The sequence below is a fragment of the Phalacrocorax aristotelis genome, chromosome 1 (assembly GCF_949628215.1).
Source record: "Phalacrocorax aristotelis chromosome 1, bGulAri2.1, whole genome shotgun sequence".
NCBI classification, from domain to species: domain Eukaryota; kingdom Metazoa; phylum Chordata; class Aves; order Suliformes; family Phalacrocoracidae; genus Phalacrocorax; species Phalacrocorax aristotelis.
In genome coordinates, this window is record NC_134276.1 from 98,778,661 (window position 1) to 98,886,124 (window position 107,464).

The window sequence follows — 107,464 nt, forward strand, 5'->3', positions numbered from 1 at the left end:
GCTTCTGCTGGATGGAAGAGACCATACTGAGATTTGCAGGCTCCACAGGCAGGTGCCTGGAGGAACAAGGGGCAAGAAGCCAGAAGAGGTGGAAGAGAGTAGGGTGACAACAGCAGAAGAACATGAGATACAGAAAAGAGCATGCTGTGGCCCTGCCAAAACAATAAAAAAAAAAAAAAATCAACCTCTGTTTTAAGGTGTCATTTGTGATGAATATGGCTCTTTGGTTCCCGCTTTTTCCTTTCTTCCCTAATGAACAGCCAGGGGTCCCTGGGGTTTGACACTTTCTAACACCCTCTAACTGCTTCCATTCCTCTGTGCTATGAAGTCTTTGAAAGATTTTAAGGGAACAAAAACTTTCCAAAAGATTGTTTAATAATATTTCCCCTACAATATTGCATTGGAGGAAGTTTGGGTCCTCCTGGAACAGGCTTTGAAAACTGCACATCTGAGGGCATCACCAGGTCTGGCAACTATACCTGTGGAGATACTTTCATGTGTTCTCCACCTTACCAAGGGGAAGAACCACATAGAACCTTCATTTTATGGAGATGATCCTACAATCTATTATGTGCCTCTAACACTGTGTACAGGAGAAGTCAGAAACAACAGACTGCAACATCACACCCACCTGAAGAGGCACACTTGAAAGCACCACACAGAAGGTGAACCCCTCTCTCTCTCGATGCATGTATGTATGTATACAAAAATGCATGTGACTGTGTTTAAATATGACTGTCTTACACAGCAGTTGCTGAGTTTGGAGAAAATTCCCTGTTAGGTCAAAGGCATGTTATAAAACATTTTTGTCTAAAAGCTGTCCCCTCCAGTATTTTCTTCACTAGGCACCATGGTTTCTGCCTAACGGACAGCCAGGAGTGGAGAGAGGAGGTGCACCTCCAGACTCTTCAATCCTTGGCTCCCTATTGAGACTGCCAAGGAGGAGGCCAGTCTATCCCAGTGGTTTCTGCAGCGCGGACAGTTGCCTAAGAAAATGCAAGAGGATTAGTTGTAGTTTACCACCTACTATGATAACGTACGGTCAACACACTTGAACATTATGTGAACTCATGACTGAGGCGTTAAAGGCTTTTCACCCTTCGCCTGTGCCGTAACACATTGCATTCTCCTTCAGGTAACTGGCAGGATCTGCATAACCGTATTGTGAGCGAGCGTGTACCCACGCGCTCCAGACTCTTAAGTGTTTTAGCCTTAGCGCAGTACCCGTGGCGATGTGCCCTGGGATGACATCCAACACAAAACTGATACATGCCCTTGGATTTTCGTAGCCACCTAGCTAAGCTGGAGCATTTTTGCTGTTCTAGAGGAAGGTATGGGTTCTAAGATTTTTCACAAGCCTTTATTTTATTTCATACTCTTGCTATTTATTTCCTATTACATTGCTGGAAATGCCTTTGCTCTCAGTCTAACACTTTAAGATCTCTTCTACTACTTACCAAGTCCTCTCTTCTTTCTGATGCCAAACATTCCCAAAGCCAGTTGGTCTTAGTGTCCTCAGGCATGTGCCTGAGGAGCACATGAGTGTTTGTACTGCATGGGAGGAGCACACTGTCCCTGGGAATTCAGCATCTCCTGGGCCGACTTCCAAGATTTGGGAGAGGCAGGAATCTCTCCAGTTGTTTCTTGTCAGGAGATTCTTCAGATCTATCTTAGACAAGGGAAGCCTTAACCATTTGGGCACAACGTTAACTTTGAGCCTAAATTAACTTACAGGCATGAACCTTCGTGTTGCTGGAATCACCCATCGTGTCTAGACTGTGGTCCTTAAGGAAGGCAGCTCACAATACTGCTTAGAGTACAGCAGTCTCACCATCCCAGCACCATCACCTCTGGTGATACTTGCGCTCTCTGGTGGAGAGAATATAACTGGCTCCAGCAGGTAACAATAAATAAGAAAATAAAAGAAGCTTGTCTGTCATGTTTTAGTTTCTAAAAACTCATGGTGTTTTACTGAAGTCTAGTAAATATATTTTTGAAGAGTCATCATCATAGAAAAAAAATAACGCCCTCAAAAATATTTCTCCTTTTTCCATTGCAGTGCCAGATACAAATAGTAAAAGAAATGATCAGCAATTGCAGACAAAATTACTGTTGTTAGCCTTTGCTCCTTTTGCAAAGTTGTGACCACTTACCGGATGTTGGAGAGTTGGAAAAGTGTGGTCCTACAGAGAAAAGCAAAATAATTATATGAAAAAATTATAAGAGACTTTTAAAAATCAATGGGTGAAATACTGATGTGCTACAATGAATACAAACACCATAGTGCCAATATTTGGGTGCTTTCTCATGTTGGGTTTTTTTTTCCCTTGATAGACTGTATTTTTGGTGCATGAATGGCTTCAGAAGAAAGCACAAGTATCCAAGGTGTACCAAGTTGGGTCCCTGGTTGCTTTAATAGGATTGAAACATGGCTTTGCAGTTTTGCTTTATATCTGAATACGTACCTGAAAATAAGTTTGGTGAAAATAAAACATTGCAACCCATTTGTTTTGAAATTTAGCCAATTTGTCAACATTTATATTTATGGGGCATGGTTGTTTTTTCAGGATTTTTTTTTTTAGGACCATGCCTGTATGTTAATAACGTATATAATAACAAAGCTATAAGAGCAATTTTCCTGTCTAATTAAAAACTCAGCTCCTGGCTATGCCTTCTTAAGCACTTAAGAGATGTAGGCATTTGGGACCTAAATAAATTGAAGTTTTTCTACTATGTGGCCATGGTGGATATCTTACTTTTTTTGCAATAGAAATTGGTGCCTGGATAGATCAGATATCTCCTGATTTTGTAAAAGAACCAAAAATAACAGCAATTAGTCAAAGTGAAGGTCTAATGATATCACCTTTTGGGAGCCTTTTTTGTATGGAGCAAGACTCCTTCATAAAGAAGAGGGTGTTCTCTGGAAGACATGGAGTTCGGGGAGTGATTCCAGGTCAAGACCCAGCCCAGTGCTAGCCTCCTTGCTCCCATGCTACCTCCTGGTTATGAAAGCTTTCTTAGCGGCATCTCCTTTGGTGGCAGACTGCTGACCATCTTCCAACACGGCTTCTCTGGGCTTCCCACGTGGCCCTTGTTCCAGCCCTTTGCACACCCATCACTCTCTCAGACAGCTGTTGCAAAGCAGGGGACAACGTTTCTGGTATGTTGAGTCATGTGAGACAAGATGGGTCACACATGCTGAATCTCACCTAGGAAGGGGCTACAGAAAACAGACCAGAGAGTACGTGCAAGGGCAGGACCAAATGGAGGAACTCATCTTCTGGCTTTAACATTGTACCCTTCCTTGCCCCACAACTCCTGAGCAAACTTGTCACAGTCAGCAGGTAGAAGGACATGCCTATTACCTGCCTCTGGCCCAACAGGTAAAAAAGTGGGAGGCTGAAATGCTACATGTGAAAGGGAAAATGGTCCCCTCTCCCATGGGATGTAACATGCTGAGGGGTTCAGCTTCAGGTGTGAAGATTAACAGATCTACTGCCAGCAGACCTGTCTGTGAAGAGTGTGCTGTCACCTCAGGCTGACTTACGCTAGTAAAATCTCATAAAGAAGACATGGTTATAGCTACCTCACAGGTAAAGGTGGCATCACACAGGGTCCTGGGACACTGGATAAAGCTCTGCTGGCCAAAGTTCAGTCTGGCTAAAATAAGCACCTCTTACACTTGTATATTGTCCTGACAAAGCACTTGTTTCAGGGTTCATGTTAGACTGCATGTATGGCCTCTTATGAACCTTCTCTTTCTTCCATGTGTGTAAAAAACTATGCCAGGGCTCAGAGACAGAGAATTAGTGGGGAAGGTTTGGACTGATCTTTTTCTCTGTGCATTGTAGCTGTATAAGTGATCACTTAATTGCAGTGATTGAACCTATGGCGCTTTTTTTGTTGTTGTTCCGCTTACAGCTCTAAAAATGAAATTGATTAAATAACTATGACCTCATTCTGCTCCTTTTGCTTATATCTATATTATGGGACTCAGAGTAGTCTCAGATCTAGCACCACCCACCTCCAACAAATCTGAAAATTTCAAACCAATAGTCAGGGCCCACATTCTGTCTAGGGGGTGAAAAAGAGCATCTCTGGAAACTCAGATGTATGAGGAACCTGGCAGCACTAGTTAATGGGTGAGATATTTCTGTCTTGTTCATGCGCCAATGGTAGCTATACCAGCAAAACATCCTAGCATAGACTAGGTTAGAGTAAGCTACAGATCTGCAGTTTTCTTCTTGCCTTTACAACGCAGAGTGAAATGGTTAATGAAATTCATACTTCAAAGAACCAAAACAGGTCACGTGGGGTAGCTGTGATGAATGATGCATTTATAACTCTCTTGTTCCAGAACCCTTGTAAAATCAACTCTGTATTGATCTCACTCACTTTGCCTTTTTCAAACTGGCTTTGCAACCACCACTGACAGAGATAGACGCTTGCTAACTGAAAGAAAAGCTGGGATTTGGGAAATATAGAAGTTACTTTATAGAAATACAGCACATAGCAGAGCCTAGGAGCAAGACAGAATCACAGTTCCCAGCTTCAAAGTACGTGGAATTATGAAAAACTAATTACTTTACTAATTGCATCCCCAGAGCTACGCTTTGATGGGTGAGATCCTGAATGTTGAGAGAGGGCTCTTCCAAGTTCACAGGTGCACGAAAAAGGAAAATAATTAAATATTAGCTGCCACATATTTTTGCTATACTTCAAAAGTAAAAATGTAAAATATTCCTAGTAACAAGGTAGTTGATAAAATTCTGTAAAGGAAAAGTAATCTTTTACTCTTTCCCATCATTTCATATTCACTAATTAGACTCACAAAATTCCTGCCAGTTAAAGAAAATTGTCTGCATGGCCTATGTGGGGAACTGGAACATGGGACAGGCTAAGGGCAGGCTTGTCTGCCACAGTGGAGTGCTGTATTAGAAACCCCTGAGCTGTCTGCAGAGAAGCTGGTACAGCACCGTGCAATACTGAGCAAACATACTGGTTTCGATCTTAAAATGAATGTGCCCAGCTAATGAATCCAGTCTCTCAGCAGGGTCAATTAACCTAGGTAAGGTGCTGTGCTAACATAGCACCCTGGCTCTCGTTGCGGATCTCTAGAGATCTCAGCAGCTTGCTCCTTGGTATCACGGAGGTGTACTGTAAATCACCTGCCTGGAGTCAGGCAGGCAGAAGGCAGCTGGTCAGTGAATGGAGCGCGGGATTTCCCTGTGTCCCAGGCAAGTTCTTTGACCTCTGAGTAGCCCATTCTTTGTACACCCATGAAGTAAACTAACTACAGCAGTTGAAATCATGTTCTAGCAAACCTGTTGAGTTTGCAGTTTAAAGGTGCAAATGTGGACAATGTATTTAGGGCACAAAACGATCAAATCTCTTCTCAGGCAATAACCTGTTCCTCCCCCCAGAGGCCTAGCCCCCATATTCATAAATACTGTATTAAATGTTCTTGTAACAGCCCTTCAGGAATCCCAGGCCCCAGAGACCAAGGTGAAAATCTGGAGCAAAGAAGGCATACCCTTTGTGGAAGAGGATCAGGTCAGGGAACACTTAAGCAATCTGGACACACGTAAATCCATGGGCCCTGATGGGGTGCACCCACAAGTGCTGAGGAAGCTGACAGATGTCATTGCAAGGTGGTGGTTGGGAGAAGTGCCTGAGGACTGGTGGAAGGCAAATTCCACTCCTAACTTCAAGAAAGGCAGGACAGAGGACCCTGGGATCTATGGGCCAGTCAGCCTCACCTTGATCCCTGGGAAGATTATGGAGCAGCTAATCCTGGACACCATTTCCAGACACATGAAGAGCAAGAAAGTCATCAGGAGTAGTCAGCGTGGCTTCACCAAGGGGAAGTCATGCTTGACCAACTTCATAAACTCCTACAATGAAACTACTAGCTTGGTAGATGAGGAGAGAGCAGTGGACATTGTCTACCTAGACTTTTGACACTGTCTCCTGTAAGATCCTCACAGAGGAGCTGATGAGGTACGGGCTGGATGAGCAGACAATGAGATAGGCTGAAAACTGGCTGAACAGCTGCACACAGAGGGTGGTGATCAGTGGCACAAAGTCTAGTTGGAGGCCTGTAACTAGCGGTGTACCCCAGGGGTCAATCCTGTTCAACAGCTTCGGTAATGATCTAGATGGTGGGACAGAGCGTACCGTCTGCAAGTCTGCAGATGACACCAAACTGGGAGGAGCGGCTGATACACCAGAGGGTCGTGCTGCCATCCAGAGGGACCCTGACAGGCTGGAGAAATGGCCTGACGGGAATCTCATGCAGTTCAACACGGGGAAGTGTAAGGTCCTGCACCTGGGTATGAACAACCCCATGCACCAGTACATGCTGGGGGCCAACAAGCTGGAAAGCAGCTTTGTAGAAAGGACCCCCATGGGGATCCTGGTGGACAGCAAATTGAACATGAGCCAACAACGTGCCCTTAGAGCAAAGAAGGGTAACGGCATCCTGGGCTGCATTAGGGGTGTTGCCAGCAGGCTGAGGGAAGGGATCCTTCCCCTCTACTCAGCACCGGTGAGGACACACCTGGAGCGATGGGTCTCCACTGCAGAGAGGCCAGTGAAAGGTCACTAAGATGATTAAGGGGCTGGAGCATCTCTCCTATGAGGAAAGGTTGAAAGAACTGGGGCAGGGGAGATGCTAGAGAAGGCTCAGGGGATTTCTTACCAGTGTATATAAACATCTGAAGGGAGGGTGCAAAGAAGATGGAGCCATGCTCTTTCCGGTGGTGCCCAAGTGACAGAATAAGAGGCAGTGGACACAGATGGAAACAACAGGAAGTTCCCTCTGAACATGAGGAAAAACACTTTTTCACTGTGAGGGTGACCAAACACTGGAACAGGTTGCCCAGAGAAGTTGTGGAGTCCTTGGAGATATGCAAAAGACATCTATCTGGACATGGTTCTGGGCAACCAGCTCTGGGTGGCCCTGCTTGAGCAGGGGTTTGGACCTGATGACCTCCGGAGGTCCCTTCCAACCTCAACCATTCAGTGATTCTGTAATACAACTCACTGCCCTTTTTTCTTTACCTCTGCTTCTCGTTGTCAATTTGCTTGAAAATGTCCAGCAAAAAAAGCATTTGCTGCCCGGTCTGTGAGCCCACACGGCTTCCAATGCCTTGGCACCTGCCATCTGCACAGCTACTTTGGCAGGCACGCCAGAGCCAGCTGCTGCGAGACCCGTGTTAATTCCCCTCTGTGATCCATGGCACGCACTCCGACGGTCTGGAATTCCAGTTTCCAGCAATGAAAAGATGTTTCTGCTCTTTAAGGCTACAGTGGCAATAGCCTAAACCCGAGTGGAACAAGAACTTAGAGTGACATTTCTCTACCAACCTCAATGACTTAACTGCTGATTGGTTTAGCATGTGGATTGGGCAAAAATATACAAGTGAGGTTCATCAGCTGGGAGCTGCCACAGGTAAATAAAGTCACTATGAAAGAAACAGAGCAGGCAAAGAAAAGCAGAGGAAAAATCAGGACACAAATAGCAATGAGCTGATAAGGTGGCACTCTGAAAACCGAACAGGAACTTACTAAAAATGAGCATGACAGAAATAAATAATTACGAAACTTTTATTTAATATCAGAAGACAATTTCCTCCCCTTTGTTGTAAACCTCCTACTAATAACAACAGTAATTCACCATGTTTTGCAGAAAGTACGTCACTCTGAATTTACGCTCCAGATCACAATGAAACACAGAAATTTTTTTTTCTGCTACCGGCGGGTTTGACATCCTCTGCAGAGAAGATGCTGCGGCACCAGGAAGAAAAGGGAAGCTTGTGTTCACTCTCTGATAGGAAGCAGAGGGAAAAATAAAATGCCTCGCCATCTCCTTAGCTGTTCCCACAGCGTTGTGCAGCAGCGAGCGGGAAGGCACATCCCAGATGCACAGATGTTACCCTGTTAGGTGAAGGCGTACCTTCACAAAACGCCCATTCGCTACTTAGGGGCAGCGTGGCAATTTTATCCACTGGACTTCGTAGTTCTGACAGAAACTAGGTTCAGCCTCTGGAACACAAAGTTTACCTGGTCTTTCTGGGGGGAAAAAGTCAGCCTGTTTCGTAGCTGACTCCTGCTCTGCCCACAAGCTGGCATTAGCACGTTTACCTGTTGTGCACAAAGGCATAACAGCCTGTTCATTTGATTTTTCACTTGCAGTTGTTTGTTAGCATGCAAACGGCATCACTAAACAACACCGATGTAAGGGGAAACCTTTGTTATATGAAAAACAAGGAAAAGTATTAATTTGACACCTGCGTCTCTCCCAGGCCTCTGACTGCCTCCCCAGCCCTGCTATCTCTGTTGAAACTCCCCCTTTTTGCCCATCCTTATAGAATTGTAGAATGGATAAGGTCAGAAAAGACCTCTAGGATCATCAAGTCCAACTGTCAGCCCAACACTACCATGTCTCCCAAACCATCCCCTGAAGTGCCACGTCTACACGTTTTTTGAACGCCTCCAGGGATGGTGGCTCCACCACCTCTCTGGGCAGCCTGCTCCAATGCCTGGCCACTCTTTCAGTAAAGAAATTTTTCCTAATATCCAATCTAAACCTCCCTTCATGCAGCTTAAGGCCATTTCCTCTTGTCCTATTGCTTGTTACTTGGGAGACACCAACACCCACCTCCCTACAACCTCCTTTCAGGTAGTTGTAGGGAGCGATAAGGTCTCCCCTCAGCCTCCTCTTCTCCAGGCTAAACAACCCCAGCTCCCTCAGCGGCTCCTCATCAGGCTTGTTCTCCAGACCCTTCACCAGCTTCGTTGCCCTTCTCTGGACACGCTCCAGCAACTCCATGTCCTTCTTGCACTGAGGCCTTCTTCCCGTCCCATTCTGCCCACAGCACTGCCCGGGTCGGCAAATGGTTTCTCCGAGCAGCGGAGTCTCAGGAAGCGGCCCGGCAGCCGCTCTCCCAGCCGCAGCCCGCGCCCCTCTCCCTCCCGCCGCAGCCGCCCCGCGGGGCACCAGGCGGCCCCTCGCCCCCTGCGCAGCGGTACGCGGGGGGAGCCGCGGGCCGAGCGCCCCCCGCCGCCGGCCGGTGCGGTGCAGTGGGCTGGGCTGGGCTGACCGGCACGGCACGGCCCCGCCGGCTGCGCGCCAGCCCCCCGCCGCGCCCGCGGGCCGCCCTGCCGCCGCCCACGCCGGCACCGCTGGGCAGGGACTGGGGCTGGGGCCGGGGCTGGGCCTCCTCCCCTCGCCGCCCTGCCGGTAGGGGCGGGCCGGGCTGGGACTGCGCCGTGGGCGGGCGGAGCTGCGCGGAGCCAAGCCGAGTGGAGCGGAGCGTCCCCGGGCAGGCGGGCGGACGGACGGACAGACGCCGTGCCGCCGCTCCCGGCTCGGGTCCTGCGCGGGCTGCCGCTGCCCGGCCCCGCCGTGCGCGCCTTGGTGGGGGCCGGTAGCGTAGCTCCCATTATGGTCAGCCATGGCGTGGCTGGCGGGCGGGCTGGCCGGGCTGCGCTGGGGCGCGCTGGTCGCCCTCTTCGTGGCGGCGCTGGCCACCCTCGCTGCCTACCTGGTGCAGTATGTGCTGTTGGCCCTGCGGCGGCGGCGCCGGCCGCCGCCGCCGCCGCCACCGTCGCCCCTGCCTCCGCCGCGGCGGGACGAGCTGCTGGAGGAGGGCGGCTCGGTGCTGGCCTGGGCGCTGTCGCTGGGCAGCTGGAGGCGGCAGTGGCGGCGGGCCTGGGTGGCGGCGCTCCGTGCCGAGGCGGCGGCGCGGGCGGTGAGTGCCGGGGTCGCAGGTGAGGGGCGGCTGTAGGGCGGGAAACGGGGCCCGCCCCGGCCGGGGAGCCTCGGGCGGCGCCGCCGGCAGCTCCCCCGCGCCCGCCGGGCTGGGGCCGTGGGCCTGCTGGCCGTGGGGCATCCCATGGGCCTGCCGGCCGTGGGGCGGGCGAGGGCGGCGTGTGCTGCTGTGCCGGCGGGGGCTCTCCCCCACGGGGCGAGGGGCGGCTGTAGGGACACTGGGACGTGCTGGGAAGGCGTATGGGGGTGCTGACAGCGCCTGCCGGTGTGTTACTGCCCCTACGTGTGCGTGTGGATATGCATACATCTATATGTGTGTGCGTGTAGTTGTATACGCGTGTGTGTATGCATCCCTTCGGTTGCCGCTCGGCGGGGATTTGCAGTAAGGAGCCGGCCGTGGGCGCACGCGTGGGAGCAGGGAAGGATGGGGAGGAAAGCCGTGACCCCCGCGGCCCCTGGCAGGGGCTTGCGCCGACGATAACATTGTTCGGGCACGGGGTGGAGGAAACGATGGAAACTTCCTGCCCTGGGTGCGGGGCCTGCGGCCGGTCCTCCCGCAAATAACTCCCAGAGCTGGGCTTCCCTCGTCTTGTCTTAGGCCACGCTGAACTCCCCTGCGTGTCAGTGTAACGCTGGGGGCTAGCTTCTTCCAGACCCCCTACGGGATGCTGGGCTTCTCGGGTTTTCATTAGTTTGCTTTTAATCCAGGTCAGATAAATGCACAAAACGTGGCATCCCTTCCCATCCTGTCCTGCCCTTCTTGCTAAGGGCACAGCGTGGCATCCCGCTCGGTGGTTTGTAAGGGAATGCCCGGTTCTAAGAGGCGAGGAGGTTAGGTGAGGCCGTGGCAACCTCATTCCCTGGTCCCAAGGGCTGAACCCTTGCAGAGTCAGTGGAAAGTGCTGAGGCTAAACTTTCTGGGAAGCGGTATGTATCCAGGTCTCCGAATTTGTGTGCAGCCCTCTCCTTAGGTCTAGGAGGTTCATCTCCCAGCAGCCTCAGCATGCTTTCTTCTTACATGTCAGGGGGCAGGCTGGGGGAGACGGAAAAGCAGGGCAACGTGTGTGTGAAAGATAAGGAAAGCAGTTTAACACTTTCCAGACATCACCATAAGTTAGGGCAGTGGAAAGAAAATAATTCGTCTGCCCTCTCAAATCGCACAGTGCAGTTTAGGAAAGCATTGATTGTGCTAAAAACCAAAAGTCTGCCTTGTGCTTGTGGAAGAGGAGAGCCCAGACAGCTTGGGCACAGGTGCTAGGAACTGAAAGTAGCTAGAAACAAGCAGCAGCTTCCCGTCCCCAGCCGGAGACCAAAGCCACTTTGACAGGGGCACGCATACCCTCCCTCCCCAGGAGAGCAGCTGGAGCCGTCTCTTGTGATGAGTTCACTGCCTGGCACTGCAGCGTGGCATGGCTCCTGCTGTCAGCCTCCCAAAACAATGCCAGCAGCGTACTGCTAATGAAATTCCTGCGTGCAAAACAATCTCGGGTGACGAGGGAAGTGGCGCTGACTGCTCAGTGTGGGTAGCAGGTGGGGAATGCGAGTGCTGATGTCTCTGAAAGTATGACCTCACTGCCAAATCAGGTATACGCTGTCTTTTCCTTTCTGTCAATGTGAAGACAGAGTAGCTGCCGTCATGCATGAGGAAGGACTGGGGAGGGGAAGGCTTCTTTCCTCACCTCTGCAAGATGATGTTTGGGTTTTCTTAGTTTCAGCATAGCCTAGTGCAGCTGTATTATTAGGCTGGACAAAAAACACCTTTTAAAACTACACCACTGGTTAATCCTTACTTAAGAAGTGCAGTTTCACTAAACTCTGTTGCTGCTCTTGGGCTTTGCTCTGCACTGTGCTGTGTACCTTGATATTCTGCTACAGAGAAAGATCAGTTATGATTAGGCCCATAGTTATGTCCTAAGTATAGGTTTTCAGGCTCTACCCTGTATGATGTAGTGAGGTGTCGTGCAATTAATACATACAAGTTTTGACATACATTTGCAGTTCTGTCTCTGGTTCTTCCAGGAATTTCACTGGCAGTGCATTTTTGTCACTTGTTTTCAAGCAATGGGTTCGTCACTTAATGATGCTTCTTTTTTCCTTCTTTCTTAGGATTCACAGTTGCTTACGTTTGAGGAAGATGACCCACCAGAACCACTTGAGCTAGAAGTTAAACAAGTTCTTAGTGTTGTAAAGTCAGCTCAAGAGAAGGTAAACTTCGGTTTTGTTCTGTTTCAGTGTCCTTTTGGGCAGGAAGTGCTAACTTTTCTTATTAATGTCAGTGGGAGTTTTATTTGTCAATACTTCCGTACCCATGACCTAAGTTTGTCGAGGCTGGTAAGAGGCTGCCTCTCTAATGAACCTATGCAAACTCTTCACATTGATTCACTTCTTTTGCAAGTCATGAGCAGAATGTGCTTCAGGGTTTCTACCAAATGAACAATAACCAGGGTTATGCCAAGTTTGTAGGTACACCTTCAATGAACTCATACAGCAGCCCTCTCCCCCCAGCTCCACCATCGGTATGATGGTTCCCCATCCTATCGCTGAAGCGTGGGGAATTCATGAAGTTGGCAAGGGTCACTTCTCTGGGACAGGAAAACATCTTTGTCTGCCTCTTGCTGTTTATGTGGCTGATTACAGGTTTGTGTTGTAAGTTGCAGCCAGGTAAGGATCAGTGGAAGAGCTGCAAAGTCCTGAGGGTAAAGTCTCGACTCTACTGAATCCTGTATTCAGTAAGGAGCGAATGGTCTCTTTCTTCCTCTCCTACCCCCACCCCACATACTGGGAAGTGGGTTTTCCGGTGCTTAGTGCATATAAAATTAAAGTAAGGCAGAGTGTGGCTTTTAGAACAGGATAAAAATGTATGTATGCTCATGACCAGTGACAGCTTCTGCATTTTCATCCTAGTGACTGCAACTATTAGTCATATCTGAACTGGTGCTCAGGTTTAGGCACCTGCATCAAATTAGCCTAATGCTTTTTCTTCTTGTTTTGCTTTGTTATTTTGGTTTGCTTGTCTGATTTAGATGTTAAGCAGGTCTACTATGATTCCCTTGAAACCTATGCATGCTTATCTGCCTGATACACAACTTAGAGGCACACCCTGATTGGTGGCAGCTGGGGATTGCCAACATGTAAATTTGTGTGTGCACTTGTGCACTTGTTCTTGCTGGTTTTTTTCTTTTTCTTTTTCCTTTTTTTTTTTTTTCTTTCCCCCTACCAGTGACCCCTGTGCCAGCAGTGGGACTAGAGAGATTGGAGTTGGTAGGGCTGTAGAGTTGGCACTAGTATTACCCCGTGCCACTGGAAGACACCACAATGGGAAATTGTAAGGTAGAGGGGACTGCTAGGTCTAAAAGTGGTGTGCTGTATGATGTGTGAAGCCAGCAACTGAGGGAGATCTGCTACAAATAGAAGCTAGCGACTAACAGCACAAAAACTAGGTGTATTGCAGTGCAGTGTCTGAAACGTTGCTGGAAGGCAGGCAGGGCTGCAAATGTGTTTGCATGGGAGACGGCCAGGAGGTTAGAGTCTGCTGGTTGCCCTTGGCCAGTGTCAAAGTTCAGCATGGGTGCGTGGGGCCAGCCCTGTGCTCAGAGTACTGTGCCCATGGCTGGACCACGATGAGAGCAGCATCATCTCAAGGCTAAAACCCACTTTCGTCTTCCCTGCATGCCAGAAACACGGCACAACGCTGCAGTCCTGGATTTTCCTGAAGTCATGTTGTACCACTAGGAACATCTCTGCTGCAGTCGCCGCTTACCTTCTGTGTTGTTTAAATGTAGATTCTGACTGCTGTAGCAGCGAAGTAAGTTAGCGCCCGCAGTGCCCTGTGGGCACCTTAACCTGCTGTGGTTAAGCTTGGGCAGCAGAAGGTAACGAGTGCTGGCTCTGCGGCAGCCTAAGCCCAGGGAACTGCTGGCTGCTCTAGGGTTCTTCTCTTGCTCTCTTCTACCTGTGGCTTTGCGATCTGGCACCCTCCCTTGTGCAGTCTCTGCTCCTTGTCTGACCTTGGGTAGAGCCATTTCAGTATGTTAATCAAGCTGTTACACTGCGCTCAGCAGTCTAATGTGGTTTTGCAGCAGCTTAAACCAATATAAGCGTATTTTAAAATGTATTCGATTAAAACAGGTTTGCTTACATAAACCGGGTTGTTCTGAACTGTCCCAAAACCCATTTCTATAATCTTGTGCACAGCTGATGGAAAAATTTCTCTGAATTGTTCTTACTCCTTCAGTTAAGGTACAACCTGAATATTTATTTGGATTTCAGTGTATTTTATTTGGATTTCAGTGCCACCTTAGAGTGGCACTCTGGTAGCTACTTTCCCTCCTTCCTTAAATCCTTAAATTCCCTCCTTTCTCTAAACCCCTCGGGAGTTCTCACATACAGTAATTGTCTCTCTTACATATTCCTCAGCTAATACCAACGGTCCAAAGCGAGGGGTTGTGGTGTTTTCTGACCCCCTCTGCCCACGCTCTTCAAACTCTTAATCTTTGCACATGAAATTGAAATCTCTCTCTGCAGCTTGTCCAAACTCAAACTTCTGATCCGTGTTTGCAACTCACTGCTGGTACGACTGGCTCTGAATGTAGTTTGTGACTGAATGTTGCATGTTTATCAATGTTGTATCAACCAGCAGAGCTCTGCACTTGCCCAAGGCATCAGCTGGCACCAGACTGTGTTCCTGCAGCTGGTTCAACATGCTGCTTTACTTGTGATCTGTATGGCAGTAGTGTATAGGTGCCTTGGTACCGCAGCCAGGACTTGATTTATTGCGTGTCATTTTAAGTATGTATTTGACCTTGCATCAGAGAGGTTGTGGTCATCAAAGGAAGTGGAGGATTGAGGGCGAGAGATCAAAATAGCAGTATACCTTAATACCAAAATGCCTTAATGCAGCTGTATGCTGCTAGAGCCCTGTGGTATGTCTTTTGTGGTGGGTGGTCCTCTGTCCTCTTAAATGCTGGGCCATGGATCACAGCCAGGTGATGAGCCTGCCTGGTGCTGGAAGCGAGCCTCCTGCCTGGGAAGGATCGCATGCAGTCTTGCTCCGAAACAATACGAGATTGCCAGCCAGACTGTAATTATTATATTACTGCTGACAGCTCTCTTTATGACCAGGGCACATGCTGACACGTGCAGTCCGTAGGTGTATACGTACTGTCCTTCCCTTGAGGAAGCTGAAAGTTGTAAAACTGCCATATGCTCCATGGTGCAGTATTGCAGACACGGCTGAGGAAGCTGCTGGTTACGAGCTTGGCCAAAGCCATTGTGATAGGAACAGAGCTGCTCTGTGGCTGAAGGTTACACCATGCTGCTTCTTGACAACGCCTCTATTTATACGTTGCCTTCACTCCAGTTTTGGGCCAGAGCCTAAATACATAGAATGAATTGGCCTGTTTTCATTGTGTGGTGTTGGTTGTTTTCCTTTAATAAAGTAAACATTAGCAATATTCTTAGCTAGTTCTGCCAACCTTTCCATTACTGCAGTCTATTTCCAGAGGCTTTGAACTTCACAACAACAACAACAAAAAAGGCAACAAAAAAGATGACTCTCCTGATGGGGACTTGGTGCAGAGGGTTTAGACAGAGCAGACCTGCAACAGAAGTCTCCCTTCTTTTCCTGCTTCATGCCTAAATAGAAATAAAGTGCCCTCAGAGTGCCATTCCTTCAGTGAGTGATAATGAGTTGCTATACAAGGAGTGACTGTCTTGGAAGACAACGGGCAACAGCAAATACGAAAGCTTCATGCTAATTTTTGTATGATGAATCTTGCCGAGAGAAATGGTGGAGAGAAAGGAGGACTGTTTTGCTGGCTTCTGAGAGATCGTGTTTTCCCATGAACTGTGCAGCATGGCCAAAAAGGTCTTATTCTCCCACAGAGCTGTCGTGGCTTCATCTTGGTATCCCTTCTTTTGCAGTCACCCTGCTGCGAGCTGGCAGCCTGCGTTCGTGCTGTGCTGGGGTGTCAGGTCTTCCAGTTCCACTTCCTTTGAAGCAGGTAGAGCCATTGCGTAGCAAAGGCTGTTTTCTGCTCCAGGAAAGACTGGTTTCTCATCGTCACCACTACAGTACTAACTGGGACTCATTCCTAGTTATGTATGTGTGTTTATTTCTGATTATTTTTAGTGGAGTGGACGGCTCTGACCATCACATACAGTTCCTATCATCTTTTAACTCCCTGTTTTGCTTGAAAAGCTGTCCTGGAGCTTTGCTGCTTTAATGACTGATATTTCTTTTTTGTTTTTTTTACAAGCCTAAGTGGAATCATGGCCCATGGAGCTTTCTTGCTTTTTTAAAAAAATTCTGTATTAATATAATCCTTAATGTATTTGCTTTTTGTCCATGGTGCTTGCTGTCAGTAAATGCTCTTTGAAGGAATTATATTTCCTTCCAGCCTTTGTCTACCTTGGCTAAATAAGTTGTTACTTAAAGTCTCCTTTCATGATGTTGTCCTGCCTCCTAAGTCACTCCTGTGCACTCATTCTCTGCAGCAGCTCCAGTTAAATCCATTTTCTTGAACTTGATGGCTGAAGTGACACAGAGCACTACAGGTGAGGTCTCACCGTGCATGGAGATTACTGCTTCTTTGTGTCTGAAAATATTTTCTTGATGCATTTTAGGCTTCCGATCTGCCTCTCCCATGGCTGCTTCACACTGTGACTGACTTGATGCATCCAGTTCCCTCTTACTTTGGTGTTCTCCCAGTGATAAGCTGCCCTTTGTAGGAGCAATATTTGTTATTCTCATGCACACACGCTCTGTATTTTGAATTGCATTTCCCTTCCAGTCTTCAAGGTTTTTCAGCTTTTCTGTGTGGTGTCCTGATCTTCCTCTACATTGCTGCTTCCCAGCTTGCTTTCCTCAGCATTACACTTTCAGATTTCTCCTGAGGAATTTTGGACATTAACTATGCAATAGGATCGGTGCCTGACAGGCTGCTTTGTAACTTGCTTCCAGCTTTCACCTCCCTGCTCTTTGTACTGTCCTTTCCCTTTCAGACACATCCCCAATCACCTTAACATAGGAAGGATGGAGTACAAGCTCAAATTACCAGTGGGGTGACCGTACTAAAATAGACAACATAACGGATCTAACCTACTTAAGAACTGAGTGTCTTGTCAAAGGAAGACATCAGGGTGAGGATTTGTTTGCTTCAGTGGAGGTAATACTGGTTTTGGCACTGTCAGGTAACCTGCCTGTCTTCCAGCTGCTACTGCAGATGTGTGCGGGCCTCCTATAGACTTGTGCCACATCTGCCAGCTCGGCACAGAGGTCAGGGATGCCATAGCACCCCAGCACAGCAACACGATGCGCCTGTATCTCCACAGCTGAATCTCTCTCCAAGCTGCTGTAGCACAAATTGGGAAACCTCTCTTGCATGTTGTTGTCTTCTGTTGGTCACCACGTCTTCAGCTATGCTGTCTCTCAAATGGTTTGTGAGGACTTACGTGCTAGTGAGGCCAAACTAGCAAGTCTATTTCTGGTATTTAGTTATTTTCCACCTTCTTAAATGTAAGTACTGCTTCCTGTCTTCCCACCATTTGATATTCACTTAACTTGATAGGTGGATTGAAAATTCTTCCTGTCCTGTCTCCTTGTACTCCCTGCTTCTTTGCTTTATCCCCCCTCCCCTTTTTTCCACTTTTTTGAATTTGTGTGTCTATCCGTCTCAGAGGAGCAGATAAATTCATATGTTTTATCAGTTTCTGCTTTGTTTCTGTTGCTGACATGGTAACTCTTTCTCTCTCCTGCACTCATTCCATCACTCACCCTGCCTTCACCCTGCTGTTTACCATCATTTTGGAAAACTGTTCTGGGGTTGTCTCATTACATTTGCAGGCAAATGAGCTTTGATACCAGCTTCTAAAAATCTGCCCCTAGTTGTGCCTGGGTTAGATGTTGCGTTTGTCTTCTCTCCTTCAGTTTGTCTGTGTCACTTGGCAAACTGCTTGAATAAGGAGGAAATGGTGAAGAAGCTACAGGGAACCCCCTCAAGAAGTTAATGCATAGGCTCTGGTAACCAAGGAAGATCATGTAATTCTTCTTCTGAACAGCTGAGTGTTACAGCTACCAAAAGGCAGAAGTTTCTGACTGGAAAATTTTCTTATGGTGAGATTTTAAGCTGAGCACACAAACTGTCTGTGTTGGCCATTGACAAGACAAGTTTTCCATCCCAAAAGAAAAAAAGCCACCGCCTTCTCAGAGTACTACTCCAAAACAAACATGGGAAGCTGTGAGGTTCCTGAACTAATGGCGTACTAGTCCCTACAGTTGAGATCAAGGCAGCTTTCACTGTGTGGCTGTCTCACAGTATATACTTCTTTTCTTGTGCAAACTGTTAAAGGTTTTTATTGCTGACATACTACTAAGTCACCTCGAGTAACCTGCTATTCCTGCTAATAAATACCAAGTACAGCAAAACTGATTTCCTTCCAGAAAAAAGGCAATCAACACCTGTAACGCCAAGAGTTTTACACAAGCACGTGATGTTGTTGAGGCCTGGGGAAGGTGAAGACGACCTTCCCCGGCAGGACTGTCAGAACTTCCCCCTGAAGTCACAGCCCTTCGCCCTCCACTTGGCCATGGGAGGGAACCTGCTGCTGCATGTGGAGAGGGGAGGGAGGACAACTGTCATGGAAGAGAAATTGATAGGCTGTGCGTAACACACAAATCGCTGCTGCTTCAGGAAGGAAAGAAACTGAAAATTTTCAGCTCTGTCCAGAGGAACTGCGAAGGGAAAAAGTCAAGATATAGAGGTGGAGGGCAAAGTAAGGGGAGGAGCATTACTTGTTTTTTTAGGGTAACTGTACTAAGAGTTTTAGATACGTATAAGCAAGGTGTGTTACAGCATCTGCAGCTCTTTGGAGCTGGGTACCGGTGTCAGGCAGATGGTGAACAGAGCCCAGCCAGGTCGGGGAGTTTTGCCATGGCAGCTCACCCATGTCACAGGCTAGTGCGGTCAGGGGTAGAAGCAGGTGAGGGGTGAGGCTGGAGGGTATTGAGGAGATAGCCAGAATAACGCTGGCATGGGGGTGACCACATGCCAGGAGTCAGCTGGGCGTGGGGAGCGATGACAAAGGCTGAAAAGGAGCAGGGGGCACAGCATTGCCAGCGAAGGCGCCTGAGGAAGGGCTGGGAACCCTTTCTGTAGGAGATCCCCAAAGTGCATGGAGAGGCCTTGGCTGGTGACAGGGTGTCTGTGTCAGGGGAGGCTAGAGCTATGGAGGTGCTGGAAGGAGAAAATATTTTGGTTCTGCTGGTACAAGAGTCCTGGTTTCTTTGTGCTGCTCGCTACTTCACTTTGCCCTATTTCTGCCAATTTAGGAGGTTTTGCTTGTCCAGATGTAAGATAACAAAAGAGAGCTGGCGTGTGAACCCTCTTGGAGTCCAGAATTAGCTGGCCACAGCTGCAGTGCAGTGGTGGTGCAAAGGCTTAATTTTTAAAGAGCAGGTTGTTATAAAAATGACAGGTTCTCTAGACTCTAAAACACAGTGTTGATGACTGGGGGTGTCCCTGATAAGGAGAATTATGAGAGAGAGATGAGGAAGATAAATAAAGTTGAAGGGCAACTCCCTGGGTTTGTTCAGCATGGAGAAGAGAAGGCTCTGGGGAGACATTATAGCAGCCTTCCAGTACTTAAAGGGGGCCTGCAAGAAGGCTGGAGAGGGAGTTTTTACAAGGCATGTAGCGATAGGAAAAGGGGTAATGGCTTTAAACTGAAAGAGGGTAGATTCAGATTAGGTACAAGGAAGAAATTCTTCACAATGACAGTGGTGAGGCATTGGAACAGGTTGCCCAGAGAAGTTGCAGATGCCCCATCATTGGAAGTGTGCAAGGCCAGGTTGGATGGGGCTTTGAACAACCTGGTCTAGTGGAAGGTGTCCCTGCCCATGGCAGGGGGGTTGGAACTAGATGATCTTTAAGGTCCCTTCCAACCCAAACCATTCTGTGATTCTGTAATCCCTTCCCATCGGTTCAGGTGCTGTTGTTTTCTTGTGAACATCTATCCTTCCTCTTTTTCTCCCCCATCAGTCAGAAAGGGGTGCTTTGCTTGACACTCCCTTCTCCTGCTTTTGATCTGTGCAGAGAAAATTAATTTGAGGGAGCAGGTTGGATTGGGACATGGAGGAAGAAGAGCATAGCACAGGAAGTTTCAGTATTTTTCTTCATGTGACTGTTCTGGGGAAAATGGCTCCGGTCTTTCAAAATCATCTGCTACACTTCTAAAGGAATGTCACTTAAAAAAGGAAAGGCGCAGTTGTGGTCTTTTTAAACAACTTCTTACCACTTGTGACAGCATCTTAGATGAAAACAGAATTGCTTTCTCTTCTGATTCTAACCCAGAATTCTATTTTTCTCAGTATTCTGACTCCATAATCCATCCTACTCCCAGAACAAGGGGATTCACCTGATATAAAGACATATTATTTTCCATTAACAGATGTGGAACCACTCATTTTTCTGATTGGATTAAAAAGTAACAGACCTCTGAACCAGAAGACAACAGTTATTTTATTAAAAGTGAGGGGAGAAGGGGAGTAGGACTTGGTAGATGTCTTTGTCAGAAAATAAATTAATCAAGGAGACTAAAAGCCCAAACCAGTATGGTTTGGGCTTTTAAACTAAGGGTAAAAATAGATTGTAAAAATTATTTAGCATCTCTTGACAAGGTGTAGAAAGAAGAGCAAAAATTCCCCCACCTGCAGCATCTGTTTCCATTCTTTACTTAGAAGTAAACACAGTTAAGAAAGAAGTGAGTGGCATATGAACTCATCTTCCAACTCTCCTGCCACACTTTTTTTAAGCAGTAATCTACCACTTACCTGGCAACCTTGGCTCTTAGACATCCAGAAATTCCAGGTGAATGGCTCTGCATCACATGTGCAGCAAGTCCAACTTGTTCTGAATGCACTGAACTTCTATGCATGTGTGGATGAAATGTGCATGGATGACAAACCACTGCATTTAGGACATGCAAGTGTCAGCAACTTTTGCATCGGACCTGTCCTTTTCCCTCCTCTGCTCCCACAAAAGAGGGGAGAACCCATTCATTTTTGAAGTCTTCAGAACCACTATGCCAATCCATCCTTGTGAATGAAAGGAGTAATTCTGTGTTTCAGCTCAACTACAAGTAAAATAAGCAGTTACACTCTGGTCTTGTTAGCTATTAAAAAAGCTTAAAAATCCTTTATGCTATACCATAATATATCAATACTATGTATTATATATATGTATATCAGTAGATCAGTAAATCAGTAGGGGCTGTTCGTATTGATTATATGGGATTAAGGGTCAGAAATCACTTCTGAAGGAATTTAGACTTTGGGGAAGGAGAGAAGTGACAGAAACTGATTTGTCCACTTCTGAACTATAATTTGCAGATGACAAACCTGAAAAGGCAAATCTTGTTGCTTGTGGGTGTGGTTGGGATTTTTATTTGTCATGTCCACTCCCTCCCCGCGCTCCTTTGTAATTAAGTCTCTAGCCTAATGCATGTGCTCTGAAGCCCTTGATAATGCTCTGGAGCTTCTGAATGTGTGCTATAGAGTCCAGGGAGGTGAAATATATTTAAGGATAGCCTGATAAGGATCTTCCAGAGGTACATGATTCACTTTAAAGCCTTCAGCTTCAATCCAGTGCCCGTAAGTGAAGCAATAAGTGCACAAACCTAATTTAATAGCATACATGCAGAGTTTCTGTCAAACAAATCTTGCAGCAAATTATTTGTCTGGGCATTGCATTAACCTGGTTAACATTGCCTGAGTCAATCTAAGGAGGGTTCAGCTATCCTTTCCAATGGTGGAGCTGTGGGGACAGTAACTACAGAGGGACAATAACAAGCAGCTGTCTTTAAAGAGTAGAGCTGTTTGCAAAGAGAGCTTCTCTCTCTGGCATAATGCGTGATTTCTGACTTCTGTACCTGGGGTTTTCAGGTGCCACCAGGTGCTTTCTGCACACTCTGGGAATTTTGCATGGCAGCTCTGGCACTTCAGTTGGTTTGCAGAGGAGAGGGGGAGAAAATCATTCAGCATTTGTAAACTCAGTGTGGAAGCAGTTTAAATTACTGCTCATAAAAGTGAGGGAGTGTACTCAATGAAGTCTGTTGCAGTCAAGTGGTATATGAACTTCTCCCAGACATTTAGCTTTGTCACCAAATTTCAGGGCCTTTCTTGTTTTGGTCAAAGACTTGAATAAAATTTTAAAGGCTCCTGCCCCTTCCCACACCACTGGGAACTGGAATGACTCAGACAAAATCCTCTTCTGCAGTAGTAGGGTTATGCCAAAGTTTTGCATTTGTGGGATACCACTAAACCAAATATTGTTTGGTAAAACCAGCTGTCCTATGGTAGGCTACTTAGTTGGGAGCAGAAGAGGAAGAGCAGCAAACTTTTTTGTCTTCCTTAAGCAAGATTGTGATATTTGAGCTTTTAATACTTAGATATGTGAAATACAAAGCAGTCTCTGTCAAGTGAGGAGAAACTTGGAAAATACCAGAATTTCCAGTTATTAAATTCTGTGTCCAGAAGCGAACACTTGAACTATGTTTTTTAGAAATGAATATACAGAAGGAGGTAGGGATGTTAATGAAATTGTTTAGAAATCTTCCACCTATGGAATTTAGCATAATTCTGGTAGCTTAAAGCCTTTCCCTTTCTTAGTTTCTTTCTTGCCTTCACCAAACCTTCTTCTGAAGACTCATTTGTTTTTTCCTTTCTTTGTCTCCCCCACTCTCTTTCATTTCTTTAGGTGGTTTCTTGTAATGTCGTGGGAGATTCCGTTAAATTTATTGTCACTGTCTCACATACTTCGCCTGTGGCTGTAGGAGGTCAGTCGTACAGCGTGAAATTGTCTCCCGTTCACTTGCAGGTAAAGTGTTAAGTGTTCTTCTCTCTCTTCTTCCTTCTGTTATGTCTCATCCTGCAGCTGATCTGAACCTCCTGTTTGCAAAATGCATACAAACTCACGTTAACTCTGGTAAAATGTTTAATAATATTGCAGTTTCCTTCTGGGGCAAGTGATAAACTCATAAATTAAGCCGCCTCTCTAGGAGACTGGATAAATAACACATTGGGTAGACTACTTGGATGTACAGAACACCAATACCCTTTTTTGACTGGCATTCACTCTCAAAGCTTGAGTAACTTGTGCCTTCTTAGACTGTTACTCTGAATTTAGTTACTCAGAAACTGGTATCATTCTTCCCTTGCAAGCCTTAGTGTGGAGCTTGACCTACAATTTCTTTACAGGACACCAGAACACTCTCCAATAACTGCTTTCTCATCCACAGCTTCAGCTCTATGTGAAAGACAAAGGAGACGATGTCAAAGTTGAGTGGTTCCTCATTAACACCAATGAAACCAACTTTGAAATCCAGCCAACAGTGCAGGAGGTCAGTCAGTAAGTTTTGATTGTTGTAATGATGGAGAAGATGGGTTTGCATCCCTTCAGTGCAAAACCCATCTTTGGTTTTTGAACCTAAAGCAGTGTAATGCTTTAGGTTAGCAGTAGAAGTGTCTCGAGCTAAGGTATCAGGTAAGGCTGGAAGAGCTGAAACAAAAATGCCCATTCCTTTCTGCTCACTGCCTTTAGCAGAAGCGTGGAGCAGTTACCTGTTGTTGGTGCTGTCTTGAACTGCTTCAGTGACCTCTGCCATGGCTTATCCATCAAAACCCTACACCTCTGGAATCTAGGAGCATTTCTCAAGATCACTGAAGCATTAAAGATAAATCAAGTCTGTATTTGACAGATGAATGACTTGGCAAACGTTTTTCATGAAAATTCAAATGTGTGAAAAACGTCTGTTCCTCAATACCTTCTCTGAGAGCACTTCTAAACTAACAAAAAAACCCCACCCAATTGTAATGGTATTGCCATCAAAGTAATTGCAAAGTTGCCCTATCCTTAACTTAAATCAATTTTGACATGTGGCAACAATAATTCAGGGAGAGTTCTGAAAAAAATACAATTATTTAAGGAAGGGTGGGTGATCTAAAAATATCCTGATGCTTTTGGAATTGCACCTTATCTTAGTATATAAGCATTGGTTCATTGGGATTTTTTACTGGGACATCCCCTGAAAGAGTTTCTTTGTGACAGAGACTCTTCTGCCTTCACAATTATATTTTCTTAGCACAAACGTGGTGAGTTAAACCTTTCTTAAAACGGTGGGTGAACGCTTGTTTGTGTTTTATGAAGTTGGTTTTCTGACTGAAGGCCTTGTTAAAAAATAGGTTTATTGTGTAGTAGAGCTGCTTCTAAACGCCTGTACTGAGTGACCTGGAATCATAATAATTTATTACCCCATTTTTTGTACACAGAAATGTGAAACTCATAACTAAAGTCAGACAAGTCTTTTGAAGTGTGTTTTAATGTAGATTTTACTGTGCATGCATAGCAGTGCAAATGACCTTCACGTGTTGGGGTGGCATGCTGATTATCCACATATTGAATAGTCATTAAGTACTTACTGGCAAATGCAGATAACTGGTACAGTCACTGGACTTCACAACCTGCTTTTAGAGAGGTGCCCGAGTCCAGAGTTGCAAAGGAGTTGTAACTTGCTGTGCTTTGCCTGTGTTTTTAAAATGAGCCTGTTAAGTTCTTAATAGCTATGGGCTTTATTTTGACTTTGAAGTTTCTATTAGAACTTAGGGAAGAGGGGAGGCAATAAACGAAGAGCCAAAACCTGTGAGCAGCCTACACCTTGGAAATTGCTTCAGCACCTACACTTAAATGTCAGCTTTTGTGGCTTGTTTTTCCCTCTTTTTGAGGCAATATTGTATGTGCAAATAAATTGCTTGTGATTATCTATACAGTGGTTTTGTCATAAGCCAAGCAAGGTGGATATAATAACCTATTTTCTGCAACCTGAGTTGCATTTGCAGCCTGGCTGACTGGCAGGGCTTGGGTTTCCGTGCAGTTGTGCTACTGTGACTTTGTGTGCTGCTGTGCCCCAGCCTAGCCACGGTAGCTGGCTGTACGCCCCTAGCCCATGTCAAACCCAAAGTGAAAACGTGTTGTCTTAAACCTTTTTGGCTGGCAGTTAAGCCATTATGGCTTGTCTTGTAGAGGGTGTCATGATGAAGCATTACTTTCCAAATAAGGATGGCTGAAAATGAGGTTGGGCTGACAGGAGGCTCTTAACCAAACTGCTTTCCAAATAACTATGGAAACATCAGAAGATACCGATGAGTAGAAGTCCAATGACTGTTGTTGCTGTTGTTACTGTTAAATAACAAACGTCAGATTAGGTTGATGGCAAAGCGAGAGGTAGCTGGGATTTTACAGTTTGACAATGATGTTCTTCAAACAGTGTTTAGGTAAAGGCAGGGGAGGGAAATTACCTCCAAACCAGTGAAAACTAACCACAATTTATCTGCTTATTTTAATAACAGAAGTAATGAAATCACTGAAATGGAGGCTTTAGACAGCCTAATTTATTTAATATGTTTTTAAAGTAAAAGGGTATTATCTGCAAGTTGCAGAAATGTGCCGCTGCCTCCTTCCTTGGTGGTTGTTTGAGGGAGCACGATGAGAACAAAGCAGAGTTTCTGTGGGACTGGTTGATGCTGTTGTATGTTTTGAACCCTAGCGACCTGTCATCAAAGGGTGGTTAGGTAAGAAGGCAGTGAAGCAGGATTTATGTACACAACATTCCTGGGATTTTTATGAAACACCCTAAATGTGTCTGTTAACACTTGGGTAGTTGGGAAAGGGCTGTTAGTCCAAATCTGTTTGACCTGTTGTGTGAGCTGCAAGCATACCTTTAGGAGTGCAGAAGTCATTTGTACAAACCGGGGCTTTTGAAATGACAGATTGCCTCTCGTGCCGAGAGCTCTTTGTAACGGAGGAGCATGGTGCAGGGCGTCCGGGGTGGCAGAGCAAAGCCTGTGCTCTGCCACATTCGCAGAGAAGTGGTTGTTTGAGGCTTGAGCTGTTACTGCCTCACGGCTTCATTGTGCTGTGTGGCTTCACCAGCCTTGGACAGGTAGTACTGAGAGCCGGTGGTGTGCAGGCGCAGTGTTATCAAGGCAATCTACCAGGGTCAGGCCTTCAGTCCCCCAGCTGATCTCCCTGCTGGTGCAAACAGGGCGTCTTTGTCATCTGTATTCCTTGTCTTTGCAGCAGGGCCCTGTTTGTTGGCCGCGGCACGCCGGTTGTATGCATGCTCCCATCAGACAGCAGCATGCAGAAGGGTACCTTTTTTCTGCTTTGTGTGGTTGTTACATTCTCTGGTTATTCTGTATCTGCATCTGCAAATCAGTTCCCTTTCTTTTAAAGTCTTGTGCTGTAATAGTAAAGTCTCCCAGGTGTGGTATCAGGTGAGAAAAGATGTGTGTGTCCTCTGTTGTTTAGGTCAGATCTTTGTCTCCTACTTCAGTCTTTTCTTTAGAAAAGAACCCTCACTGAGATTTCTCCTGTGCTACCTTCAGAGCAGCTGGGTATCAGACTGCCCTTTCTGTGATAGCTTAATATAAAAATCCACTCCCTGTACGTAGCTGAGCAGAAGAGACTTTCTGAGGAGCATGACATGGGAAGCAGGCTTCTCCAGGAGCACAGGGAGGGCAGGGGCAGTTCACCATCTTCATATACCTTACAATTAATCGTGTGAAGCTACATGTGCAAGCAGAATCTGTGGTCTGTTCTGATCCCTCAGAGACAGTGGTGCAACTCGCAGATTGCCATGAGATTTTTGAATGGACAGATGTACGAGTCAGACCCCCAGAGCAGCATGACTATTTGTCCATACAGTGCACTTTGAAGTTGAAGACCTCCAAGAGATGCTATAATATTTTTTTCAGTGCAGCACAGGGTCAGCTTCTTCTCAGCTGTTGCAAGCTGGCGTAACTCCCATTAAATCAGCGGCACGGCACCGATCTGCTTATCTGATGACCTGGTCTGCTCTCTCGGTGGGGTGCAAAGCAGCACAAAAACTTTAAAAATACCATCATAAGATACAAACTGTTACTGAAACTTCTGGTTTTGTGGCTAATAGCTGTGCCTTCCTAACTGTCAGACCATGTGACTTTTTCAGTGTATATTTCTAGTTTTCCTTTAATGCAAAATACAGAAATGTAAGTAATTATTTGCATGATTTCTTGTTACATTTTGTTGTTGGCAATGGAAACAATATCTCTTTGACAAAGTTAATGTTTTAGCTTTGGTGGTTTGTATATACCGAATTATTCTTTGCCTAAACTTCTTTCTTCTGAGTTTTGAGAAGCATGATTGTTTGTTTCCTCTTAGGGACAGACAGAAGGGACACGTGCAATATCTGAAACACTCAGAGATGTTTTGAAGAACCTCTTTAGCTCAGTTTCTCCATCTGTAGTGTTGAGTACGAGGCCTACAGATATAAAGGAGGTTCAGGTAAGTCTTATTCCTACTAAATCTTTTGAGAAGCCTTCTGCTTAGTGTTTTTGTTATATAATCATGACTCACAAATGAGAAAGTTTAACATGGTTTGGTGATCAAAAACAACTGGAAGACATTCTTTAAAACAACATAGCCTTTGGCAGTGAAGGCGTTGTGATCGTAACTCCTGTGTGGTTATCTGTTGATGTTACACCCCATCGCACGTCTTCTGCTCCCCTATATCGATGTGACAGAAGTTAAAAGTATTTCGTATTTGCATATGCACGATCCCTTTTGTTCTGCTTGCTTTTCACAGAATGTACAGAACATAAGCCTTCTTCCTCAGGGCACTAGTCCGCCTAAACCTCCAAGGGCTCATGAACTCAAACTGCTGGTAAAGAACATCGCAGTAAACCTAACTGATCACAGTGCTGCAGGTAACACAGCCCGTGCGATGCTGCTTGTTTTCAAGCAGGGTTGGTTTTTTTTTTTTCCTTTCAGCTGAAATAATTTGGAAGTTCTGGGTTACCACCTTTTCTCAAAAGATGTAAGAAATTGCGGTATTCTGAGAAAGACTTGGTCATGCTTGAACAAAACTGTGTATGTTTTGGTTTATTTAAGTATTTAAACATCTTGATCTTATAAATAAATCCATTGTTGTTGAAAACAAATTGAAATGAGCATATTTATAAAGTTGGTTGCTTATTTTCTGGATTTTTGTTTTATTTCTAAAAGTTATCACTTTGAGTGTACCCAAGATGAGGGACTCAAATCCAACTCTCCATTGACTGTTAGCAATGACATTGGTTTGGTTCAGCATTACCTTATTTTTATAGCCACTTTTCTTTACTTTTGAGCAATTTGCTGATCTATCTAAAACTCTCTTCCTCTGTGTAAACTCTCCTCAAGGGAGGTGTTTTGTTGTCGGGGATTTCTTCCCCCTAAGTAAGTAGCCCTTTGGGTAGGGGAGGGAGTACCTCTTGCAAGTGGAGAATGAAGCCAAAAAGGTCACTGGCACTGTTGGTTTTGGAAAGAAGCACCAAGCCTGTCTAGCAAGTACTGAGACTTCTTCAAGTGTAAGCAAGCCTGCATGCCTGATTGAGGCACAAGCAAGCATATTTCAGATTTTGTCAGTGGAAATACAAATTTGAGGCTCTGTTATTTAGTCACTACCAGTTCCGTAACAGTCTTTTTAATGGAAGCTTGTGGCTGCTAAATTGGGCAAGGCACTAGTTTTGGATAAATATATCCTACTTGCAGTGTTCCTTTTTTCAGTTAGATGTCATAGGTTTCTGCCCCAGACTCTTGCATAATGCTGCTTTACTCATCCTGGTTGGAAGTGATTCCCCTGTAACTTTCTGCAGACTGGTTTTTAAAAACAAATTATTTTTATAGCAGTTCTGGAACTCTTTGCAGTGAAATGTCCTGTATAAATAAAACTGTGCTGGAAACTGTAGTTTGCAGGAAAACCTCATTCAGAATTTGTAATTACTCTACAATTTTGAGTGCAAACTAAGCTTTTCAAAAGAGCAGGTCATTTTGGCTGCCTTTAAAACTCATGAGGTGAGATACCTATATGTGCATACAGTGCATGCAACAGAGGATTCATCTTATGGGAAGCCTCTCTGCCCTCTCCCTGAAAATGAGAGGAAGAGGGGGCAATTAATGTGCTCTACTTTGGGAACCGAGACATTGAGAGGCAAAATCACCATTTGCTCTTCTAAAAGGAGATGGAGGAAATTTTGCTGTTCCCTAGCAACTCTGGGAGCATAAATGCTTTGGAAATGAGCATGAGAAATAAAGCCTCTTAGCGGGGTTTAGCTAGTACACTCGACATCCAGTGGAAGTAACCGCACAGCTGGGAAGATGCTAGCTCTGGACATAGCTTGCTGCCTTTGAATTATTTTTTCCCTTCCCTTTCCCTGGACTTGTCTTGCAGCAATAATTAATTCCCTGTTGCAACTCTGAGACTCAGTAAGAGTGTGCAGTGTTGCAGGCTAACCTGCATAGATGCACAGAGTGTTGAGGAGGGGTAGTTTGTCTGTCTTGATCATTATCATCCTATAAACCCTGGGTGCTAACACGATTTACAGGAGCTTGTGGCTTTCCTGTAGATATGCTGGTTCATCTGCTGAGTAACCAGTAGCAGAACTGGCCGCTGCTTATGGACTGTGCTCATTTTTATCTCCTTAGTTTGTGTATGTAAACAAAGATTATCCTAGATTTAGTACTATATGCTCTGCAGTGTATCATCTAGGGCAAAAGTGATCTCTGCTGGTAAGGCAAAAATTGCTAGTTGTATGCACCAGGGTGTGCGGGGAAGAAATATTGAAATACCCTGTTCAGTATCAGTCGTTCAGTGGCTCCGGTGTAATTTTAGGCAGAGCTATACAGGTGTTTTTGCTCCAGGCTGATAAGCTCTGCTGGCAGCAAGAGCAGGCTGCAGAGGCATGTGGCTGGGTTAAAAGAAAACCGCCCCAGGTTCATTAACTCAGGCTCAGCTCGCTCTGAAAGCAGCTAAACTACTTACTCCAGGGTTAGCTTGGATCCCAAATAAGCTGCCTGTACACAGTGCTTTGTCTCCTCTGATAACCTTGCTAGGCCCAACCTGCTTCTGTGCCTGAGACGGGGCTCGTCCACAGCTCCGATGCACCACCAGAGGACAACTGAGAGTTGAGATAGTAAATATAAACCTAGATTCTTCTGGTGATCTGAAGGCAGCATATCTTTCGTTTGCTCTGCATGCAGTCAATACTGAGGTTTTTGCCGCTTTTCTTGATGTTTTGGAACACTGGGACTGACATGATTTCTGAAGCTGTGAAAGCCATACAAAAGAAATTGTTTTAAGAGGAACATGTTGTGCAAACTATTTTCTCTTGAGCAGCAATATAACTACTCTTACGTGCCAATTTGCCATGCTATCAAATTCCAAGATCAAGGTAGAGACAATTCTGCACCAGTACTCTAAAATGCCATGAACCTGTTAAAAACCGCAGCCTACAAAGCCATTGTTAATTTACACTCCTGTCATCACTTACTTGATAGCAGAAAAAGCTTGTTTTGATGTGACTGTGGCCAGTAGGAACTTTGAAAACTTCTGGGTTTTTTTAAAGCGGCTCAAAGCAACTATATTCCCTCCCCGCCTCACACCCATACTGCCATGACCTTGCTGTTCATTCTGTGTCCCCGTCCTTTTTGATCCTTTTATGCCTGCACTTTTTTGCTTCATGCCAGAATTGTCATGTTTTGCGCTATGTAGAACAGTGCATAAGATGATGATGCAATCTTGACCATTGCCATTAATGTAGATGGTATAGAAGCTGAGGGAAGAAATTTATTCTGTGGGAGGGTGAGGAAGTGTTTGCAATAGTCTGTTCAAAAGCACAGTATTTGAGGAAGGGGATTCTTTGCTTTCTTCTGAGTAAGCGTGCCTCTTGGCGATGGAATATTAATAACTGGATATTGCTTTTTCTTGCCCTTTCAGGCAGCACAAACCTTGCGTGTATAGTTCAGTTGAATGACCCTATGCAGAAGTTTTCCAGCTCTGTAGCCAAAAATGCTGCAAATCCCTTTTGGAAGGAAGAGTTTATCTTGTAAGTAATGTACCTACTGAGAATACTTTTATAGCAAAGCATCTTTTTTTACTTAAACTATGTGAGGTTTTTGAGGGAAGAATGACATTTTGAAACATGTCCAGTTGGGCGGCCTCAGAGAAATCTGGAGCTCGTAGGGACTTCAGGAGATCTAATTACGCTCTGCGTGGATATGAGATCAAATAGGTCTCTAGATCTTCCTTGGTAGATATCTGATTCTAGTAAATGACAGCAGTAACAGGCATAATAAATCACCCTGTGCCTTCATACAGTGCCAAAAAAAGTGTTAGCAAGGTTTTGAAGTCACTTTACCTTGAAAACTGCACTTGAGGAAATCTGACGTCTCTCCATTCCCTCGCCTGAGTGGGAAGTGTGAATGTGCAAAAAATTGACCATCTAAAACAATGGTGGCTATGATTAAAAGGGAGTGTAAAACTACAAAGATTTTTTTCCTGTAGAACAAAAATGGGACTTCTGGCAGCCTGCATGGTATTCTGTGATTCACACAGCTTCTGTAAATAAGGTCAAAAGTGAGCAGTTCTAAAACTATTTTCATTTCCACTTTCTAGCAGCAGAGCAGAAATATCTGGTAGCTTCTGCATTGTATGAGTTGAGGAAGGGGGAGTCACTGATGGTGGGCTGGGTCAGAGGAATGTTCCTCTGGTGGCTTTAAACACACACACAGGTAGGCAGAAGCAGCTTCCCAGGGGAATGGGGTAGAGATGCTGCCACGCAACACACTGCATACTTTCTTTTTTTTTTTCTACCAGAATATTAATGTGAGAGGCACTTCATGAACAGTGGAGTCTCTCTGGTTCTTTCCATAGCTTTCCTCTCCCATGTCAGTTACATTTTTATATATATATATATGTATATGTATGTATGTATGTATTTCAGAGGATAGTATTTCAGTTGGTTTTGTGTGATGTTTTTCTTCACTGTCTAGTCACAGCCTGGCATACACTGTGTCTGTTCCTGCTCTTGCAAAAGAGAGGCTTAGTATACAAGGAATTGAGTGTGTATTCAGACCTGGCCTATCCGTGCCGAGTGCTTTCTTCCTCAAGGAGTGGTGTGCGTTTCTGCGTGCTCCTCGTCAGCTTGAAGGGGGAGCAATGCACAGATCTTTTTCTGCCTCCTCATCATGGTCTGCTGGATTGCACCTGTGAATGTTATGGGAGTGTGCACTGCAGAAACAGGAGAGCTGAGAGGAAGAGTGACAGGGGCTGCTTGATTTGAAGGAAGGCTCCAGGATTGGTCATCACAAGTTGTACAGGACTTGGAAAACACCAGATCCCTCTGAGAGTACGTAGGGGGTAGAGGTGATTAGAAGTCACTATAGTCAGCATAGAGAGATTGATGTTGTAGAACAACATTGAAAGCCCTCACCTTTTTTGTAGTCTGACAGAGGTGTGTGCAACTGCTTCTCATACTGCTGTCGAGTGGAAAACCAGATAGGAAGCTCTCTTCCTTCAAACACATAGAGTCCGAAAACTCTTAAAATCTGATTTTAGTTAATGAGGGCCTACAGTTTTTGTGGAAAGCCATAGATCAGACAACGTTCTTCTGTGACAGTGTGCTGCGTTGCCTTCAAGACTTAAGGATTAATGTGATGCGATTTCTTCTCCACAATAAGAAGGGGGGAAAATGCACTTCTGTAGCGGCCTTCTGTTCTAGAGTATCTTGAAGTGTTTCAGCTGCTGGGTCTGTGAATCACTTCAGCCATCTGTTGGTAGAAGAGCATCCATGCTCAGTGTTGCAGAGCAGGCATGTTCCCAGCAATTTCGGACAGGAAATTTGTCAGAATTTCCCTTTCCAACTGAAAGTGCAGAGAGAGGGCAGGCAGGATGTGATTAAGTTGCCTGGAATTTGTCCTTGATACTAGGGATAACGCTGGGTTTTCCACAGCGTTGGCTGCTTTTCAGAAGTGCATGAAGTAAGCTTGGGGACTTTTACAGATGAATGATAAGGATTTGGCTACATACCTTCTTTCAAGTTTACATCCCTCCTCCCCTTTTCTTTATTCAAAACCAAAAATACCACCAGTCTGAAGACAAGTGGACTGAACACCATGTCAGGCTGTGCTTCAGCTTCATGGAAGAGCGGCAATAGTACCATCAAGGTGCTTCCTTTCAAGTTTTGGACATGCAGGAGGGGATGGGAGTGGTAGGGAAAAGCTTAAAACCTGCTGCATAGATGATGCCCCACAGCATCTAATGGAGGTGGTACGCCTGCAACCAAGATCATACCGTCCTGAAATGAAGACATAAAAATAAAATACATACATATGTGCCCTTAAGGTTTTTGGCAGAACACGTACTGAAAAGGTTATAAAATCAAGTTTTACTGGAAGGCTCCTCAGTAGGCACCCAGTTTGCTTTACTGCCTCAATTAGAGGAAAGGTTTTGTTATCTGTTGTCTATTCCATCTTATGAAGTACCACACATGCCAGCAATTCTGCTAATGGCTCATGTCAGTTCTGTCACACAGAAACTAGTTCTTGTTATCTTGCAACATCCTTCAGTCTTATTTTGGAGAAGTAATACTGACTCTCTTCACATAAGACCATAACAACTTCTCTACTTGTATCTGTCCTGCTTTGACAGGATACCCCACAGCTTTGAATGCGTTGTTGATTGGACCTGTTCCAACATCTTGACTTACAAATTTGATCCTGCCAGGAAGAAATGGCTTCTTAGTGCTGTGGTGTAGCAGTTGGATTAGCAAGCAACATCAGCTTGAAGGGCAGTGTCTGTCAATTACTGGGGAGAACAAAAGCCTCTGAAATTTTAGGCAAACTTCTGCAACAGTGCTGGAGAGAAGCAAGCCAAGTTTTTCTGACTATGATCCCTTTAGTCAGTCTCACCTGAGGTTGAAAAGATGCTACTGATGCAGCGTACCCTGCAGCCGGGCAGTGCTGCTGTGTAGTGCTGCCTGCCTTGGTTAGCAAGTTGTACTGCCTGGCTTAGAGTGGGTCAAGAAAAGACAGGGTGTTGGCAACCAGAACAGGAACGGGGAAAACCTACGTGGGAAAGAAAATCTGCTTGCCTGCGAAGACCTAACATAGTTTCATTTACTCCACAGTGAACTAAGTGCCAAATCAAAAGCATTGCAACTGCAAATAGTAGAAGATGGAAAATTGGATAGTAAGTATTAAAACTGCATTATTTTGCATGATCAGCTTGTGAGCATTGCTAAATGTTTACGTAAGTCCTCTTTGACTTCTACCCAGCTGTATAGCCAAACTAGAAACTTTCAGATTTTTGAACCTGCATTAAAGCGTAGATGTATTCTGCTGGCTGGTCCTGGTACTGAAATTGGGTATGCCTCAAGCATGACTCCAGGCAGCTCTGGGGGGAAGAATAGCTGTGGAAGGGAGATCAGCTGAAAATAGCCAGCCAAACTTTTATGAAATGGACAGCTTAGATAAAATTTACAACTTAAGTTTGTGGTTTTAAACTCTGTAAGCTTGTCCTCAGATGTAGGTCCCAGAGTTGAAATCCATGGAAAATTGTGGAGTCCTTGGGCAACATGGATTGACCTGGGTTAAGTGCTATCTATGCACACCGCTACTTCCATCAGTAATCAGAAGAGACAATACACGGTTCACGTGTCTCCGTCTTCCTGTGAGTTAAGGTTACAGAGAAACCTTCAAGTTTCTTTTTAGACTATCAATATACTGACTCTTCCGTGTGCTGATATCCCAATTTTTCAGCCTTCTAAACTTCTAACAGATCCACTGTGAGCAATTTTGGTTTCAAGTTAAGCTTTCCAGGTCTGTCTGTGGCTGAAGGGGAACCATGGGTGTTAATCATAAATCCTTCCTTTTCAAGTCCCAGAGGCTGCCTAGCAATAACCAGGTATAAAACACACTAGTTGTGATTATATTGGATTAAATATAAAACAGGGGGGCTGAAACATTTTTACTACTTGATTCTGTTGTTGCAATTTGCAGTTAGGCTTCAGTGGCAAGAAAAACTCCTCCGTTGCTTTTGGTTTATTTGGAGAAGCATTACCTTCCTAGTTGGGGTAAGGGGTAGGTGGGTGCTGAGACCAGAAGGAATGTTGAGGTGTTTGTGTAAGCTTTGTAAACTTGCTCCATGTACTTCATGACTTGGAGTTTATTGAAGTGATAACACAACATCATATATTCCTCTCATATATGCTGCATGTTATTTTGCTGATACAGAGTTTTGCTGTACCTAGAAACAGTAACTGTGCTTTACTTCTTGGATTTATTTGTGTTTTCCTTCTTATGTGAGATTTCAGGTATAAAACAAACAAAAAAGAAACATTACTTTTTGACACTCAGCTATTTCTCTGTGTTTTAATACTATCAGTTATATTCATCTTGAGTTCAGGAAAAAGTTGTAAAGCGCTGGCCAAAGCTCTTCATACCCAGTGATTTCAAAAAATTGTGCTTTTACTTATGCTGTTTTGTGATAGTGGATGAAGGCTTGGCCAATAATTTATTAGGTAATAATATTTTATCTAAGCCACAGTTAATAAGTAATATAGCCAAGTGGACTGTGTTTGATTTGTTTGTTTTGGGTTACTGTATTTTTTTTTAAATAATCCAGATATACAAAGCTGTGCAATACCTTCCATATGATCTGCAATTACTGGAGGGATTGGGAAGTCAAATGTAGGCAAATGCTTTAAAAAATATCTCTGATATGGCTGCTGGTTTGTTTGTTGGTTTTTTTTTAACAAAAAAATGGGATCTATGTACAGTCAGCAAATGTATACTGTTTCTTGCATAAAGTTTAGTCTTGCGTATACCTAGGCATCTTTAGTAATGGGTCTTTCAAACACCACCAGTAACGTTCCACATCCTACTGAGAATGTAACTACCAGTCTGGTTTCCTGAAGAACAAGGGCCCAATTGATTGCACTGACAATTGTCATCTTCCCCCCGCCATCTTAACTGTTCTTCTCCCAAATACATGAGTAGAAAACTCAAAGTAGAATTATATTAATGAGGAGAGAGCTGAATAATGTGAATGTAATGTAGATCTCTACTTGTCTTTGAATTTCGCAGAAAACTAGGATCTAATCTCTGAAATAATGCAATAATTTTGCTAGTGGTTTGCTCCAGTCAAGTGTAGCTAATAAAGTAAGGGGAGGAACAAGAGAACTGCTGAACTTGCACTGAAGTTCAAATTAAGAGAGAATATTCTTAATGATGCATGAGTTTACTAGGAATCCAGAGCATTGTCTGAAATGAAGGATGCTGGTAGCTGGAGATTGTTCGAGAACTTAATAGTAATATTTCTAGATGTTTTCTTTTCCCCTAAAAATTTGGCATATACAGGGAAAAATAATGGCCAGAAATAGTGGCAAATAAGTAGTTTCATGTGTCCATCCTTACTGTTGCACAGCATTAGGGCACACTGAGGAATAGTCGTAAAAGGGAAGGAAGCCTCTGAAAACTGCCATGTTTCTGCCCCGTGGTGTAGAACCAGTTCTTGGAATTAGCTGCCTGTGTTCTTCCTCCTCCTTTCCCGTCTTCTCACCCTTAAACATAGTGACAGCTCAGATGTGTGCTGATTTTGTTGATTTTTATTTTGTTGTTTATTTCTTCTAGGTCCTTTATCTGCAAAGGTGACTGTACCTCTAGACTTGTTCAGGAAACAACCTTCTGGGCAGCAAAGCTTTGCACTGAACAGCAGGGCCAGCGAGAGCAGCTCAGAGCTGGGGCCCAGGCTGGGATCCATTAGTGCAGAGGTACTACTGCGTTTGGATGGTTTTACAGTGGATCTTTTATTTCAGGAAGTACTTGGAGTGCTCATCTTGTGCCTTCTTACTTGATGGTGCTTCGAAGGTAAAATATTTTTTTTTTCTTCCTAGTTCTTTTTTATAGAACCCAATGAATTAAAGACGTGGCAAGTCTCTTCTCCAGTGCCAGCCACTAAGATAGAAAAGGATCGCACTGTGATGCCCTGTGGGACTGTGGTCACTACTGTAACTGCTGTGAAAACCAAACCTCGTCTAGAAGGGAGATCATCTCCACTGAGACCAGGTGAGGAAGTCCACGTCTTCCTGTGTTCACTCTTAGGGTTAGCTATGGGGACCAGGAGAAGTTGGGGGGGCGGGGTGCGGGATGTAAGGAAAGGCACTGTTGTCCAGGCGTCTCTGATGGGTTGGGGGGAACATTATTTGTATTCTTCTGAATCAGGTTTTTAATTTTCACAAAACCTTGTTCTTACAAGAGGAGTGGTTAACGCTCCTTTTAATACACACTGTAAAACTTCATGGTAGAATGATAATGCAGAAGAGCTTGGTTTTGATGGGTGGTTTTCCACATGGCAAAAGTATCAGACTCTTACACTGTTTCCTGATGACAGACCATCCTGTGCCTTCTAAACCTGATCTGTATCATAATCTCTAATGAGGATTGGTGTCATCTTGTGACAAAGTGGGGGGTTTTTTTCAGCATGTCTTTCAGGAGTAGATTCTCTGGTTCTTCTTGGGATAAGTGTGAAAGTAAAACCTCTAAACGGTCTTTGTGTGAAGTCTTACAAAGAGCTGCATTCTTTTAAGTTGTTAAAGCAGATCTTTTACTTAAGTGGGTGTTGTCTATCATATTACAATAAAACGTTTACAAACACTAAATTCCCACACTCCACAGGTTTTTGGGGTCAGGTTACCGTAGAGCATGCACTAAGAGTTTGTATTAAATTACTTTCTCAAAAAGAATTTGAACAGGCTTTAACACTGGTATGATAAATTCTTATTATTTTCATAATAAATGTCTTGAACAGTTTAAATAACCGGAAAACTTGGTTCTCAGATTCTCCTGTGAAAACTCCAGTTAAAGTAAAGGTGATTGAAAAGGATGTCTCTAGTCAAGCTATCCATTCTCATGGTGCTCCAGTCAGCAAAACTTTATCATCTTCAGATACAGGTAATAGAAATGTTCAAAGCTGCTAATGAGAATACGTCTTTCTCTGTTGCGCATGGGATTAATGTAATCCTGTTAAAATAACAGCAAACCCATATGGCTATTGCTTTTCAACAGGCACCAAGATGTTTATGTTAGCAAGTACTGTGGTTAGGGATAGAGCAGTCTTGCAGTAGAAGTCTGTTTTTAACTGGTGATTTAAATTACTAATTTTCAATAAGTAACAACAACCTGTGGTTTGGAGAGGGGAGGTGGCTGCAGAAAAGCCAGGCTGTCTTTTGTATTACTGATGAATGAAAGATTCCTCCTTTACAAAGGCATGGGGAACACTGCACAAAATGAAAACCCCATGAAACTTACCTCTAAGGCCATTGTCTGAACAGAAGGCACGAGGCTGGGCTGATGTAAGGAAGACTGAATTCTCTTCCTAGCCCTGCCACTGGGCTTTTTTTGTGCTAATGCAAATAGATATTACATGTAATATTGTGTAGAATAAACAATCTTGCTGTGCCTATTTTTCCACATTCCTAAGTCACCTGGCATACAGCTGAAGTGCCCTTAGACTGTTAGGTGGCATTGATAATAACTTTAATTATAAAATCGACTTTGACTGTATTAAACCTGAATTTGACTCTGGGGCATTTTACCTTTTTGAGCTGCAGCTCTGAATCTTCAGCATATCTTTCAGTCCTTTGTGTGGTCACCATGTGATCTTTCAGTAGCTCTGGAGGCAACAGTAATGAAAGATGTGACCCAGTCTAGCTACCAATGGCACATGATGTGGAGCCCGATTCTTTGTCCCATCTCCACTCAAATCTGTACAATCTGGAGATGATCTAGACTGCTCCTGGAACAGTCAGAAGGCTTGCTGAGAGATAGAAATGTATTGGCCAAAAGGCAGAACTCTGGGGAAGAGCATGATCCAATAACCATGAATAGCTGTAAGAGCACTTGAATCTTTCCCTACCTCTAGACTAAGAAGTACTCTGATACCGTGAAGCAGCATGGTATTACTAAGCCAATCTGGGAAACGTTAAGGTAGTGCTAGACTTCTGAGTGGAATCTCGTAACTGTTTATCATATTAAAGATACAAAGCACTTACTGGAAAACTCATCTGAAGACAACTTAGAGCACTTTGATACAGACAGTGTTTACATGGAAGTGCAGGGGGATTTCTGTGAAATGTTTATACAAGGCAGCAGGAAGAATTACTCATTAGAATGAAAGTTTAAGCCAAATGAAAGAAATACAAAGGAGCATTTGGTGTGGCAGTAACTTAGGTGCTAGTTGTTACGAACATCATGCCAAAATAGCAACAAGCACTATGGAAAGGATGCCATGGCTGTGCTGTAGCTCCAAATGACAACAACAGTAAGAATCAGATAGCGTCACTGATGCTGTCCTCGATGCTCTCAGCTGTTCCTGGGGGCTTCGCAGTGTCTAGGGAGATGGAAAAGTAGAGGTTTATAGTAAGTGTGCAGACATGTTTGGACGTGCATAGCCCTTGTGCACACATACTCTTCAGTACCAAAAGTATCTGAGACACTTGGTGCAGTGTAATTTTTCAGGCCTTGTCTTTTATTGCATTCATGTCACAGTAACAAAAGACACTGCTCAGTTTAATTAACACTGGTGCTGTTCCTGCCTGTGTTCTTTTGTTGTTAAAACTGTTAACAGAAAAGCCCACCTCAGACAATTAAATATGGGGATTTTTGTCTTGTTAACTTTCTTAGCCTTGTTTGTTCCTAAGCTTGACGAATTTCATTAGCGTGTATTTGCTGTGCCCAAAGTACGTGCATACTAGATGCCTGAAATGGCCATGCTTAAAAATAAACTTGTGTTTGTCACTAAAGAGCATATTATAAAGAAGGTTTTGTACTCCTGTGCAATGTTTGGAGGGGAAGAGGAGGTGCACTTCACAGGCTTTGGAGGCAGCTAATAAAGAGCAGAGTGACTGCCACTTTGACTTCCCCCATTCTGTCATAGTGCCATAGCAAATCTGGAAATGCCGAGCAAGGATGTCGGAAAAAGAGCAAAATAGCTACCTGAAGAAGTAGTAGCACGGGCCAGCTTTGTACTTTGTTAGAACTATGGCTCTTCGTGCTTGTGATACCTGATGCTCTACCCCCCACTTCTGGTTTATAGTCAGTGCAGTGTAGCAATGCACTGAAATAATTGGATGTTTTGTCTAGGCTTCTGAAACCTCCTGTGTGCTCAGGGCCAGGGTTTGTAAGTGCAACTTAGGTACCTTTTCTCAAAAGAATGGGTAACAGAAGGGAAAGACATGACCCCATAGCTGGGTGGTCAACTGGAAGATGTTTTGGTATGCCTGGTGTTTACTCCTTTTCTGTTAATTTCTTTAAATTTTAAGTCAAGAACAAACTCTGCCTCTCTTTGCTCTTTTTTTTTCTCCTGGTTTTCCTTCTTCCCGCTGAAATAATGCTTTCTTTTCAGAACTGCTGGTACTGAATGGCACCGATCCTGTTGCAGAAGCAGCCATCCGGCAGTTAAGCGAGTCTGCAAAGCAGAAGCTGAAGTCTCCTAGAAAGAAAAGCACCATTATCATATCAGGGGTGTCCAAGGTAGAGCAGAAAACAACACTTATATTTAATGCTTAGTCCTGTAAAGTCTTTGCTCCACTGAGTGCGACACTAACTTGACATGCATTCTGCTGTCTCCCATTCAGCAGTCTCTGCAGGATCTAGGTCTGTGTGCCAGTTCATTTCAGTAACTGTTTCAGATTAAACCAAATCAGGCTGGGTTTGTTGGGGAGGGTTTTTGGTTGTAAAATCTGACAGGCTGACTAAAAATGCATGGTATCCTTGGATGTGAGTGGGATGATTAGGGATTTGGGAAAACCAATTTAGGTGAGAACAGAGGATAATTAGTCTTTCTCTGTGTTTCACCCATGGAGGGAAGATACACAGAAAAAATGAAAGATTTTTCTGGGTTTTTTTTCAAAGTTGTTAAAACCCTGTGAAAAACATCCTAGTCCTCTGGGCTCTGTTCCAGAGGAAGGGCAAACAGAAGACACTTTCTCACATGGTATATAGCATTCCTCCAGACTTTCTTCATCCACAGCCTCAGTCTCCCATCTGGTGCTTGGTGCCTGCCTTTAGTCCTTTCCCTGCAGGCTGCTGTATGGACATTGGCTGTCAAGTCTTCCTGTTATGCAGAGGACCCCTAAAGAGCTCTGAGCGAAAGCCAAGTCAGTGGGCATGGATCCCCTCATGATCACTCTGCTGTGCTGAGGCAGGGGAATGAGGATCAGCTGCCACAGTGATGGATGTATCTGCTTGGGAAATTGGGACACTGGGACTGCGTGGATTTGTATTTAGCTGATACAGATGCCAAGAAGTTCTTCTACAATATGAAACACTTTGATGTTTATTTTCTTAAAGACCAAAAGATCATTGTGTATGCATGCTGATACTTCGTTACAGCAGCACATGTAGGAAGGAGTCCCATTATTAGCAGTGGGGCCGGGGATAGGTAGGAGGCATGTACTTAAATATTTTTTTCCAAGTCATTTGGCATTATCAAGATTATTAAAACTTGCCTATATGCTCCTCTCCTTTAGTGGAGCTAAGGAAGCCTCACAGCCTGAGCAATGCAAGTAAAAGTGTAAAGAAGAGAAGAGAACTTTTGCAGGAAGGCTTGGGTTTTTTTCCAGCAGAGCGGCTTGCGTCAGTGTTGTCTCTTATTTTCACTGGGCAGATCTCTCTATCTCAGGACAGTGAAGCTGCACTGATGATGGACTATGCTGCAGCCATGGACAGCTCCTGCAAAGAAGTAAATCCACCCACTGTGGAGGAAGCTGCTGGAAAAGTCACCTCTGATGAAAACCTATCATTAGGTGCTTCAGAAATAGTACCTGATACTGACCCACAGCAAAGTGCCCATAAGGCTTGGGGTTTGGAGAATGGCAGCCAACAGTGGGACACCAGCACGCTCTTAGACCAGACCTGTGAAGAAATATCTGGGAGCTCGTTAAGTGTTTCAGAAACTGGGAGCATGAAAAAATCTAAAGGTATGTGCTCCTTACCTCCGCTATAGTGAATGACTGCTTTCTCTGTGTAATTGGCAGCGTTGTGCAACACTGTAGTAGTTTGTATTTTCTTACTGATTTTTGTCCTTAAGCTCCTGGTGATTGTGGGGTTGGTTCGAACTGTCTTACTAGCAACCGTAAAGAGTACAGTCCTCTGGCTCTGCAGGACACGGGCAGGCTCTCTTACACTCCCCTCCATCAGGAAATGGAAGGGCTCATCCTTAGAAGTTGAAGGGCAGCTCACTAAGCCTGACTTAGTTATCTGGGAGAGAAATAACTAGCCATATTGTCAGTTCCTCGATTAAAACCGTGTTCTTGTAAACAAGGACTTGTGCTATATTAGCCCCATTACTAATGTGAAAATGGCAGAGTTCCATGGCTGCTTTCTGATATGTTTCTTTTCCTCCTTCACATCTCTAAGCACTAAAGCGTGTGTTCAGGAAGCATCACGGCTAAAACAGAAGTACACCTGCTCTTAACCACCTTGTGAAGAGTTTGTCCATTTTCACTGATTTCATTGATACATAGTTTGCTAAAGAAAATGGAATAAAGGATAATTTAATAAGTAAATAAAGGGTCAGATTATTTTGCTTATGTAGGTACACACCTGGATAGCTGCAGTTTGAAAATGTCTTAGGATTCTTTGTGTTTCCTTTATAAATCCATTAACCTCTGAGGCTGTAGTACTAGTTTGTGGCTAGGTAGCAAACACAGGGGCTGTTAGGAGGCCTGATAAAAGAGCCGGTGCAGTGGACTATGCCCTGAACAGGTGGCACACCAGTCTCATGGGCTGCATGTTGAAGTTGCAAAAATCGTTGTATTTCTCAGCCATATCCATCCCTCTTTCACTTTATTATTTTCTATTCTTTCTTTACCCAGAGATACTGTAAAATGGCTTACTCAAAACCTCAGTGTATTACCAGATTTTTGTAATCCCCCCACATAAGGCATACACTGGACCTCTTGCCAAGGCTCTCCCTTAGAGCATCGAGGTTTTTTGGTCTTCTTGCAGCTGTGTTGCTCCACCTGGTAGGGCAGGATGGTACAGCAACAATCAATTTGACACAGATGGTCAGGTATTGGAAAGGTTTGGGTGCGTCTGGGGTGGGAGTGGAGGATTAATTGTGAAGATATGTCTCATCTGGAGCATGGAAAAGGTTAGGAAGCCGTATGAGATTTTGCAAAACCTCTGGGCTCTTCTTTAACATGTTATTCTAAAACATGCAAGTGGAAGTTTGTATGTGAACTGTGGCGTAGTTCTGTTTTTCCCTGTGCAGTATGTTGCAAAGAGATAAGGCTTCTAAAGATCCTGTTTACACAGTGTAGTACAGAACTGCTAAAAAGTGCTAAGTATCTCTCACATTTGAGAGTTGCCTCATCTTGAAAAAATATTTTAAAAAACACTCTCAAACCCCTTTCTTTACACACAAGTCTTGCATCTCTACTTTGTCATAGCTGAGTAGCATTCTATGGAGTGAGATAGGAACACATTTCCGCATTTCCAACCCCCTGCTTTCAGTTAGCTTTGACTAGTTCAAGGTTTCTGTTTTGTCAAATACTTGCCCTTTAAGAAAAAAAAAAAAAACACAAAACCAAACGCAACAACAAAGAAAATCTCAAAACCCCCATACAAAACAAAACCCCCTGTGCTTTAAAAAGCGTTGTGTATGGTGTTAATGTCTTAAAGTTAGCGCTGTCTCTTTTTTTTTTTCTACTCTTGCATATTTTTCGTTTTTACCTTTCTGACTTCCTCTTTCCCTTTTATAAACTTAAGAGGACTACTATGCCAACCAGAATTAATTACCTACACACAGAGTAAGTTATTTTTGTCCTTTTTTTTTTTTTTTTTTTAAGAAAATGTAGCTTTACAATGGTACACTCATTGTAAAAACTGAAGCAAAACATAGTTTGGCACCTGTTTTCTTCTTCCCCCATCCATTTCTTTCCTCCCTCCAAAATTACCTTCCTGTGGTCAGGTGTCTTAGCAGACAAGTCTGCTGTAACAGATCATTCTTCTGGTGGTCATGCTGTCCTGGTGGGTGATGCAGAATGGACAGCAAGAAAGGCTTGGAGGGGTGCTCTACATTCCTAATCTCTCCATCATGCACGTTCCTGTAGTATCTGGTTATCAATTAAACACCTGCTCATGCAAACCATGTGTGACCCCGTAACTGTATATGCATATTCAGAATGCTTTCTCTAAAACCTGCTGCTTACAGTTTTCTAGATCTCTCTTCTAGCCTAACTTGTAGAGCTATGAGGACCTTGGCAGGTATTTAAAAAAACACCTGGATAAAAACTGTTTTGGAAGTTGGGAAGGAATGGAAAAATCAATCTCTGTTTGTATCCCTGTAGATGTGCAAGGAAATCTTTCTTCATTAACAAAAGTGAGGTTCAGAAGTGATCCTAGCCCCACAAGCGTTTTTAGAACACCCTAAACTAGTGCACAGGAGCCTATGAAGACTAGTCAGTCTGTACAGCGCTCTTGACATGCTCTTCTGCTTATCTCCTGGTGTTAGGGGCAGAGTTGGCATATGGATCCTGTTGAACTCAAAGTAAGCATGCAAATAGCACGAGCACCGCCAAGCTTGTGATTTGCCCTACCCTGCCGCCTTAGCAGGGGTGCATGCCTCCACAACAGCTGGAGCCACTGTCAGGCAGCACGTACTAAACTGGCTAGAGACCAAAGGGTGGCAGCGGGGATGTGGCAAGCTTCCAGGCAGCAATGACTTCAGTACCTCCAAAAACCCAGAGAGCTTTCATGTCAGGGGGGCTGCTGCTTGTGCTGAGCCTGGGCGGCTGTCAGGGAGGCGCCGCCTGCAGTTTTGCAGCTGAGCGGCTTGTCCCAGGCCACCGGCACCACCTTTGCAGCATTCTCGGTTCGGTTCTATTTCCTAGCATGGGAAATCAGTCTGAACGGATAGGACTAAATAGCTGCTTACAGATAGACTCTTCTGTCTCTCCTGTTGGCACAGCTTCAGCTGCAGCTGCCAAGATTGCTGGGCAGAACAGCTGACTGCTGAAACAAAAGCCACACAGCAGCAAGGCCTCATCAATCCCCCCCAGCCTTTGCATATTAACAACTGTCAGTGCCATGGGGTTGAACACTGTTTCTGTTATGCTGTTGACAACAGCTTGAAGTGGTACTGCCTTGCCAAAAAGATAAATCAGGGCATGATGGGAGAGCAGTCAAGGTTCAAATCCATGAGTTCCTGTTGCTTTCAGCTGACTTCTGCCTCCATTCCGTCGTGCTCTGTGAGAAAAGTCTCAGCAGCAGCAAGATAAAACACGCTAGAATATCCTCCCCGGTGCTGAGCACTTAGTCCTTAAAATACAAAAGTAATAATCCCAAGCACCTGTTTGTAACTGCTCCAGTCTGAACAAAGAAGCATCTGGCTGCGTGCAGACAGAGCTGCCATGAAATACCTATTCTGCAGCTGTCGCTGTGCAAAACGACACGCAGCTTGTGTCAAGTCCTTGGGGGACAAATATGTAATTCTAGCGATTGCACAGTATCGCATGAAAGAATGAGTCTCTCTGTTGCTTTTTGTATCCATTTGCAGTGGGATGAAAAGCAGAATCAAGACCGTGCAGTGGCAGGAATTAATAGCTGAACTGAGAAACAATAAGGAAACCTGATAGTTGGGTGGGAACCAGGTGCGGAAGCTTTGCCAGGGAGATGACTGTCTTCACGTACTAGTCTGACTGCCAGAAGGCTCCTGTGTTGGCTTGCTACCTGGGTCCTCCTCTGCTCAAATTGGCTCGTGCCACCTGAACACCACCACTACCCAATTCTGCACAAAACTATTGCTATTTTAACATTGGGCTGATGTACTGACCAGGCTGAGCATTGCTGGTAGCTTGGAGCAGTGTCCCTGTCAGCAGCCACCGAGCTGCCTTACACATCAGGCGCACGTGTGCACATGGAAAGGGAAGGTGGAATTTGGCAGAACGGTGGCTGCAAAAACAACCCAAGCTTGCGAAGAGGGAAGAGTGGCTGGTGTTGGCAACGTGAGTCCTGAGTCCCTGGTGAGATGGCAGCTGCAATTGCCTTGGCTGCGTAATAGGTTTGACATAGGATCAAGGGAAGTAATACAACAAATTAAAGCAACCTAATTTACCACAGAAGCGATTTGAGCAAATTTCTGAACCTATTGGAAGCAGATGTAATATTATTTTTTATCTGCTTGAAGTGAATTGCTCTTCCTAACAGGATTTTAAAATAGCAAATGCTTTGTGATTGTTATTGTAGGTGGTGCTACCGAATTCGTGTAGAATACATGCTGTCTGGCTTGTATGGGCCTACTGCATGCAGGTTGACTGCCAGGTGCTGTTCTCCAGCACCAGCAGTGTCCTTCACCTCAAATTAAAACGCCACCTTCCTGTTGTGCATCACAGGCTAATCTTTCTTTTTCAGCTCCTTTGATCTCTGAAACCACAGAGAGTAACATTACTTCCTCTATTTCATTCTTTTTATAAAATACTCTGTAATTTTATTGTATTGGAAAGATTGGATATGCCTGTTTGACATGTGAGAACCCAGTGTACAACCCACACCGAACGCTGTGCATGTGTATGTTTGAACACCACCATAGCTTTCAGAAGAGCGTTTGAAACTAAAGTGTAAGGAAGGAGACTTCCACAAAATGTGTGGATTGATTTCAGAAGCTGAAACCAGAGGATTAATATTTGATTGCTCATAGGCATGTTTTACAGTAGCTTTCCTTCCTTTTCAACAGCATAATTTCTGAAAGAACTGACGGAAAATTCCTTTTTTCTTGAGTGCTCCTCTAGCAGTATATGTGACTTTCCTCTCCTGAATGTTTCTGCTATAACTGTACAAGTGTGTGTCAATGCATAGCTCTAGAACTACCACTGCCTGTCATGATTCAGTTTGCATGATACTTGCATGGAATGAGGAGAAGCAGAAAAATACATACTTCCATGGAGTCTGAATTCCCTAGTGGTGTTCAGCTGGGAGAGAGCTGGATTAGCAGCGGGGCAAGGAGGATTCAGTAGCATGTAGTGTATGTGCGTGTGCCCCTGGCTGAAAGCATGACGACTGCTCACATTTGCCAGTATCTGAAATCACTTACTCCAAGGTGCAACTCGTACTATTATGGCCTCTAGGTTACAAACCGTCAACGTTCTTGCTTTAGATTCACCACGCTCTTAGCTTTCTAACATTGTTCGAATAGTTACCAGGGTGATGCTTAAACTGGAAACGTTAAGACCAAGGCTTTTTCAGCCGTGCTGCAGTTACTGTTAAAGCTGAGCTCCTAGAGGAAAGCAGTCTGTTCTGTCTAAAGCGTCCTGCACCTCTGCTGTTTGCTTCCGCAGGTGGGATTTTGAAAAAAAGCGCAAAGCTCTTTTTCCGACGGCGACATCATCAGAAGGATCCAGGAATGAGTCAGTCGCACAACGATCTTGTCTACCTGCAGCAGCCACTGTCAGAGGAAACACGCAAGAAGGGAGGCACGCTTTCACGTATTCTGAACAGAAAGCTCCTTTCCAAAAACAAAAGCAAGAGCAAACTGAATGGTGCTTCGGCAGAACCCTACGCATAAGACTGAACGCTCTCTGACGGGATACTTGCACATCAGTTGACCATTTGTTTACAGAGCAGAACTAGTGAATACACATACAGCTGATGACTTGCATAAAATGATATTCACTAATGCAGTGGTTCAGGAATAAACAGAAAGCTTGTCTTTTTATTTTATTTTTCCAGAACGCTTTTTCTCTCTGATTATGAAGTTGCTCCTCCAAATACAAGCAGCGCTAGTTGTAGCATGACAGCTTTTGGAGGACCGTGTGGTTTATTGTAGATGATGAGGGAGGCTGGGGAATGGTGCAGGTGGGGAGGACCTGCGTGAAGCACCTAGTTTACATTAACAGGGAGCTAAGAAGTGAAACACCGTACCTGCTATATGACTGAACCACTATCAAGAGAGAAGATACCACTGTGCTTCCTTACTGCAGCCTGGAATAGTAGCAATGCAAGTCTCAACTTGTTTTTCTAGTCAGGCTGAAAGGGAAAAGAGAGACCCAGATCCAGTTTGTATTGTAATTTGGAAACGGGTAAGTTTTCAGAAGCAGAACTAAAATGCGGATTAAGATAGCCTACTGTAATAACTGTAGCCTGCTGTAATAACTGCTCAGTCCATGTAGATGGAGAGATGCCTTTGATATTAGCCATAAATCAATAAATTATGCAAAACTTAAACTAGCATATTGTTTAATGTTCTCTGCATAAGTTATGCTTAAAAAAACAAGTTTTTAAAAGTCTACTGGCAAACAAAATATTTACAAATTCTTATATGTAGCTTTTCTTCCCTGTGTGAGAAGCCACGTTGCTAATGCAAAAACCCATCGTAGGGGCTCTAATTCTTTCTCCCAAGTGCTTGTTAGACAAATATATTAACCATCATATCAAATGCAAAGCTAGGAGCAATAAGTAATGTACAGAGCATATTTAACCTTATAATGCTTTTCATTAGACAGCTTGTTTTATTTGCCAAACGCTTACTGAGATCTTGGAAAACACAGCTGTGAAGAGAGCTTTTTAAAAGCTTTTTAAAACAATTCCCTTAGTTGTCTTTCAGCTTCTTGATCTACCAGTGTTGTCATGAGGTAAGTGGTTGGTTGGGTGACTTTTTTTTTTTAAACTATTTTTCCTCATTAAATATTGCAGCTGGCTGCTTTAAATTAAAAGGAAAAACTGATGACAGTAGAGGCATAGTTCTTGTTTTGGCTACTAAATAGAGTAAAATGTCAGTATTTCACAGGTACCATCTTTTGTGCATACCTGTACTTTTCCATCATCTGCATTCCAACTGAGGACAAAGGACCAAGCCTGTTCTCTTTAGCCAAGAAAACCATCCATTCCATCTAAATTACTGACGTGAATGGATGATAGATTTGTGCCTGCTTTACCAACAGTGATTCCCCCTCCCTCCTTTCCTCCTCTTAAGACATCCAACACTTTGGCAGATATTTGGGCTTTCAACTTAACCCATTCTTCAAAAATAGAAAGTCACTGAAGAACAGAAACACATTTCAAAACTTCTGATGGACTCTAGATTCCTTGGTAAATACTTTTACAAGGAATATAAAAGTAGAGGGCTTTTAGTTTCTTTTTTGCCAAGAAAATATTAGAAGAAATGAACTGTCAAAATCTTTTAACGGAGCCTGCTGTTTAAAAACACTCTTTTATGTGTAACCTCCTAAAATCACTGTAGGTAGTAGAACAGTCCAGACTATCAAATAGGTGTGCATTTAAGTATGCTGCTTATTATGAAAACACTTGAAGGCATTTTAATAGTCTATATTTTGAAAATTGGTTACAAATGAGTCTTCTAGAGCTGTAATGTGCTTAAAAATCCCAGTTCAGTAATACAGGTTTGTCCAGCTTGAATGTGCTCTAACGTTTTCATTTATTGTTACTTGAATACAAAGTAGAAGTTAGGTTTCTTTCTTTGTTCTACAGTGCTTTATGATATGAGTGTTATAAACCCTGGTGTTATGTTCTCTCAACGTACACTTTTTCCCTTGACTTTACTAGGAGCTCTTTGCATGACAGGGCAGGGTTGGGGGTCAAATCCCTGCCGTGTTTTAAATGCCCAGTCTTGTTTGCTGAAGGAGAAAACCACAACTGGTCACCAAGTTCAAGAACTCAAGGTAAGACTGAGCTCCGTGGGTAGGACCCCCTTACAGTGAAAGCAAAGAGCTGTGGAATTGGGAACGTAAAGGGAGGACATAACACTACTTGAAGTCTGCTTAAAGTACTGAACTGGGATTTTAGTTTACAAAAGCTTTATCACGTACTCTAGAATGGGGTGGAAGTAACACTGAGTAACTCGCAGAATACAGCGGTAGGGTTTGCTTGTAGCTTGCCCCAAAGAACAGATACACACTGAAGTGGCTTTTTGGTTCCTCTTTCTTAAGGGCTTGGTGATTGCCTGAATGCATGTCTTGATGGTGGGAACAAGAACATTCTGTACTGCAAACTGTGAAGCTTTGGGCTCGCATATATTGAGAGAATGGATTCTTAAGATGAGGAAAGCAAGTCATTTGGGGCAAAAAGGGAATCTTGTTTTTTAATTGCCTTCACTCCTCAGGAAAATACACATCATTTGGTTTGATGTTTGACCTTCTTATCTGGCTGGTGTGTTCCTCGCCTCTTCCTACTCCTCTACAAATTATGTCCTGTTGTAAAAACAAGCTGAAGTACTAAACACAAAGAGACAACTGTGCTGCTCAGTCGTGACAACCCCAAAGGCCCATAATATTGAATCCCATTCCCACTTTCCGAGACAATTAGGTTGTCACTTAAGATCAGGAGATCTGCATATGCACGTTTTTTGTGTACTAGTACTTAGGTCAGTGTCAGCTGGGTCCTGACAACCAGCAGGAGCTATGCTACAGGTTTGCGTTGGGAAGACCGGATTTGTCATCCGGTGTAACTAACACTGCAACATATCCTGTCAGGTGCTGCATATTTCCTGTGCAGCTGTGTGAAGGATGCTGGAGGGAATCATTTTACTCTTCTATGTTTTTCAATCTTCATAATTTTAATAACTACACATTTAAACAGTAGAACAAATCTCTGCATTATATTACACAGAAAACTTCTTTTCTGCCTTACAGTTTACTTCAGAACAATAGCTTGGAAACAACCTGTGAAATCTTTTTTACTTTTTGCCCTTTTTCTTACACTTTTGTGTTTCTGGATGTTCTGTACAGCAAAGAAGGCATGGTATTTATTTTATGAGGACTAAGAGATGAAGGCTTACTTTTCCTTTCTAAAGAATTTTTCTGCCCATAATTGAACCTTCTTAATCTGTGTTTGTGATTTGTTTTGCTTTATGGCGTTCTAGCTTTCCATTTGCCTTGATGGAGACAACCTGCATCCTTACCTAACCAAGATTTGCCTTGGCTTTAGTGAATTTTGACCGAGGAAGGAATACAAGAGTTAAATTTATCTTCGTAGATTAAAGCAATAAAACTACCTAATATCTCAAGAGTGAGTATAAGCTAGGTAACTTCCTTAAAGTGACTGAGATTATGTTAAAAGTCACTTCAAAGAGGAGGGAGTCCTTTATTCCTAGGTCACCGGTATTTCACATCCAATTCACCCCAGGAAGAAACAAGAGTCATTTCACTCCTAACTCTATATGGAACTTGTGAATCTTAGGCAGCAGGAAGAAGAAGGAATGCCATAGTGGAAAAAAAAGTTCATATTATTTAAAAAGCAAAATACCTTTGGCAAACTTCTTTGACTTAGCGGACAGGTCATAAACTGTGCAGGCATAAATACTGGGCTTTATTCTTATGCTTTCTGTTAAGATTTTCTTTTTCCCTTGCTCTTTCTTTCTTTGGGGGAGAGGCTGGGGCTCCAGGTCATACAGACCTGCAGTTACTGTCTGCCTCTTGAGAGCACTTGGCTTCCAGCGCTGCTTTTTCTGAGGCATTCTATTGCCTGGCAATGATAACCAGTTTTGAGGATCTGTGAAATTCTGCAGCATTTCCTGGTACTGCATATCTTCTCGCTGGTTCTAGGTGGTTTTCAAGTGAAAGCTTTCTGCTGTGTATTACTTGTAAAGTTTTGGTGTTCTTGATAGGCAGAGTATCATAGCAAAAAACGAAGTTGACTACTTAAAATGCTACCAAATGCATACGGGGAAGGAAAATAAGAGTCTTGCTCTTGTTTTAACATCTTTTTCAGCTGTGGTAGCTCTAGGTGTTAGAAGGAACAAGACCTCTATAAAAAGTGGGAGCTGCATGGCTTTTCCATTTCAGTTTATTACCGTTTTTGAATTTTAGAGCTAAAGTTTGTGGTAAGTGCTTATCCTGGCACAGAATTAAGTAGACCGTAGCTCTGGACTAAGACTTTCCCAGTGTGAGTGGGAACAGCTGACCTTATGCTTTGACCTCCACAGGACCTAAGTGGATTTATTAATGTGTTTAAAGTCAGCATATGCTTCTGTACGTTGCTAAGCCACAGCCTTTGTAACAAACAACTCAAGATGAACTATGTAACAAGGGTGATTAAGTTAAGGGTGAATAATATCATTTCACTCAGGATATCCAAACTGTTACTATACAAGATGCTGGCATGGTGTGCAAATAGCTGGGAAGGATGGGTCTGAGGTCTTTCCAATACTGTAACTCTGTATTTCCCAATGATGTATTCTGCTTTGATACTCCAGGTGGGGTAAAACATTCTTTTTTTAGCATTCAGTTGTGATAGTCACTTCTTCTGTGGTGGGTTTTATTTTTTTTCCCTGTGTGTGCACAAAATTAAATCGGTGCAATTAAGTCGTCTATGATGTACAGATTTATTATATACTAAAAAGCCTGAGGATTTTTTTAAAGAAATAACTGCTGCTGTACATACAATAAAAGCCAATTGTCTGTGTGCAGTGTGCTGTCCTACATACCTAGTCAGCCAAGCATAACATGGTTTTCTATTCTCCTTCACTAATTTGTCCTGTTGCTTAACACAGTCCATTTACCTGTTTATTCAGGAGCAGAGTTCTCCACCTACGCTGTGCTCATGCTGTGGGTTGTTTTGGATGACCCCAGCCATATCAGGTAGCCCCTTCTTGTTCCTTGAGAAATGGCCTGAAACATGGGCTTGGTGGGAACCTAATGGAAGAGGAATTGTGGAACTCATTGTAGTTAGTTGTTATTTTTTCTCTCAGTTATGTTGTATTACCCTGAAACCATTTGTGATTTGGGAGGCAAAGAGGGAGGAGTGTTAGGGCCTAGATCCTATATAGAAGACACCAGTACTATAATGAGCACAGCTTGGGAAGAAGGTTCTCTTGCAATTGTTTTACTGAAAAAGCTAAGTTCTAAATTAATGCTATCACAAAGCCCTACCAGGCTGAGGGGGAAACAAACCAAACCCACCAAAAATACGCATTCACATGAAAATAGCTACAATAGCATTTTTATTTCCCTTCCCAAAGTGAGTGCTGGACCTTCTTTTGCAAGGAAATTGTATGCTACCTTACTGGGAGTTACTGCCTGCATTTCTGTGCCTGTTTATTTCACATTCCTGAAGTGCTTAGCTGAAATTTCCTAATAGTCTCCCAACATACCATTTTACTTTTCCTTCCTGCTCTAATCTTGGGTGAGGTTTTTGTAACTTCTGTGATGCCATTCATGTATGCTAGCAAAAGTGCAAGACCTATCAGAGCGAGAGCAGGAATGGATGTAGCACTAAGTCTGGCAGCATACTCTTCCCTCCAGTTCATCATTCTTAAACCATGAATGAAAAAGATTTTTTTTTTTTTCCTCATCTCTCTACCCCAGTGAGCCTGGTGTAAAATACAAGCTCACAGTCTGATGTTAACTCTGCAGACAGTAGGAATACTGACAAAAAAAAAAAAAAAAAAAAAGGAGTAATTTTGGAGCTGCAGGATCCAAGCTTACATGCATTGTAAGTCCAGACTGCTTCAGCTAAGAAACATACAGATAACTGTTCTGCATTAGTTAATATTTATTCTGACAAAGTGAATGCACGTTAAGTAGAATAACCAACCTTGTGCACTGGATGCTGGAGAAACCTAGGCGGAGGCCCAAAGACAGCATTGTGAAGGTGAATGCACACTGAGATGTACCGGGAAAGTAAGTAAAAGCAGACTACACAAAACTAAAGGCCAGTAGGCTTCGATCTTTGAAAAAGCAAATGACCTGTACGTGCGCTTGGGTCCTTGAATAATACCCCTTACTGCTCCTGTGCTCATTGAAAACTTCTGGTGAGTCGTTTCTAAAGAATAAACGGTTCCCCTCCTTAAATTAACAGTTTTGCCAAGAAGCAACATTTTCAAAATTGAAATGCTGCATTGTTTCAGTTTACCCAAGCACTTAACAAGAAGGGAGTCACAATACTCTCCACATATCCGTCTTGAAACTGGATATTTGTGCTGAAGGGGACATGGGATGGAAAGGTGAGAAGAGAGCAAACATGCCCTTAGCCAACTGTTGAAGGTGTAGCCGTGAGAAGAGCACATCTGGAGAGGACAGAGCCAGCACCTGCTTTCCATCATCTTTGAATCTTCAGGGGTGCTCGCACTGCAGAGACTGGCTGGCCGCACCACAGCAGCAGGGAACACAGCACAAGGCTTTGGGTGGGGAACATGCCATTGTAGGTGACACTTCTTACCAGAGGAAGAGTTGGGGCATCTTGATTGAATACAAAAAGCATTAATTCTTGGCCCTGGCCTCTGCCTCTGAAGGGGCATTGAGAGTGGACCTCTCAGCTGGGAGAGCAGCGAGCACCGCAGCAACCCCAGCTGGCGGTTTAAAACCCCTTGAGCTGAGGGCACCGTGCCTACGTCCTTTGCTTCCTGGGCACCAGGTCTCAGCGGTAGCCTGCGATATAAAAAAACAGGCACCACTGTTTGTTCCTCAGTGGTGCGTGTGGCCGCGCTCTTTGCTATCCAGCACGGCGGGGCGGGGCCCGGGTAATGACCTGGTAACGCTGGGCTGGCGAGACTCGGGAGCGTTGAACTCCTTGGGCTCAGGGAGGCTCGGGTACAGAGGAGACAGGCATTTGTTCAGGCCTAAACTGGGGAAAAGTCCTCGGCTCCCCGGGCCCAGGAGCCCTCCGTGCGCCCGACGCAGCGCTGCTGCCCAGCCTTGCCGCCGTTCGGCGGGCGGCGCGCGGGTCCCCGGCCTCCCGGCTGGCGCTGGCCAGGAGGAGGGGGCGAACACCCAGGTTGTGCAACCTGGGTGCTCGGCCGAGTTCGGTGGCAGTCACCTTCTTCCTCCTCCTTCCCCTCCTCCTCCCCGGCCCGGCCGGCGGTAGGGTGGGGCCGGCCGGGAGGGGGCGGCCGCCCTTCCCACAGGTGCTTGTGCCTCGCTGGGGGGACCCCAGCGGCGCGGAGCTGAGGCTCTGGCCGCCGCCGCCGCCGCCGGGCAGACCGCTGCCCTGCGAGGGGCGAGCCAGGGCGATGTGGGCGAGGGGCGCCGCCGCCCGCCGTCCCTTCCCCGCCCGCGGCCGGTGCGCGGCCCCGAGCCGCCCGGCCCTCCCCGCCGCCGCTGGACTACACTTCCCGCCCTCCCTTGCGGCCGGCCGCGCCGGCTTCCGGTGGTGCGTGGTTTCCGGAGCGGATCGGAACCCGGAGTCCGGATCCGATCCGGGTCTGGCCATTCCCCAGGCAGGTAACGCCGGTTCCCCGCGCTCCCGCCCGCCGCCCCCTCTCTCCTCCCCGCCCCGGCCCACATGCGGGACCCTCCACGCGGGACCCCCGCCCCGCGCAGCCCGGCCCGGCCAGCCGCGCCTCCCCCAGCCGCCTCCCCAGGGCGCGCGGGGCCGAGGCGGGGGCGGCGGCGAGGGTTGCCGGGGGAGGCGGCGGCGGCGGCTGTGGCGGCTTCGGCCCCGCCGCCTCCTCTTCTTCTTCCTCCTCCTCCTCCGCCGCCGCCTCCTCCACGCCGCCTGTTCTTTGTTACAGCGGCCGCGCCGCGGCGCGCGGAGGGAGGGCAGTAGGGAGGGGGGGCGGCGAGGCGGGTCCGAGGCAAAACCCGGCGGAGCCGCTCCCGGATCCCGGGCCGGGGCCCGCCGGTCTCCTGGCGCCGTCCCGCCGCTCAACCCCGGCTGTGCCGGCGGCGGGCGCGGGGCCGCGCCGAGGCCTCGTCCCCGCCCCGCGCGCACAGACCCCGCGGCGCCGGGAGGCTCCGGCCACGCCGCCGGGCTGTGTCTCGCTGCGCTGCCGGCCCCGCCGGGGCGGTGTGTCGGGAGGGCTGGGGCGGCCCCGCCGCCGCCGCCGGCGGCTTAGGGGCGATCCGCTGGGGCGGTGTGATGGCGGGGCGGGGGGAGTTGGTGTGTGTTTGTCCTTCCCTCCCTCCCCACAGGCAGGGCTGGGCCGGTAAAGTCGGCGGCGCCGGAGGGTGCGGGCCCCGTGAAGGAGACGACCGGCAGCCGGGACGGGGGGAGCGGGGGGGCCGCTTCCAGGTGCGAGGGCGAGATCCGAATGGGAGAGCTGGGGGGGGTGGGGGAGGAGGTAGGTCCGTAAGCGAGCACCGGCACCGGGCCGGCTGGCGGCTCTGCCCGCCCCCCGCCCGGCTCTCCAGGTGCCTGCCCTCCGGGAGAAGGGGCGGTGTGTTGGTTGCAAGGCGAAGGGGTGAAAGCCCCGGCCTGCGGTGCTTCGTACGCACGGGGGAGGTTTCGTGCAGCATGCTCGTTTTCTGTGCGCAGTCATTAAACCTGGTGCGTACATCGTTCACCCTATATCGGGTGAACGCGATCGGGGGAAATGTTGGAAAGGGCGGGTGGCACAAAGTGAACGCTCTAATACTCTGTGCTCCCCCTAACTGGTACTGAAATTGCTCCCCTTCTCAACAATGACTGATAGAACGGTCATAACTTCTTAGAAATACGAGACCTCACTGTAGCTTATCAGATATTCTGCCAGATAGTTTCCGATCACTTTGAGCAGTAGCACGAGCTTGCATTCACGTGAAATTATCATTTTCATAATAAAAAAACCAGGGTATTTTTAAGGGCATTCTGCTCGCACACATGTATTTCCCCTCCCCATCTGCTCGTGTTTGCAAGTTACTTGTTCGCACTAGTAGCAGCCCATTGTAGAACTTTAATGGAAAACTGAAGAAAGAAGAAAGGGAGACTTTCATTTACTTTGTTGGTCATTAAATTCAAATACAGGTTTTTGGGGATTGGGTTTAGTTATAAAATCTTGTTACCTGTTTTTTTAAATCCATTTGCCAGGTCAGAATTACTCAGCTTACAGCTAGTGCCTAATTTCTTTCTTCAGTGGTTCACTAGGGGAAAGTATCCTTTTACACCAGGTCTTACATTTTTTTTGATAGCTTATGGCCCGAGTGTTCCCTGACACGAACGCTGCACGTCATGTTCTGCCAGCAGGTACGTGTGATGCTGCAGGCCCTCAGTGTTTTCATCTGGGTTCCCTTGAGTTTCAAAGCATTCGGAGGCCCGTGTTGCAGCTGGGGTTTGTGTGCTTAGCTGGGTGCCCTACCCTCGGGCACAAAGTCTCTCAGTTAATTATACAAGCAGAAGATTCTGGGTTTCTGCTCTCTTTCTGCAGTCAGAATGAGACCTTCTACCTGTGGTCTAATTTCTTCTGTGTACCTTTTCACCTTATTATTCACTGCTTAATGATTGCTCTCTGTTTTATTAAAAAAATCTGGAATTCCCAGAAGCTTTGATTATCTCTGCAAGAGAAGAACGTAGTTATGTGCAGTAGGATGTGTGACTTAACGAAATATTTTTCTGATATAAATGCTTGAAAAGAAAAAAAAAAAAAAAAAGAAAATCAGACATGTCCCAGAACATCAGCAGATGAGGGTAAAAAACTCTGAAGTTTGTCTTCAGTGCCATCCTGTGAGCTAGCGTGGCACTTTGTGACTCCGTTTACCAGATGGAGTGGGTGGCATAATGTCATTTATTTCAAAAGCTCTTGGGAGATACAGTTGAGATTTGTGAGGAATTTTGAAGTCTATGAGTGAGAAGTAGTATGTGTTTGCAAAGCAGAATTGTTAAACCCGCTTTCATGCAGTTCCTCCTTTCCTACGCTTTCTGTAAAGTAGGAAGGGGAGGAAAAAAAGACCACGCAGGAATTTGTAACAAGGTGCAAATACTAATGCAAGGTAGTCCTCTTTTTGCACCTGTGTGTTGAGGTGTGAGTTAATCTGATACATAATATGTCACCCATTCTTGTTTATTTCAGAGCATGGCAGGTCGTTGTGCTGAGCGTAGGAAAATCGGATAACGAATCAGAAAATTTTGTGATGTGGAAAATGAAAGTATTTATTACCAAAATGACAATTACCCTAATGCAGAAAATGGCTGAGATGTAGTGTCCTTATCAACTACATGAGGCATGCTTGCCTCATGAGGGACCTTTCCAGTTTCTCCCCATCACCTTGAACAACATTTATGCTACTACGATTTCTCCGCCCCTTAGTTGCTATTCTCATCTGACAGCCCCTCGAACAAGGCTGACATTGCTGCTTCTGTAATGCCGCATGCCATCAGTCTGCTGTTAGGGAAGAATGCGACATGGGAAAGTCCTAGAAGGCGAATGCCTTTGACGAGCAGGTCGCACAGCAGTACTGCTGGTCTTGCTGCACTGTGTCCCCTGCGTATCTGAACCATTGACCAAGAAGGGTATTTGTTAATTCAGCTGTATTTAGGATTAAAGTCTTCTCAGGACACAAACTGTCATAAAAATGACTGGGTGTATACCTCTTGAAGTAGTGCAGAGCATCCACAAAATATCTTGGTTAAAAAGCAAAACAAACCTTTTTTGACATCAACCTACGATGCGCTTTTTGTGGTTTGATTTGCATCCATATACTCTGGGTTTCCCTAAACGCCTGTTATATTATTTACAGTGCTTTCAGGAAAAGAGCTTTTGGGAAATTCCTTGAATTGCTGCTCGTGCTCAACATTGGGCTTTTGTATAAATGTTTTAAGTGTTTTGTTAGATGAGTTTAATCCCCAAAAGCCAGAGCCAAGGAAGGCCTATCTTGTGCCGCAGATGGGCAGTGCTGGCCCCTTACTGGGGGAGCAGGTTTTAGGAGGGATCATGCTGTTGGCATTTGGTGAAGCTGGGGAGGGTTGTGGAGGAATGCCAGGGTGCCCAGACTCATTGACCAAAATCTTGCTTAGGCTGTTGCCCACAGCAGCAAGATCCCTCCTGCTGTGACCAGGAGCCCCAGTGACCAGGTGTCCCTTTGTATCCCCATCAGTTGATGTGCTAGCTTTCCACCCAGCGCATCTCCCTGTGGTGATGGACTGTCCTTTGCTAATTGGGAGTAGCCTGTGGATTGCTGAAGGAACCTGTTTGCTGCTTCTGGTGGAGGCTTGAGGCAGAGGGAAGCATGGGTGCAGCTGGCAGCTGCGCATCAGACATTGCTCCCTGGCACATGCAGGTGCCGTCATGGTGTCAGCAGCAGACTTGGCACAAATATGGAGTCCTTCCTGAAACAGCAAAGGGGGTTGTGTGGGACAGGGACTTCACTTGTGCTGAGAAGTCAACAGAGCCAGTACCTGTGCAGAAGTAGCTGCTGCTCCGGGCTCCAGCCTGAGGCATATTTTCAGGGCCCAGCCAGGCAGAGCATATGATGCATTAGTGTTCAAGAGTAAACTCGTAACGGGGACTCCTGTTCCTGTGCTGATCCTGAGTAACAGCTGTGCTTGTACGTATCTTTAACTTGGATTTTGTTGTTGTAGTAGCAAATGCTTCATCTCTTTTTGAACAAGGCTCTGCTAGCCTGGTGTGTCTTCGGTCATGTTTCCCCTCCTCATGTCTTCCTCCCTCTCACAGGTTCAGTCTCACACTCTTTCCTATTCTCCTCCTGACCAGTGTGCTTGCTGTTTCTGCAGCCTCCTACTAGGGCATTGGGAAAATTGCTATTTGAAGAGGAGAGCCTTTTCATGGTTAGAAAAGGGAAAACCATCTTCTGGATCCTGCTTGTGTCGTGATCTTAGCCATACGTAATCAGACTACTTGCCAACCTTAATTTAGATTGTCTAGACATTGTGAGGAGCAATGGATAGCGTTTATGCAAGTTTTTAATACATACTGCCAAAACTGAATTATAAAAGTGAATATAGATTATCCTTATTTTATGGGTGAAAGCAAATTGTTGAGTTACCGTTTCATGGAAAGTCAGTGACAGAGACAGGATTTGTTTTCCCACATTTTCTGCTGCTTGTACCACAGTATACCTTTGCCTTTGGAACAAATCTTTGACCATATCTACGGTTTTTAAGTTCTTAGGATTATTGTGTTTATTAAATAAGTAATACCCCTTTCAGAGATAACATTTTATTGAACAGTACCTTAAAAATTACACTGAGCCAGATAGGCCTTGTTTCCGCAGTGGTGGCTGCTGGCCTGGATTAGTCCTCTGGCCCTCCTTGTTCTGAAGCTCCACAGGAGCTTATGGCAGGGGGTGCAGGGACACTCAGGAATGGCTGAAGGTTGGTGAGGGGAGGGGTGGGGAATGGCATGAGACAGCACTGCCTCAGAGAGAAATGCCTGTGAACCTACAGACACTTAAGCTTCTTGGAAGTTATTTCAGCAATATATGTAATGATATAGCATTCATTGTGGGATTTTTAGCAACTGTAATTTCTTTGACTTTCCAGTGATACTTCTGCAGGGGCAGTAATGTGTTTGGGTATGCTCTGGGTCAGCCAGCATCATTACTCCATAAAGGGATGTTTCAGTAATATGGGAAGTAAAAGTCACTCAGAACTAACTTCATGTTTTGTATTTTGGCAGGTTTAAAAAATGGCTGAAGATGGCAGTGATGAGACTGTGTTTATTTGTAAGTATTAGAAAGGAAAATTACCTACTTCTCATTATGTGACTTGTCTACCCAGAATGTTTGAAATTAAAGACTAAAACAGACTGAGTTTTTATTTAGAAAAGTACTTATGCAAAGGAATCTCAAACAGCTGAGTTTGAGCGGAGGAGTAGAGAGAAGGTTGCTAATTATAAGCATACACATTCTTCTGGTTTTGTTGGCAAACACACAAAGAGACCCTGAACATGAGTTAGCAGAACAGCTTTTTCGTGGTTGAAGTGAGATTGAAGGCCTAACACTAGTCTAAGTCAAGTCCTTTGTTTATACAGTCAGCTTTAGCAACCAGAGGTGTCTGTGGGGAACTCTGACCTCTAGCCTGAGCTGAACATCTGCACCTCGACAGGAGGAGGATATGGCTGGTTATTCTTTCTGGACAAGCCCAGTTTAAGATGCACCGACTGCCCTGACAAGTCTCACTCATGGCATTCACTGCGTTTTCATAGAACTGTAGAATATCCTGAGTTGGAAGGGACCCGCAACAATTGTGGAGTCCTGGATGTACATAACAGACTGGGGAACGAGAGGCTGGAGAGCAGCCCTGCGGAGAGGGATCTGGGGGTTCTGGTCGACAGCAAGTTGAATATGGGCCAACCGTCTCCTGGGGTGCATCAAACACACTATTGCTAGCCAGTCGAGGGAGTTGATTGTTCTGCTCTGCTCTTGTGCCCCTGCAGCAAGGCCTGTGCTTTGTGCAGCTCAGCTTTGTGATCTGCCTTCTGTGTAACCCTGTGTGCCAGACTGGGCTCCGTGACCTGGGATCTGGACTCATGGGGTGATGGCACATGAAGAGAAGCTGCAGGGTGGTATGCCCTGGGAGTGTGGTGGGCAGAGTCCCATGCCTGATGGAGCTTGGCTAGTAGGCTTGTTTCCCAGTGGCATACTAGCCCTGCAGTCTCCCCTTTGTCACCAGCCTGGACATGCAGGATCTGGTGTTACAGTGGAAAAAAAGAGATGTACTGTCTGCTTACCTACTTGTATGAGCAGAGAGGGCCCAGATATTGTGGATCTGCTCTGGGAAGAGCAGAGTGGAGCATATGTCTTTGGTGGTATAGATCCAGTCTTTGACCCTTGATGGCCCCACAGCTGCACATTAACCTTATGGCAACTCCATCAGAAAGTAAGGTGCACTTTTCCCTCCACCACAGATTCACCAGGGTTCCTTTAAAAGTGAATAGGCGTTTTTATTGAGTTGCAGACACCAGTGGTGAAGCTACCTTATCTCCCCTTCATAAAAAGACCCTGGTGGATAGCAACAAGGATTAGGATATGATACCATTCCCTAATTACACAGATAGAAGGTGTCACGCAACACAATTTTCCCCCTTCCAGTGGACGCTATGGTCATTGAATTTCTTGAGATTTCTTGTGCTCTTTGCAAGTTTTTCCCATGGGATATGGGGACTGCTTATGTTCTGAAGAAGTGAGTTGTTATAAATGATATTGTGCACTCCCATAGTTAACATCATAGAATAAGTATTTCATAGATGTAAGAGAGTTTTGGAATATTTTTAATAGAACTCAGTGATTATACTCGCCACAGGGTACTTGTCCATTTATTCCCATGCTTAGTTTTGTGTTTCTCCTGTGGCCGTAATCTCTTGAAAGTGTCACATATGGTGAGTGTAACAGCCTTGGGGACCATCTGCTGTAAAGCATCCCTTAGATTTTGAGAGACATGCTACACAATATCAGTATTGTATTCCCCTTGCTTTGATCATCCATCCGCAAAGGAGTGAGAGAAATGTGTAGCTTATTCCTGCATGTAGTTTTGGACAGTGCTGTCTGCACCTTGTTGAACCTGTGCAGCAGCTATCTTTGCAGAAGTGAGGGGTGCCTAGGTGCAGTCAAAAGATATAAGGGGAATGAATTAAGTGCTTTGTTTCCTTTCGCAGCAAAGCCAGTTTAAGAAGCTGTCACTCTGGGTATTCCTTCCTGTCGCCGCTGGTTATGGCAACCCTTTTTGGACGATAATCCAGTTCTTTTCAACAGTCTGGTTCCCTGTGGGTCCTCCACCCTCTCTGGTTTTGGAAATTTGTATTTAGCCCAGATTATTTCAGTAATATTAAGTGCAGCGTGAGCTACAGGCACACCCAAGGGGGGGTAGTACGGTAAACAGTGCAGGACCAGGGGGGCCACTGGCTGTTTTGATGCTGGTGCTGTGTGGATAGCACTTGCCTGCTGATCCTTGCCTCTGATACATCTGTCTGGTGCTGTACAGCAAACTGGGCTGGGAAATTAATTTAGCTGAAAAATAAACTGACGGGAAAAGATGGTTCTTTCGTTCCTTGGTTCACCAGAAGGCAGCGCAAACAGCTGTGCAGGAAGCAGCAGTACTGCCATTTGTCAAATTTATGTAGATTTTCACTGCTAAGCTGTTTTTGTTGCCAGAAGAAAAAACAACATGGACCTGTGAAATTGTAGTTTGGGATCCCTCTTCCGCGTCTTAGAAGAAATCCTTTTGTTGGTTCATTCATTGGAACAAATATCAGGAAGAAGAGTTTTCTACTTAGGAGAACAGAGGAGCTTTACTGGGGGGGCATACTCTGGAATGAAATGGCTTTTGCCCTGTTCTCTTCGCAAACAAGGTGTAACCTCCCTCTACTTTGCATCCTTACTGGGGTTACCTGACTTGCCCTCATGAGCGTGGAGCTCAGATGGAAATCACACTGTAGGAATATGACCTCTGTGCAATGATCTTCTTAAGCTGCGTCAGCAGCTGACAGGGCAGGGCAGTTTGACAGCTTTTTTTCACAGTGAAGCAATATATATGCATCTGAAATCCTGTTAAGTTGGTTTATTTTAGAAAGCCTTAAGTTATTCTGGTCTGAAAATTGTTTCTTAGGAACCATTCAGTTCTGGGTAGTTTACAGCCACATAAACTAAAAGCTAATTTAGGTAAGCTGACAGTGAATTAAGAAGTGGCCAAAATGTGTTGTGCAGCCAGCTCACTTGTTTGCAAAGGCACCAGAAGGTTCCTGGAGTTATCTCTCCCTGCACCATGGGTGACGAGTATGAGCCCGCCAGGTGTGGCTGTGGGCAGAGCTAGGCTCCCATGGCACGCTCATGCCCTGCTGAGGCCCCGTGCCGGTTCTGCTACTGGTACTGGGCTTATGCCTCCCATCACTAAAAAGGCCATGCTACGTAAGATGTTTCTAGAAGCCTGGGTTCTGGTGAAGGTAGGAACGTGTTTTTCTTTAGCTGCTAGACGTGATAGCATTTTATCTGAAGAATAATGCCATCTTTAAGCAGAATATTTACTGTGGATGTAATGCAATTATTTTCCTTTGAGAGAGAATTTAAACAGTTGTCTTCTGATAGTACTGATTGTGGTGTGTGTTATCTCACCTACACAGGTGCCAGCTATCAACTTGATGTTCAATTACACATGTTTTTTAAGCAATATAAACAAACATCTGCCTCTATATGTATGTATTTTGCCTGGTGCAAGATTTTGTATTTGGCTCTTGAAAAGAGGAGGCAGCCATTTTACAAAACTGTTTTCCGCCAACCTTTCTGTACGCTGTCTGCTTCCTTGCAGGGTGCGAGGACTGTGGGCAGTACCATGATTCAGAGTGTCCTGAGCTGGGCCCAGTGGTGACAGTCAAAGACTCCTTTGTATTAAGCAGGGCAAGGTAAGGAACGTTTGTGTTAGTTCTGACTAACCCAACACCCATGTTAGTTCTTTAAAGCATATTTGCTGTTTAGCGGGTATCACGCTGACAACTGAAAAGTGAAGTCCCAGTTTATGGAAAGCATATGGCCTTGATTGAATAGAAAAATTGATGCACACACTGAATTGCTCTACGGAATTGAAGCCATAAAATAACTTGCTGCTCATCAGGACTTGTCTTCTTTGTTGAGGCTTCTGGCAAAAAGTCAGATAGTGTCAGATGGGGTGGTGACTTCTGTCTTGGTTGAGTACCTGCAACTTTTTCCCCTCCTCAGATGTATCATATTAGTTTCAGAAAAGTGTGAGGATTTCTCATTTGTATGAATGGTTGTGTCCTCCTGCTTGGTATAACCTCTGTAGTTTCTCCACTGAGAAGCAAAACAAGTTATTATTGTGAGTCTTTATGAACAATTGTGACAGCACAGCGGAAACATTTGTGCTTGCCAAAAGAAACAAATAGGCTAAATCTAATTGGGAGAAGACAATGCTGAGTAGTGATTCTTACAGAGAAAGGCAATTAGGCATTGTCAGCAAAATTCATATTAAGGTATAAAATGTAAGGCTAAGGAAAGGAAACAACTATCATGAAGATGCAGTACAAATCCAAAAAGGGAAGAAAGTTCAAATGGCTTCATGTATTATATATTGTGCCTAGGGCTTCCATATTTCTTCTTGGCAAGTCAAGGACAGAAAACATGGGCACGTGGGCAGCTAGTCTGACACATGCTAGCTACATAGGCCATACTGTGTATTCCCAGGATAATTTTGTTAGAAATACTGAATGTGCTGGGTGTGACACATGAGTGCCATGATCCCTCTCTGCCTGGGCAGGATGCTCTTGGTGTCCCACACTGTACGTTGGCTGCACGTGTCCAGAGCCATAGACATGTTCTCTGGGCCTTCCCAGGAAAGGAAGCTCCCTGCAGCTCCTACCAGACACCACCTTCCTGTGTCTGGAAACCTGCTGTGGATGAACTCCTGCAACAAGTGTTAGTGGGGGCTACTGTCTTAACAGCCCTGACACTAGAGGTGGTTTTTTTCTTGAGGGTAATTTCAAAATGCCTGTAGGAATAATAGAAACTAGTGATGGAGGGGCTTCTCTTACACATGGAAGCTGGGCAGTGCAGTAAGTCTCCAGCCCATACTAAACAGATTCAATGACAAGTTAAACTATTATTTATTACCTTTTGTATTTTTTCCTTTTTCTTTTTTTGCCTTGCAATTTAATGCTCTTATTTATTTATATGGTGGAGAACTACCATAGTGTCCAGATGTTCCAACTGTGAATGTTTGCAAATATGGTATATGCACTGGTTTTCAGCCTTTTGTGACATGCAGACGCGTAAGTGTTCCCTAGTGGAAGTGTTGGCTGCTGGATAGTGGATTTGAAAGCAGAGCTTAAAAACAGCAGTGTTACAGAAAAATGTGTTTATTTTCCTGAAGAGTTTACAGTTGAAAACAGGTAAGGTAGTAAAGGGAATGAATAAATATAATTGCAGCCTTTATTTTACATCTGGGGAACAGTAGCTGAGAGAGTGAGATGTCTGAGGTTGAGGGCAAGTTTAACCACAAACTGGATATGAATCTCTTAAAAAACAGTCTAGTTGCTTAACCACATGATCATTGTTTCCTCTGTCCTACTGAAAAGATAAAATGGATGCTTTATATTTAGAAGTGTTAAGAAACGTTTCCTGAACTTCCCTGTCTCTAACATTGCATATTCTGTTACTAAAATGGAAAGCATTTTTTCCAATTCATTTGCTTATCATTAAGGTTGCAATCTTTTTCTATTTTTCTTTCCTTGGACAGGAAAACGGATCTGCCAGGGTCAACCTCTATAGAGTAGTCAGTAGCCTGCCTGATTATTTTTAACTTTTCATCTGTTAGCACAGAGCTGAAAAAACAGGGTTGCGTTTGGTGTCTGTAAAACCAGTATGGTGGTTCCAGTCATTATGGAAGGTGTTCTTTGTGTATTGTATGTAGTAACAATATCTACTATATGTAGTATAGAGGATGAGCCTATTTGGGGAGGAATATAGCTTATTTTTTAAAGTAAGCATGATCAAAGCTAAAGTTCTGTAGAGTCAGAGGGTAATTAATTTTGGAAGAGGTCTCAGGATATTCCAGTCAGAACTAATATCCAGGCTGAACTGCTCATTTTTGATTTTTATGCATATTGTCTCTTCTGCTCTTGCCATGCACCCCTGCAAAGAGCCTGACTCCTTCGTCTCAATGGTGTCCCCACAGGTGCGCAGGGGTGGCTGTTTGGGCCCCCACAGCCATCTCTTCCCCGGGCTGATCCAGCCCCTACTTCCCCAGCCTCTCCTCAGAGGATGACTGCTCTAGCCCCTGACCATTCTGGTGGTCCTCCCCTGGGCTTGCTCCAGTTTGTCAATGGCTTTCCCGTATTGGGGGCCCAGAGCAGGAGTCAACAGGTAGATGGAACTAGCAAGTGCATAGCAGAGGGGCACAAACACTTGCCTCAGTCCGTTGGCTGCTCCTGTTCACACCATTCCGGATGCATTTGGCCCTTTGCTGCTGGGACATGCTATGGACTCATGTCCAGTTTGCTGCCTACCACCACCCCCAGGGTCTTTCCCCCAGCCAGTACCATCATCTTCCTTCCCAGGTGCAGGACTTTGCATCTGTCCTTGGAATTTCATATGGTTCCTGTTGACGGGTCTCTCCATGCTATCCAGGTCCCTCTGGGTGACAATCCTGCCCTCGGGCATATTGACCATGCCCCTCAGTTAGTGTGATCTGCAAACTGGATAAGAGTGCACTCCATTGCCCATTCTAGATCATTAATAAAGGTGTTAAACAGGACAGGTGCCAGCACAGACCTCTGCTGTACACCAATTGTTACTGGCCTTCAGGTAGAGTAAGAACCATTGACCATGATTCACTAAGCCCGACCACCCAACAAGTTATTTACTCTAGTAGTTGTGTACCCGTTCAGACTACAACATCCCAACTTGGATATAAGAATGTCGTCAGAGTTATTGTTGCTAAAATCGAGGGAGTTGACATCCACTGCTCTTCCATCATTCACAAACCTGGTTATTTTATCCTGGAAGACAAACAGTTTGTCAGGCACGAGTAGCCCTTAGTCAATTTCTGGTGATTGTTTCCAGTCACCTTCACCTCATGTGCCCATAAATGCCTCCCAAAAGGTCTTGTTCCATGATTTTCCCAGGGACTGAAGTGAGGTCAACCTTCATCTAGTTCCTTGTGTCACCCTTTTGGCCTTTTTTGAAGATGGGTGCAACATTTGTCTTTCTCTGGTCATCTGACACCTCCCCTGATGCCCGTGATCTTTCCAGGATGATAGAGAGTAGTCTCACTATGGTATTAGACTGCTCTGTCAGCACCCTCAGGTGCAGCCTGTCGGGTCTATGGACGTACATGGGTTCAGCACCCTCAAGCAATCACTGATGTAGCTCTCCTCCACTGCTGGTAGTTGTTCCTTTCTGTTTATGTATAAATCCTGGTACAAATCAGAAAAAGTTTTCTGTCACTGGAGATTGGAGAAATAGATCCTGACATCTTTATTCCGTGGATTCCTGCAGTTTTGTCCTATGCATAATTGTTTCTTTTTCTCAATTCTCTCTTCAATTCTTAGATCATCTCTGCCTTCTAATTTGGAGATAAGACAATTGGAAGATGGGACTGAAGGAGTATTTGCTCTGACTCAGCTAGTGAAGCGTACCCAGTTTGGCCCATTTGAGTCCAGGAGAGTTGCCAAGCTGGAAGAGGAATCAGTTTTTCCCCTGAAGGTAAGACATAGCACATGAAAGGCAATAACAGAGTCTGTTTACCCATGTTGATTTTATGCTATCTACCACTGTGGAAAAAAATGTGTGTAGGGGGGTTATTTGGGACATCTTTTAGGCATGCCCTATAATGGACTGCCTAAACATTCTCTGTGCAAGATACAGAAGAACCAAGCTAAAGGCTCGTTCTGCATGTTTGAGGTGAACATCTTTATAGGAGATAGGGCTAGGATACAGGCAGCAAAACTGCTTGTCTTTCACCTTCTGCATGTGGTAATACAAGAGGGACGATGGCTGTGGCAGTTTGTTTCCGTTGTTTTAATGAGTCTTCTATTTGATTGTGTTTGCTTAATGAGTGACATATGCATTAGGTTTATGGAACATGCCAAATAAATATTTTTTCTATCTTGCATTTGTTTTATTCTTCTCTTGACAAGTTTTGGTAGGAGAAATGCTACAGTAAAAATTGAATTCAGTCTTACGTTTTCAGTAATACCTAACTCAGAAGTAAAGATTTAGAAATGTGTCTCGGGCTGATGGGTATTTCACAGCATACTGTTTGGATTCCCCTCCATTCTCCTGTATACAGTCATTGACATTTTGTGAGAAACTGGTGGCTATAGCAATAATTCTTAGGATAGAAGTTCAGTTTGTTCCTGTCCTGCTCCTGGTAGTCTGTCTCAGACTAACTCATCTGAAGATGTGACTGTGTCGTGGTTTAGCCGGCAGCTCAGCCCCACACAGTCGCTCGCTCACTACCCCACCGGTAGATGGGGGAGAGAATCAGAAGGGTAACGCTCGTGGGTTGGTATAAGAACAGTTTAATAATTAAAATTAAAAGAAACAACAACAGAAATGCAATGTAAAGGAGAACAACGAGAGGCGCAAAGCCCCGGGGGAGGGGAACAAACCACTGAAACAAACGGCACGTGACACAGCGGCCCGCCAACATGCCACTCCCGAGCCGCAACCTGCCCCCCCTTAATATACTGGTCATGGTGTCACATGGTAGGGCATGAACCTGCCATTGGCCAGTCGGGGTCAGCTGCCCCTGCCATGGCCCCGCCCCTCCCAGCCCCCCACCACGCGGCAGAGCACAGGAAGCTGGAAAGGTAGCCCACCCCCCATGGTGAGGAGAATTAACCCCTTCTCAGCTAAAACCAGCACATTCTCCACCCCTTATTCCATACCATTTACACCATGCCCAGGTCCCATACGATGCAATACAACCGTACCAACCACCACCCCTCCCCTTCCCATCCTTTAACATAATACACAGACATCATTCCCTTAGTTCATGGACCTTCCCTGTAAAATGTCCATTAAAATGTCCATTGAGTTCACACAGTCCATGACTCTGGGCTCCATCTGTTGTATCAGTCTTTCAGGGTGGGAGAGGTGGTGTATGGCGTTGGGTTGCTGCATACCGAGTCAGTCATCGTTCCATCATGGCTGCACTTTGCTTGTTTCACAGTCTATCTTCCATGGATTGGGAGGCTCGTACTCTGATATCATTGATACAACACAGAGGTGACACACAGTATTATATAGCAGTTCACATTGTGCCATTCAGTTCATTGACTGTTTTTGCCCAAAATCAAATCCCCTTGAGGGACGCATCGGATTTCTCCATCCTCCTGCATCACCCACCAAGTGCACCCAGGTCCTCGAGCAAAAGCAATCCCACGAATGGGTTTGCCTTTGACGGAGGCAGGAAGAACCCAGACTGTTTTGCCCAGCATACTTTTTCTGTGCACTACAGGGACTCTATCCCCTTCCACAGTATGTAGGATTTCTGACTGGGCAGGGCCAGCTCGGTTGGCAGATCCCCTCGTGTTGACTAACCACGTGGCTTTTGCTAAATGTGTATCCCAGTGCTTGAATGTTCCACCCCCCATTGCTCTCAGTGTAGTTTTTAACAGTCCATTGGGGAAATTGAACGGTACAGAGGCTGGTGCGTGATAGGGGATGTGATACACCCACTCAATGCCATGCTCTTTGGCCCAGGTGTCTATGAGGTTATTTCGGAAATGAGTCCTGTTGTCTGACTCAATTCTCTCTGGGGTGCCGTGTCGCCACAGGACTTGTTTTTCGAGACCCAGGGCAGTGTTCCGGGCAGTGGCGTGGGGGACAGGATATGTTTCCGGCCAGCCAGTCGTTGTTTCTACCATTGTAAGCACATGGCGCTTGCCTTGGCGGGTCTGTGGGAGTGTGATATAGTCAATTTGCCAGGCCTCCCCATATTTATATTTCAGCCATCGTCCCCCATACCACAGAGGCTTTACCCACTTCGCTTGCTTGATTGCAGCGCATGTTTCACATTCGTGGATAGCCTGTGCAATGGCCATGGACGTTAAGTCCACCCCTCGATCATGAGCCCACCTGTATGTTGCATCTCTCCCTTGATGGCCTGAGGTGTCATGGGCCCACTGAGCTAGAAACAGTTCACCCTTATGCTGCCAGTCCAGATCCACCTCAGCCACTTCAATCTTGGCAGCCTGATCTACCTGCTGGTTGTTCCACTGTTCTTCAGTGGCCCGGCTCTTGGGGACGTGAGCATCTACATGGTGTACTTTTACAACCAGGTTCTCTACCTGAGAAGCAATATCTTGCCACAGTGTGACGGCCCAGATGGGTTTGCCTCTGCGCTGCCAGTTGCTTTGCTTCCACTGCTGCAGCCAGCCCCACAGGGCATTTGCCACCATCCAGGAGTCAGTATAGAGATAGAGCACTGGCCACTTTTCCCGTTCAGCGATGTCTAAGGCCAGCTGGATGGCCTTTACCTCTGCAAACTGGCTCGATTCACCTTCTCCTTCAGCAGTTTCTGCTACTTGTCGTGTAGGGCTCCATACAGCAGCCTTCCATCTCCGGTGCTTTCCCACAAGGCGACAGGACCCATCAGTGAACAGGGCATACTGCTTCTCATCTTCTGGCAGTTTGTTATACAGTGGGGCTTCTTCAGCACGTGTCACCTCCTCCTCTGGTGATAATCCAAAATCTTTGCCTTCTGGCCAGTCCATAATCACTTCCAAGATTCCTGGGCGACTGGGGTTTCCTACTCGAGCCCGCTGGGTGATCAGTGCAACCCATTTACTCCACGTAGCATCAGTTGCATGGTGTGTAGAGGGGATGTTTCCTTTGAACATCCAGCCCAGCACTGGCAGTCGGGGTGCCAGGAGCAACTGTGCTTCAGTACCAACCACTTCTGAAGCAGCTCAAACCCCTTCATGTGCTGCCAATATCTCTCTTTCAGTTGGAGTATAGCAGGCTTCGGACCCTCTGTATCCCCGACTCCAAAACCCTAGGGGTCGACCCTGGATCTCCCCATGTGCTTTCTGCCAGAGGCTCCAGGTCGGGCCATTCTCCCCGGCTGTGGTGTAGAGCAGATTTTTTACATCTTGTCCTGCCCGGACTGGCCCAAGAGCTACTGCATGGACTATTTCTCGTTTAATCTGTTCAAAGGCTTGTCGTTGCTCAGGGCCCCATTTGAAATCGTTCTTTTTCCGGGTCACTTGACAGAGAGGGCTTACGATCATACTGTAATTTGGAATATGCATTCTCCAAAAACCCACAACGCCCAAGAAAGCTTGTGTTTCCTTTTTGCTAGCTGGTGGAGACATGGCTGCTATTTTGTTGATCATATCCATTGGAATCTGACGACGACCATCTTGCCATTTTATTCCTAAGAACTGGATCTCTTGTGTGGGTCCCTTCACCTTACTTTGTTTTATGGCAAAACCAGCCTTCAGAAGGATTTGGACTATTTTCTCTCCTTTCTCAAAAACTTCTTCTGCTGTGTTGCCCCACACAATGATGTCATCGATGTATTGAAGGTGTTCTGGAGCTTCTCCCTGTTCCAGTGCAGTCTGAATCAGTCCATGGCAAATGGTAGGACTGTGTTTCCACCCCTGGGGCAGTCGATTCCAGGTGTACTGGACACCCCTCCATGTGAAAGCAAACTGTGGCCTGCACTCTGCTGCCAGAGGGATTGAGAAGAATGCATTAGCAATATCAATTGTGGCATACCACTTGGCTGCCTTTGACTCCAGTTTGTATTGAAGTTCTAGCATGTCTGGCACAGCAGCACTCAACGGCGGAGTGACTTCATTCAGGCCACGATAGTCTACTGTTAGTCTCCACTCTCCATTAGACTTCCGCACTGGCCATATGGGACTGTTAAAGGGTGAGTGGGTCTTACTGATGACTCCTTGGCTCCTCAGTTGGTGAATGAGTTCATGGATGGGGATCAGAGAGTCTCTGTTGGTGCGATATTGCCGCCAGTGCACTGTTGTGGTGACGATTGGCACCTGTTGTTCTTTGACCTTCAGCAACCCCACAACAGAAGGGTCCTTTAAAAGGCCAGGCAAGGTAGACAGCTGTTTAGTTTCCTTCATCTCCAAGGCAGCTACACCAAAATCCCACCTGTACCCTTTTGGGTCCCTGAAATACGCTCTCCTGAGATAGTCTATGTCAGGGATGCACAGAGCCTCGGGGCCAGTCACAATGGGGTGCTTCTGCCACTCATTCCCAGTTAGGCTCACTTCGGCCTCCAATACAGTTAGCTCTTGGGATCCCCCTGTCACTCCAGCAATGCTGATGGGTTCTGCCCCTATATAGTTTGATGGCATTAAGGTGCACTGTGCGCCGGTGTCCACTAAAGCTTTATACTCCTGTGGGTCGGACGTGCCAGGCCATCGGATCCACACAGTCCAGTAAGCCCGGTTATCCCTTTCCTCCACCCGGCTGGAGGCAGGGCCCCTCTAGTCCTGATCATGGCAGTCACAACTCACTTCCTGTAAATGTGAATCAGGAGTCCCTCTATTACACTTAGAAATAAAATCAGCACTTCAGCTCCTCTGTCTGGGGACTTGCTCACTGGAAATTTGAGCAGCATCTTTCCTGGAAGAGCCTCCCTGAGTGACTGTTCTTCCTTGCAGTTCATGTACTCGTGCCTGTAGGGTCAAGGTAGGCTTGCCATCCCACCTCATCATGTCCTCTCCGTGGTCACACAGGTAGAACCATAGAGTGGCCAGTTGCGTATCCCCTCCTTTGAGCCAAAGGACGCTTATTCCTAACAGCTGAGACACTACTCTGTCGAGGTGGGGAGCAGGACATATCTCCTTTGAGTTGCTGGACCTCTTGGGATAGTTTCTCCACAGCAGAGACAAGCGAGGAAGAGATATTTGTGTCATAATCCCGGAGTCTATCAATCACCTCCACCACTGTTGGTGTCTCATCATCTTTCCAGGACATCACTGCCAATGAGTTTGCATGCGAAGATGGTGCGCTCCGTACAAACTTCCGCCACGTGGGTCATGTGCACTCAGCTTCATCTGGATCTTTGGATGACCGTTGATCATCCAGGTCACCATAAATCACCTCAAGCACAGCTAATTCCCTTAGATACTGGATGCCTTTCTCCATAGTTGCCCATTTTCCTGGGCGATATGTAGCATCTTCTTTAAAGGGATACCTTTCCTTCACTCCAGACAGGAGTTGCCTCCAGAGGCTGAGGGCTTGTGGTTTTTTCCCCCAATTGCTTTGTCAACTCCCCCTTCCCCAGAAAGGGATCCCAGTTGTTTGGCTTCTTTTCCCTCTAGTTCCAGGCTACTGGCCCCATTATCCCAGCATCGGAGCAGCCAGGTGACAATGCGCTCACCTGAACAACGGCTATAATCTTTTCGCATGTCTCGCAACTCGCTCAAGGACAGGGATCGGGTGGTCTCTATTTCATTTATGACTTCTTCCTCCTCTCCCCGCGATGGCCCTGGTTCTTCATCATCCCGTTCTAAACGAGTTGATGTCCGCTTCCAATATTTCATCTTGTGTATGGGGGCAACTGATACTGGTACGGGTTGATTCTCTGAGCCAGCTCCGGTACTTGTTGTGGGGGTTTGAGTGGCCGAAGTGCCTGTCCTCAGGGCTGGAGTAACTACAGTGCCAGTCACTTTGCATTTCAATCCAGAGACTTAACGTTGCAGTTATCTGTGTCTTTCTGGAGTTCCCAGCGTAACAACATACTTTCTCCAAATATTCTACTAGTTTTTTAGGATTCTGCACTTCTTCAGGGGTGAAACTCCAGAACACTGGGGGTGCCCACTGCCCTAGGTATTTGCCCATGCTATCCCACATGCCCTGCCACTCGTAACTATCAAGCCTCGGGGCAGATTTCTGGGTGATATTCTTAAGTTGCTTAGTCAAAACCAAAACAACATGCCCAAAAACTAACAATAAGTGCACCTTAACCACCCAAGGATGTTCAAGGTACAAAAAGGTGGTTGTAACAGAGGCAGAGACATCATAGAACAAAGTTGCAAAGATACCATTCTGTATTTCCTCCATATAAAATCTCTCAGAGGAGGAGGTATAATTGCTAATTGCCTCAACAAGGTGGTATCCGAAGTACAGTAACGGTTTCAGCAAAAACCCCAAATACCAGATAAAGCTGAAAATGAGTGTTTGTATAACAAATCTTGTAGGCAAAACATCACTAATCACAGCAGAACGCAGCAGACTCAACAAACCAACACCGATCTTTAACACCAACTGCAAAAAGGACAACATGGTGCTGTGACCAGCAGCTGTTGTTATCTCCAACCCTTGAGCCCCACATTGGGCGCCAAAAAGACTGTCGTGGTTTAGCGGCAGCTCAGCCCCACACAGCCGCTCGCTCACTGCCCCACCGGTAGTTGGGGGAGAGAATCAGAAGGGTAACGCTCGTGGGTTGGGATAAGAACAGTTTAATAATTAAAATTAAAGGAAACAACAACAGAAATGCAATGTAAAGGAGAACAACGAGAGGCGCAAAGCCCCGGGGGAGGGGGGAAGGGAGGGGGGAAGGGGAACGAACCGCCGAAACAAACCGCTCGCGCCGCAACCACCCGCCGCAGCGCCGCTCCCGAGCCGCGACCTGCCCCCCCTCCATATACTGGTCGTGGTGTCACGTGGTATGGAATGAACCTGCCATTGGCCAGTCGGGGTCAGCCGCCCCCCCATGGCCCTGCCCCTCCCAGCCCCCCCCCGCCACGCGGCAGAGCGCGGGAAGCTGGAAAAGTAGCCCACCCCCTACGGTGAGGAGAATTAACCCCTTCGCAGCCAAAACCAGCACAGACTGATATACGAAACATGCTTGATGCAAGTGGTGAGGCTTACTTTGTCTGATGTACATTGAATGAAAGCCTTTTCAAAGCAGAAAATAAATATTCTTCTTAACATTTTATTATTTGGTAGGGTTTTATTATATGTATATTTTGCTTGGCAGGTGTTCCAGAAGGATGGGCCCCTGGTATATTTTGACACCTCAAATGAAGATGATTGCAACTGGATGATGATGGTGCGACCAGCCACCAAATATGAGCATCAAAACTTAACTGCTTTCCAGCATGACAATGATATTTATTTCACCACCTCCCGGGACATCCCAGCAGGAACTGAGCTGCGAGTGTGGTACGCAGCTTTTTACGCCAAAAAAATGGAAAAGCCAGTGCTGAAGCAGGTCACTAGTATTGCCAATGGTATGTGTGGGGGCCTTTTCTCCTTCCTAAGGGCCCAGGCCTGACAGGGACTCATAGTCCCCTACTCTTGTAGTTGACAGTGCTGTTTATTCAGTAGTCTCTCACCCTGAATTTGTTAGCCTTTAGAGTTTGGCTAACCTGCATACATGGTTGTTCTGCAAGAAGAAAGCAGAGATTCTGCACCGTGATGTATCTGAGTTTTTGGAAACAGATGGCCTAGTTGATGATTCAGCCTCTTCAGAGGGAGCAAACCAGATAAATAGTTCTTAAACGAAGAACTGGTGGCTGCATCGAAAACATTTCTGGGTAGAAAAGCAAAGGAACCCAAGTGTCAGCATAAATCTGAACATATATGCAGATTTGCTAAGGAAGCCATTCTTTTTCAGTTGTAGTGAAAATGTTTTGGCTTTGCTCAGAACTGTTACACAGTTCTAAAAAACTACTTTTGTCTTATGCAGACTTACATGGGACCCACTAGAATAAGATAAGCTCGAGAGTGAACTGCCATTCCACATGATTGCTTGCGCATTGGCAAAGAAAGGCAGCAGATCTTTTAGAATCTGAATTAGAAGTGCCAGAAGTCTCTTGTTCCTCTGCCCCTTGTTTTCTTCTACTTTTGCATGTCTACAGCTAAAAGGCATGATCCTTTAGCATTGCAAGAGCGTTTTCTTTCTGTTCTTGAGTTGGGAGTACTCCCTGAATGGTATTACTGCTACGCTGAGTATAATTTGAGGTGACAAATGGCTTGGGGAGAGGCCATAGCCATCAGCATGCTTTATGGCTGGTCTTGATGGTAAGCACAGTCTTAAGTGCTACAGGTGAATCAACACAGTTAACAGGTTTCCGAATTCCAAGATGTTTCCATTTGGTATTAACTGGAAGGTTTAATCTCTCTCCTGTTTGCGTAATTTTGTATGCATACAGGTATTTAAAAATCTTGTTTAGGTACGTCCTGCTTTCTCTGTTCAGCCCTTTCACTATATGCTCCAGAATATGAAAGACATGTTGTATGAGATTCAGGCATAAGAATGTCCTGGTTAGGATTTTACATGAGAATGGTTTTTTGCAGGCCTGCTATAGGGCAGACAAACATGGTTACTGCCCTCAGCATAGGGCAAGAGAATCAAAGGGTATGGAAAGTAGACAAGGAACTGTTTTTACTCTTCACAGATATGTGCTCAGTAGGGATGGAATCTGATAAAGAGGGGAATAAAATCTCTTCAAAACCATCATCTGCTGTCTTCCCCCATAAAAAAACGAAGAAATCCAGCATACCAGCAGCTGATCCAGCAGGTATGCAAAATTATGATATTTTTAGGGGAATAGAGGACAGGTGCAGATCTAAAGAGCTGTTAGGTGTACCGCTTCTATGCAGATATTATGGTTATATAACCTTCAGCAAATATTAATTTAGAGAGGATTTGAAAGTCTGGATTTTTATGTTTAATTTCATGGGCATGGTGCTTGAAATACATGTGCAGGTTCAAAAGCAACAGAGTGGCCGATAAACCTTTAGGCAGATGATTTTCATGAAAACCACAACTGCTTCTGACTTTGGAGGTGGTTGGTGTTGGGTGGGGGCAGTTCCAAGGAAAATCTTTAGACTCTCTGTGCAAAGTGTAGTAGTTCAAATGATCAAATTCTAGAAGAAAACATGAGACTCTGAGTGAATGTAAGAACGGTGCTGTTTGGAAACATCAAGAACACTATCCCCAAATTACAATAATACCAGAAGCCTATTAGAGTTCAGACTGTACTTGATTACAGGAACTCAAATTTAGATAAACTTATAAGCAGTACAGATACTCTTGGCAAAGAACATACGGCTCAGGAAATAACTAGTGGTGTCATAGGAACTCAATCCCCAGGGCTGAGTGTGAAGCAATGCTCCCCACCCTGTAATCTCTGATAAGCGGAACAATGAAATTAAGAACCCACTTAACACAAATTGCCATGTCTAAAGGTAAACTCAAGAGTATGTAGTGTGGAGATCAGGATCAAGAGACAGCCGTTCTGGTTCTGTTCTCTGAAAAGGTTACTTTGCTAAATTTTGCCTACTAAAAGTAGCCAAGAGGAAGAGAGTTGTTGCAGATGTGTACCGAGCAATTAATCAGAAGATCCATTCATTTAACTTGGATAGTGTCACAGCTAAAATGTGAAGTTGGCTGGGGAGTTGTCTTTCAGTTTGGCATCATTGATTTTGTGGGGGGGGGGGGGGGGGTGGTGGTGGTGAATATGAAGAACTTGAACAGCCTCTCCTATATCCTTCATCCTACTGTCTGAAAGTCCAACTTCAATAGAAACAAAATGCTGCCTATTACACTTTGGGGAACCATAAAGTGTTCTCACTGATGTAGTGTTTTGGTGTTTCCAGAACCAAATATGCCTCCATTGGTTCTGACTGTTCGTCTCAAGATGTACAATCCTGTTGCCAGCTGACAGATCTGTGCTTCCAAGTAAACCGAGTTGCCCTGCAGCTGCCCTGGAAGCCTGAAGAAGTGGGAACCTAAACAGGACCTAACTCTTCCTGGCAAACCAGTGTACAACTAGGGTTTCTAGGTTTACTGCTTGAGACAGCTGAGGAGCAAGGGAAGTGCAGAGTCAGGGATAATTTTCCAAGACAGACCTCAGTTTTGCAGATAGTGCTTTTCCAGTTTTACTAGCCTGCAACTTCATGAGACTGATGCTTTAGCTTACATGTTGTTTACCAATCTGAGTTTTTTTTAAAGTTATGCAGAATCTTGGGGTTTAGGTTTTCTGGATTTGGCCTCCCAGACAGAGCTCTCAAGATAAGGAGTTTTTTATGTAGCCTGTGAAGAAGGAATCACTGTTGCTGAATTGTCTAGTCATTTTTTAATTAATTTATTACAGCGTGGATGAGATCACGCCTATGTAGTGCAGAACGTTGGATGTAATGTGTAGCAGGGAACAACCTCTGCCTCAGAGAATCTTTTATTTTAGTTTAAAAGCCAGCTGTGAAAAGGAGGAAGTAAGTTTATTGTCCCATTACAGATGGGGTCCTCAGGCAGAGAGAGATTAACTGACTTGCTCACAATCATACAGGAAATCTGTGGCAGAAACTTGAGGTACAGTTTGAATCTTCTGTGCTGTCATTCACATAACCCAGTTGCAGTGTCATCCTCCTCCTCTCGGGGAGCCTTGTAAACTGCGGAATGTTCAGCTTTGTCTGTACCAAAAAAATCTCTGAACCAGTCCAGATTTATCAGATCCTCTTGACAAATTCATACATGTCATCCAAGGAGTTTAAGACAGTGGACTGTGAACAGAGTAATCGTCTTCCTCTCTTTATTTTTTTTTCATTCCAGTTCCATTTTCCCCCTAATTTCTTCTTTATTTTCTTTATCTGGCATGAGCTGATATGTTAATTAAAACATGAATATGGTGGTTTCATACAACATCTAAATAATGAAACTGCTGAAACCCAGGTTTTCATTGTCCTCACCCTTACTTCTGTTAATCAAAATGTTCTTACTCTGCAATGCTCTTCACAGAGAGCAAGGAGGCTTCTCTTGCTTCTGTCCTCAGCTGACCCAGAAGAGGACTGGTAACCCTAGTTTTAAAGGTGATAAAAATTGCTTTTTATTGTGCCTTTGATAATCACAGTTCTTTAGAAAGTGATAAAGGGACACTCAAGACTTTACAGAAGCAGTGATATTCTCTCCTGGCATCATTTAGTTTCTCTTCCGACTTCTCATATATTCTGATATTTCATGTGTCCATGTTTGGAAAATACTGAAGAGGTCCCAGCTGCCCTGTGGGCCTCTTACTGCTTAAATTGTAACTTGTGATACCCAGGGAGTTGTTGCAAGGTAAACAAAGCTGCAGGGATGTACCACTTTTCCATTTTCAAAGCTTTTCGGTATTTCTTCTTCTTGTGATTTAGTGAATACTCCAGAAGGCAGTGGAGCTGCAGAAGCAGAGTCAAGCCAGTGGACGTGTAAAGTGTGTTCATCTGCTTTCCAGGAGCCTCACCTGCTGACAGGTAAGAAGTGCTAGAAATTTGTGAGAGAGTAATGAGAAGCATCAGAATTCTGTTCTTCCACAGCAGGACACTCTGAAGCCATACCCTGTCCGTGATGCAGTAAGATAAAGGTTTTAATTTTTTTGGTCCTTTAAGAAAAAGAGTAGTGGGGAAGGTAAAACAGTGATGTTTTGGATCCGGCAGTGGTCAGTCTCTGGGCAAGCAACTGATGTTCAATCTAGAAGAAATAAAACTGTTGTCTAGAAGATGACATGTGAATGTTAGGAATATCAAGGATGTGGAACTGCATGAGCAATGTATAAGGTCAGTGATGCCAGCTTATACTTAGCAATATTGTCTGTCTGGTATTGATGGCACAAGTTTAGTAAAAGTAATGGAATTTTTTTTTTTTCTGCATTTCATCTGCAGCTCTTTTATGTAGTTTTCAAAAGAATATTTAAGAGCTCTGACCATTTGATGAATCATTTTTGAAAAGGGGACTTAGTCTGCTAAATAATTTGGGCATTTGGAAAAATGTACTCATTATCAGGGGGTGTGGCCCTTTTCCAGTGATAGCTAATAAATCTCTTCAAAAATTCAGTCCCTGAGAGTAATCGTTTCAATGTTTAATAGACTGTATGCTTTTATTTAGGAAGGTATTGTGGCTGCTTTTGAAATGTATTTGAAGTGTCTCTGCTAGGCGAGGTTGACCTGATAGATAGGCTTCAGCTGGATTTATCCCTTTGAGATTTCATGACAGTTTCTTTCCTCCTTACTCTGCTGTTCTTTCCCATCCACCCAGAGCACTTGCTGAGTCACCTGGAACAAGCTAAAGGTGCCTCCCAAACCAGCCAAAATGAGGCTGGTGCAGAGAAGGCAGCAGAGGCTTCCTCTGTGGATCAGCCAGTGGTTTGTGATGCAGCCAGTGCCGGTACAGACTCAAAGAGGAAGGCCAGGCGGGGAAGAAAGCCCAAGACAGCAAAAGCAGAAACACCTCTTGTCATTGCTGAAGAGAAGGATTCTGCAGGTGAAACAAAACTTAAGAAAATGCTAAGCATATATTGTCTCATATATCTTTGATACCTTCTCAGAAAGGTCTATAAAGTGACACAGAGACAAGATGGAGGTTTCCAGTTAGATTGCTAAAGCAGATGATTTATAAACTCTCTTAATTATTTCTGAGGTCCTTGTCCTACACTAAATGTTGCAGTACCTACACTTAGATTACCCGCATTCTCCTGTGATAGTTTTGGTAACAGAGAGGCCCAGAGAAACACAGGATGATGGTGTCCTGGTTTCGGCTGGGATAGAGTTAATTTACTTCCTAGCAGCTGGCATAGTGCTGTGTTTTGGATTTAAAATGAGAATAATGTTGATAACACACTGATGGTTTAGTTGTTGCTGAGCAGTGCTTACACTAGTCAAGGACTTTTCAGCTTCCCATGCTCTGCCAGGGGCACAAGAAGCCGTGAGGGGGCACAGCCGGAACAGGTGACCCCAACTGACCAAGGTATATTCCAAACCATATGACGTCATGCTCAGTGTATTAGCTGGGGGGAGTTGGCCATGGGGAAGCAGTCGCTGTTCAGGGCTGGGGTGGGCATTGTGTCGTGCATCACTTGCTTTATATGTTATTTTTATGATTAGTAGTAGTACTACTACTACTACTTTATTTTCACAGAATCACAGGTTGGAAGGGACCTCAGGGATCATCTAGTCCAACCTTTCTATTTTACTTTATTTCAATTATTAAACTGTTCTTATCTCAAACCATGAATTTTCTCACTTTTGCCTTTCCAATACTCTCTCCCATCCCACCAGGGATGGGGGGTGCGAGTGAGCAGCTGTGTGGTTCTTAGTTGCTGGCTGGGGTTAAACAACAGGTGGTTATGAGAGACCTGCCTAGATTTCTGCAAGAAGGAACAGGAGAGATAGCATCCTCCCCCTCAAGAGAAGATACCTTCCTCTCTCTACCTCAAGCTTTATTCCTGAGAGCGGCTTTTTTTCAGGGCCTTACCTTCCTTTAAGGGAGGTGCTAGTAGGAAATTTCATGATCAACTGACTCCTTAGTAATAGGTTGGACAGGTAACAAATGACGCCTCCATAAGAGCGGTTGGCTGTATCTTACTTGTTGCTCAGTAGCCACTTTCTCTACCTTGCAAGTGCTACCTACTCATTAAGCAATCCATTATTGTGATGGACAAATAATATGTTCAGTGCCACATCTCATTACAAAAGCAAATTCCTGCATTTGAGGTTTTATGTCTAGCTGTCTGCACTAACACTGTATTTTTATGACGTGTTTGCAGCGGAACGTGAAGCTGACGTTGTAACTGAGGCCCCACCAGAAGAGGTAGCCCTGCCTTCGGCTGCAGAAGAGAGAATTATGGAATTGGTTTTAGGAAAGATGCCTAGCAACACAAATAGCATCAGTTCAGTGACAAAGTGAGTGCTCTGAGATGCAGAATTTCCTCTTCGGGCTTAATTAAGATTATGTAGCATGTAACAGCTCTGCTCAACTTCTGGGCCCACAGATGCTTTTCTTTATTAGTGTAAAATTGTGTGATGGTGCTGCTGCTGCTGCTACGCGAGCTGAGTTTGAGCGCCACAAAGTCAGCTTGTGCACTGGAGGGTAGTGCACAGGTGGCGAGATATTAGTGGTAGAATTTTGGATCATAAACTGTGAGAATTTAATTTCCATCATGTTACTGCTTTTATTCAGTGTGATTCCAAAAGCCTCCTGCAGCTGCAAAGTGAACTATTACTCCTGTTGAATGTTGGTGATAAAACAGGCAAAGAGATTTTTGCGAAAAAAATTACGCTAACCGTTATTATTCATTCAGTCTTGCTTGTCATCTTAACTCATTAATGACTTTGTGTTGATTTGTGCATGTGATACTTCAGGTTTAGAGCAGTGGGAAGGGAAAACTTCAGTATAACAGAACCTCAGGGAGACTCTTAGATATGATTTGATTTATTTAGATTCTTTTATGTCTTTTCATCTCAGTAAAATTGGCTTTTGGAATTATTTTTTGTGTAATTAAGCACTTGATTTTTCAAAATTTCCTAGTAAAGCTTTATAATGAAGTCCTTAGCAGACACAGAGCCATCAACAATGTGTTCCAGCAGGTGGTTGTGCTGGCAAATAGAACAGTACTGCTTCTTGGCACCCTGCTACCCTCCTATTGTATGTCTTCTGCATGCAAACTGCCAAGCTTTTAAGCTGAAATAGTGCTAATGTTTTCAGAGGGTAAACAGAACAGAACCTTTGTGTTCTTCTGAGGGGCCTGCAAAGAGAATCTTTGAGGTGGGTGGCTGCTGCTTTTTTCCTCCTCGTTTGTGCTGCGTGAAGGTGATTTGGAGTGAGCCACGCTCTGACATCTGCTGCTTCCAGGGGGTGGCCAGGAGGGTGCCTTGGTGATGAGGAAGCTCCAGGCCCCCTCTCTTGCCCGAAGCTGAGCATAACACTCCTCTAGCTTTTGCCAGCTGGTTGGACTCTTTCTTGCAACCTGTGGGATACCTTTCAGTCCCTGCCTTTCTTTCTCTGATCCAGTAGGTTTGCTCATCACCAAAACACCATGTCCCTCAAAAGAAGTTTAATTCTCTCCAGTAGACATGGTATACGGCGGAAGCTGATAAAACAACTTGGGGAGCACAAGCGAGTCTATCAATGCAATATCTGCAGCAAGATCTTCCAGAACAGCAGCAACCTCAGCAGACACATCCGTTCTCATGGTGGGTTTGATTTTACCTCACTTGCATATTGATTTTGTCTCTCAGTGGTTCCGCCTTTGAGTAAGAGCTAGGCTATTCTTAGATATTGGCATATAAAATTTTGATAGAACTCTTTTTTTTTTTTTAATTCTCTTTAGGGAACTCTTTTAGTTTTGCAGACCAACGCATGAGAAGATAATAGTTGAAAGTTGAAATCAGAGTACTTAAAATTTGAATTTAGGTACATATTTTAAACAGGGGTGAGGATGTGATGGTTTTCCCAAAATGTTCTTCTCTTTAAATATATCACCCCTCGCCTTCACAGGCACATGGGTAACATTGCTGTGTAGATGTCAGCTGAGTGCTTTTTAGCTTGTGATCTGCAGTTTTGGGGGTCCGTGACCTACTTCTAAGGATTCCCTGAAGAACAATCACTGAAAAAGGGTGGGGGAACCAAATAAAATTGTTGTCAAAATTCTTGGAAAAGGTTAAAACCCACTGTTCAGATCTCCTGAATTACTAAAGCTTCTCATCACTAGCCTGTTTGCAGTTGCTTGTGCTCTAGTTTCCCCCCCCACACCCCCACACCCCCACACCCCCCCGTCTTGCCTAGAGTTGATTATTATCAGTCGCTGACAACTTTTTTTTTTATTTTGTCTTGATTGATCCCCTCAGGTGACAAACTATTTAAATGTGAGGAATGCGCAAAGCTGTTCAGCCGTAAAGAGAGCTTGAAGCAGCATGTTTCATACAAGCACAGCAGGAACGAAGTGAGTGGAAATGACTAGCGGGCTCTTCCTAAGGTTAGGTGAAAATACACAGTGAGCTTCCAGGTGCTAGCTGGGGAGCTTCGGTCAATTATGTTTGCGTGGATATCTGTGTGAACAAGTGAGACAAGACTGACAGGGAGAGGTAATGTCTTCTGTTAGAACAGTTGACGAATTTGCAAAGTGTGGACATGCTTTTGAGCGTAAAAGTCCTTTTTCGTGTCTGAATTTCCTGTAGAAAGTTGTTTTCAGGCATCAGTTACAACAAGACAAGCTGGAGTTAGCTGGACCTGCATGATCTAGAGATGAGATCTGACTTCAGTTATGGCACTAAATAGGATTGTTCCAGTCTTGTTTGCTTGTCCTGTTTCATGTATCCCTACCTATAGTGTCATTTAATGTGTGAACTCTCTGGGTGAAGGCTGTGTCATTAAGGGCTATGTGCACATGTGTAAACCTACAGCGCTTAGAGTAGCAGCGTCACGACTGTTGGTGAGGGCTTTTCGGTGCTGCTGCCATATAAATATTAAACATGCCTGTAGTGGGGCCTTATCAGTGAATATGTCCATTGCTGCTTGGTATTAAGGCCCTAGGCTCTCAGATTGCTGCCATCTGTTCTGGAGCTGGAGGATGAGTCAGATTACATCTTGCTTCTCAAAAATTCTGCCTCTGTGTTGGACCGGGTGTTATGAGGAAGTCAGGAAGGCTGTTATGTGCAGACTGGTGTATAGTCTACTCTTTTTTTTTTTTTTTTTTTTTTTTTTTTGTATAGAGCCCAGAGGTAGGAACATGGCAGGATGATACAGCATCACAATTTTGCATCAACATGTATTTAAATGTCCTGTTGAAGGAAGAAAAATTGGAAAAGACAGAAAACAGAAAAAACAGTTGAAATTTAGAATATCTCTGTCAGACATGACTTGGCTTTTTCCCCAGCTTAAACACTTACTGTTTGCAATCCTCAGGTTGACAGTGAGTACAGATACAAGTGCACCACGTGTGAAAAGGCCTTTCGGATAGAGAGTGCTTTGGAATTCCATAACTGCAGGACAGGTGAGAATGGCTGGTGTCTCTACTCCGTTTTGGGGGGATGTCCACAAATCCATCTTAGCATAGAAACTGCAGAAGGGGAGTAGGAATTTATATTTTTGTCATCGTCACAACAAGCAGTCTGCCCTGCTTCCCTCAAAAAAACCTCTTTGTGATGAGAAAAGTGTAACCAGTAATCTGTAGAACAACACACCTGCTTATGTATTGCTTTTTTTAGTATCTTCTGCTCACCTGTTTAATATCATCATTGGTATTTCACTTGTATGTTCACAGATAGCCTGCCACCATCTCTGTTTAATTTTCTTTCCTGCAACTAAGTTTCACCTCATTCTCTGAAGCAGAGGAACTGGAAAGGGGGCCAGTACTATTGATAGTTTGTAGTTTTCTGGGATTACAGTTTTCTTCTGCTTTCTCATGCTTCCTTTGTACTTGCAGTAGTCTCTCTAGATATTTTTTTCCTTAGTAACACTAGAAACTGTCCTTTTCCCCCATAGCCATCCCTTGCAGTTACTCATATTATTTATGCTGAGTGATCTTATGCTTAGAAAATGACACCCCGGTTACTTTTGTGGACTCACGATAACTGTCAGTCCAGAATCACCTGGGTAATTGCTCCGTACAGCACCATTGGAAGTAGGTTTCCTCATTTCTTTTCAGAGGGTACAGTTTGTCTAAAACTCAGCCTTACAAAGAATAGAAAGTAATGCCAAGTAACCTCAGTATTCTGTTTACTCAAGGTCTCATTTTCTCTCTGAGTTGGCCAAAATGACCAGCAGTTTTTGCTCTACTCTTCAAGGCATCAAACTGTTACTTCTTTGTGATTGCTGCAGCACTGGCAGATTCCATCTACAAGACCATGCTTTCATGTTCCAACTACTGAATTCCCCATAGGCCTGTTGTCATGTAATGGTATATTTTTGAGACTTCATCGTTTTTCTGGAGTATTCTGTACTGGCTGGAATTAGCATCCAGTGCTGGCAGAAGTATTCTGGTGCTTAGACACAGCTTTTCATGTGATGCTGTGTTGCTGTGTGTGTAGTGATTTTACCAGCATTAGAAACTTGAATTAATTGTAACAGAATCCACTCCAAACATAATTCTAATGTGTGCTAGACCACAACGGAAATAACACATGTGAGGAAGTTACAATGCTAAATTCCGCGTTCAAGTTAGCATCATATATATTTATTGCCTTTGCAAAAATGTTTAGAGTAAAAGAAAAACACATGCTTTTGCATTTCCCTCCTCAATCCATATAATGATGGATTAAGTGTTCTAACTCTGATCTAACAAAAGAACTACCTACCTCACAAACGTATAAAACCTGTTTTCATCTGTAAAGAGCTGCTTGGTTTCTCTTACTTACAGATGACAAGACATTCCAGTGTGAGATGTGTTTCAGATTCTTTTCTACAAACAGTAATCTTTCAAAACACAAGAAAAAGCATGGGGATAAGAAGTTTGCATGTGAAATCTGCAATAAGATGTTCTACCGGAAGGATGTCATGCTAGACCATCAAAGACGACACTTGGAAGGTAAGTATACTGAAGATCAACCTAATCATTACGTTACTCTTGGAACGGCAGTAGGAGTGGGAAGGTTGGGAACAATTGCGCATTGGATGCTTCTGGATGGTAGCTGTCGTCTTTTTTTTTTTTTTTTTGTCAATTACCTGATCTGGAATAGCAGGTTTCAGCAAAATGTGACATTTATTAAAAATAATAGTAATGGGTCCTGGAGGGAAGTTGTCTAATTCTATGGAAAACTTTCTAGGAAATGCACCTGGTTTTTTGGTTTTTTTCAGCCTCACGTGACTGGACCCAGTGCTACTAACAGTCATCTGAAAGTTGCTTGGCTTATTATTCATTTGTTTCAACTAGTTGAATTTCGTTATAACTTCTTCTTTCTTTGAATTCTAGTCTTCCTTTTTTAAAAAAAGTGAGGTAACTTGAAAATTTCAAGACAGAGAATTAACTTGCAAAGCACAACTGAAAGCAACTACTGTATAAATACAATATAAATGGAATGCTGTGTGATGTTATCTCTCAAATCTTGAGAATACATGAAAATGAGATTATGAGCATTTACTGTTCAAAATCTCAAACACCAAAGGATGTTATAGGTACTCAAAGGCTCCAGAAAAACTTGGGTGGTGGTAGATTGCCGACATATGTATTAAAATGCTTCTAGTGATCCAGATGATAAAACCAAAGGTGATCTAAAACAAGCAGCCAGATTGTCTAACTTGGTGTTTAGGCCGTAGCCGACCATCACTGGCTGCTCTTGTGATTCAGACCTTTGTGTCATGGACTAGAGGACAGCCGGAGGACAAGGGGATGAATGGCAATGGCAAGGCGTCTCATGTTTAGATGTCACCGAACAGCAGCAGCCCTCTTCCCTCCTGAAAGTAGCGGAGAAAGAGATCTGAAATCCTCATTGAGAATTAAAGGTGATGCTGGATGGTTGCCTTTCTCCTTGGAGACTGTGAGGGGGAATTTCTGGGCCCAATACCTGATCAAAGTGCCCAGGCCTACTAGATCTACCTGTTTCCAGGTGTTGACAATTAATGTCTGCTCTCAGATACTGTACAATTGGTGTAATAACCAACAAACCAGAATACATTACTTTGGCAGACTGCTTTTGTATTCTTAAGACACCATTTCAGTTTAGAAATTATCCTTTTGTTAGCAATTAAATTCTGCACTGAGGCTCTTCCCAGTGTTTCACTCTTCTTTACAGTATTCACCTGAAAGGGCATGCAGATTGGAGTGGAAAACCATGGTTTATTTTTTATTTTTTCTTTTGATGGGGACTGTTCTGTTAAGGGGTGAGGCGTGTGAAAAGAGAAGACTTTGACCACAGCACGGAAAACATGGTTCGCTACAAGAAGGAGCCTTCGGGATGCCCCGTGTGCGGGAAGGTAGGCGTCTTTGCCAGCGTGTGCCATGTGAAATTCTGCATTGCAGCTCCAAGGATACTGCAGGGGTATGGCGCACCTCAACCCAGTGCCTCCAGATGAGTTACTGTGGCATGACAAGTTACCACCCATATATCAAACCACAGTAGCAGCCTGCCCGAGTAGGCACACAGCCTGCCAAAAGGTTGAGGTAAATGACTTGCACTGAGGTATGCGCTAAGTCAGATTACCTCGCAGCTCAGACAGGCACGTGGTTAGTTACCAGTAAGCCCTCTTGCCCAGCCAAAACATTAGTCTTTAAACTGCCTTAGCTCCATTATATATCCAAGCCCACTGTGACCGTGGATGGTGGGAGCTGTTAGGACAAAAGAACAAAACTGAAGTTCAGACTAGACTTCTTTTCTGGGCATGTAGCACGAGGTAGGGTGTAACACGGCCACTGTGTCTGTCAGTGAAATCTCATGGCTTATGTTATTCAGAGTGAAGTTTTTCTGCTGGAATGTAAACAGCTGGAGTTGACTGTGCACTGGGAATCGCTTTCTATTAGAAATCAAAGTGAACTCATGGTGTAGTCATGGCACTGTTGCATTTGGGCGTTTAACGCTCGTGATCTTAAGTTGTTATCACAGGTACAAAGACCGTGGGTTTAACTAGTGATGTTTAATGAATCACAGTGCAAGATGTACTCAAGCAACTCTTAAGTTAGTGTGTAGACCTTTGTTTTTGATGCTTCAGCTATGTTACATATCAGTGAAGGTAGATTTTGTGGATGTGCCTTTTTATAGGTAGGTGGAACATTCATGATTCAAAAGACACTGTCTAAATATTTCTGAATCTACCCTATGTAATTCTGCTGCAGCTTTTTTTGGAAGTTCACCTCTGATGAATGGCCAGTTTCAGTCAGTTCCTTGGAACTGTACACCTGTATTTTTGTTGTGCCAGCAGTTTCTGAGGTAGCCTGCTGGCTGGATAACAGGAGCTTCTACATGCTTCTGGCCCGAATGAATAAAACAGGACAGTAAATATGTTCTGTGCTATCCGTTGGATAACTTGCAAAGAACTGTAGCCCTGGTGGACATGATACCAAAACCCTTCCTTCCTCCTTTTCTTTTAGGTATTTTCATGTAGGAGCAATATGAACAAACACCTTCTAACACATGGAGACAAGAAATACACTTGTGAAATCTGTGGACGTAAATTTTTCAGGGTGGATGTGTTGAGAGATCATATTCATGTCCATTTTAAGGTACTGTGTTAATGATTTGTTAGAAAAGGCGTGTTACTTAGCAGATACATAAACATATCAATAATTATATTGAGACTGTGCTCACACAGGCAACGGCAACAGTGATTGTGTTCCCTGTGCAGTGATTTTTCTACAGCAGCCTAGCATGAGTTGTGCTCTGATTTACCCATGGCTCTGTTTCTACATCTGGATTGCTACAGAGTACGTGGACTATGAGATTTGAAGTTATTTCAGCTATCACTGCAGAACACAGTTCTGAATGCTATGGAAAAACCACTTCTGTGACCTTGGGTGAACCACAGAGGTTGCTCAGTTTAAAACAGGGAGAATAATGTAACAGGAAGGCTGCAGGCAGATGTGTTTGTAGTTTGGTTGGGCTGAGGGGTTACTATCATCCCCTCTCCTCTTCACAGGGGAGAAACCAAACAAGAGAACGAATTGTTCCTGCCCTTTCTGTGCCAGTGACTGTGATTCTCTTGTATATGTCAGCATAACTGCGCATGTGCATTGAGTTCCTTATCTGGTTTTATCAAAATGTTCGAAATCATAAAGAAAACCCTATTGATAGTGTTTAATCAGACCCAGCTTATTTTGATGTAACTAGGTTAACACTGAATTGTAAGGGATTGAATTGAAAGTGAGTTGTACCACTCAGTGGTGCTCATAAAGATGCTTTTATGGATGCAATACGGTACCCATCGAGTCTCTGTTTACATTAAAGTTCCTTTTATGCACAAAAAATTGAGTATTATTTGTTCGGATAAACAGTTGTTCCTTGTTTAGTCACAGACAGAGGAACTTTGTTTACCTGGATTAAATGAAGCAGGAGGATATTTTAAATAAATAATGTTACAGCAATTGTTAATGCCAGGCAGTCTGCATGGCAACGAAAGCTGCTAAGATGTTACCTTTTGAAATAGAAGGTTAATCAATTAAAACAGAATATTCTTTCCCACCCTACACAGGACATAGCACTAATGGATGATCACCAGAGAGAAGAGTTCATTGGTAAAATTGGAATCTCATCAGAGGAGAACGATGACAACTCCGATGAAAGTGCAGATTCTGAGCCTCACAAGTATAGCTGCAAAAGGTGCCAGGTAGCTTTAAATACTTTCAAATTAACTTGTTTTGGGATGGGGGGGAGGGAGTGGAGATATCTAAAAATCATTCAGAATTTTAAATAACGTTAAGGGTTCACGAAGAGAAGGCCAGTCAATAGGTCTGCTCTCTTCTGCGGTGCTTGTTACCTCTAATCTATGAAGTGATGCTATTCCTTAAGACTGTAGGTGGTGTTCTGTAAGGTGAATGCTAAATGCTTAAAAAGAGAAATACACACACATACACTTACCTGTGTGCAAGGAAGCAAGCAAACAAAGCTGGAGGAGGAAGCAATAAAGGAACATTCAGATCTTACACCACCTTTTACTGACGTGCAAATTAAAATTGTTAGAGCACTTCTGAATGATACAGTCCACAAACTGATTAATTTTTATGAGATCAGATGGTCCTCTAGTGGATATCCAGTTTGAAGGATTAAGACTGCTGCTTACGTTCAGTGTGACTGCTTATTCTTGGCCTACTCTGTTACTGACAGGTGGCATCAGAAGTATGACTGGAACATGCTTTACCCAGTTGGCAGCTGAGAAAGGAATACTTTTTAAACCTCTTACTGCATGGCTTTTGCCATTTTGTAAAGAAGTAATGGGGAAGAATGGGGTCCTTAGGGCCAATTTGGATTCTGTGCCCTTACTGTGTGAGCGCATTGTGCTGGGGTGGGTGGGATACACAAGCAATCAGTGAGAACAGCAAAACTGGCCAAACTGACATAGGGACAGGGGAGTTTTGGTAGTTAAGCCCCTGGCTTGGCTCCTGGAAATCAGAGCTTATTTCACAGTCTACACTGTGAAATAAGTCTACGACTGTGGTGAAAGTGCTTACCTTATCTTCATTTTAACGATGTGGAGATAATAATACTTCAGTTTTCTGTTCTTATCTGTGAACTGGTTTCAAGTGCAAACCGATTTCAAGCATAAGAAGATGTGGTATCACAGCAGTTAAATCACGTGCTTGCTTTCAATGTGGTAATTTTAACGCATGACACTTAATGGGTACATAAACTATATAAAATTGCTTCCAAATGAGGGCAATTGTGCCATTCAAATTTGAAAGCTCTTTTTGGAAGCTGGGTTTTTTTAGTGCTTTTGCAGGTGTTTGTGAAGTAAACAGTTGTGTAAGGCAACAGCTATGGAAAATGAGTGTTACCTGTGATGAGATGGGGAGGTTCTCTGGCTGAAAATATCCGTTCGCACATTCCTAAGGGAGAACAACATACGAATGAGTCTTCGTGAAATATCTTTCCTGAGCTCTTAAGAATCAGTTTATTTTTTTTCTCACCCCAAAGTACACCTTCACCGAGCTGTGCAGTGCTATCAGAAACACCCTGACTAGTTCCAAAATTGGAGGAAAAGATCATGTTGTTATAGCACTTTGCCCGGTTGCTTAGCCCAGGGAGCTAAGTGGTGGAGCACCTGTCTATCATAGTTGTAGCACTTCCAGGAGCTGATCTGGAATCCCTGCCCTGCAGTGCCTAGAAATACCAACCTTTCTGGAGCTACTGCCAAAGCTTGCTCTGCAGACTAGATCTTACCCCTAGAACCCAAAAGACATTTTGGCCACCTGTGGTGTCCTTGCTTTGACAGCTAGAGGAGGTTAGACGTGGCTCTCCTCAGGGGTGTTCTGAGAGCGCGCAAATAATTGGAGCTCCTCTACTTGTGCAGTGTAAGAAGCAGAGATACTGTGTCAAGCTAGTTTTCCGAATGAGTTAACTGATGTCCTGGCAACATGCATGTAGTGGCCAAAGAGGTTCAGGCCTAAATGCAGCTTTCACAGATTTTTCATCTAGTGACACACAGGATATTTATGTCTACTAGCTCTGACTCTAGAACCCAGTAATGTGTTACTGGATTGTTGCTGTTCCCGAGGATGTTTTTCCCTCTTTCATTCACTATTGGTACATTCCACAGTTGACTTTCGGCAGAGGGAAGGAGTATCTGAAGCACATAATGGACGTGCACAAGGAGAAGGGCTATGGCTGTAGCATTTGTAACCGACGTTTTGCCTTGAAGGCAACTTACCACGCACATATGGTCATTCATCGGGAGAACCTGCCTGATCCTAATGTGCAGAAGTAAGATGACATGTTGGACTGATAAGAGGATCTATCTTTTTGAAGTTACAGTGGCTCTGCCACCTCATGCTTTTAGAGAACTGGGCTGTACTAAAGTATCTGTATACTGGGTGTTAAAATGTTTATTAAAAGCTTTCAATATATATCCCTAATGATTCGCTTTACACAGATGATTAGTCAACAGCCTCCCAGTTTGGGCTTTGTAAAGTATAAATCTATGATTTTGGTAAATACTTTTAAAAAACTAAGATTTGAGGATATAGCAATGCCAGACTACTCCCAAGCGTGCAGTGAGCATATGGGTTTCTTAAGGCTCATTTTAAAAACGCATCTATGTTTCAAGGAACTTTTATAGTAATTAGTATTACCAAATGAAATACAGTTACTGACAAAGATGCCTGAAAACCACCTCTGTCTCAAGAAAAGAATCACAGGTTTTTGTCTGTCTGGTTTCAGATACATCCATCCATGTGAAATCTGTGGAAGGATTTTTAACAGCATAGGAAATCTGGAAAGACATAAGCTTATACATACAGGTAAAGATGTTGTGTTTCTTTATTATTATCAATATTAAGTGACATTTCTGTTGCCAGTGCCAGTCTTGTTTTCTTCAGGAGGAAATAAGTTATGGGCTTTTACTGTAAGTTACAATAAGACAAATGTTATATTTATGCTTCTAGGCTAGACCGGTTTTCTAAAGCAGGTAGTATTAATGAAGGTATTTGGTCTAGGCACACAATCCAGATTCCTAGTTAATATGCTGCAGGATTCACCTGCTAAAAATCCTAATTCCGTATTTTGTTCTTCCCCAACTTCTTATCCATGCCACCTTCTCACCATTACACAGGCTGAAAACTGCTACTGCAAAATCATTTTTAACAGCTCATTATTATTTCATGCTACTCAGTATTTTCCGACCTCAGGCTTTATCTTTTTTTTTCAGATCTCACACAAAAAGCCAGCTTTTCTCTCTGCAAAGTCTTCTAATTTAGTTTGGGCTACAATATGAAAGGTGTGGTTGACAACACAGGTGGACTGTTGCCCTCTAATTCACCAGTTTAGTCAGTTTTTAGGAGATGCACATTTTTCATTAACATTTTTTTTGTTTATGTTGTCTTTTAAATTTATTTTTAAGGTGTAAAAAGTCATGCTTGTGAGCAATGTGGCAAATCATTTGCTAGAAAAGACATGTTAAAAGAACATATGCGAGTCCATGATAATATCCGAGAATACTTGTGTGCAGAATGTGGCAAAGGTATGTCTAATGCCTTGTTTTCCATTAATTGTGATACTGAATAGCAGGTGAATATCTGAATTAAAACTCTTCCATTCTTAGAATATTGGGACGGTCCTTGGAGTGCTGTAAACCCTGCATTTTTGAGAGGAAGAAACTGTATCAATCAGAAGCCGCATGGTTACATAAACTACCCCATATTTTATACAGTTTAGTTTCATGGCCTGTAAGACAAAACTGATTTCAATAAAATTTGCTTCTTGAAGAGTGCTTGCCTGACTGAGTTGCAATGCATTTGCAGCACAAAAGTGAATACAAGTTAATTTTTTCATTCTAGGCTGTTTTCAGGCATAAGAAATAATTTTGCCCCGTAAGAGCCTTTAGAGTTAAAGTTGCTTTGACTTTTTGAATTGTTTGTGTTATAACTTGAACAAATCCAAACTGGTATTTTAGTGGAAGGCAGTAAGTCTGACATCTCTAATGATGTTTTGTCTTTGCTTGTCCCTGCTGTTTTGCTTTTTCCTCAGTGGTTACTCAGATGTTTTCCAGAGCTTTTTCCTGGAATTAAAATAATAATGGTAAAGTGCACTGCTACCTAAACAATTGAGGCTATGCCATTCTGGACACGCAGCAAATATAATCTTAGAGCTCTTGGCTAACAACATGATGATCCTGAGTTCTCCTCTGAGGGTGGGAGCAATGGACTAATTGTCATGCTGCAACTTTGTGTCTCACAGGAATGAAGACAAAACATGCACTTCGTCACCACATGAAACTTCACAAAGGGATTAAAGAATATGAATGCAAAGAATGTCACCGAAAATTTGCACAGAAAGTCAACATGCTGAAGCATTACAAAAGACACACGGGTGAGGGCTCTAAAGATGTACAAAAGTCGCACTGGATCAGTTAAATGCTTCCTGAGAGAACTCTTACCTAGAAACAGTCAGAGAGTGTGAAGAACACTAATGAAAAAAATACACGTATTTTGCTTTTTGAAAAGTGCAATTTTGTCCTCTTGTCAGCCAGGACCACCTGTTATATGGTTAAGATATATAGTTTAGTTGGTTTCAAGTTTTGCTTTTTTTTAAGAGAGGTTGTTTTGGTCTAGGGTAGGTCTAGAGTGTTGGTTTTAAGTTAGTCTTCCAGTTCGCGTTTCCCCAAACAAAATTTTACCTCCCACATCGATTTCTCTTGGATTCATTTTCTGCCAGAGATAGTGTCATGGGTTAAGACAGAAATAGCTGGTGAAGCTGAGCTTCTTCTACTTGTTTGGCTGTGATGTATTTGTTCTATTTTTTTTAGTAATATGAGACTTGCAATTGTCCCAGATACCTTAGACTTTTTTCACTCTGATTCTAAACGTGCTCTTCATGCAGGAATCAAAGATTTCATGTGTGAGCTCTGTGGCAAGACGTTTAGCGAGAGAAATACAATGGAGACTCATAAGTTGATTCATACAGGTAAATCCTCTAAAACACAGTATCCAAAGACATCATCTTGATTTTGTTCCTAAGCTTGCTTTAGACTTGCCAGCCTTGGAACTAGTGTTACACATCGTGTTCCCAACATACAATTGTTCCACTTGTTGAGGTGCTGACCATATGATACGCATCTCTGGGGGCTGTTGCTAACAGCGTTTCCTTCCATCTGCCACCAGTAGGAAAACAGTGGACATGTTCAGTCTGTGATAAGAAATATGTCACTGATTACATGCTACAGAAGCACATCCAGCTCACTCATGATAAGGTAGAAGCCCAGAGCTGTCAGCTGTGTGGGACAAAGGTTTCTACCCGAGCGTCCATGAGTCGACATATGAGGCGTAAACATCCGGAGGTAAGTTAGCTTGGCAGGTAGATTGTGGGGTGGTCTGGTTTGGGTTTTTTTGTTTCTTTGGTTTTGGTTTTTGTGTGGGTTTTTTTTTGTGGGGGTTTTTTTTGTTTGTTTGGGGGTTTTTTGTTTGTTTTTTTTTTTTTAAAGGAAGTTTATGGCCTTCAGTGACTTGAAAGGAATTACTTGGGTTTTGTCTCTCTTTTTTCTGTTCTTTTGGGGCCAATTTTAGGCAATGTCTATTAAGCATGCACTTAACTGAATCACCTTTCATTATGTTTCAGTAGTAAACACATCTGATTGTCAGTCCCTAAAAATGAAGTTGTTCTGATTATTTGAATCCCTTTTCTTTTTCTGCCTCAGCTTAAATGTGTATTTTTTCATGATTTGTCTTCATGCATTATTGAGTATAATTGATTCTTTTTTCCCCATGGTGTTTTCTGTATTCAGAATTGATCTGAAAGGAGTGGTGAATAGAAAGGTGATGGCAGCATCTGCTGATGATACAGAATTATTCTTAGTATTAAAGACGAATGCTGACTGCAGAGAATCTGGATTAGAGGGATGTTTTGTCTGACCTTAATGGGGCTTTTTCTGTGTTCTATATTTCTGAATAGCTATTACGTTTCTCCTCAGCATTTCTTATTTAGGTTGACTAAAGCTCGTCCGTTCCCTTTGAGACTTTTTTTTTTACTACCAATTTATCATTACTATTGCTTTGCTGTGAACAATTTTTATCATGATGACTGGGAAGGAAGTCAAAAAAAGCTTTGTTTATTGTTTTTTGGATTAAAAGTGCAGCTACATATCTGCAATCTAGAGGGCAATTTGGGTCTGTTCTTTGATAAGCTGAGATGTATAGATTCAGCTGAAAATAATGAAGTAGGACACGGTTGATAGTTTATAAATAGGAATGTTAAAATAATAATTTTATTTTTCAGACACATTGTTTGTTTTCTGTAGAATTCATCACTTCCCAGTGGGTTGTGTTCTGTTCAGAATATGAAAATATTCTTCTATTGTTCTCTTTAAACTTGGCTGGTTTTCAGCAAGAACGAAGAGATTATATGCCAACAGGTTATTTTAAAAAAGGCCATGGTTAAATCCCTTGTATAAAATGATATGTGTAAAATGTTAGATTACATCGTTTTTGCTTTGTGACAGGATTTATTAGGGCACTGCAGTATTGTCTGAGTGTGGTATGCGCTGCTGCAGTTCACCAGCTGATACCTCTTTGTCTACAGATTCTTTCGGTAAGGATTGACGATTTAGAGCAGCTGCCAGAGACAACCACCATTGATGCCTCCTCAATTGGGATTGTTCAGGTAAATTCGTCATTGCAGAATTCTGGTGGCAGCTAAGTTCCAGGTCTACCGGAGGGTGTGGTGGGGACATGACTTTTTTGGAACATAACATAGCTGGGTGTAGGCTGATGGGCAAGGAATGGGCTTTTTTAGAGAGTCAGCCCCAGCTTAACACGTATAAGCAGATGCAAGCTGTTGATCTGTTTTGTTGTATAACATGGGTGCTGGTAAAATGAAAATGGATAGTAAACCAACTTCAGGTGATAGTCTTGTACTTGGAATTTTACTAAGCAAAATTATTTCATGTTTTGTTTGGATATGTGTTGCTCCAGCCGGAATTAGCCTTGGAACAGGGAGAATTACCAGAAGGGAAACAGCATATGAAAGCTCCTAAACGTGGCCCGAAACGAAAACAAAAGTCAGGTGAGGAGGAGGAAGCTCAAGTGCCTGAGGACCCTGCCTTCAGTGAATACACAGAGAAGGAAGGTGAATTCACAGGGAATGTTGGAGATGAGACTAATTCGGCTGTACAGAGCATCCAGCAGGTGAGCTCCAGTAGCAGGGTGCCGGGTAGCAGGCATTGCTTAGAGGATAACCCTTCTTTTTTCCTCACAGCAAACACAAAAGAGTGATCAGAACATTTAGAGCTAATTTCATAAATTGTGGCAATATGAAGATGAATAGAGACTCTAAAAAAAACCAAGGAGTTTGTTTTCATTTCCTTTGGTGTTACTATCTCCGTGGTTGCCAGATGCCGCTCATTGGCTGAAGCAGCAACTAAAGGTGTGAAAAGTTAGTTCAGCTGCTTGTTTTTTTGAACATTGCATATGCCTCCCTCCCATTACCTTCTTATTTCTATCTGTGGAAGTTGTTATACACACAGAGGGGAACATAGAAAGCTTGGAATATATCTTCTCTTGCTGGCAGTAGCAACATGTGAGCCCATTGGCACTCGGATGATCTTTCTTGATGCTTGATATTTGGTAGTCAGCTGCAAGGCACAAGGTTGAGGTTACCTGTCTCTTTTTCCTCAGGTGGTGGTGACCCTTGGCGACCCAAATGTCACAGCCCCTTCCAGTTCTGTTGGGCTGACAAATATCACTGTTACCCCCATTACGACGGCAGCTGGAACCCAGTTCACAAACCTCCAGCCAGTGGCCATGAGCCATCTGACTGCACCTGAACGCCAGTTACAGCTGGACAACTCAATTCTCACCGTGACATTTGACACTGTCAGTGGTTCCGCCATGCTGCACAATCGCCAAAACGACATTCAGATCCAGCCGCAGCCAGAGGCAGCCAATCCTCAGTCTGTGGCCCATTTTATAAACCTGACCACCTTGGTGAACTCCATTGCTCCTCTAGGGAACCAGATAACGGAACAGCATCCTCTGACGTGGAGGTCAGTGCCTCAGACTGATGTCTTGCAGCCCCAGGCACAGCCAGCGCAACAGCAGTCAGGACAGCAACAGGTTCAAACAGAGCAACAACAACAGATGTATAGCTACTAATTTATACTTTGAAAAGTTTTAAAATGAACAGCACTTAGAGACAAACACACACAGACATTTGGAAAATTTCTAATAGGATTGTTTGCTGGATACCAAACAGAGATGGGAAAATGGTTATACAATGAAATGTAAGCTAAAATTGGCGTAGCACCCTGCAACACCCTAGTCTTGAGAGTCTCATGCTGTCTCCAGACCTTGCACTGTCTTAAAAAAAAGAAAAAGAAAAAAAATCTCGCCATAAATTTAGCACCCCCTTGCACTGTGTCTGATGTGCAGTAAGATTAAGATTGACAGGAGGATCGTAATACACCTTAACCAAAGCAGGGAAACCCTAAATATTATGGCACTGGTGATTTACAGCACCCTTTCAGCCATACCATGTCACTTCTTTCCAGTCTGGAAATTACACATGAAGACCTTGTTCACAGTGAGGTGGAATGCACTTGCGGTCAGCAGGTAGAGACTGAAATGTGAAGACACAAATAGGCAAAACAATAATTGTCTTGGTTTTTATCTTCTTTAGGTCTTGTATCTAACAACATTGGTAAAGTAGGTGGACGTTGGGGCTTCGGGGGTGGGGATGAGTGTGGTGTGAAAGAAAATATACCAGTTTTGCAAAGTATTTGCATTTTAGTCATGGGAAAAACCCTGTACCCATAACACAGTGTTAGTGCTACTTGAATCAGATAGCTGGTCTAATGCTACAGCAACTTTTATGGTCTTCTAGTCAAGTTTGAATCAAACCAGTTATGAACTGAAAAAAGAATGTGATACAGTTTTATGTAATTTTTCAAAACTGCTCTTTCAATCTTGCTTTTAGCTAATAGGCCTGAAGAGCAATCAGTCCCCTTTGATCAAGTTCAGGATGTGAATTTTTTTCAATTAGTCTTCTTTCATCATGTAATAAACATTTGAGAAAGCATTCCTTTTATATATATATATATATATATATATATACACACACATATATATAGCCTTTGTACTTTACTGTGTGTTCCTGGTGAGTATTTGTGTGAAAAACACTGTTCTCAATATGATACATGAATTTTTTCATCCCCATATTGCCCTTTCTCACAGAAATAGTATATGGATTCTATTCCTTCTGTTTCTGAAACTATTTCTGAAATTCATAACCGCACGAGAGTGCGTGAAATTGAAGAAAAAAGAATGTCTGAAGCATATTCTGCCACGTGGAGGCAGTATGCCCCAGTGTATAACGGGCAAGGTTTGCATGACTATTGGGGATATAAATAGTGGGTTGGGTCAAATGCATCATTGCTGATACTACACTTTCATTCCATTCTCCACACATTGATGTGCAGTCTGGGCTTTTGCATGTCAAGAAGATAGTATCTTTCCCACAGAGAAAAAGCAGCCGATATCAAAAAGGAATAAACTAAAAAAAAAAAAAAAGTTGCTGCCTGGAATCCTGGAAGGCAAATCTGTCCCTCCAGCTGTGGCTGAAGAAAAAGGCCCTTTGGGGCAGCAGACTGAGCCACAGAACCATGCTAAAGGTTTTTGCTGAGAATAAAGCAGCTGCTGGTTTTGACAGTGAAGATAGATTGATGGTTGTAAAAATCCTGTCTGTGCCTATTCTATTTATGAAAATGTTCTATGTATTAGCAAAAATATGGGTAGGAAAGACTTCAGCTTTGAAAGTCTGAATTTAACATGGACTACTTGACCCCTAAAGGATGCCTTATAATTTCTACAACAAATTTTCCAAGGTATAAAAACCTGAACATTAAAATTAACCTCCAGTGGTTTTCTTGGTGCCATAGCAGTGTCCAGAGGCTCGCTATGCTAGGCTCTGTGTAAAGCTTGGTTGCAACAGGATGTGTAGAGGAAAGGGATTTCTGGTGACAGATTTTGTGTGTCAGAGGAGCACAACTACTTCTCTGTAAATGTCAACAAGCCTATAAAATGTCTGCATGGGAGGGACCTATGTTTGATGGGACAAAGGTACATATCAGAAAAAGAAAATCTCTTTTAACAGTAGGACAGAGAATTTTTCATTCCCTAGCCCCTTCTGTCTTCCTCAGATCCTTTTCACACAATACCATGAGATCCTGTAATTTTATTAGCCTCCCAATATCCTGAGAAGTAGTGTTTTATGCCCCTCTATCACCTGGATTATTTCACCCCTGGTTTGAGCCAGTTAAGTTTATCCTCAGCTGTCCTGACCACAAATGCTTCCCCTTCACACCAAACTCACTGTTCAAGAGGAAGCTTGAGAGAAGGTTTTATTTATGAAATACATTGATTATGTACTTGAAAGTAAAGGAAAATTTTTTTTTTCCTGTGTTTGGTGCCTAATTGGTAAAGGCACATTATCTTTTGGCAGGATACTTTGGAGAAAAAAAAAGGGGGGGGGCGGGAAGGGAAGCAAATGTAGAGGTCCTAAGTCAAGTTGTTATGGTAGATAAAGATGGCTAACATCTAAAAAATCCATTTTTATATATACACACAAACACACAGAGGGTTACAGAGCTGCATATAGAGTTCCTAGATCAGGATTTTATTTAGACATATGTAAATGGTGATTAAGCTTTTAAGGGGGGAAGAAGAGGTTTTTTGCCTTAGCTGCAGAGTTGAGCACATCTGCTCTGTTAATACTACTGATAGTAGCATTCATGATGCACTGAATCAACCTGAGTCATTTTAACATGTAATTGCCTATTTCATAAGAGTTGCATACCAAGGTCATAGAGACCTCTCTGAATTCACAAAACCTCTGTATCCTAACATGATCCTCTGGTATTCTGGGTATTCTGTACTCTTGTGCTGCTGAGCATCCCTCCCATGCTAACTGGCCTGCACAAGTCCATCCAGGCCAGTTTGCATCTTACCTTTCTGGTAATGATTGATTCTAGCTGATATAAAGAGGAATGATCACACAATAAATGCTTGCATGCTGGTGGTCATATAGAAATGTCTCTCTTCAGTCTCTCAGTATCTCAAAAATCATAGAATCATAGACCAGCCCACGTTGGAAGGGACCTCAAAAGATCATCTGGTCCAACCTTTTTGGGAAAGAGAGCCTGGATGAGATGATCTAGCACCCTGTCCAATCGCATCTTTTAAGACCTCCAGTGACAGGGACTCTACTGTGTCTCTGGGGAGGTTGTTCCAGTGGATGATTTTTCTTACTGTAAAAATTATCTTAAATACTATCCTGCTTCGGGAGGGAAAAATCTAACCACTGGAAGGGCTTTGACTAGGCCAGGCGATAGAAAGTCCTCTAAAAGCTAATCTTCCCAGAGCACTCCTTTTAGAAACGATCTGACTTTCCCTGCAACAATTGCTATGGTACCTCATCATCTCAGCGTGGTTTTATTATTGCTACTGTTACTAACATCCCTGTGAGAACACAACTGTATCTTGGGTGCGCTGCAACATGAAAAAATTCAGAACAATTACCTTGTTTGGTTTTGTTTCAAACAAATTGTTTTGTTTGGAGACGTCAGAAAATCACGCCTTTTCAGACAGAGCTTACCTTGGACAAGTAGTGACTGCCGGCTGCTCTCCCAGCTAAGCCTTTTGCAGATGAATACCAACGTTATACTGATGCCGTTTTTTCAAACTGCAGAAGAAATAAAGCTACGTAAGGGATGTGCAATCTGAATTTCCTTTGCCGAGTTGTTACTAGCCTTTTCAGCTATAGGACGTGAAGGTTACTGTTGTCAGCCATGCGTTGGAGATTTTGCGTAACAACCGTTCAGTAACAAACTGGAATTACTTTGAGCCAAAGGAGTGATGTTGTGTAGTGTTCTGTGTATTGTCATTGTCTATTGCTAAGACTATTATTTAATTGAATGCTATCTGTGGCACATGGGCTCTGAAGTAAAGGAGCGTCAAGGTACAGAACCCTCTCTACCAGTGTTCTTTTCTGTTCCTTAATGAATGCATCAAACATTTTTTCTTCAAAACACACAGCAAGCTTAATCATGGTCTCACAGAACTTTGTACATCCCACAGTATACAGAGGCACGGGGTAGTGTTCTGAAATATTTATAACTTGTTACAGGATAACAGCCGAAAGCAGAGGAGACTGAATCTTTCTTGGCTGTGGTCTGTGGCGAGTTCTCTCAGGAAAACCTACTGTGTCAAGTGCTATTACGCTCAGTAAAATTAAAATTTTCTTTTTAGTTGTGTCAGTATGAAAAGTGAGTATTTTTGCAGAAACCTACCGGTCAGTCTCCTACCAGACTAACCAGCTTCTGTACCTTTTTATTGTTCCAGAAATTGTTCAGTTAACAGCCAGGTAACAGTATGAGTTGTCTGTCAGTTTGTCAGGGTGATTTGCTGGTGTCCTGCATACATAAAGATGCCTGAATGTCTCGTCTTGAAAACTAGAAATGGAAAAAATACCATCCCTCCAGATGACAATCATATAAAAACTATTAGGTGCTACATGAAATTGGACAGGGTAAATAGCTTTGTTAGTATCGCTTTGTGAATTCTTGGTCAGTAATGAGATTTCCTTGGTGCTATTTAAAGTCATCATAACATCATGTCTTCTAACTACTTTTGGCCTTATATTTACTATTGATACAGGCATACCTGTCAGCAAATCTTTAGCCCTCTGTATTTTTGGCATGCCTTTTCATGGCAGCTGTGTGTTGGCCTCATCACACAAGGTGGTGGGAGAAGGAAACTTACTGGAGGAGGATACTGCTGATCCACACTGTGACACACAGCAGAGCTCCACTTGCAGTAGGTTTGGAGACAGACTGTGCAGCAAAGTGACTTACATCTGTGAGATTAGTTACCGAGGTTTGTTTTCACGTAAGGGCTTTTGTCCTATAGCAAACCCAAAGTGTCACGTTGGCAATAGGGGAAAGGAAAAATTGTGTTTGTCCATTGTGTTTGTCATCAACTCAGAGTGATTTGCTTCAGTACTGAGATGGTACTATGATACTTGCACTGTAGATGGCAAGAAGCTGTTACATTTTCTTGATTAAAAATGTTGAAACACTGTAAAAAGCCACAGGTATTTCACCATACAGCATAACCATGGTTGGAAAATATGTTTCTTGCCCCAGAATGCTTTGAGAAAGCTTTTCTGGATTTATTTTCCCCCCTGGGTGCTAAAGCACTGTTCTGCATACATACTGCTGCCAGCTACAAAGTGCACAGTCCCATTCAGTCAGGAGTTCAGCATCGAGAGCCCCTGCAGTACAGCCTAACAGTGGCTTACAGCCTGGATCGCTTTTCTACCGAGTCCAAGTTCGCCGTTGCTGAACACAAATTCCCAGCAGCTGAGCTGAAAGAGGCAGAGCGGGTATGCTCTGTGTGGGGCAGGGAAGGTAAGACTTGTCCAGGAGGTTTCGGTCTCCCCCCTGGAGTCAGGATTTCATGAACATGTCAGGTAATGCTATTCTCTTTCTGCCTTACCCATGAGCTGTTCTGACCAGTTACAGTGCCTGGTTAATTGCAAACACTTTTGAAAAGCTGGTTATTAGTTGCAATGGCTGTTAGAGCAGCTGATGTCAAAATCAATTAAAATTACTGCATTTGGGGATTTATTTCCTCTAAAGTGAAGGTTTTAAGTTGCAATGCCTTTTTGCTGTCAGTTGAGTGCTTTCCTTTATTTTTTCTGTTTACTTCAAGATTTTTATTCTAAAACGTTTTTAAAGGTGTTCAGTAAACGTAGCAAAAATTTAAATGGCTACCAAAAAAGAAGCGCAGCAACGGCAGAATGAGGAGTGAAAATTAGGAGAAACTAACAACACTAATTTTCTACAGATTTCCACCCTTCTCCTACCCACGTGAGTCTGAGGTTCGTGCCATGACGCTAGCTCAAGGAAGGAAGCAGCAGATGCTCTGGCTCATTTGCCAGAACAACTCGTGCAGGGATTGATGCGCTGGGTGCTGTTAATGAGTGCAGATACCAGCCAAGTTCTGCCAGCCTTCCCCTCGAGCCATTGTGCTCATTTCAGTATCTCTTCCCCCAACAGCTGGCTGTTGTCACAGAGCTCACAGGGCAGTGAGCATCTCAGACTTGTACCTCTCACGTGTGGTGAATGTCAAGAAATAGATTCAAAACAGGGGAGAAAGAGGGACCCAAGAGGCAGTGAAATACATTGGAAGTGCAGCTAAAAAAAAAAAACAAAGCTGGGAGAACACGTACTTAGCCTGCTCCACCAAACCATGTGGTAAGTTGTGCTGGGTGCAGTTGATGTTAACTAAGTACTAGTGATTATTGCGTTCCGATGCTTTTTTCTAGCAGAACCTATATTCTGTTACTTGTATAGGGGAAAGCATTAGTGTGTGTTCATCTTACCATAAATTAAATTCAAACGTAAAACACGCTTCGTTTGTTATATGCAGCAACATGCAGAAACCAAAGGGTAAGATGCTCAAACGATAAGAGAATTAATCAGGTCCATGTTTCATCACATTTAGGAAGAGCAAAAGCAAGGTTGGGTGCAGCATTTTCTCAAGAGCAACTGTCCTTCCTCACGCACAGAATAGACCCACTCTGTTGTGTACGTGACCTCTGCATGCAGGTCGGACACAGGAGTGCCACTGAGGGGATGACACTGGAATAGAAAGGGGTGTTGTACAATTAAAAAAAACCAGAACAAATCAAATCAGCTTATTAAAGGAAAGGGTGGGGAAGCTCTAACCCCAGTTCCTTGCTCTGCCAAGGCGAGGGAGATAAAAAGAATGGCTCCCAATCTGTTACGCTGGCTGTGTTGTGGGTAGGTAAAGAATAAATCAGCTGGATGCGTGAGTTCCTCTTCCCTTCTCTCCACACCCATGCCTGTGCTAAGACCCTAGTCTGAGCTTTCAAAGGAATAAATACCTCTCTCTCACTGACCTAAGGTTGGTGCTTATGCCCAGGGGCCCTAGTTATCATAGAGAATTCAGGACTGGTTTTCAAAGTAAATAAGGGTACATAGGTTGCAGGTATTTGGGCAGAAGCAAGTTCTTTTTGGGGGGGTGTGTGTCTTAAAAAAGTAAAGAATAGTTGCTTTATTGCCCTCCTCTGAAGTCCATGCTGACACAAACAGATTTTTGCTGAAGAGACAGTGGCATCAGTGAGAGAGCACCATTTTTAAAGATGCAAGAGAGAAGAGCTTAGATTGCATAATCAAAGAGAAAAATGAGAAGCTTTATCCTGAAGGCAAATGCACCTACTTCTCATTCACTCTCCTCCCTTTTCCACTACTTTTTTTCCCATGAAATAAACGCAAATCCCAACATGCACTAAGTTTTTCCTCCAGGCGTGATATACTTGTGTGGTTATTTACGTAAGAAGTGGGCTGAATAGAGATATGAGGTGTTCCTGGCAGAAAAGTCTTAGAAAAGAGTGCTTTAGTTACCGCTGTTGTTTTAAAGTAATCCAGTCACCCCTGAGAGCATTTCTAGTTAGTAAAGGGATAGCTGTTATTCTGTTATACAGTATACACATTTCCTTCTTGATTTATCTTCTTGCAGTATAACAGTATTTCTGAGTCTACCTACTTTAAGAAATGGCTAGAAATTAAGTGTAAGCAATTTATCAAAATGAAGAGTGGTTTAAGAAGGGATTCAAGTAGAGCAAGAACCTGCTGTGATCCACTAATGCTTGCAAGAAATCACAAATTCTGGTTGCACAGGTCACCAGAGTCTGGAAGCAGTAACTGAAGTAACTGAATGCGTGTGGTCTCCTACCCCTAGCTACAGACTCTTCCAGCTCTCAGCGGCCATGCACTGCCAGCTAATATGCTCCTACCTTTAAAGGTGCCCGTGTTTGGTGTGAAGAACGTTGAAAACAGTGGGGGTAAGTCTAAGCGAACAGCGCTATAAACGGGAGAATCGGAGAGCGGGCGGCGGTGAGTGCGGTTGTTCAAGGGTGACTACAACAGCAGTCATAGGAAGACGTGTTTTAACCCCCCCCTAAACGCCGTTACAGCCCATTGCCTGCTTCCCTTCCCCCCTGGACATCCTTCTCCCACCAGCAGCTCCTCTATCCCCACTCGTGAGCTGAACTCAGCCTCGGCCCCGGCCCCAGCAACGGGGGCCTGCGAGGCATGCCACTGCCCGCCGCCGAGGCCCTCTGAAACTGGGGGGACTTGAGGAGCTGCGGGGAAGCAAAACGGATCGAGCCCAGCGGAGGCACGTCCCCGCGCGCCCGGCCCCCCGTACCAGGAAGGTGCGCCCACTCCCCGCGGGGCACCCCTTGGGTTTCGGAAACTTCTTAACAGGGGAAGGTTTGAAATGGGAGAAAATAAACCGGGGTGGGGCTGCCTCCGCGCAGCGCGGTGGGGGAACTAGGGGACAGACCCGCGCCGCGGCCGTTAACAGCTGACGGGCCGCGCGCGCGCTGGCTCCGGCCTCAGGTAAAACCGTGGGCTTTATCACAGCAGGGAAACCCATGGCTCCACCCGCAGAACGGGAGCGCCGTGGAAACGCGGCGCCGGGCAACGAGGTCGAGAGACGCCGAAGGGCCAAGCTCGGCCACCCGCCCCGCCATTTCCACCCTATTCCTTCCCTCCACGCTGCGAGGGGACGGCCGCACCCGACCGCCGCCCTGCCACCCAGCCACCCACCGCCCTCTGCGCATGCGCAGTGGCTGGCGCAGGTGCGCGCGCTTACCGGAGTCGTTCCGCAGCGTCTGTCTGTCCCTCCCTTCCCACCCCGCTCCGGGGTCGGTTAGTGCCGTTGGTCAGGCGTATGGAGAGACTCTCTGTGTTAAGGGCGGCGGAGGTGGGGTGTGGAGGCAACGAGGAGGGTGTGGAGGCAGCAGGGGGAAGGCGAAGGCGCTGAGGGTCCGTGTCGTTATGGACGGGAGGATTTCAAGGTCGTTCCCAGACTTTTCACCCTGATCGGTTTTGCCTCTAGCCTAGTCTGCGTGTTAGGATATTGTGGATACCGGCATTGGTCAATTAGAATAATTATAACTTGAAGTATTTTGTTCCAATAGTATTGATACTGTGTCTGGAATAACTTTAATAAAGTACTCAACAATGGATTATTTAATGTGTAGTGTAAATCATAGTCTTACCTTTCAGTCTGTCTTTAGGCATGCCAGCATTTCCTGCTTCAGGTCAGTAAGGTGGGGCACTAGTGAAATAAAAGGGTTGGTTGTAGCAGCTTAGATTAAACTGTTACAATGTGAGAAGAGGCCCACTTGCAAAATAAGATGATCAGTTCTCTCGGAAGCTTTCTGGTAATTAACTTGCCTATGGGGGTGTGCTTCCAAATTGGTATTTTTAGTAGGCAAAAGTACAAAGATCCTGCTTAAGACCATTGTGTTGGCATACTGATTCCTACACGCTTTTCCACTTGGACTCTATTTTTTTTAAGCCAGTATTATGTCAGTGCCTGACTTTTTAAATCTGTAGAATCACTAAGAGCATCGCGGAAGATGTAGTCAGACTTTTATACTGATGCTTTAGGCTATTGGACAGGGTTTGTCTTCCAGATCTGTACGTGTTGATGAGAAAATTAAGAACCTCCTCCCAGCTGCTTGTTACCATCCTCCTTCCAAGTCTGCTGCTGACTGAGATCCATCAGCTGATCTGCTTGGAGGCTAAACTCTTAAAACTAATTCAGACTGCTGGGAATAATGCAAGCTAGGGAGCGGTCCTCTGACCAGCTGAACTGGCAGATCTTTGAAGCTAGTAACACAGGGAAGAGTAGGGGAGTGGAAAACCACTGATAACGGGCCAGTAGTTTTTAATAATATTAGCTATTGTTATATCTGTTCAGAGTCATGAAAAA

At 44.3% G+C, this 107,464-nt stretch overlaps 2 protein-coding genes across 18 annotated transcripts; both read left to right on the forward strand.

Annotated features, from left to right (window-relative positions):
* The first annotated feature begins 9,268 nt into the window (after nt 1–9,268).
* C2CD2 (C2 calcium dependent domain containing 2) lies at nt 9,269–52,102 on the forward strand. 2 transcript variants are annotated; one of them, XR_012661571.1, is made up of 17 exons: nt 9,269–9,755; nt 11,882–11,980; nt 22,528–22,647; nt 23,069–23,170; nt 27,028–27,150; nt 27,452–27,572; nt 30,620–30,728; nt 33,810–33,871; nt 36,313–36,452; nt 36,576–36,747; nt 37,519–37,632; nt 40,085–40,212; nt 41,348–41,660; nt 47,019–47,759; nt 48,179–48,311; nt 49,243–49,358; nt 49,626–52,102. XR_012661571.1 is itself a non-coding variant. In XM_075099520.1 (14 exons), exons 1-14 carry the CDS (start codon nt 9,459–9,461, stop codon nt 47,243–47,245), a joined length of 2,127 nt encoding a protein of 708 aa, XP_074955621.1. In that variant the 5' UTR covers nt 9,269–9,458; the 3' UTR covers nt 47,246–47,904. The 2 variants fall into 2 exon arrangements, 1 of the variants encoding a protein (XP_074955621.1); XM_075099520.1 differs by lacking the exons at nt 48,179–48,311; nt 49,243–49,358; nt 49,626–52,102 and having other exon boundaries at nt 47,019–47,904.
* A 2,628-nt stretch (nt 52,103–54,730) lies between these two features.
* Nucleotides 54,731–98,672, forward strand: PRDM15 (PR/SET domain 15). Of its 16 annotated transcripts, none has more exons than XM_075099423.1 (26): nt 55,550–55,644; nt 56,520–56,574; nt 59,963–60,008; nt 63,586–63,679; nt 67,340–67,493; nt 74,752–75,004; nt 76,175–76,297; nt 78,909–79,007; nt 79,789–80,013; nt 81,296–81,431; nt 82,600–82,721; nt 83,376–83,470; nt 84,433–84,520; nt 85,886–86,053; nt 87,344–87,438; nt 88,550–88,681; nt 89,647–89,781; nt 91,708–91,871; nt 92,328–92,407; nt 93,007–93,126; nt 93,843–93,974; nt 94,485–94,568; nt 94,766–94,941; nt 96,180–96,260; nt 96,572–96,784; nt 97,274–98,672. In XM_075099423.1, the coding sequence occupies exons 3-26, from the start codon at nt 59,972–59,974 to the stop codon at nt 97,748–97,750; spliced, it is 3,483 nt and encodes a 1,160-aa protein (XP_074955524.1). In that variant the 5' UTR covers nt 55,550–55,644; nt 56,520–56,574; nt 59,963–59,971; the 3' UTR covers nt 97,751–98,672. The 16 variants fall into 16 exon arrangements, with proteins under 16 accessions (XP_074955456.1, XP_074955498.1, XP_074955505.1 ...); XM_075099368.1 differs by having other exon boundaries at nt 55,566–55,644; nt 82,540–82,721; XM_075099355.1 differs by lacking the exons at nt 55,550–55,644; nt 56,520–56,574 and adding an exon at nt 54,731–54,850 and having other exon boundaries at nt 82,540–82,721.
* Nucleotides 98,673–107,464: the final 8,792 nt, after the last annotated feature.

What these genes read in the sequence shown, in the direction of transcription:
- C2CD2 (XM_075099520.1), top strand. Translation starts at nt 9,459, where the DNA reads ATGGCGTGGCTGGCGGGCGGGCTGGCCGGGCTGCGCTGGGGCGCGCTG. An exon ending in TGTCTCCCGTTCACTTGCAG is followed by an intron (nt 22,648 to 23,068) that starts GTAAAGTGTTAA and finishes TCTCATCCACAG; the next exon opens with CTTCAGCTCTATGTGAAAGA. An exon ending in TGGAAGGAAGAGTTTATCTT is followed by an intron (nt 30,729 to 33,809) that starts GTAAGTAATGTA and finishes TTTACTCCACAG; the next exon opens with TGAACTAAGTGCCAAATCAA.
- PRDM15 (XM_075099355.1), top strand. Translation starts at nt 59,972, where the DNA reads ATGGCTGAAGATGGCAGTGATGAGACTGTGTTTATTT. An exon ending in ACCAGCAGCTGATCCAGCAG is followed by an intron (nt 76,298 to 78,908) that starts GTATGCAAAATT and finishes CTTGTGATTTAG; the next exon opens with TGAATACTCCAGAAGGCAGT. An exon ending in ATAGCTGCAAAAGGTGCCAG is followed by an intron (nt 89,782 to 91,707) that starts GTAGCTTTAAAT and finishes TACATTCCACAG; the next exon opens with TTGACTTTCGGCAGAGGGAA.